The sequence below is a fragment of the Miniopterus schreibersii genome, assembly GCF_964146895.1.
Source record: "Miniopterus schreibersii genome assembly, chromosome: X".
NCBI classification, from domain to species: Eukaryota; Metazoa; Chordata; class Mammalia; order Chiroptera; family Miniopteridae; genus Miniopterus; species Miniopterus schreibersii.
In genome coordinates this window covers 19667362-19785678 of record NC_138104.1, presented here as the reverse complement: position 1 = coordinate 19785678, position 118317 = coordinate 19667362, and the positions used below count along the sequence as shown (strand labels likewise).

Genomic DNA, 118317 nt, shown 5'->3' with positions numbered 1-118317 from the left:
AGCACGCAACAGATGGTCATATTTCAGAGGAAAGAGGAAAGGGCGGTGGAGGGTGGGAAGAGATTAACCAAAGAAGTTATATGCATATATGCATAACCCGTGGACACAGAAAATAACAGGGTGAAGGCCTGGGGAGGAGGTGGGAGCTAGGTGGAAGGGGTCAATTGGGGGGAAAAAATGGGATGCCTGTAATACTTTCAACAATAAAGATAAATTTAAAAAAATACTCAGGTCTAACTGTTTCTTGGGGTCTATATTTCCTTATTAAGGCTCCTGTGTCACATAAGACTTATATTAAATAAATTTGTGCCCAGCCAGGCCTGGCTCAGCAGTTGAGCATCGACCTAGGATCCAGGAGGTTGTGGTTCGACTCCTGGTCAGGGCACATCCCCAGGTTGCGGGCTCGATCCCCAGTCGGGGGCTTGCAGGGGGCAGCCGATCAATGACTCTCATCATTGATGTTTCTCTCTCTCTCGCCCTCTCCCTTCCTCTATCTGATATCAAAAAGATATATTTTTTAAAATAAAAATTTGTATGTTTTTCTCCTGTGACTCTTTGTCAGTTTAATTATCAGACCCAGCTAGGGACCCAAAGAGGGTCAAGAAAATCTTTTTTCCTCCTTCACACTAGCCAACATAGTGACTGTACACAATCCAGCTTTGCAGTGTTGCTAATGTGATAAATTAAAATGTTATCTCATTTTTGTTTTTATTTGAGTTATTCTTAGTTGGAGATGTGCATGTGTTGTGGTTCCTTGAGCTTGGCATTTTTTTTTTTTTGTATTAAGATATAAGTCTATACTTATTTATTAGAGGGTTAACCCATTTTTATTATGTGTGTTCCAGATATTTTTCTCAATTTTACATTTAAATTATAATTTCTTATGGAAATTTTAATCCATAGAATTTTTAAAATTTTCTGATCAAATATATTTCTATTACTTAATAGCTTTTGCTATTTCAGTGCTTCAACAAAAGCCATCTACCTTATAAAGTTACTTGACTATATGTGTTGCCTAGAATTCTTACTCCAATTTTAAGGTTATAGTTTTTAAAACATAAAACTTAGATTTAACTAATATTTCTGGCAAAATGACAAAGTAATATCCTTTTAAAAAACATCGACATGCGACATATAAGCATCTTGAGTTAAAGATAAGTTTAGAAAAGTTTCTTTTCAGTTTCTTTTTTTAAGTGCTTTTATTTTATTTTTTTATTGATTTGAGAGAGAATGAGAGAGAGAGAAACATCGATTTGTTGTTTCACTTATTCATGCATCATTGGTTGATTCTTGTATGTGCCCTGACCAGGGACTGAACCCCCAACCTTGGAGTATCAGGACACTACTCTAACCAACTGCGCTACCCGGCCAGGACTAGATGCTTTTAAAAATAGTTAGATTTCTTCTCTTGCTTTTTGTTCTTCACAAAATTTTAGGTAGCTTTTCACATCACTACATATAAATAAATCCCATTCCTTTTAATGTTCTCATGGTATTCCATATTATATTAAACCATAATTTATTTAAGCATTTCTCAATTAGTAAATATTTAGGCTGGTTCTTATTTCTTATGCTATTCTCCCATGTGCATACGTTCTCATTTATCCTTATAAGTTTTGTGGGTATTTCTGTATTTCTACAACTACTGAGTCAGGGTTTTCATTTTTACTAACAATTATCTTGAGAGAAAGAATGTTTCATTATTTTTCTAACATTATCCAAGAGGCAGGCTATCTGACTATAGCATGTACAGTTTAACTAGGAAAAAGGCATCACTCTAGGTCTGTCTGAGACAACTTAATGCTTGGTATTTGTTAGTTAGAGGGACACACTGAGAAACAAAAAGAGGAGGCCAGGCAACTCAGAGATTAGAAATGACAGGAAGCCATGCATACCCTATAGAGGAGTGACAAACAATGAAGAGCTATTATCAGAGTTCTGAAGCTGTAGGGCCTAGAACCAAGGCTGCAGCTGGAACTATAGAAGACGAAACCATGCAATGGAAGGTGGAGCCAGGCATGAAAAGCAGCCATTGTAAGGGATGCTAAAAGAAACAGGGAAAGGGGGCAAAATATTTTGCCTTCTTGCCTTCTCCTACCTTGCAATAATCTAGTGCCTCACATTGGCCCAACCTGCTCAGAAAGGAAAGGACAACCATACCAAGTAAAGACAGTTTGTTTTGATACAGAATAGAGCAAGAAGATGGGTTCTAGAGCATAGAGGTTACAGACCAAGGCAAATATGCCAATTAATGAATAGTTGTACCCAAATATAGGAAGTGGAGAAGTCATCCAACTTTTCCCATAATGTGATTAGTCCTCAGTTCATGTTTACAAATCAATATTCTACTTATTGATTTGATTTCTGAGATTCTTGATACCAGGATGATAATACCCTAGGGAGCAATCATAGATATTCTAATATTGGCAAGTTCTCCTAACAATTGAGTGTTCATAAATTGCCGTTAGAAAGTTAAGTGAGAAAACAGAAACTGCAAAAAGAATGAGAGAGGAAAAGAAAGAATAGAAGAGAAATGATTTACAGCATAATGTGTCACAGAAGACTTTATTTTCTTGGCTAGACACTTTGGGGAATTACTCTGGTGTTCAAATTACCATATAACCAAATATAGACTTATATCACCTACTAAAAAGGAATGATTGTGACTGACTCAACGATGAAGTTCCCTGAGGCCTTTGGTTTAGCTGGGCTTGTCTTACATGTTTGCACTTGCCAAAGCTGTTTGACACATATTATTTTGTCTGAAGAATAGTTGGAAAGACAGCTCATCAGTTTTTATTCTCTGGCATTAAGTAGTTTAGGAACTTGCCTGAACAGTATTTTATCTTCTTAGCTCTATGCTACAATATCTTGCTCATCACCTAGACAATTTTTATTCCCATGGCCTTATCTACCATTTCATACTACTGTTGAATGGCAGAAAAAGCTTTTCAGTCTGATAACATTGACCACAATTCAGAATTTGAAGTCCAAGTGTCTTTCTGATGTTAGTTGGAAGACTAAGTTATTTCTTTGTTATGTGGACAGATGGAGGTTCATCCATAGGTATTGAATTACATAGTTTCACTGTTTAGCCAACAAGAATCTTATGTCAATATAGGCTAAAGGTCTGCATGCTCCAGCAGACTTCTCTGGCCATTTAGGTATCAACAAGAAAAGAAACAATTGAAATGTTCCAGAACAGTGAATCTCAAATGCTTTTCACAAACCTGTGCTGGATTAGTGGTCTCACAACTACCAGGGAAATTTGTTTTAAACAAACAAGCAAACTTGATTCCTGGGTCTCACCCAGATGACTACCCCAAGAGATATCATTTATTAGGGACATATGGGCCTAGGGATTTGTGTTTCAAAAAACTCTCCTCATGTTTCTGATAAACAGCCAAACAAAAAATAATGTTCCAGAATATCTTATACAATCTATAAAAGTACCCAAAATGTGCTGGTTTAGTTCCAACATATTACCAATGTCAGAAGAAAGGTAAATTTGCACATATGCAGAAAATTATTTACAACCATATCCAAATTGTCCCAAGCAAGAGGAGCTTGAAGAGACATGATGACAAATGTGGTATTCTGGATGGGATCCCGGGACAGAAACAGGATAGTAGGTGAAAGGTAAGAAAATTTTAATAAAGTATGGACTTAATAACATACCAACATTGGTTCATTAATTATAACAAATGTATTATATTAATGTGAGATGTTAATAATAGGGAAAACTGGGTATGAGTATATTGAAACCCTGTACTGTATTTGCAATTTTTCTGTAAATTTAAAACTGTTGTAAAATAAAAACATTATCTTTTAAAAATACATCTATATGTATCATGATGTACAGATTACAAAGTGTCTACGCCTACATTATAAATCTTAAATTCCAAAAATCTTAAAATATGTATGGAACTGTTAGTATTTCCATTTTACAAATGAGAAAAGCAAAGATTAAAGAAATTATAGGACCTCCCCAGCAGGGCGTGGCTCAGCGGTTGAGCGTCGACCTAGGATCCAGGTGATCGGGGTTCGATTCCTGGTCAGGGCACATGCCCGGGGTTGTGGGCTTGATCAATGACTCTCTCATCATTGATGTTTCTCTCTCTCTCTCTCTCTCTCTCTCTTTTCCTCTCTCTGAAATCAATAAAGATATATTTAAAAAAAAAAAAAGAAAAATTATAGGACCTGCCTAATAGCATAGCTAGCAACTGCCAGAGTAGAGACTCATGTCTATCAGAATTTCTCAGACTCCCACACAGTTTCCTTCATTATTAAGTCAGTATGATACATTTGTTACAATTAATGAATCAATACTGACACATCATTATTAGCCAAAGACTGTACTTTATTCAGATTTCCTTAGTTTTTACCTAGTACCCTTTATCTCATTCAGTCTCCCACCAAGAATATCACATTACATTTAATCATTGTGTCTGCTATGGAATGAATTGTTTTCCTCCAAAATTCATATGTGGAAGCCTTACCCCCAGTTCCTCTGGATGTGACTGTATATGGATATAGGGCTTTTAAAAAGCTGATTGAGTTAAAAGGAAGCCATTAGGGTGTGGCTTAATCCAATCTGACTGGTGTCTTTATAGGAAGAGGAAATTTGGACACAGAGATGCCCACACAGAGGAAAGACCATGTGAGGACCCAGCTCAAAGGTGGCCATCTGCAAGCCAAGAAGGGAGGCCTCAGAAGAAACCAAACCAGCCTACATCTTGACCTTGGACTTCTAACCTCCAGAACTGTGAGAAAATTTTCTGTTGTTTAAGCAGAATACCCATTCTGTAGTATTCTGTTATGGCAGCCTTAGGAAACTAATACAATGTCTTACTTTAAAAAAACAAACAGGAGCATGCTCTGGAACATGCCCATGCCTTTCCCTTTCTCTTTTCCTTCCCTTCCCCTTCCCCTCCCCCCCTCCCCCCCAGCAGGGAGAAAAAAAACGACGACAATCACTTGTGGGCACTTTTCAATATTAAGATTTCAGTGTCTCTCCCCATATTTTAGATTCAGTTTGTGTTGTGGTGGTGAATAAGAACCTGCATTTTAAGCACAGCAGTGTTTGCTAATAACTGCACAATTTTGAGAAACACTGTTCTAAGCCAGTATTTTAAAATCTTCAATGCTCCTAAAAATCCTCTGGGCCTATGAATCTAGTTAAAATGAAGATCTTAGGGTATCATCTTTAACGTTTCTGATTAAGTGTGTGAAGGTAACAAAACTATTTTAACAGGTATCTCAGGTGATTCTGATATGAGTGGCCTTTGCATCACAGATGGAGAAACACTTTTCTTTCCTAGTCAATGCACACCAAAGAGGTATATATTCTGCAAGGAAGAACCCAGGATGATCTCTTGAGGTTTGCAAAGATAATTTCGAATGTCTATTTGTATTGTCACCCATCCTTTAAAAACCTCAATGTCTTTATCAATATATTTGATTTATACAGTGATGTATATTGCAGAATTCATGGGATTTTATGATCAAAATTATTTTACTGAAAATGGTGTACCATTGGAATTTTGTAGATTATTCACCAAGAACATATAAATGAAGAGAACAAATTCACTCCTGGGAAACTTTCTGCCTTGGGGAAACAACGTGTATGAGGAAGTTGTTTCTTCACATGAAATAGTAAGACTGACTAATGGAAGTCTTGGCCAGAACAGTTCCAGAGCAAGGTACTAACCACAGCTCTCAGTCAGTATTCACTTATTTTTTTAAAATTTATCTTTGTTGTTGAAAGTATTACAGATGTCCCCCTTTCCCTCCTCATTGATCCCCTCTACCCCACGTCTGCCCCCCCAGACCTTCCCCATGCTATTGTCTGTGTATTCACCTATTTTTAAAGCTAAGTAAGATCAATAATTTGGATTTTGTGACCTCATATATAAGTGATTCTTGTTAAGACACAAACAATAATGCCTTAGGTTTTAATGTGGGGCCTAAGATAGGCAGAGAAAACAAATATCACTGCTCCTGGCTTTTGGGTAGAACCTGGGGATAAACATCACCTGCAGGCACATCAACTAAAGCTTATACATGCATGAAGTTCTGGCTGAGTATAAAATACAACTTAATAAGTGACTAAAATTAATTTCAATAAGTATTCACAGAGCAATTACAATGTACCAGGCACTGTACTAGTAATGCACACAGAAGTTTCTCCAAAAGTTTCAAATTTGGTGACACCAGGTAATTCTGGAAGTAAGGATAAATAGTGAAGGACAAAGTTTAGACACAGTAAGATTCTCCAAATTTCTTCTCATGTTCAATGTAGATGGTCAACAGCTATTCCCACAACATGGGAGAAGGTTAAAAGGGTTTTTGGATTAGGGAAAACGTGGCACAGTTGAAGACAGGAAAGCAATATTGTAGTTGATATCATACTGAAAACAGAATGCTGAGAACCCCAACCCTATTCCTCCAGTGGGCAACCAGAATGCTGGCAATCTTCCTATTAGGAGATGAAAGTCTTCTCTGGGAATCTGACCAGCCCAAGATGACAATTCCAATGGTACTGACATAGTTGGCACCCCAAAGAAATGATTCAGTGTGGTGATCCTACAGTAAGTTCAAAGTCAGCAAACCCAACATCTATGTTCAGAGATTTGAAATTGCTTCTTTCCCAAATTTTTCTTTTGAAAAATTTCAAATGTATGTCAAAGTTGAAAGAAGGTAATAATATTTCATTGTATAGAAATATTACATTTTGCTTATTCATTAATCAGTTGATGGACATTTGATTTGTTTCTACTTCATGGCTCTTACGAAAAATGCTGCCAAAAATATTCATGTACAACTTTTTTTATGGACATAAATTTTTAATTCTCTTGAATACATACCTAAGCATGGGATTGCTAAGTCATATGACAATTCTATGTTTAACTTTTTAAGAATTATCAAACTGTTTTCCAAAGTGGCTACATTTTACAATCCCATCAAGAATGTATGGAGGGTTCCAATTGCTCCACATCCTCTACAACATTTGTTATTATCTATTTTTTTATTCTAGTCATCCTAGTGAGTGTGAAGTTGTATCTCACTGTGATTTTTATTTATATTTCTTTAATATTTAATGGTGTTAAGCACCCCTTCATATGTTTATTGGCCATTTGCATATCTTTGGAGAAATATCTATTCAGGATCTTTGTCCATTTTTAAATTGGGTTGTTTGTCTTTTAAAGATCAGATTGTAAAAGTTCTTGATATATTTTGGATGTTAGATCCCTATCAGATATATAATTTGCAGATATTTTCTCTCATCCTGTGGGTTTTCTCTTTACTTTCTTTTTTTGTGTTTGTTTCTCAGCATACTTTTTATTCATCAAATTGCACCAACATTTGTTATATCCAACTTTAGAGTGGGCTTTCTACACAAATAAAGTGTTCACTGGACAATATGTTTATCTCTTTACTCTCTTAGTAGTGTCATTTGAAACCTAAAAGTTCTTCATTCTGAAACTCAATTTATCTATTTTTTCTTTTTTTGCTTGTGCTTTTGGTGTCATATCTAAGAATCCACTATCAAATTCAAGCTCTCAAAGATTTATTCCTATATTTTCACCTAAGAGTTTTATAGTTTTGACTATTTTATTTAGCTCTTTCATTCATATTTGAGTTAATTTTTGTATATGGTGTGAGGAAAGGATCCAATTTTTTTAAACATGGATATCCAACTGTCCCAGTATTCTTTGTTGAAGAACCTATTTGTTGTCCATTAAATAGCTTTGGCAACCTTAAAGAAAATTAATTGCTCTTAGAAATATGGATTTGTATGGACTCTCAATTCTATTCTATTGTTCTTTGTGTCTATCCTTATGCTAATACCACACAGTTTTGATTACTCTAGCTTGATATTACATTTTGAAATAGGAAAATCTGCCCAGCCGATGAGGTTCAGTGGTTGAGCATTGACCTAGGATCCAGGAGATCGAGGTTCGATTCCTGGTCAGTGCACATGTCTGGGTTGTAGGCTCATTCCCCAGTAGGGGGTGTGCAGGCATCAGCTGATCAATGACCGCTCTCTCATCATTGATGTTTTTATCTCTCTCTCTCTCTTTTTCTCTCTCTCTACTTTCCTCTCTCTGAAATACATATTTAAAAAAGGGGGGAAAAAACAAAAAACCCATGCCTGGGTGAAGAAGAAGGGAGGTGTGCTTCAAAGAGAGAAAGTGCACCCTGGGGAAAGAAGTGGGTAGGGAAAGGTGTTGGCATGCTCAAGAGAGAGAAAGAATACACACTGAGTCCTCCATTCTGAGTGTTTTTATCCCCTCTCTAAAGGCAGGGATCTTAAGCGAGGTCCCAGGGGAGGATCTCAATAGAATATCCATCAGCTTTTCAGGTGTGTCCTTTCAGGATTGTGGTCTCTACTGATTGGTTGGCACTATGGAAGGGAGTCATTAGTCATTGCATCTGGTTCTGATGTCAGCCATGATGCTGCTTCATCTGGTTTTGCTGCTTTTCTGGGCCAGGAGCTGAAACACAACTGATGCCTAGATGTTATATCCAGGGTTTAATTCTTAAGAGAGTGGTTGTGCAAGGGAGTCATACAAGGTTCTTCTCCAGCCCCCGCTGTTCCTCCTCTAGGGGGACCTACCACATGACTAGTGACATGCTAGGTGAGGAAAGATCATGGGAGGGTCCACACCATGTGGCCATTGATATGAAAGGTCAGGGGATCTAAACTGCATGACCAGCGATATGCTAGGGGAGAAAAGGATACCCCGGGGACAAAGTTCTTTTTTTCCTAGTTTTGCCCATTGTTAGGGGTGACCTTCTGTACCTGGCCTATTGTCCTCTTCCTGCTCATGCCTGTCTTAACTGCCTACCACATTTCCCCCTCAAGGGCTCTTGGCTCTGAATTCTTTAAGGATAGGGAATGTAGTGTCTCTTCTGTAACTGCTTCCTGCTGAAGAGGGGCAATGTTTGCTTTCAAAGTCAAGTGATCCTTGCTCTCTGTCAGAGGGATGTTGAAACCCAGGCATGGAGTGATGTTGCAATGTTGTGTAGAGTTGGTAAGGGGCAGTATTCACAGAGTATGAGTAAGGCTTGTAGCCTGGTAGAGACAAATTGTGTTATAAATCTCATTATTGGTGCAAAATCTAGAATGACAAGAACTATGATGAATGGTCCAATGAAAGGGAGTATCCAGGTAAGGATACTGGGGGGCCACCAGGCTCGTTGGCCTAGGTCTGTGATGTTGTTTATCCTGACAAACAAGTAATATCTCTGGTGATGTCATGAGATGCTTAGGTAAATTCTGTATGTTTTACACAGCATCAGTCACTCAGATTGTCTAATTATGCCTTTGGCTATAATTTGCAATTACAAAGCTTGAAAAAATTTCAGTTCTCAATAATTCCATGTCAAAGGATGGGAGAAAAATGAAATATAAGTTTGCAGGGTTGTAGCCAAATATTTCAGAAAACTAGAAAACTAGAAACTAGATTCAGTTTAGTTTATAGGTGAAAAATGAAACTTTGAGGACAATTAATTGAACTAGAGTCTAATATTCACAATTGTGTATTATAGATTCTATTGAAGGACAATTCCTCCCCCTAAAATCACCCTCATTTTTGTCAAAGAGCCAGATTAAGACCAATTTATTTACTACATTAAGTACCAGTTTCAATTTGGCCGTATTATTTGCATAAACACAAGAATAGTACAGTTATTGATCATGTAGGCTCTTTTAAATTTGCTTTGCTGGAATTTCATAAGAAATCTCCAGATTGAGCTTTAATTAGCCCCTCAGGGTGAAGAAGCCAAGCTACATTGTTGCCATAAGGATTTGCCTGCAATATCTATAAGTTTGGGTAAATTCTTCAAGTTCTCAAGGTCCCCAAAACTGCCTTGAGGTTATTTCTTTGTCATCTCTCAGGAAAGCAACCTTCATTCTTTACCTGGAAAGACTGCAATAAACCATGTAAATAAGCAAGGTAACAGGCTGTTTTGCCAAGGGGCTTTTATCAGCTTCCAAAGTCAATCTTAATTCCTTAAAGCTTTCTGATGATGTCCAGAGTCAAGGCATGTCTCTCTCAAACATGATATTCCAGTCAAAGATTTGGTTAATGCAGCCTTAATTGGAAACTGGTTTTATGTGTCTTATTATAAAGAGATTCTTGCCCTGGCTGGTGTGGCTTATTTGGTTGGGGCATCATCCTATACACCAGAAAGCTGTGGGTTCGATTCCTGGTCAGGGCACATAGCTAGGTCGCTGTGGGTTTGATTCCAGTCAGGGTGTGTACAAGAGGCAACCAATTGATGTTTCCCTCTCATATTGATTCTCTCTCTCTCCCTCTCTCCTTTACTATCTCTCTAAAATCAATTTTAAAAAAAGAGAACAGATTCTTATGGGATTCATCCAAACAAGCATATTGCCATGAAAGTAATAATACTCACTCATTAAGTGTTTCTAAATTCTGGAGGGATCAGGTAGGGAGAAAAATATAAATGTTTAATATTGTTCATAAAGGTATAACTTACCAAATTGTTTTAAGAAAAAATAGGTTTCCTTTTATCTGAAAAGCAAAAGGAAAATCCTTGACCTATTAGCAGAGTGAAAAAGAACCAAACTCCAACTCTGTATTAGCTTACTTTTGATATTTAAATTGATTTACTTAGTTAAATTCACTATTCAGCTTATCTATATAATTTCCTCTCAAGATTTCTCTTTACAAATCTTCTATAACTTTTCTAGTCCTTTTTAGTTTTCCTCTTCTTAACTGTTCAGAAATAACCAGCTTTAGATCAACTTTCTTTCTATTACCCTCAAGGTGTAAAGTATATATCTCCATACTTTATACTCCTATTACCAAAACCATACAATTTCTTTCCAACTTAATTAGTATTTGTTAACTTTTAGAAACCTCAATTTTTTGTGACAACTAAAAAATAAGCAATTAGTATTCTTTAGGTTGGCAAAGACATTTCATAACTTCTAAAAACATAGGCTAAACATACAGTTTTAAGAGACATACTTCTAATAAAGTATAAGACATTCATTAACAGCTCCAAATCCATTTTCTGGCTCATTTGTAATAAAAATCCAAAAGTAGGTGAACTTGAGACATGTCTAGCAATCAGTGTTTTAGTATTTCATGTTATGTCAAAATATCTAAATATTTGATAATTTTTATTCTGCTCAAAAAGCTAAGGTTTTTTTCCTTTTGATAAGAATTACTTTCCAGAAACTTGAATTTTAAAAGATGGCTCAGATAGGAGTTCTTGAAGAAGACCAGGGATTCACATTTCAAAGGTACAAGGAAAGAAATGCAAGCTCCTCCTAGAAGGACTTTGATTTCATAAAGTCAATTATTCATAAGCCTTTTGAGATGAATAGTGAAAGTTTAGGGAAGGTAAAAGGATTTGGTAGGTTTTGAATTGTTTTTGGAGCCACACCTCTGGCCTTGTAAAGACTTCATTTGTCCATATTAAAAACAACTGTCCTTGTTTTTAATTGTGTTGCCATTCAAGTGTTGGCAAATCACTGACAAGTCAACTCAGCCATTTTTGGAATTTTTTTTTTCCATCTGGGTACATTTTTTCTTTCAGACTCTAGCAATTACAGAGGGACCTAGTTTACAGGTAGCACATAGCTTAGAGTTGTCTCTGAAGGTCATAAAGTCTTAGAGATATGGAACTTCCATCCCTTATTCCTTGGGAATGGCAGAATAAATCTAGTTGTAAGGTAGTATTAAAATTAATGGTGCTATTAACTGGCCAAACCTCTCCATTGCTCAGTTTATATTGGGGCCAGGTCATGTTGCAAAAAAAGATTAGTCTTTTTCCCTTAAGAAACACAGGGTTAAATTTCTCTCAGTTGGCAAGTATGCACCACAAAAGGAGTCTCTTGAGGTACAGTGGACTGGTTTCCCTTCTACGGAGAGACAGTCATGTAACAAGCTGAAAGGTAGAGGCATCCTTGCAAACCTCTGGGCTCTTTTGGGCCAGCTGAAAGTGGACACCCTGTACCTTGTCATCCTGAAGTATAGTAGGCGGCCACCCTGTACCCAGCTGCCCAGGTTCCACCCTGGTGTGGAATGATTACCGAGTCTTCTGAGGGCAGCCTTACCAATGGCCACAGTGGTGGTTGGGCACTGCTAGTTGGATTTACTCTGCTCAGTCATTGGTCTTGACTCCACATGGACAATAAGTATGGCCCATGCCTCAAGTGAGTCATCCTTTACTTAATGACTCCTGGCTTAGCTGGCCTACAAGAGATCCTCTTGCCTTATCTCTCTGTACAAGGGGTGCCTAGTATCTCCACCTCCTTGGGTGGAAAGCTTGTCCTATAACTCTGGTCTTTAATAATTGAGCTAAAAACCCAGTGCTCTGCCTTTCATGTTCCCAGCAGCCTTGGACCTTTAAGAGGCCTAGTAGAGAGAGAGCAGCCACCCCTAGAAGGGATGGGAAGGTCTCTGATAAGTTGTCCCTGAGGATCTCAGGGAAGTTAATAATGAAGAAAAGATAAATGCTCAATCAGTCTCAAGATTAGTTTTCTCTTGTGGAGGTTCCTTTAAAATCATTATTTTCCCAAATGGTTCAGTATTTGATTTATTTCATTCTAAATACATTTCACCCTTCTGGAGAAAGGCATCATCGATTTCAAGAAAATCTTGCCCTACCAGGTGAATTGAGGCAGATTTGATTAATATATATTGCCGCATAATATTCCCTCGTTGGAAGGGAACAGGTTCTGATCCTGCTCTATCTAGTACCTTAAATAGTTTGAATCTGCAAAGCACACACATACAACTGTAACTTAACAGCTTGGTTATATTTTACCTTCTTGATGTTTTCAACTTCTTAAGTTATCAAATTATAAGGAAGTGTCATTTATTATTTGTTCTATATTATTGTGGTGATTATGAAGCATTTTCAGCCAGGGAATAAAATTATTACTAATATATAGTTAAATATTGGTTTGATAATAAAAATCTCAAATGAAAAAAAATTAAGTAAAATACTAACACAAAATAAATTTTAGATTTATCATACATCTTTATTTATCGTTGGTTTAAACTCATGCATTGCTGACACCCAGTGGTAATCAGATATAAAGCAAGCTTGGTTTATATAATAATTTTCATTTCTGACTACATTGAATGGTTTTATTATCTTTATTTTATATTTATATTTTATTTATCTTTATATACATAATACTTATATTTTTAATATTGGAAATATTATTTATTAGTATATCACAAACAATAACTAATTCTTTTTATGCAATTGTAAACATAACTGAGGCTATAACAGTAGTGTTTCAGAAGGAATATTCAAACACAAAGCCTAGATATTTTCTCTGTCACATGATAAATCACGTCTATGTAATATTAAAACTATAAGGTAGGCAAATAAAAAGGTAGAGGAAGTTATTTTTAAGTATTTTGATATTTTGCAGTTTTCTAGTGCTTTAATCTTTACAAAGCATTTGAAATGCATTATATAATACCTCAGTGCAACATGAGAAGCTATCTCCTTTTTGATAGAATTAATGCAAAGGCATTAAATAATAGAATCAATCAATAGCCCCCTCTAATATTCTCATGTTTTAATTGTTTAACTGATAAGAGCATACTGTCATTTTGGTGATTGTAAAATACATAAACAATCCTAAAATGGCAACTAGAGATCACTGCCACCATTGACATGAATCTTGCCTCTTATCCAAGGTTTGAGCAAAGTCTATTGCTGTGTTTAATGTCAAAATGTCAGCTTCTCTGGGAAATTGTCAGTGAAAACCAAAACCACATTCAAAGACAGCCGGAAGAAATGAGTAATTGCACTAGTAGATAGCCAAAAGAAGTGAGAACTTATGCTTTGATGGCTTAGCTTTCAGTGTATCTCATAGTGATCATAGCACTTAGTATAGTGGTTCTTAAATTGTTGTATCTCACAGATCAGTAAAATTTCAAAAAAGTGTGAAGGTCTGACATAGGTTAGTCATTTAAAAATTTTTTTCAAGTATGGGAATTAAAAATACCACAAGCCCTTATGGCATTCCCTTAAAGAGGGTATTTTAATCCCCAAAATGTAGGAATGAAATAAATTTGTGTATAAAGGAAAATTCTTAAGAAATGACATTTGGGAATTTGACATTTTATTTTTCCACTTTTTACAGATTAGAGAAAACATGATTAATTACCAGTAACTGAAAACCACACCTCTAGAACACATTAAATCTTGCCCTCTGTCACTATTTGGAAAATAAAGCTCCCCTGTGAGCAGTTGTTTAATTAACAAAAGTGTATATTTTAGGAAATGGGGGTAGAATTCTATGGAAATTCTGACATACGAATGTAGAAACTTCAGTAATTATGGGGAAATATACAAATAAATATTTAGCACATTTTATGTGTCAAGAACCGTTTGTGAGTTATATTCATTATCTCATTTAATTCTTACAACAATCATATACAGTAGGTACTAACATTACCCCCATATCATAGTTGAGAAAATCTAGGGACAGAAAGTTTAAGTAACTTTCCTAAGGTTATATAGCTGGCGATGGGTAGAAAAAAAACAAAAAAAGTATTTGAACACAAAGAATATGAATCCAGAGCCTGCAATGTTAACCAAAATGATATCTTTGGATGAACTGTTCACTCGCCTTGCTTTCATAGATAAGAGACAGCAAACAGAAAAAGTTAAACAGATTTGGGTTGGATTCTGCTAGTCCACTGGGTTACATTTGAAATTTTCAGCGAAGAGTATAAATGTCTACATCTCTAGTGACCTTAAAAGTGATTTCAGGGGAGCTAGGGGTAGAATGCTAGGCTGCCTTATCTTTCTTCATTCCAGAGGAGGAGATGTCTGATACAAATTAAGTCCTTTTGGTGGCACAGCAAAAAGTTACCTCCTATTCTCAGAAAACCAGCCCTTCTCCCTTACTTGAATCAATAAGTGAGCACTTACTTAGCGTGAGCATGGGGCTACTGATTTTGGACAATATAAAGAAATCCAAAACATCTGGTCTCTGCTTTCAACAGATATAGACCAAGAAAAGAACATGCTATGGTTTCCAAGCCTGGCCCCTCATTGGGCTCACCTGGAGAGCTTTTCAAAATATTTATATTCCCCAGCTCCATCCCAGATTTGCTCCATGAGAAACTCCAGGAGTATAGTCTAGGTATATACATATTTAACAAGTGCCCCTAAGTGATATGTGTGTGTGTGTGTGTGTGTATCCAGGTTTGAAACCTCTGCTGGACAGTACTGAAAACCTTTGTAGTGACTGAAGGACTTTTGTCTGTCAGTTATAACTCTTCTTTTAGATACCATGTGGGATCCCCAAACTTCTATTTGAAAAGTATCCCCTACTACTACAGCACAAGCTGAGAGTGTAAAAGCAACATAAAGCTAAATCGTGTGAAGCCTTGAATGCTATGCTAGGGAATGTTAATATTATTTTGTAAATTAGTGGTTCCCAAATTTTATTGTAAATGTGTTTTATAAAAAATGAAATTTTATAAAATGTCCAAAATCATTATTTCCAGGAACAGAGCCTGAGCATCTTTAAGAGGTATTTGTAGAGATTCTGAAGTAGCCATCCACAGGGCAGAATTGGGGATCCATTACAAGTAAGAACTGGGCTACATGCTCTACCAGGAGACTGCAGACTTGGCCACAATTCAACCTTACTAGCCTTACCTTAGCTTATAATAATAACGATCATAATTTAATAATTGCAGCTGTCATGTTGAATAAAAATTATAAGGAAGTCATAACACGAAGTGACTTTCATACATTACCTCATAATATTTGCAACAAATCAGTGAAGTAGATAATATATTTAGCTTCATTTTATTGACAAAGAAAAATGAGATGCAGGTAAGTTATTTTACCAAGTTAATACCATTAGTAAGGGGCAGATTCAGGATTTCAATCCAGTATTTTCCAAACTTAGCTTCCCAGAAAAGCCTTTTATTCCATGTAATATCTATTTACTATCACAGCACCGATTAACTAGGTTTCTGTGGGGGAAATTTGGGAAATATTGAGGTTTTGCCAATGTAAGGAGAGGATACATAAGCAAAATGGAAGATTATATATATATATATATATATTGAGCGCAAAGGAAAGTATAAAACTAGAAGTCCAGTCTTCTCAGAAGTTAGTAACAGATGGCCTGTATCTGTAAGATTACAGAGATTAGAGAGATTGGTGAAGATGGATACTAGTCATCAGCTTGGCAGGTGACAGCTGGTTACTGTTAAGAGCTTAAGGAGAGAGAAGGCCTAAAACGACAGCTATAGAAACTGAAGGGCTGCCCGGCGGTGTGGCTCAGAGGTTGAGAGAGGAGCTAGGATCCATGAGATCGAGGTTTGATTCCCGGTCAGGGCACATGCCCGGGTTGCGGCTGGATCCCCAGCAGGGGGCATGCAGGAGGCAGCCGATCAATGACTCTCTCATCATCGATGTTTCTCTCTCTCTCTCTCTCCCTTCCTCTCTCTGAAATCAATAAAGATATATATTTTTTAAAAGAAACTGAAGCGCAAATAGAATAATTCCATAGTAGACAGATTCAGTTGATTTTGAATATCTATTAAATCTTTACAGTAGAATTTACCTTCCCTCCCATAGAATATATCTCTCTCCATAGATTAAATATATTGGGAAAATGAAGTTCACATGGTATGGTAGACAAGAGCATGAATTCTGGAACCAGACTGCTTGGGTTCATATTTACATCATAGCATGTGACTGAGCAAATGAATCTCTGTGTGCCTCAGGTTTCTCATTTGTAAACTGGAAATAATAATTCCCTGTCTCATAGGGTAGTTATGAGGTTTAAATGAGGTAATACAAGTAATGCTCTTAAAATAATCCCTAGCAAGCTGTAAGCACTGTATGTGAAATTTATTATTACCAACTCACTTTATGCTCTTAACGTCCATGCCCTTTTCATTTTGACTTGGGAAGAAAGCCTATGGACTTACAATGAGAGCGAAGAAGTTCGTAACAAGTACCATGAAGTTGCCATATAAAAATGGAGTCCATTAAGTCTGTTAGTGAGAAAAGTCTAACATTTGCTTTAGTGGTGCCTTCATGTAATTTTACACTCTAATATTAGATTAACTTCATGTCTTTTTATTCTACTTCCATCCAGTCCAAATTTGTATGATCCTGAATGTTTGCCTATGTCATTTACAAACTATCACCTAGAAAAGATTTTTTTAATTAAAGAGGATTAAACTATATGACATATTATTTCTACTTATTTTATGACTTCCAGTTTTCAAAATCAAATTGTTCATGATGTGGATAAATATAAACAACATACACAAATATATGGCATATTATCTGCATATTCCAAACTCCATGTAGCTTCCAATATCAAGAAAGAGTGTTGGCATGAGGTAATTATTGCTCAGTAGTGCTGCAGAGTGGGATTTTCAATGTGAGGAGCAGTGAGGAACAACTCTTGCTTACAGGTAGAATATACATTTGAATTCCTTTCTTTAAGGTTTTCTTTCTAAAGAGTTTCTCTTGAAACCCTATGAAACTAATGCAATAAGAGGGGCCTGCTCTTGAGAAATCTAAGAGGATCAGGGAGAGATCCAAGGAAAGGAATTTAGAATGGATAGTTCAAACAAACTCTGTTTTCTACTTAAGGGAAGCTCTGATGTTTAATAGAAACACATTTCCTTTTGATGCCTTTACAGATCAAGACTTCAGAGTCTAAAATGAAACTCTACTACTTATTAAGTCATGTGACTATAGGCAGGTCATTTAAACTATCCAAGATTTAAGCTTCTTATATTTAAAATATTAAAGATAGCCCTAGCTGGTTTGGCTCAGTGATTAGAGCGTTGGTCTGCGGACTGAAGGGCTCCAAGTTCGATTCCAGCCAAGGGCACGTACCTTGGTTGCAGGCTCGATCCATGGTCCCAATTGGGGTGCATGCAGGAGGCAACCAATCGATGTGTCTCTTTCACATCCATGTTTCTCTCCCCCTCCCCCCTTCACTCTCTCTGAAAAGCAATGGAAAAAAATATCCTCGGATGAAGATTAAAAAATAATAATCATGAAATGTTAAAGATAAAAGTACCTATGTCCCAGGGGTGCTGTGAACATGAAATGATAAAATTCAAATGTTTAGTACATGTCAGGCACATATTAAGTGCTCAATATGTGATGGTAATAATCACTCTTATGAGAGTGGTAAGATCCTCAGGGCCAAAATTTGAGTGTGGTACTAGAGTAAAGAGTAATCTGTTTTCAGAAAACGTAGGTGAGAGAGACCAAGTTCAACAAAACCAAGATAGGTTTGGAATGAAAGGAGAGCCATTTTTCAAAGTAGACACCTTAGGGGTATATACCCTAATTTTACACTGACCATTTTGTTGACTAGAATTATTTTTTGAGAATTTTCTTTAGAGCCTGTACTAAAGATACAAAGAAAAGAAACTTTTCCTGGGAACCACAGTTTAGTTTGGCTGTTAACCAGCCTGAGTACTCACTTGCAATTCAGCCTTGGCAACAAGTTATTTTTGGAAGTTTTCCCAGTTCTGAGGACAAAGTTTTCTTACTTCGAGATTATAAAAAATTTGTATGACTCTAAGCATAACTGCCCCTCTTCTTTATTATATTCCTCTGCCAAATTTCAAGTAATTATCAGGTGGTTCCTTTTTCAAAGGAATACCTTTATTTATTTTTACATGATTTTAAAGATAAACAATTCGGTGAAAGTCAGAGTACATGATGTGATCTGCTGTAATGCAAGAATATCTTGCATGTCCCTAAGGACAATTGTTACTTTACAAATGAAGAACAGGGAATTCACCGTCATATGCTTTTGTGACTAAAGGTAAAAAAAAAAAAAAAAAGACATTCAGGACAGAATGTGTGGAACATTTATAGAGAATGACAATTAGTCTAATTAGTTTAATTTGACTGAAGCAAAATGCCTCTGTTGAAGCATGATGGGGTAAATGTGAAGAATGGGTTGGGATATTATTGTGAAGACCTTTAAATACTATGCTGAGAAGTTGTTTTGAATGTTCTGAATAGGCAAATATCATTATGAGTCTTTAGGAAACTTAATCTGGAAACTATCTATTAGGTATAGAGAGTGCAAAGAAACTGAATACAGAGAGATCACCTAAAATAGTCCAGTAGGTGGGAGCTGATATTGGGCCTTGATACTAGGAAGACAGAGAAGGATGGGGGAGTTAATGTGGATAAAAATGCTAGAGATCTTGGAACTTATGGAACGTTGGACTCATGAGAGGAAGGAGTTGAAGGTGAGAGATGCGAGCCTGAGTGGCTGGATGTATAATCAGACCACTAACAGAAACTGGAACGTAAAGGATAGAACTACAGTGTGACAGAAAAGAACTGTTTCTAAAGCCCCTGGCTTGAGGCGTGGGTAGACTTCAAAACAAAGGCCATAACGAGAGACAATGAAGGTCACCACATAATACTAAACGGATCAATCCAACAAGAGGACATATCCCTGGGACAGCATGGAGGGAACTGGAGAGTATTATGCTGAGTGAAATAAGCCAGTCAGAGAAAGACAAGTACCACATGATCTCACTTGTATGTGGAATGTAATAAACAAAATAAACTGATGAACAAAATGGATCCAGAGACACAGAAGCATGGAACAGACTGAGGGATCTCAGAGGGAAGGTGGGGATGGGGGAGTGGGTGGGGAGAGATTAATCGAAGAACTTATATGCTTATATGCATAACCTATGGACAAAGGCATTGGTATGGAGAAGGCTTGGAGGTGGGGTGGATGTGGGGTGGAGGGGATCAATGGGGATAAAAAGGGGACATCTATAATATTTTCAACAATAAAGATAAGGAAACTTAAAAAAAAAACAACAAGAAGATATATCCCTTGTAAACATATATGCACCCAATATAAGAGCACCTAAATATATAAAAAAGTTCTTGGAGATCGACAACAATACAGTCACAGTGGGGGACTTTAACAGCCCTCTAACATCACTGGATAGATCTTCGAGACAGAAAATCAGCAAGGAAAGAGAGACCTTAAACAGCATGCTAGATCAGATGGATTTAATTGACATTTACAGAACATTTTATCTCAAAAATGTAGAATACACATTCTTCTCAAGTGCACGTGGAACACTCAAAGATAGGTTACATGCTGGGACACAAAGTAAGTCCTACCAAATTCAAGAAGACTGAAATCATACCAAGCATCTTCTTGGAGCACCATAGCATGAAATTACAATTCAAAAATAGTCCTAGCCAGTTTGTCTCAGTAGTTAGAGCATCGGCCCGTGGACTGAAGGGTCCCAGGTTCGATTCTGGCCAAGGGCACACGTACCTCGGTCACAGGTTCGATCCCCAGCCCCGTGCAGGAGGCAACCAATTCATGTGTTTCTCTCACATTAATGTTTCTCTCCCCCTTCCACTCTCTCTGAAAAGCAATGGAAAAAATATCCTCCGGTGAGGATTGAAAAAAAATATTCAAAAATATTCAAACACATGGAGGCTAAATAGCATGTTATTAAACAATGAATGGGTTAAAATGAGATCAAGGAAGAAATCAAACACTCTCTGGAAACAAAGGGCCAAGAATAGCTAAGATACTACTAAAGAGGAACAAAGAAGAAGCAATGGAAGAGGGGTGAGGAGGAGAAGGGAAATACGGAGGAGGAGGGTGGGTTATATGGTATGAAAATTTGCCCTACCAGGTCTCGAGACTGATTACAAAGCTAGAGAAGTGCAAACAGTGTGGTTTTCCCACAGAAATAGACAAATGAATCAATGGAGCAGAAAAGGGAGAACAGAAATACTCATTCACTTAGAGAAACAATATATGTGTGTCCGAGCTCATCGTAAATCAGGGGGGAAAGAGATAGTTCAATAAGATGTACGGGATAAATTGGTTACCCGCTTTGAGAAAAGGAAGTTGAAGCCTATACCACATGCAATATTTAATTCAAGATGGATTAAGGACTTAAATGTGAATAAGAAAACTTTAAAACTTCTAGAAGGAAATATTAAAAGAATATGCATGGTGACTGCCCACTCTTGATCATCTACCTCATCTGTAAGTTTTAAGTCCAATATTTTATTTCTTTATGGCCTGAATTTCTGGACTTTCAAAGGGACAAATTAAGTGAAGAATAAAGCTCTAGTAATATACATATTTTTTAAATCCATGGGAGACATTTCCCAGGTATTTGTTTATTTCTAAATTGGATCTCTGGAGGCTAACTTGCAGCAAGGGATTCTAAAGGTACAATTACAATTCAGAAGGAGAGGGTGACATCACTGCAGATCAGTCTTAGATCTGAAAGATCCCTTCCCAAGGTAATCTGGTCTAATTCCCCTTCCAACGTGAGAATTTCTTCTTTCACATTTCTGACATTTCATGAATTTGTGCAGCTGTAATCCATCAAACAGAACACTTCTGGTGACTGTTTCAGAGAAAAGTCTGTTCTATTTCCTTTTGTCCTAGCCAATCATTATAAATGTGAAAAAGGGAACACACAGCTCCCAGGCAATAGGAGCTCAAGTGCATTGTCACAATTTCCATATTTCAATAGGTGGTTTCCCAAGACATTTTCTCCAGAATGTTTTTCAACATGACCCCTTAGATTGCATAACTAATAAAAAGCACAGAATGCCTCAAAGCCTCTTGTATATAGAAAAGCAACTAGTTGCAGCTAGTCACCATCATCTAAATTCTGCATTCCAGAAATGTCAAGTCATTTGAAAAGGCATAAGACTTTGAATTATGAATATCATACACCAGCAGCTCCATAGGGTGTGACAATAATCAGATTATCAATGAATCAGAGATGAATGTTTAAAGCTGTTTTGGAAAAGAGTCTAAACAAAACATAGAGGCCAAGTATCTAACAATTTCATTTTAAAAAATCAAAATACGCCAGGTAGGAAAGGCCCTAAGAGATCATTTAGTCCAGTTGCATTACATAGAATACAAGTTTTACAAGAGATTCTGAATTGGAAGGATTTCATGGTTAACATATGCGGGGGGGGGGGGGGAAGCACTTCATACTAACATTCTAGACTAGCATGTTACAAGATATTGATGATTGAAAGAATCATATTTAACTTTGCTTTACTTAGCATATCTCAAATATACCTAGCTATAACCAATCTTTTTTTTTTTTTTTTACTAACACCTAGCAAAATACTAGTGTACCTCAAATATACTCCAAGCAATGCTAACCAAGTTGAACTCCTTTCATTTGAAAGATGAGGGAAGAATATTGCAGGAAAGCTTTCAAAATGCCTAACTAAATCAAGAAAACTACTCAGTTGCAGAGCCAGGACTGCAACTCAGGTATATGCCAGTTTATAAATCTGGAGCATTCTTCTCTTCTGCCTTTAGTGTTTCAAAATCCCCAGGGAAGGATGACATTCCAAACAGAACCACAAATTGGTTTCTCCTTAATTCCCTTTTTAAGGAAAATTTTACTACCTATAGCAGTGATTTGTAACCAGAAGGATGGAGTACTGGGAGAGATCAGGAAGGAGTGTTGACAGAATCTGTAGAGCAAGGAGAATATTAAATGATAAAGTATAATTTTTAATTGGGAAAAAAATTTTATATTTTAAATTACAAAGAATATGACATTATTGATTACCAAAAGTGATATGGATTTTAAAAGGCTGTGAAACACTGGCAATAAGAACATAAATGAAGAGAGCATAATCTCACCTTACATAAGGCTTTCTAGAGGAAATCATTAATCCTACAAAGAACAAGTAGTCATCAGCCAGCCAAGCCAAAGTGGGAGTGTTTGAATAATGCTCCAGACAGAAGGGTTAGTAAATTTTAAGGACTAGAGGCAAGAGAGGTGATGCCATGACTAAGCAACTGTAAATAGTTCGGTGTGGATGAAGGAGAGAACAGGCATTTGGGGTGGGGGGAACCAAGGGAGAGAGGGTGGTGGGGAAAGGTATGTACTCATATATAAACAACATAAAAGAACTAAAGAGGGACCAGGTCACGAAGGGTCTTGTATCCCATGCAGTGGAATTGATCTTTATCATGTCAGCAACAGCAAAACATTGAATAGCAAAACTTTGAAAGGTTTCAGCAGGGAAGTTATATATATAGGGTACCCCCCCAAAATGTATACACACTTTGAATAATTATAAAGGCAGTTTTTATTAAAATATGTTTCATTTTCAAACTTGAGCTACCAGCTGTTAAAGTGTGTATATATTTTGGGGGCCACTCTGTATTTAATCAGATATGCATTACAAAAATCACTTGGGGAAAAAGTCCACACTTTCTCACAGAGGGAAGTTTTTACTGTGCTCAAATTTTTCTGGAGCTTAATTTCCATTTTTTTAAAACCAGTGTGGCCCTCATTTTGAGTGTTGAGTTATTACTGTACACAGTGTAAGGAGAAATTCTGACAATGCAAGAGATAGCTCACCAAAAGAGCAAAGCTGGCTCATAAGCAGTAACGTAAATTGCCCAAGTCAATAAGTATTGCAGTTGGGTTCACAAGGAAACACATTTGCTGTTTCCCTAAGACAGTAGATTCAATGGGAATGCTTTATTTTTAAGTTGTGTTAAAGTTTATAATATTCTAATTGAAGAAATGAACATTTTAAATGTTTTTTCATAATTTACTATAACTTGTGATTGTCTTGGAATCAATTGTTTCTATCAAGATATTGTCTCCGGTTGTGGTGGGGAGGGGTACAGGGGAGGGGGCTGGGATGGGGTGGACTGGCTCATTGGGGAGATAAAGGGACATTTGTAATATTTAAAATTTTTTTTTAAAAAAGACCAAAAAATATATATATATTTCTAGGCTTTATTTAAAAAAGAAAAAAAAATTGTCTCAACCACCCTCACCCCAGGACTTATATTGAAGATCCTGCAATAGCTGCAATGTAGTGATCCTCATCTCATGACCAGTTTACCTGAACTCTATTCATTTTACAAGGAATTATTTCAATGAAAGTGGCCAATTGCATTAGGGCCCCTATTCCACTTAACCGTCATAGGACCTACATAACTCCAATGCCATATAACCATTCTTTGGTGCCTTAAATTCTTTGTCATCTTCAAAACCCTTTAGAAGCAGAAATAATAATTACACTAGAAGCATAAATAATAATCAAAACAAAAATAATACTAATAATGCAGCACTTTCTGTATCCTAGGCACTGTGCTATACACTACATGTATTATCTCATACATATACAAAATTCTTTACAAAATCCCAGTCAGATGCTGTTAAGATCCCAATTTGACAGATGAGGAAACTAATCCTTAGAGGAATTAAATAAACTGCCCATGGTCTTACAGCTTGTGATCAAAATCAGAATTTAAACTCAGGTCTGTATGACTGCAAAACATAACTTTTAACCCTATACTTTCTTTCTAGTATTTCTAGTTAATTATTATATAGCACTCATTATATGCTTAGAACTCTGCCAGTCAATTTATAATAATTATATCATTTAACCTTCACACTAACCTATCAAAAGGTAACATTACCCATATTTTACAGGTTAAGAAATCAAAGATCAAAAAATTTATTCAAAATGCCACTGTTCACACAGGTAGAAAGAAGCAAAGGTAGGATTTATATCTAGATTTGTCTGATTCTCACCTGGCCGGTGTGGGTCAGTGGTTGAATGTGGACCTATGAACCAGGAGGTCACCGGTTCTATTCCTGGTCAGGGCATATGCCCAGGTTACAGGCTCAATTCCAAGTAGGGGGCATGCAGGAGGCAGCCAATCAATGACTCTCTCATCATTGATGTTTCCCTCTTTCTCTCTCTCTCTCTCCCCCCCCTTCCTCTCTCTGAAACCCATAAAAACATATTTTTTTCAAAAATAGATTTGTCTGATTCTAGATCTGTTTGTTTAACCACAATCTATGCCATTAGAGTATGGTAACATAAACCAGTAGTTTCCAGCTATTCCACATAGAACTCCATGGCTCTGAGTATGTGGATCAAGGGTCACCATGGTAGAGAGCAGAGTCGGCAGGGGGAGTAGGAGGGAGCCTGAGAGGGTATGCCCCTCCTTCCCACTTCTCTTATAATTCAACTGGTACAACTTCACTTTTTATCTGTTTTATATTTTAGATTTCAAGATTCCAAAAGAAGAAAGCTTTTCACTATTTTTAAAAGGTAGAAATCCATTGCTTCAAGTTTTTACCTGCTAACATCTTAACAGAGATTGGTTGACAGTCATCTGAGACCTGAAGGAACAGAACTCAAGAATGACCCTGGGCCTGGCCAGGCATGTCTCAGCGGTTGAGCATCGAGCTAGGATTCAGGAGATAAGGGTTCGATTCCCGGTTAGGGCACATGCCTGGGTTGCGGGCTCCATCCCCAGTGCGGGGAGTGCAAGAGGAAGCCGATCAATGACTCTCTTATCATTGATGTTTCTATTTCTCTCTCTCTCTCCTTTCCTCTGTCTGAAATCAATAAAGATATATTTTAAAAACAATTCTCTAAAAAAAAATGACCCTGAGATGAGCACAGCTGTGAAGACCAGGTATAGAATGCAGCTGGGAAATCTAGAAAATGGGGATTTTGTGTGAAGCACAGGGAATCTCTTCCTCCCCTCACCTCTACTTCTGTGGTGCTTCCCAGTCTCTGATTCCAAGAATATAGAAAGAAGAAAGAGGCACGTGAAAACTAACAACTATAACATCAATTTTCCTGCCTCCTAAAATGTCAGTGGGCTTTAGCCTCAAAACCATGAAAGCCTGCCCCACATCAGTCCTGTGGATTGTAAAGTTATATTTCCTCTGCTTTTCCCAGAAGTGGAGGGATGAGCCTCATGAAACTAAATGCCCTTTATTCTGCTTCCTAGACATCAAATAGAACCAAATATAATGTTTCCTAAATATATTCCCTGGAGCCCGTAAAAGACTCCTTAAAAAAAAAAAGTTCTCATGCACAAATAAGTGTTGGAAATGCTTCGCAAACTCTGTCTCAAAATGGCCTATAATTAGTCATCCAAACTAAATGACTTCTGACTGCCAAAGGGGATGTTATTAATAATTACACTGAGACAATCAGCACATACTGGAAATGTCCTGGGTGAATTGGGACCTATGATTAGTCTGCTGACTGACTCAGAACTTTCCAAATTTATTTAGCCACAGAACAATTTTTTTCCTCCTTGTAATACCTGTTAACCTCATGGAGACCATTATTCCACAGAATATAATTTGCAGAAGACTAAAGGTAGAGGTTTTACAAGCATCTTCATGAGATGCAATAGACCAATGTTTCCCAAACATTTTCTGTCATTGCATACCTCGGAAGAAAATTGTTACAAAACGGTAAAGGCATGAGGCTCCTTGTAGCCAGAAAGGACTGTCCAAGGAAGTGGGATGTTTGCAGGGATTATCATCTCAGCACCCTTGTAACCCTCTGACACATACAGAGACTGGGCATATAGGTCAGGAAGCTGTGAAAAGCCCAAAACACACCCACAGACAATCTCCATGTGGCTCTTCCTTAAAGACCAATTGCAGATGATTAAGTTAAACGAAGGCAATGAAGGACTTACAAAGTTTTTTTAACTGAATTCATAGGGACGACATTAGTTAATAAAATTATATAGATTTCAGGTGCACAATTCTACAATACATCATCTGTATATTGTATTGTGTGCTCACCACCCCAAGCCAAGTCTCCTTCCATCACCATGTATCCTCCTTTTTTGAACTTTTGGCCTTCCCTCAGCCTCTTTTGTTGCCTAGGATTTGGGTCAGTGTCAAAAATCTTGAAAATTATGGGAAATGCAACGAATCTCCTGATTAACTCAATCTAGTCATCAAGACACTGAAAAAAAAAAACTTTCGTAGAAAAACAAAACCTATATGAGGTATTTCAATATAGAGTTTAAAACAAGGAATTGGTTAAACAGGCAGCAGACAACTGAAAAAGCATAAAAGGCAATGCTGAGGCAACATAGAGACCGAGCTCGAGCTTGGGCCTCAGACCTCTGAGGAGGGGGCACTGCGCAGCAATTCTGGCACATCAGAGGGCACAGGGAGGCTGCTTCTGGAGTGCTAAAAGGAGGTGGAGACTTGGCCTATTTACAGCCTCCTGACGAACCAACCAACCAACTGCAGATGATTTCAGTCGCTCAACTGTGGAAGCATTTGGAAAGGAAAAGAGTCTGTATCTTCAGGTACTGAATTTAATACCAGCACCAGCAGATGCTCCCTACCAGAGACTGCCATTGAATTGAGGACAGCTCTCAGGTAGTTCTTGATAAGTCTGGGTTTACTTAGCTCAATAGCCCCACAGAAAACATCTTGGAGAGGAGAGGGGTTTGATTTAAATGGGAATTTGAAGCACCAATGCCTTATAAAGTGCTTTGAAATCTTCAATGAGGAAGTGGGAGGCAAAAGGGACATGGAGGAAAGAGGGACTGGGGCGATGTTCCCACATTTTCTACTCAGGAGGGAAAATAAACCATTTTAAAAAGTGTTTTCACTGCAGGTGGCTCGGCTCAGTGATTAGAGGGCTGGCCTGCAGGCTGAGGGGTCCCGGGTTCGATTCTGGCAAAGGGCACATATTTCGGTTGCAGGCTCGATCCCCAGCCCCGGTTGGGGTGGGTGCGGGAGGCAACCAATCAATGTGTCTCTCTCACATCAATGTTTCTCTCTCTCCCTCTCCCTTCCTCTTTCTGAAATCAATAAAGATATATTTTTTAAAATTAAAAAAAAAAAAGAGCCCAGCCAGGCGTGGCTCAGCGGTTGAGCACCATCCTAGGATCCAGGCAATCGGGGTTTGGTTCCTGGTCAGGGCACATGCCCGGGTTGCAGGCTTGATCCCCAGTCGGGGGCATGCAGGAGGCAGCCGATCAATGACTCTCTCATCATTGATGTTTCTATCTCTCTCTCTCCCTCTCCCTTCCTCTCTCTGAAATCAATAAAGATAAAAACTCTTCAGTTTTTGATAAATGTTAAAAATGTAATAATGTAAAGTAAATGTATGTATGAATAAATTAATATACTTCAAAAATAAAAGATTTCAAAGTCAAGTTGGAGGAGATTTAGAAACAAATTATTTTTCTCCCCAAATCTCTATTTGATATCACTTTCTCAGTCTTACTCCTTGCAGCCAGTAGGTCTCCCTTTCTGCATCCTCTTCTGTTATGCTTAGCCTCCCCAGTTTGGGCCTCTCCCTTTCAGCATCATTATACTCCTCTTAGGCAAAGTGAGTTGTCTCTGTCTAGGGACTTCCAAACTCACACACCCACACTCAGATCTACTGAGCAAACCAAGGCCCCTCCAGTTGTTAGTAGGCCTACCTGTTAAAGGGCAGCAAAAGATTATAAATAACACTCTTCGCTCTCCCATGTGGATAATTACAGTAACTACCAAACAGAGCTATTATGAGATTAAATGAAATAATAGATCTAGAATGATTTGCACACTGGTGCATAGGTGTTAACCAAATGTTAGCTGTTGTTTACTGTTGTTCTTTTGATTGTTATTGTTTAACTTAGGGAATCCTTCGCTGAGCATATTGCGCCAGAGTCACTTAATATGATAAGATGGGTGGAAGGAAAGTACTTACGGTTTTAGTGAAAAAAACATTGTTTTTGAAAAACACAAACTCAAAACTCAGATTCTGTGCCTTTAAGGAAGGTCCACTTTGCCTAGGCATTTGTGTTCTTTACCCCTCCTCCCTGCCTGAGTATTTGCAATACAACAGTCCTCAAGTAGTAAATTGACTTGAGCACCATCTACATCCTGTGTTCTGGGGGAAAGGACATAATTTCACATCTTTTGAGAAAAATAAAGAGAAACAGCAATTATTGGGCTCTTACTATTTGATCAGTGAAATACTACATACTGTGGTTATTTAATCCTCAAGAAAACTCTATGAAGTAAGTGATATTGTTATCCCATTAGGAATCTTGGTCTCAGAGATGTTAATGAATCTTAGTTTTATTCCTTAGTTTGCATACACCACCACCAAACCTATGCCAGCCGCAAACCCCCACCACAACAAAATCTCTTTATCTGGGGGGAAGGGCACTTTTTCCAGGATATGTGCAGTGTTTCAAAATATCTTAAAATCTAAAGACTTTATAAAGTGGTTTTCTCCTTTGCCAATGGCTTTATTATTATTATTATTGTAGACAGTTTGTCACAGCTGTTGAATTGTCAAAAGAAAATAAAAGAATATTCTTGCTATCCTTTTTCCTTCCCCTGATCATCATTTCTTTTTTTTTTTTATCCTCACCCGAGGACATTTTTTCCATTGATTTTGTTTTAGAGAGAGTGGAAGGGAGGGAGGAGAGAGAGAGAGAAACATCAATGTGAGAGAGAGACATAGATTGGTTGCCTCCTGCTGCGGCCCCAGCTAGGGCCAGGGATCGAACCTGCAACCCAGGTACATGCCCTTGACCAGGAATCAAACCAAAAACCTTTCAGTCTGAGGGCCGACACTTTAACCACTGAGCCAAACAGGCCAAGGCTGATCATCATTTCTTTACATCCAAGGAGAAAAAAGAGGCTGAGTGTCTGAGCTCCCTCATGCCAGGCGTGCACATCTATTAACAGAAACTGTATTGTATTCAGCCCTATTTCTCACTCTTCACCCCTTTTCCCTCCCACCACTCAAGACAAGAAGTCATAGGATTTCTGACCCTGGCTGTTCCTGGTCAGGAACTTCTAATTCTCTCTGTTTCTTTTTTAAAGCCAGCATTTAGACAGGGGCCTGGAGATGGTTGCTTTCAACTCCCAGGCAGACCTTGTCCTCTGCACCAACTCATTCTACCTTCTGCCTGGGAGCACCTCTTTCACACAGCTCCAAGCAAGTAAAAGCATCAGATCTGAAGTGGGAAGGGGGGGTTGGGGTTAGATTTTGGATTTGAGGTGACTGTGAAACATCCAAGTAGAGATGCCAATCTGGGGCTCAGGTCTGAGCTTTGGACTAAAGATCCAGAAATGGGAGATAGTACCCAAGGTCAAAAGAATGGGTGAGGTTATGCAAGGACAAAACGAAGGGAAAAGGAAGGGAAGTGAAGGAAAGAGGAGGGTGTTCAGAACAGAAGTCTAGGGCTGGGCTACATGACAATGGCAGGCGCAAGAGAAGGAAGATTTGCTAGGGAAGTGAGCAGAGGGCAGACTGCCCAGGTATATATCTCAGTCTGCCACAGTCCCATCAGCTGTTGGCTGGACAGTACCTGAAACATGTGTATGAACTCCATCATTAGCAGTGTTTTTTTACTGTCTCAGGTATTGGCTGTCATCTAACTTCTAAACATTTTTTGCATCCCTGAGGACTCTGAAGAAAACTGGCTTCTCATACAACATCAAATTGAATTACCGGTTTTGGTTAAGTAGGGAAATGTAAACAGTTGTGGTCTACTTATATGTGGAATCTATAAAAGCAGAACTCATAGAAACAGAGAGTAGAATGTTGGTTACCAGGAGCTACAGGGTGGGAAATATGGAGAGATGTTGGTCAAAGGATACGAACTTTCAGTTATAAGATGAATAGGTTCTGGGGATCTAATGTATAGCATGGTGATTATAGTTAATAATGCTGTATAATATACTTGAAAGATGCCAACAATAGATATCAAATGTTCTCACCACACACAAAAGAGTGACAATTACCTAACATGATAGAGGTGTTAGCTAACACTATGGTGGTAATCATTTTGCAATATAACTGTATCAAATCAACACATACACCTTAAATTTACACAATGTTACATGTCAACTATATTTCAATAAAGCTAGAAAAAAAATAGCTCTAGTCTAAAAAAAAGTGGTTCTCCAATCAAACAAGTTTGGAAAATGCTGAATGCTACAATCTGAGAGTCACAACATATAGTATAATAAAGGCTCTGCTAAGTCCTGCACTTAAAAAAAAAGATTTAACTTTGCATATCCAAGAATTTGCCCAATTATTTGATCTCAGGATTATTTTTTCTAATGGAATACTTACTAACACCCAGTGGACCAAAGTTCTACAGAGCACATATTTTATTAATCCAAAAAATTATTTTTAACACTAACCACAAAATCCATTTTACAACTGAGGAAATTGATCCACGCTTAAGTGTTCTCATTTCAATGGATATTGCTACATATTAATACATCCAGCTGTATATTATGGCCAATGGCTCATACTGGCCAGAGAGCTGAGGAGGGATGAGGGAAAGTTTGTGTTATAGAAGAGAGAATTTACTGGCTGTCTTAGTCAGTTATAGCTGCTGTAACAAATTATCATAAAGTTGGTGGCTTAAACAATAAGCATTTACTTCTCATAGTTCTGGAGGCTGGGAATTCCAAAATTAAGGCAACTTTTTGTTGTATCCTCACATGGTGGAAAAGAAAGAAGGAAGAAGCCAGCTCTCTCATATCTCTTTTTATAAGGGCACTAATCCCATGATGAAGACTCTACCCCAATGACCTAATTACTTCCCAAAGGCCCCACCTTCTAACACTGTCACTTTGGGGATTGGGTTTCAACATACGAATTTGGGGGAAACATAGACGTTCATTTTATAGCACTGGCCCATATTGGAATATGACCTTTGCCTTTAGCCTCATTAACACCACGTTCTCAATAGCTGAATGAACTACCCTCAGACAGGATAATACATACCTCAGCCACATGGATCTTTCAGTGACCTTCTCTGTTCTTTAAACATGGAGTTATTAATTAGTAGAGCAGTTCTTATTCTGGAAAATCACTTTGCAAATTGATGGCGTCTGCTACAGAAAATACCTTGCGGACATCTTTCAATTCAGTACTTGAAAAAAATACAAAATCTGTACTTTAGCTCATTTTTCTTAGCTGGTATCATGTTTTAAGCATTAGTTTGCCTGAAAAGTCTCTTTTACTTAATGAGTTTGGAATTCTAATTGTATACAGTAAACTTAAGCTACAGACCAAGTTCCTTTAAAATTAGTAGCTCAGGCAATTATTCAGCATAAGACATTAAAAAACCAATTTTTTGAATGATGGGAGATAGCATAAGCTAATCTTCTGACTAGTAGAGAGAGTGAATGAAAAAGCAATTTATTCATGCCATTATGCCTTCTTTTACAGACTAAGGGTTTTTTTGTTTCCTTGTTTGTTTTTTAATATGTTTTTTATTGATTTTTTTATAGAGAGAGGAAGGGAGAGGGAAAGAGAGATAGTAACATCAATAAGAGAGAAACATCAATTGGCTGCCTCCAGCATGCCCCCTACTGGAGATCGAGCCCGCAACCAGGGCATGTGCCCTGACTGGGAATTGAATCAGCAACCTCTTGGTTCATGAGTCAACACTCAACCACTAAGCCACACCGGCGAGGCTATAGACCAAGGTTTTTATTCTTTCTGGCAACTATTGAGGCAGGAACCACCGCCATTTTAGGAAGATTCCCCATCTCAGGTATCAGATTCCCTGCCTGAATGTATATGTAACCTTATCTGACCTCTGTAACCCCGCCCACTATTTTTGCGCCACAAGCAGGCCCGACCTCCGACCCTATAAAGCTGACCCAAGCCCTTTGTTCGGGGCCCAGAATTTGGAGATGCCTCCTCTGGGCCCGCATGCGTTAATAAAGGTCTCCTTTCGCCTCCTCCGGTGTACGGCCTGAGTCTTTTCCGCTACACTATGAGAACATTTACTGGAGAGTAATATAGTGGATATGACTGTAAAGTTGTATACTGGCTTCTATTTCTCTCCACAACTGACTTACTAGGTAGTTTTCTCAAGTTATTTAACTTTGCTTTGTCCCAATTTTTTAATCAATTTTTATGCTATCTAGAAGTTTCTAGGAAGAACTTAAATCCCACAGTCTATTCTTCCAACTACCTCACTTGTTTAACTCAGAGAACGAGTGCTGGTAGAGATGACCAAAGCCTAGAATATTTCTTAGCCTATTGCAAAAGATTGGAGCCATCTGTATGAAGAGAAAATACAGTTCAAATTCTTCCCTTCTCAGAGTATAACCTTTTGGATTTGACTGTTGATTGACCCTTTTTGGCATGTTCTCCATATAACCAGTTCCATAAGAAGGTAAAGGGGGACTCATCTGTTTAGAAGGAGATCAATTTTCTTAACCACGCCTTACCCCCCCCCCAAAAAATTAATGAACCTTGAACTAAACAACGTTCAATTATACAAAAGTTAACTCGTCTAGATCATAGATTTAACTGTAAAATTATAAAACTTTTAAAAGTTACAATAAGAGAAAACCTTCAGCACCAAGAGCTTCATGAATTCTTAGACATGACACCACAATCCAAGAAAGGAAAAATTGATAAATTAGAACTCACCGTAATTAAAATAATTTTCTCTATGAAAGACCCTGTGAAGAAGATGAAAAGACAAGCTAAAAACTGTGAGAAAATATTTGCAAATCACATATCTGAAAAAGGCATCATGTCTATGTGAGGGTCAGAAACGAGTCTCCCCAGAATGTGCCACCCTGGCATGCAGATTATTTGGAACTGAAATCAATTAAAGCCCAACAAACTCAGGAAAAGTTTTTTGTTGTTTCTGTTACTTCCCATTTTACTTCTAAAAGAGATTCAGATAGAAAAACCTGCTTCAGAAAGGTAACCTTAGCATAATAGCCTTAGCATATTCACTTCAGCACATATGAATTAAGAATGGTAGACAGGAAGGATCCATGCAAAAATCTGCTCACTAGATTTCCCTTTATCCCCTTGTTTCTGAGTTGGCTAGCAAGAATTTGCCATGTTCTTGGCTATCTGTGAGTTGCCTGTTTCCCCTTTGAAATCCCAGACCCCTCCACTACCTTTCTCCTTCATCCAAACGACATATATACCTCATTTTGACTCAGTGTCTTTGGAATTTTCAGGTTTATGTGAATTCCCTGTGCATACATATTAAAATTTGATCTTCTCCTGTTTATCTGTCTCTGTTTTTGATTATTAGCCCAGATAGAACTTAAAAGGTGGAAGAAAATTACTTTTTTCTACCCCCACATCTAGAATATATTAAGAACTGTCAACTCTCAGCAGTAAAAACAAACAAACAAAAACAATCAAATAAGCAAAGAATGTAAGGAGACATTTCACCAAATAGGATATAAAGATAGCCAATAAGTACATGAAAAGTTATTCAACATTAATTAAATGTAATTTGAAACCACAATGAGCTTTCACTGTTTTGGGATAGGGGACCTGGCCTTGAGCATGTCTGTCTGGGGCCAGCCAGTAGTGTGTGGGTTCTTGAATGAGCTCAGGCTGGGCTGCTTTGACTAAGAAGTAAGAGAAAAGGGGGCCTTGGGGACAGGTTTAGGATTTTTTTTCTGGGACGAACTGCCACTGCCCATTGCTGCCCTGGTTGCAAGCCTCCTGGGGTCCCTTAGAGTTTAGGAGATACGTGCAAGTGGAGGAAAAAGAGAGGGAGGAGGAGGAGGGTAAGGTGCAGGCATCCTCTGGGAAGGAAAAGCACACACTGGGACCTTCATTTTGAGGGGTTTTAAAGGCTGGGAGTTTAGGGGAGGTCTTGGGGGAGGATCTCAATAGAATATTTGTCAGTTTTATGTTGATATACCAAAGGAGATTTATTCCTTTGACTTCATCTGTGGTTGGATGTGGTTGACAAATGAAACTAACTGGATTTCTGTTATCTGTCTCCCCGAGTAGGGTGATCTAAGCTATTTTCCCTCTGGTTGGGGAGGAAAAATGCAAACCATTTACTCTTAAGTGTCCTTGGTTTAGGGAAGAGAGGGTTTACTAGGTGGCTGCAAACTGCTTGGCATCTAAATTTACTAGATGTCTGCATACTGCTTGTTTAACTATCTGTCTCAGTTTTCCTATTCTGTTTGTCCTGGCTTACTAGCCTGTCTCATCACTACTTACCAGAATGGCAAAAATTTAATAAAATAAAAAAAGTGAAAATACCAAATGCTGGAGAGGGTACAGAGAAACTAGATTACTCATACATTGGTGGTGAGAGTGATAAATAGTATAAGAACTTTAGAAAATACTTGGGCAGTTTATTGTGAAACTAAACATGCAATTACTCTATGATCTAGAAATTGAACTCTTGAACATTAATCATAAAGAAATGAAAACTTATGTTCATATAAAAACCTATATATGAATATTCATAGCATCGTTATTCATACTAACCAAAACCTGCAATCATCCCAGATGCTCTTCAATAGGTGAATGGATGCCCTGGTCCATTTGGTTCAGTGGTTGGAGTGTTGGCCGGCGCGCCAAAGGGTTGCAGGTTCGATTCCCAGTCAAGGACACCTACCTTGGTTGCAGGTTCCCAGCCTGGGCATGTGCGGGAGGCAACCAATCGATGTCTCTCTCCCTCTCTCCCTCACTCCCTCTTTCCCTCTCTCCCTCCCTCTCTCTCTCTCTCTCATCAATGTCTCTCTCTCTCTCTCTCTCTCTCTCTCTTCCCCCCCCTTCCCTCCCTTCCAGTCTCTCTAGAAATGGATGGAGAAAAAGTCCATGGGTGAGGGTTAAAAAAAAAATAGGTGAGTGAATAAAATAACTGTGATACATGTGTACTATGGAATTCTACTCAGAATAAAGAAGAACAAACACAACTTGGATGATCTTAAAGAAATTATGCTGAAAAAAATCTCAAAAGGTTTTATTGTATGATTCCTTATATATAACATTCTCAAAATGACAGAATTACGCAGATGGGGAACAGAGAAGTGGTTTACCATAGGAGGACTTGGGGTGTGGGGGTTGAAGAACAGATGTACGTGGTTAAAAATGGGTAGTATAATGAATCTTTTTGGTAATAGGACAATTCTGAATGTTGGTATCTTGACTGTGATCTACACGTGATAAAATTGCATAGAACTACACACACACAGACCACACACAGGCACACATGCGTGCAAAGGCATGTAAAACTGGTGAAATCTAAGTAAACTATGTAGATGGTACAAATGTTAGTTTTCTGGTTTTAATATTGTACTATAGTTATGGGGGATGTTACCATTGGTAGGAAAGATGAAGGGAACATGGAACTTTTGTGCATTATTTAGCAACTTCCTGTGACTCTATCACTTTTTCAAAATAGTTTTTGAAAGAATGTCCAGATAGTCTGTCATGGTCTAAAAAGCCCTGAAATTCCTGGCTCCTACCTCTGATACAATCTCACATCATTATCTACCATGAACGACATACCAACAACATCGATGCTTTTTTGGTTCCAAAATACCAGAATTTTTGCATTCCAAGTACCTTGTATTTGCTGTTTCTTCTGCTTAGTACCTTTTTCCTGCCATTCCTTCCATGGCTCACTCTTTTTCATTGTTCATATTTCATCAGAGAGACCTTTTCTGAGGACTCTATTCAAAATACTACTAAACACAAACAACCACATACACATTGTCATAGCACACTATTGCTTTCTAAATACTGTTCAAAATATATATATATATATTTAATCCTCACCCAAGGATATTTTTCCCATTGCTTTTCAGAGAGAGTAGAAGGGAGAGAGAGAGAGAGAGAGAGAGACAGAAACAGAGACAGAGATATCAATGTGAGAGAGACACATCGATTGGTTGCCTCCCACACTTGCCCCGGCCTGGTCCAGGGGTCGAGACTGCAACCAAGGTATGTGCCCTTTGCCAGAACCAAACTCAGGACCCTTCAATCTGAGGGCTGACGCTCTAACCACTGAGCCAAACCAGCTAGGGCAACAATTTATATTTATCTATTTCTTTAATTATTTAGGTTCCTCTGCTCATTAGAATGCAAACTTCATGGGACAGGTCCTGTTTATTTTTGGTCACACTGGCATTAATTATACGTTGAAAAAGAGAATGAATAAATGATATGGTCCAACTTGATATGGTGGTGGGGAAGCACAAAGCCTAAGTTGGTAATATTCAGCTCACCTTTACACAGAGTATCTTCTCTGCTATCTCAAGAAGTTGCATAGCACTGGGTTAAGGCAAAAATTTGAGATATAGGATCCTGGCCAAGGTTTTAATTTCTGTTGTCTTTTTATCTCATTATGAGTAATCCTAAATACTTTATGGGTTTGTTGTGAAAAACATATCTACAGATAAACCATAAAGTGCATAAAATCCACAACAGTGCCCAGGGGCACCACCATTATTGTCATCTCAGGGTTGTTTTGGCAACACACAGAATAAATAGCCCAATGTAGTCAGGTTACATGGGCTCTAAATCTTTAAGCAGAAATACACAAATTCCAGTCAGCAGTTACATATTACAAGGATCCCTGGCATGTGGGGATAAGCACTTAATGAACAAATAAACCTGGAATTTCTATTATCTGAAGTAGATGGGATTTTGTAATTGAACATTAAAATCATGGATAGAAACCACATTGTTTCAAGGTCACAGCCCAGGAAGAATAATGTGCATTATTTTCTTTTATTAAGCTTTCAAAGTGCCAGCCAAGCATATTCTTATAGCAATTCTATGATAGATATGGTTATTCCAAGGATTAACGTTTGATTTGCAATGTATGTGACATTCCATTTCTCATTTTTAAGTTGCCCCTACCTCCATCTATAACTCTCAGACACTCAATGTCCTCATGCTGCTTCCTGGCTACATAGGCAGTCTTCAATGATGTCTTGGACTTTTTCCATCCTCCAGAAAAAAAATATATTATGAAGAAGTATAAAGAATAATGGAGTAGGAATCCAGAGATTTTGACAATTTTTGTCAATTACAGTTGACATACAATAGTATACATTATTAGTTTCAGGTGTATAGACCAGTGGCTGGACATTATATAACATACTAAGTGATCACCCTGGTAAATCTAGTATCCATCTGGCACCATACATAGTTATTAGTTCCAGTATTTTCACTGTCTAGGTGCACTTGAACTGATTTATTTTCAATTTCAGAATCTCAGTTTTCCCCTCTGTAATGTACAGAAATTGGGCTGGAATAGAATCACTAAAGAGTCTTTGAACTCTTATCTTGGTGCTTTTGTGTAACTCTAGAAAAACATTTGCTGGCCTGTGTTTTATTCCTCCATGACCCTCTGCTATGATACTGGGTTATTTATCAGATAAATCAATATTTATAAACATACTAGCTACTGTGTTGTGTTAATCCTGCAAGAGAACAGAGAACAAAATTCTCTTGAGGAAAAGAACTAAGGGTAAGGATTTGGAAAATTTTGATGTTCTGGTGGAAGACTTCTGATTAGATGGCCTTGCTTCTTATGAAATAAATATACACCAGTGGGTTACAAGGGACAGCAATGGTCTAGGTTTAATCTGAGTGCAGTGTCACCTCAAAGTAACACAAGCATATGAAAACCAATAGTTCCAGGGAATCCAAGATGGCAGTGGAGTAGGTGCAAGTTACACTCACCTCCTTCCCAAACCAAACTGGTTTTAAACTAAAATATAGGACAATTGGTTTGTTAACTGAAGATTAGCGGAACAGATGTCTTATAACCAAGGGTATACAGAAGAGGTCACATCAAGACAGGTAGGAAGGGGGAAGACGCGAAAAGGGCTGGTCCCACAACCATGTGTTGCAGCTGAGAATCCAAAGGGATATCTCAGCTGCAAAAGTACCCCTTGAGGAGTGTTGGTTCTCAACCCACCTTGGCTCCTCAGCCCAGAGCACCAGAGCTGGGAAGAGAGGCCCTTATAACATCTGACTGAAAGTCAGCAAGGGTTCTGTCCATGAGGGAAAGATGGGAGTCTGCTAGAAACACAGGCAAACTCTTAAAGGGCCAACACACAAAGTCTCATTTGTAGACACTAATCCTGGGCTTTGGTGATGAAAGGGGAGGAAGGGAAGCACAAATGAACCAGAGTAGAATGAGGAGAGACTGGGTTGCGTGGCTCCAGGAAGAGAGCTGAAGGGACAGCCGCCAGGATCCCTGTGCTGAGTCCTTCTCCCACACTTCTGAGACACCCTTCTTTCTTGTGTTGCACACTCCCCCCATACTGCATCAGCCTGGGGGAATGCAATAGCTCCACTCTCCCAACTCCCTGTCACCCCACCATGCAGAGCTCATTCTCTGCCAAGGAGTCAGCTGCTTTGGACCATGGTGTAGAGGTCCAGACAGACTCAGGGGGTTTCAGAAACTGAGCGTGTGGCTCTGGGATGGGCGCCATTTGCACCCCTCCTCTTGCAAGCTTGATGGGTGCCATCTGCCCAGGGAGATCCACTAGCCCCATCCTCCTGGCTCCTAATGCCCTACCCTGCGGAGTACAGGCTCTCAAGGATGTCCAGGCACAATTGTGGACATACTGAATGGAGAGAGAGAGAGATACCCAGTAGCCCAGGGTGTCAGACTCAAGCAGGGTAAGGGGGACATTTTTGTGAAATGGTGGCCTTCAGTGGAGTGTCAGTGTCTGAGCATGTTGAGGAAGGTATTCACATGGGTTGGGGGCAGTCCAGCACTTTGTGATATCAGAGCCTGAGCTCTAAAAGGATCTATGCACACACACACATACATACACATGCACACATATACACATCCCAAGCTCTGTACAATGAGAGGAGCTAGAAAACAATGAGTGCCTTCGGCCTCTTATATATTGGCTTCTAAATTTCATTTCCACTAAATGACATTGGGAATTTTTGGAGAAATATTTAATTCCATAGCTAGGACAGGGAAAGTACAATAAGGGCCTGGACTATCTTGCGCCAAAAGCATGGAATTTCTCAAAAAATGATGGGGAAATGTCAAAAAGACAGAAGTCAGCTTAAAGAGATTCCCACTGTCCAACCATGGAACCATGTGAACATCCAAAACAATAATGACAGTGACAGATTAAGCCCTTAGGACATCAGGTCCTGGTCAGTGTCGAAATCTTCTTAAGAATAAAACCTCAGTTCTGTTTCAAAGTACAAAGTTTTCGTCAAACTAAGGGAACATCTTGACCTCAGTTGTGTTTCAGCCCCAGGCCCATCTAAGCAGAAAAACCCTATTAAGCACACCCTAATGAAACCAGAGAGAACAATGCCAGGGCTGACATCATGACCTGATATAATAATAAATTAGTGTCTACCTTGACCCCAACCAATCAATAGAGCCCACAACCCCAACTCCATTAGTCACCATGACTAATGATTTTTCCACTATATAATCTATCCCCGAGAGGCTGTTGGAGAGGCCTTAGAACAAAAATTTACCTGTGTGTCTGGGATTGAAGCCATGTTCCTTAAATAAACCTTTACTTTCTTTGCTACAAACTCCTGTTCGAATTTTATTGGGCTTTGATGTACACAGGCAAATGAACCCCTTCAGTTCAGTAACATAGCTCCTGTGTCTCAAATAAATTTTTTAAATCTTTTGCTACAGTCTAAAATTAATTTTGGTTTATACTATTCTAGTTTACAGCTGAAATGGAACAGAATTTGCCACCCAAAAAATGCGTCTTTGGCATAAGGATTATTTTAGGCTGATTTTATTTAAGAAATAGCAGTCAGAATATTCCAACATGGCAGCAGATTGAGTGGAAGCTACAGTGACACTCTCCCAGGACCAAACTGGAATTACAACTAAAATATAGAAAAACGGTCCTGAATAATCAACTGCAACTGAAGACAAGCTGGAGAGCACCCTCATAACCAAGGACAAGAAGTGGAGACGGCATAGAGACTGGTAGGAAGTGCAGAGGGCTGGCTGGGCTCCCACAGGCAGCAGCTGAAGGTCCAGAGGGATATCTCAGCTGTGGGGGGTTCCCACTGAGGGCTCTGGGGTCTAAACCTCAGGCTGGGCTCCCCAACCCAGAGCACCAGAACTGAGAAAGGTGCCCACATAACATCTGGCTGGGAAAAGCAGCGGGGTTTCTCTCTGCCAGAGAGAGACAGCTGGAAAGGCAGAGACCCCCTTAAAGAACCCATGTACAAAGTTTTGTGTGCAGCCACTCACCTTGGGCTCCAGCGGGGGTTGAACAGAGTGGACTAGAGGAGAAACTAGGGATGCTGGCTTGGAGGATAGAGCTCAGAGGGCACCCCTCTGGATTCCTGTGCTGAGTCATTCCCCCATACTGCAGAGGACATCTTTCTCAGGCAGAATTTCTGGCCCAAGCAGCTTTTGCCTGGAGGGTAAGCAATTGCCCCACCCATTGAAAACCTCTCACCCCATCCTGTGGAGTTTCTACAGCCTGAGGCTCATTAAGAGACTGAACAACAATGAGCTGCCCCACCCTGTGGAGTTTCTACAGCCTGAGGCTCATCAAGAGACTGAATAACAATCAGCTTCTGGGTGCTTTGAGTCTTTGCCTGATTTGCTTCTGGACCCAGGGCTTGGAAAAGCAGACCTTGGTGCACAACTTGATCCTTTCCAAACCCACCCAGCCGCAGCAAGCTATGAAGTGAGAAAAGCTTCAAACAGGGTACTAAAGGCCAGTCACAAACAGTGTCTGACATTGGCCTGCACCAGAGACCATCCAAAAGACTGGGAGTCCTAGCAGATCTACCTAATACACAGAAACAAATCCAAACAGGCAGCCAAAATGGGAAGACAAAAAAACAAGCCCCAAGTGAAAGAACAAAAGAATTCTCCAGAAGAAGAGCTAAATGAAATGGAGATAAGCAATCTATCGACAGAAGAGACCCACCTCAGAACAAAGACTCACACAGGCTGAAAAAACCCCCAAAACTTCTGGAGGACTTTAAGAGAGAGATGGACAGCAATACAGTCATAGTAAGGGACTTTAACACCCCACTGACTTTACTGGATAGATCTTCCAGATAAAAAATCAACAAGGAAATAGTGAGTCTAAATGACACACTAGATCAGATGGATTTAATTGACATTTCCTGAATATTCACCCCAAAGCTGCAGAATATACATTCTCCTCAAGTGCACATGGGACATTCTCAAAGATAGACCACATGTTAAAACACAAAACATGTCTCTACAAGTTCAAGAAGATTGAAATCATATCAAGCACCTTCTCGGACATTTACATCGTGGAATACTATGCAGCTGTAAAAAAGGATATTTTACCCTTTGAGATGGCATAGAAGAACCTGGAAAGTATTATGCTAAGCAAGATAAGCCAGTCAGAGAAAGATAAGTATCACATGATCATACTCATATGTGGAATCTAATGAACAAAATAAACTGATGAACAAAATAGATCCAGAGACATAGAAGCATGGAACAGACTGATGAATCTCAGAGGGAAGGCAGGGGTGGGTGGGTGGGGAGTGATTAGCCTAAGAACTTATATGCGCATATGCGTAACCCATGGACACAGGCAATAGTGTGGGTGAAGGTCTTGTAGGGGAGGGGTGTGCAGGTGTAGCGGAAAAGACTCAGGCCGTACACCGGAGGAGGCAAAAGGATGCCTTTATTTAAGGCATGCGGTCCCAGAGGAGGCAGTCTCCTAATTCTGGGCCCCAAACAAAGGGCTTGGGTCAGCTTTATAGGGTCGTAGGTCGGGCCTGCTTGTGGCGCAAAAATAGTGGGCGGGGTTACAGAGGTTAGATAAGGTTACATATACATTCAGGCAGGTAAGCTGATACCTGAGATGGGGAATCTTCCTAAAATGGCAGCGGTTCCGGCCTCACAGGGTGGAGGGGCCCAATGAGGGGGAAAAGGGGATATTTGTAATACTTTCAGCAATAAAGATAAATTTAAAAAAAAAAATAGCAGACATAGGAAAAGCTCTGAAAACTAAGTAGAACTTACCCTTTAACAAGAGACATTTTTACAAGGGAATCTCCATTTGTCGGGGTGCCCTCTCTATGCCAGGAAAAGGAAGATAACTAAATGTTTAAAGACTTATCAATGGAGAAGGTAACTGACTTAAATCTATATAATAACCTTACCCTTGTTTACTATGCTTTTCCTGGTGACCTCCCTTAACTCGCCTCCCTTCCCCCACACCACTTCTTTTGTCTTTAACTGGAGATGGTATTTAAACTGGTGGCTTGGACATTTTGGAGACTTATTCAGTTTTCCTGAGTCTCTCCCATGTATACAGGAGGTATACATATTATTAAACTTGTTTTTCTCCTGTTAAAATGTCTTTTATTATGGGGTAGGGGGTGGTCTCAGCCAAGAACCTAGAAGGATAGAGGTAAAATTATTTTTCCTCTCCTACACACTAAAGTTTTAGCTATCTTTTCCCTCTTAGAGATATATGATCAGTAACAATGACAAAGCTATATGGACTTGCCAACGGACTTGCTTCTCCATTATATTGTTTTAGTCTTTTCCATTTTAAAATAGTGTTATACAGTAAGTCCTCACTTAATGTCATTGATAATGATGTCATTATAACCTGGTTATTATTTAACAGGAAAGGAGTGAAAGGGGAGACCAGATAATATAGGCATGCCATTTACACAGCTTTGCCAAAAATGTGCATTTAACATTCTCCAAGGCTATTCCCAGCTGACTGATGGGGGAAGGGACTGGACAAAGGCAGTTTAGACCCATGCCCAGTAAGGTCTGAGTGACATGGGTCTCTCAACTGGAAAAAAAAATCACACCATCAAAAAGGAGGAAATGTTGCCTGCCAACTAGTATAGGAAACTCCCAAACTTTTATTGTGCAGTTTGTGACATCTGAAGTTTTCAAATGTGATCTCTAGTCATTTCATTATTTTCAGTCTTTGAGGTGCCCCGAATTCCTCTCACTTCTTTCATTAAATGTGAAGCACACTTTAAACTCTGAATGTATTTTAAACTTTTTATTAATCCTCTCCACAGGTTGTTTTTAAAGCTGACCTACCTTATTTATGGTGAATACTTTCAAGTGCAATTTTTAAAAAAAATTAGACTCTCATCTTTCAAGATTCAACAATATCTCATCCTGGCCAGTGTAGCTCAGTGGTTAGAGCATCAGCCCACACACCAAAGGGTCTCTGGTTCAATTCCCAGTTAAGGGCACGTGCCTGCATTTTGGGTTTCCTCCCCGCCCCCTATCAGGGCTCATATGGGAGACAACCAGTCAATGTGTCTCTCTCACATCAATGTTTCTCTCTCTCTCTCTCCCCCTCCCTCCCTCCCTTCCACTCTCCCTGAAAAGCAATGGAAAAAATTTCCTCAGGTGAGGATTAACAACAACAACAACAAAAAACACACAAAAAAAAGTCGACAATATCTCTATGGCTTAGTGCAAATTGCAAAATCACCTTGTTTTATTAATCTAGTAGGCAGTTAGATAGGCATGAGCAGAGCAGGAAAGATGGGCCAGGTGCAGAGGGTCACCAGGGCCATGAGCCCCAGGTGCCTAGCAACAGACAAAACTGAAGACCTTGCACAACCTCTCCCTTAAAGCATTAACCCCAGGCCATGACATCTAGGCCTCAGCTGTGTTTCAGCTCCAGGCCCAGAAAAGCAGCAAAACCAGGTGAAGACTCCCATCAGTGGAGACAGAGACCTTGAGGAGATGCACCCGGAAAGCTGATGAATATTCTATTGAGATCATCCCCTGAGACCTCAGATAAAAGCCCTCAGGATGGAGGACCCAGCAAGGGGCTCTCTCTATGGAGCATACCCCTGCCATTCCCCAGGGCACAGGCCCTCTCTCTCTTTTCTGGAGCATGCTCAAGCCTCTTCTCCCTTTAGTCCCTCAAAGCGCATCTCTCTCTCCCTTTCTCCTAAGCTCTAAAGGCCTTCGACTACTTCTGTGACTTTCTAAATAAACTTTCTCTTATAATTTGCGTCTTGGCTCTGAATTCTTCTCTTAGCCAGAACTCAAGAACTGAGGTTGCTGAACTGAGGGTAACACCTGGTGCCATTTTTCTGCTGCTAACAATACATCCATGAATAGAATCTGACCCATCCCTTGACTTCTGTAGGTACAGCACCCTCACCATGGATTAATAGGGAAAAACCGTGTGAATATAATCTAGAAAAGGTACTAGTAGTTGAGAGTTTGAGTACTCGAAAGACTACCTAGATACAATGATGCTTTTAAAAGCAGATTTATTCAACATTCGTAGAACAAATTCAGTTCAATAAGACTCGTAGTTAACATTTGGCCATAAGACGAAATGATTGAGTCAACAGAATGTCTCTGGATGAGAAAAGACTTCTTGTTTTGAATGGAAAATCTGAAATTAAAAAAGAGCTTCATTAACAACAAATAATCATTAATAACACAAACTATTTGACTTAATAACTCACAGGAATATGCAAAAAACACTCAGCAGAGAAATAAAGTGAAACATTTCATACACACAGTTCTCTTTATCTTTAAAAGACTTGACATTAAAATATTTCCCTCCAAGTCACAATTCCTCCTGAATGCCCACAGTGATCCCTCCATCTTCTGAAATTCTACTCCATTATCCGTACAACTCGAATGGAAATCATCTAAAATCAGCTCACAATGCAGGTTATATTTTTTGTAGGAATTCCATCTCCCTCAACTAGAGCATGACCTCTTGAAGGGTAGACACCATGGTTTTGAATTTTTGTGACCCTTTGCCTCTGGCACACTAGTAATATATTTCAGAGTATGTCCATTTGAAGTCACTCTTCCTTTCTCCCAATCCTGCTTTTCTCCTTTAACTCTTTCCTTATATTTTTCCCTAATCTAAAGGTAAATAGTGTTTCATGTTCTAAAGCATTATTCTTTTATTTCAGCAAAAGTAAATCCACCCTAAAATGTAGCTTTTTAGGGTTAATTTTTAAATTGCTGTATTTTCTGAAGACATTATCACAATCCATACAACAACATCAATTGTACACCCAGTGTGCAGGCAAAATTATAAAATGTACGTCCTCAGTCCTAAATGTAGGACATTTTTTTTTTTGGTTATCTACTGTCCCAGAATGAGTATTATAATGTTATACAACTTACCATTTTCAGTAAAGCCTTATGCTTAGTCATAAGCAGACAAGTTATTAACAAAATGAAAGATAAGACAAGAGTAAATGGTATCAAGAAAGATAAGACTTCATTCTGTAGGCCATCTATGTGAAAAAATCACAAAAAAAGGGGAGAAAGGTTAGATGTTTACAATTACCTTTGAAACTAAATTATTTTATAAATAATCTAGTAAATGGTGAAGATTTGAGCTTTAACTTGGAAATTGCTGCCGTCTTTGCCAGTGCATAGATGCCATAGTTATGTCTGAGTATAGCATTCCTCTCATTTGTGCATTTTTTATATACAACAACTATCTTACTGAACTGTGACATCTCTTCATTTCGCTTAGAAAGATCACTCCCCAAAGCCCAAATTCTTATTTTCTAATATGATTTTGTTTAGAAATTGATCTTGTGAATTTTCCATAGGAACAAAATGATGAAACATTAGCCAAGCGACAAGATAAATAGATCTTTCGTATCGCTGAACTCTCAGTAAGTAAAATGTTTGTCTCATGTAATGCTGTAGCGAGCAAGAGCTGGTCTTCAGAGTGGGCCCCTGGGTGAATACCGAATAACGGGAGTAGTCTTTACAGGCCATGGCTTTAAGGCAGTCTCACATTTCAGGGACCAAAGATATGAGGTTTCTCTTTTCTTTTAGGGGTGAACTTTTAATGGTTCTTCTACATAGCAAGAAATGAGCAATCACTAGTCAGACTTGAAAAGTAGACAAAGCTTAAACTTGTCCTTCCAAAACTAGTATCTCTTACTTGTTTTGAAGTAGTTCTCCAGAGCATCTTGAATCCTAGGCCCATACCTACACTGAAACCTACCCCCAACCCCACCTTTTTCTTTGTCCTATTCCCTTAGGATCTTATTTTCTACTAAGTTAAATTCATATGGTCAGTTCAGTTAAGATTTGTAAGGATATAATCCAGAGAAATGACTAATAACGTAAGTTTGGGGCATGCAAAAAACAGTGGGAAAATAGGCTTCTTTCCTGAGATTCCAGCTGCTTTTTCTCTATATGGAATCAGTCCTGAAGAAGATATATTTTCATTTCAAAATAATTGTCCTATTTTTTATAACTTCAAACATCCAATAAAAAATAGCCTAAAGAACCAAGACCACATGAATCTCAGGAAATTCTTTGTTCCTAACCCAAAGTTACTAAGAATTTACCAAGAGATGCCCATCAGGGAAAAAGAAATCTCAGTAATCAATATCATGGTTAAGACTATGTAAAATACATAAAAAGATGCATATTTTGAGGATGTGGCTAAAAACTCACCTAAACTATACATTGACAAATGGTAAGATATTCGGGACATGACTTCCTCAAAGTCAGTCCCATAGAGTCTCCAGATTTCTCATAGCAGTGACCAAATGAAAAAAGTAGAACCAGTAAGTGTTCATTCTGATTTCATATTATCTCTTGGTTAACTGAGTTCTCCCTCTCTCTGACTATTTTTTCTCCTTAGTGATTATATATTTGGCTTCTTTGTTTGTTGCTTATCTCTACTCAACTGGGGAATAAATTATAAACTTTGTGAGGATAGGAATTTTTCTTTTTACTGCTGTATCTCTCATGCCTGAAAAGTGTGACACATAGTAGGTGCTTAATAAATATTTGATAAGTGAAAGAGAACAATGGTAGCACTGTATTAAGAGAGATACATAGTCAAACAGCAATTCTAGTATAATGAAAGGACATGAATAATAGAAATGCCAGTATCTGTCTGTATCTATATCTGTATATGTATTTACATACCTATATACCTGAAAGAGTAATGCTAAGTTAATTTACTTTGATTTCAAAAAATTATTACTCATTTCTATTGACAAAGCTAGTATACTGTAAAGCACAATAATAATTTGTCTCATTCTCAAGGCTTTTTGGTTTATATTGCTATTTCAATATCTATTTTATCCTGTCACTTTAAATCAGTGTTGGAAGTGAGTGGAATTTGCATTTTACTAATGATGACATATTAATTAGAAAAATATTCATTAGGCACAGTATTAGACACTCAAAAAACAAGTATATGCTGACGTATCCTTGCTTTAAGACTTCTGTTCTCTTAAAACTTGAAAGCATAGAAACATATTGTTAATATAGGCTCCTCCAAAAAGAACTAGCATGTTCTCTTTACTGACCGTCAGAAAAACGAGAATGTTGGTAATAGAACTATAAGAAGACTCTTAATTAAACTAGTTTACCTATTCCTAGTTAAACCTGAATATGAAATTTTCCATAAATCTATGTTCAATTGAGGTGCTTGCTAATTTATCTTCTCTGATTATAGGCTATATGAAAGAGCCTTTTTATTTCCGCAATTACAAAATACACTGAAAGAAAATTTTACTGGCAAATTGCTCCAGTTATTTAGCTGCTGTTCTTTTATCTCATACCTGTCCAGCATTGTATATCACTCCATTCACTCCAAATTCCATCATCTGAGCAATAAATATTCACTTTGCTTCTCACCAGAAAGCATAATTCCTGGCTTTCATTTGATGTTCTTGTGACATACATTTCATTTTCAAATGTGGTAGTCTGAAAGCCAAGGAAAAAATAAGGTGGCATTATTTGATCTGATTGCAGCTAGACCGATCCCATTTGTTTTGTCACTTACAAAGTGGGTTTTGTTACATAAGATATATGCATCAAATGACTAGGAATGCATATACAAAATCCTAACAGTGATTATCTCTCTGTAAAGTGGGTTACTTTCTTTCATTTTTTCTTCCCTTCCTTATCTATATTTTAAATTTTTCTATAGTAATAATGAATTACATGCAGTAAAGGGCATGTGTAACAGGACAAAATTGCTAGGTAGCTTTGGTGTTTATGACACCCAGTATTTGGATTAGTGTCAAATTTCCCAGATTCCATGAACTGGAAAATGCTACATACACTGAATTAAAAAGACAGCCATCACGTGAATGTTGTTTCTATGGAAACAACAAAATTCATACATGAAACTTTTTTTCCTTTATTCTTATTTTGGTTAAGACCTGTGTAGCAGTGCTCAGGGCTTGGCATGAAGCTACCCTTTCAGATATGAGAATGCACAAAGCTGGATGATCTCAAAGGAAAAAAAATTACTGAAGCGATTACTGTAATTTTACATTTCAAAGAGCTGAAGAGTGTTTCTCACCCAAAATAACAGCTTTTCTGTTGTAACTTTTCTCTGGTTAAAGTGGACTGGGAATAAAATCTGGATTTTAGTTCTAGCTGTTAAATTGACTGTAAATCAATTCACTTCCTTGGGACTTATAAATCAATCCAAGTCTGGATTTTCTCATGATTATGAAATAAACTGATTGAACTAATGCCTCACCTACTTATCTCCACCATTCTCTAAGTTGGAAACCAATGAATAAAATTAACATATAATGATGTGGGGCTAAAGGCATCATCACCACATTGTGGGTGCTGGAGGGCAATCAGTGTACTTCCCCAGTTAGTCTCTCTTCCTTGCTACAAGCAATTCTCAGGAAGCCCAACCAGACCAATTTTGACCTGATAGTAGCTGTTCCTCAAGAAGTGGTTTCTATGTTTGTGATTTTGTTTTTGTTTTTTCTCTGAGATCTCTTCATAATCCATCTTATTCGTGTACTTGGCAACTTTAATTTATTGACACATTATTGAAAATAAGTAACTGGACTATCTCTAAGGTCCTATGTAGCTTTGAAATTGGTCTGATTGATTACACTTTCAGACAGCAAAAGTCTTCCTTTTGTCCACTAGATTATTTGATTTTTTAGAAATTAAAATAAGATAAATGTCATATACTGTTCCTCGTGTGGATATTAATTGATTGGTTCTCAAGTTTGCTATTTTATTTAAAAGGCTATATTTATGATTTTTCCAAATAAATGTAATGTTCATACCACCCAGGTAGTAGTATCATCTTCTGTGAAATTAATTTCATAAATGAAACAATTTGCTGGAATGGGTCCTTTAGGCATGTTCCATTCCAGGTTAACTTCCTCTGAATTCTTCACAATAATACTAAGATAGTCTGGTGGCAAAGGTTTAACTGAAAAGCAAAAAGAAACCATTTCAACATGCAAGGTACTGAAGTTTAGCGGTAGCTCTTATCAAAAGGAAAGGAAACCTGTTATCAGTGGGGAGCTCTCCCTGTCCCCACCTGTTGCCGGGCAGGGTGTGTGGGCTTCTTGCAATGTCACGAGAAAAGGAATTTTCTGAGACTCCGACAGGAGAATGAGTGGCATTTATTTGCATAGAGTTAAACCCCTGAGTTTCCAAGGCCTCATCTCCTTCTGTCCCGCCAAGGAAAAAGTCCAGCTGTGCCTTTAGCAGGGCTAGAATTTAAGTCATAGCCCAGAATTTCCATTCCATATTTGCACAATCTAATCCAGCATCAGGCTGGGTTAATTTGTGTTCCCAGTTGCAGTCTATCAGTCCATTGCATGTGGGGTCTGTAAGGCCACATGTCTATGGAGGGAACATGGGCAGGAGCAAAGCCAGAGAGCAAGAGAGCCAAGGGTTCCAACAGAGCCAAAAACCAAGAGCCAAGAACCAAGAGCCAAGAGCATGAACTCCTTTGTCTTGGGATTATGTATCTCCAAATTTTCATGAACTTGCATTGGCTCCATGAAAATTTGGAGCTACATAATCCCAATCCCTTGCATTGACCCCCTCTAGTCAATGATCTCTGTTCCCAGGTTTGACTGGCAGCAAGCACCTTCCCTATATCACCCTAGCTCACTGAGCATATGCCCATCTCTCCCTTCCCCTCAAGTTCTGCAGGGAATAGACCAGTGGTTCCCTGAGGATTGTGAAGTTATAGCTTCCTGGTGAAGTTGCCCAGATAGCCATGCTTATAACATCTGGCCTCCCTTTTACTTCTTCCTATTATTAATAATAACTAGCTAATAATAATTATTATTAATAACTAGCTAATTACAATGGTATCAGACCTAGTAACCTTCACCTCCAGGATAAATCAGGTGGCTCAAGGCTATTCTCTATAATGTGAATTAAAATCAAAGTTGCTTGCCAACCCAATTTGGGTTATTAATAAACTTGGCTATTTTGGAAACTAATTTTTGGTGAGTCACATATTGACAAATATTAAAGCCCAAGAGAAAAGTTAGAAGATCCAAATCATTATAGTCATTTCTTTCATTTTGTAGTGAAGGGAAATAGATCCCTCCAAAATGTGTCACTTTGGCATATGGATTATTTTGAGCTGAAGACAATCAAGATCCAAAAGACTCAAGAAGAGTTTTCTTTCCTTTTTTTTTTAACCTCCCCTTAACTGACCAAAAGAATTTAAATAGAGGGCTTGGTCTAGGAAGAGAGCTACCACCACAGATAACTACGAAAAGTATGGGCCAGGTGTGGGGAGCTAGGGGCAGCTGGCAGGGACTATTTGTTCAAAGTCCTCTCTGTGTCCCACAGTGTCTGCATGGCATTGCAAACATTTGTTTACCAAGCTTTTACTCTTCCAATCTTCCTGTGAATTGTCTTCCTTCCCTTTGAAGCTCCAGACCCTTATTCCCTTCTCCTTAGCTTAGGACAGCATATAAACTTCAATTGCTTTATTGTCTTTGGGCCTCTCTTATCTATGTGAGGCTCTCATACATATATAATTAAATTTGTTTTCCTCCTGTTAATCTGTCTTATGTCAATTTAATTATTAGACTAGTTAAAGAACCTAGAAAGGTAAAGGAAAAATTTTTATCCCCTACAGTAGCATTAGAAACAACTACTACTACCATAGAAACAACACAACCATAGCTAATTTATTTAGAGTTTATGATGTATCAGGAACTGAGCCAGGGATGTTATATCATAAATTCATTCATATTTCACAATAAATCTATGAGGTGGTCTTTTATTTTATTATTTTTTAATCCTCACCCAAGGATATTTTTCCATTGATTTTTTAGAGAGAGTGGAAGGGAGGGAGGAAGAGGAGGAAGAGAGAGAGAGAGACATCGATGTGAGAGAGAGAGACACATTGATTGCCAAGGCCAGGGATCAAACCTGCAACCCAGGTATGTGCCCTTGACAAGAAATCAAACTTGTTACCCTTTGGTCTGCCAGCCGATACCACTGAGCAACACCAGCCAGGGTGAGGTGGTCCTTTATTATCCTCATTTTACTGATGAGGAAATTAAATACATGTTAAAAGTAACTTGCCCAAAGTCATACAGCTAAAAAGTGGTAAATCCAAGATTCAGAGCCAGGTACGGCTGACTCTAGAACCTGTCATTGTTGTAACTGTTAGAGCTAAAAATCCAGACTCAGAAAATATCCAACCATTTACCTGTTGAGGCCTGGAAGTAAGTGAGTCCATAATTACTCCATCGCTAACACTAGACAATACTGTATAGCAGACCAACCCTTTGAAGCTGGGAAGTAGATTGTGAGTCCTAAATGAAAATGACACTTTACCCTTCATTCAGTTCCTTATCTTCCATACTTTTATATTTAATAAGAGCTTCCTTGTATGCTCTGTTGGCCCTCATTTTTCCAGCTTTCCATTTTAGTAGGTATCTATCTCTATCTCTATCTATATCTCTATCATCTCTATCTCTATATTTATCTCTCTCTATCTCAATCTCTCTCTCTCCATCTCTATCATCTCTATCTCTATCTCTATATCTCTGTCTCTGTCTCTATCTCTGTCTCTACCTATCTCTATCATCTCTATATATCTCTATCTCTCTATCTCTATCTCTATCTTATTTCTATCTCTCTCTATCTCTATCTTATTTATCTCTTTATCTCTATGTCTATCTCTTCTCTTCCACGTGGTTGTAAATGACTTAAACTAGAAACATTTTGAAGTTGTTTGTTTACCTCACCTATATTTTGAAGCTGAAGAATAAAATAGCTCGGTCTGATAAGCTGGGATTCTGATGATCCATTAACACAGATGTAGAAATCTTTATAGTCTGGTTCCTCCAAATAGGGAAAACTACATCCAACATTTTTTCCATTACCCTTGATGTAATCAGCACACTGTAGTGCATGATCCATGCCCTCATACCTGTAAAGGGAAGTTTTATAAGAATTGTTTTACTGATATCTTCTGGGATTGTGGTGCCCAATTTTCAATTATCCTGGGATAATAAGTGAATTAAAAATCATTTAATAACATGCAATATTTATTGTGTACCAACTATGCGCTAGATCCTATGATAAGTGCTAGGGATACCACAGTAAGGAAAGCGGACATAGTCCATGATTTCATGGAGCTTACAATGTGATGGAAACCTTTACAAAATTCCAAAGATAATGCAAGTTTATGTTGACTCACCAACAGGATTTGTGAATCAAAAAATAAGATTCCTATTAAGGCCTGGCTGGTGTGGCTCAGATGTTGAGCATTGACCTATGATCCAGGAGATCAAGGTTCGATTCCCGGTCAGGGCACATGTGTGCAGGAGGCAGCTGATCAATGACTCTCTCTCATCATTGATGCTTCTATCTCTCTCTCCCTCTCCCTGAAATCAATAAAAACGTATTTTTTTAAAAAAAAAAGATTAACCAATAAATGCATAAATAAGTGGAACAACAAATCAATGTTAAAAAAAAAAAGATTCCTTTTAAGAAAATCAGGGATTTACATAATTCTGGATGATACTGCCTTTTTTTTTAAATTATAGTTGGTTTACAATGTTAGTTTTAGGTGTACAACATAGATTCAACATTTGTATACCTTACAAAATGATCATTCTGATAAGTCTAGTAACCATCTGTCACCATGCAAAGTTATTACAATTATTGACTGTATTTTCTGTACTGTATACTACATTTCTGTAGCTTATTTATTTTATAACTGGAAGTTTATACCTCTTCTTCCCTTTCACTTTTTTCACCTATTCCCCCAGCCCCCTCTCCTCTGGCAACCCTCGTGCACTGTTGGTGAGATGATAAATTGGTGCAGCCACTATGGAAAACATTATGGAGGTTCCTCAAAAAAATTAAAACTAGAACTACCATATGATCCAGCAATTTGCACTTCTTGATATTTACACAAAGAAAAAGAAAACACTAATCTGAAAAGATATATGCATCCTATGTTCATTGAAGCATTATTTACAATCGACAAGATATGGAAGCCACCTAGGTGTCTATCGATAGATGAATGGATGAGGATGTGATATACAGAAATATTACTCTACAAGAAAAAAAGAATGAAATTTTGTCATTTGCACCAACACTTATGCTAAGCGATACTTTCTTTTTCATGTTGTACTGGAGAACTTACATTTGAAGAAAGCAGATTTAAAAGCAGATTTACAAAATATTGTTATGTTTAATAAAGTAAAAGAAAATTCTTTGAGGTTATAATACACATCAAGAGATGAGCTTCAGAAGAGCCAGTGGGGGCCAAAAAGGAAAAGAGGAACAATTTGGCAAGTAAATAATTTCTCAATCTCCTAGACAAGAAATTGCCCTATCATTTAAAGTTAACCTCTTCCCAGTAATAAAACTAGTGGGAATTAACAGGGATTTCCCCACTGGTTTCGAAAGCAACAAATGCCTGGTTTATTTTCCCAAAGAAAATCTTGCAATGTAAAATGTGACATTATCTACAAAAGCAACCAAAATCCCTTTTGAAATAAGGCCAGTCTAGCAGCTGGTAAGATGCTGGTTCAAATATCTGGACTGTACAGAATTCATTTTATGCCAAGTATTTACTTTAGACAGAGTTTGTAAAATTGTAGTCGTTTGGTTAGTTCAGACTGAGTAGAGACCTGAGTTCTAGGTGTGACTTTACACAGATTTACTTTGCGCCGGTGGGAAGCCTCATGGTACCCTTATTTCCAGTCTCTATAATGTTACTAGTTATCCCTCACTACTTTATAAGATGATGATAAAATTACGCTAAACATGAAACACAAAGTACAAGAGGGCAGGGATTTTGTCTCATTCACATTCTTGCCTTCTTTAGGTAGAATAGAGCCTTGTATTTAATAATTGCTTAATATTTGTTACTTTGATGAACAAAAAGTTAGACCTTAGAAACTGACACATCCAATTTCAGATGAGGAAACTGAGACTCCAAAAAGGGAAATTGCTTACCCAAGATCCCCAAGTGAAATGATGTCAGAGCAGGGATTAGACCCCTTTTCAGGACTGTTAATAACTTATATTTTATCACTTATTATTATGATTTTCTAAAGAAAAATACCATGGCAATTTGGGCCTTAAACTTACAAAATTTGCCTTCTCTTGCTTTTTCTATTATTTAATAAATGCATCATTTATTTCATTCATTTAATAAATATTTAGCGATGCTCTACTATGGGCATAGCACAGAGATAATCAAGGGAAATATAAGAAACAGTATATGCCCACCAATCTCTTGAAAATGTAAAAGAGGAGACAAAGCATATATACATATATATGACAAAAAGTTAAATGTCATCTGGACAATAAATAATAGTTCAGAGAAAAACTGAACAGAAGTTGATTGATCAATAAAGGGTTAAGGAAATTTAATACCAGATGGGCCTTCAAGGATGGATGAGAGTTGGTAAAAGAAAAAGCCAGAGGTCGTCCCAGATAGCAATGCACACAAAGGTATAAAAGTGCCTAACATGAGTGAGGAAAAAATGTAGAGATGGGTCTAAATGAAGTGGAACATTCACAGTGGTGGCTGTAGAAGGTAACGTTGGAAAGTCTATGATACAATGAGGCAGAGACTTGAATGGCAGTTTGGATTTTATCCTGGAGGCAATGAGTAACCCCTGGAGGTTTTTGAGCAGAAGAATGGCATATGAATATTCCAGTATAGGAAGATAAATCTGCCTACAGTGTGTAGAATGACTAGGAAGGGGAGAGTTTGGAAGCAGAGAGACCATCATTTGGGAAGCTATGGCAATCATGCAGGTGTGGGATGAGGTGAGCCTAAAGCAGTGTTCTAATAGAAGAGACAGGAAGTAAAGGTCAGATATATGGCCTTGCAAAAGAGTATCAGGACACGATCAGTGTTATCATGAAACAATTAAGGAATGAAGGAGATAGAAGATTCAAGATGGCTGTAAGTTTCCAAGCCTCAGTGTTACCAAAGGTAGGAAAGTCAGAAAAAGGATCCAGTTTTAAGTACTTTCTTTTTCAAAAAGCAAGAATATAAAACATGTCGCCCAGTCGGCGTGGCTCAGAGATTGAGCATCGACCTAGGATCCAGGAGATTGTGGTTTGAGTCCCAGTCAGGGCACATGCCCAGGTTTCGGGCTTGATTCCCCAGGGGGTACCTGCAGGAGGCAGCCAATCAATGACTCTCATCATTGATGTTTCTATCTCTCCCTCTCCCTTCCTCTCTCTGAAATCAATAAAGATTTTTTTTTTTAAAAAAAAACACTATAAAACATGTCAATTTGTCTAGGTTATAACTCCATCTATCTAAAGAATACAAAATTTAATCTAGTATAGAAACAGTGGTTGCATTCCTTATATCACCAAAGGAGCGCCTTCCAGAAGCCAGAGCCTAAATCTACTTACTCCCACTTAAAACCTCAAATAACTGTGAACAACTTCATAAATATAACACTGAAAAATATAATGAATTTAAGTGAAAATACAGTTACTCATACTATGGATTAACTTTAATAGATATTTTCCTAATATGGAATTCTTATTATAAAAATATTTACCAGTGTCCAGCCGGAGTGGCTCAGCAGTTGAGCAGCGACCTAGGATCCAGGAGGTCACAGTTCGATTCCCGCTCAGGGCACATGCCCAGGTTGCGGGCTCAATCCCCAGCAGGGGCCGTGCAGGAGGCAGCCGATCAATGACTCTCATCATGGATGTTTTTATCTCTCTCTCTCTCTCTCTCCCTTCCTCCCTCTGAAATCAATAAAGAATTTTTTAAAAAAATACTTACCAGTAAAACAAGTTGTAATCTGTATCAACATCAACAACCATGCCAGGTTCCCAAGAGCAGAGTAAATATTGCCAGTTGTGATATATACAATCCATATGCTGAATTTTCGTTTCCACATTTCCTAAGGAATCAATGAACTGTGAATGCTTGAAAGACATGGTGATGAATCATTTGGGAAATCACTGTACAATTTTTGTTTCATTTCCTTTGACCTCTCCATTTCATTTAGCAATCAGCATAATCAAGAACATTTCAAAAGGAAGTTGTTGGAAATCACTGCACTCTATGTGAGGCACACAATACCCTTTTGAGGTCTCATTTACTAGTGTAAGTACTAGTGGTAGGCAGATAGGCACACATGAGTAAAGAAAGGACAATGGGCCAGGTACAGGAGGTCACCAAGGTGGAAAGCCCTGGGTGTAAGGTGGGGCCTTGCCCCCAGGGTCACCTTTCCTCCCCTAGCATATCACTGTTTGGACCCTCTGACCTTTCCCCTAGAGATAACATCTAGGCCTCAGTTGTATTTCAGCTCCAGGACCAGAAAAGGCACAAAACCAACCACAGCTGATCTCAGGACCAGCTGCATTGAATAATGACACCCCTGCCCCCCCACACACACACCCTGTGGTGCCAACCAATCAATCAGTGGAGACCACAACCCTGAAAGGACACACTTGGAAAGCTGCTGAATATTCTATTGAGATCTTCCTCTGGAACCTCCCCTAAAATCTCCACCCTGAAAACCCTTAGGACGGAGGCCCCAGCAGTTCTCCCTTCTGGGAGCACATCTGTGCCTTTCCCTTCCCCATCCCGCCAGGCACATCACCTTGACCTTCCTCACTTCTAAGCTCCAAGGGCCCTCCCTTTACCTCTATAACTTGTTTCCTAAGCCTATTTCTTCTAGGAATTACTTTTTCTACCTCTGTGATTAACCAAATAAATGTTTTCTTATAGTTTGGGTCTTGGCTCTGAATTCTTTCCTAGCCAGAACCCAAGTACCAAAGTTGCTGAACCCAGGTCCAGTCTGACCTCACCGGTCTAACACCTGGTGCTGTTCCCACCATCTACAACAGTATAGACATATACACAAGAACTAAATTAATGATTCTAGAATGTTCCAAGAAGTTGAACAAATGCTCACATGCATATTTATTAATATAACCCCAAAACTGGGAACTATATTAGCCTGATAAGATGTAGATTTTGCCAAATGTGTTTGCTTAAAGAATTTTAAAAGGCCAGTCACCCACTCCTAAGAAGGATTCTATTTTGTGTCACACTCTCAATTGTACATGCATCTCATGTATAATAGTTAAAGGACTTGTTCCCTATATGGATTGTTCTGACAGTATTAAATATGAAAGGAAAGATTTGTTTTAACCTTGAGGATTTGTCCAATAAGTAGCTTCTGACCATGAACTCTGAACTTCAGATCCATTTGTGCATTGCCCTTGCAGAACTGTATGTATCTTTGCTTCAATGCCTTGGTTAAGATCAAACCCGTCTTTGTAATGCAGATTCTTTGTAATGATGGTCTGTTTGATAAAAAGATGAGACAAAGTCAAGTTTAGAAACAGTGATGGCATCATGAGCTACATTAATAAGGCTAATAAGTCATTAATACCCTGGAGAGTCTCAATGTCTATGAAATTCTTCATGATTATCTCATACAATATCTGTTATATTTCTGACAGAACTCACTTGAATCTTAATAGCTCATTCAAAAAACCCCAAAACATCCTAGAAGAGAAAAAGGCTCTATGGAAGGACTTGAGCTATAATCAACTTGAAATCAAAAGATAATTTTCATATACCATATGCATATTACATGGTAAATGATTCATCACCTTTCAAATGTCATATGAATTTTTCAGAAATAATATAAAGTAAAATCTGGGCAGTAACTGGAGAAAGCCAGACAAATTGTGAGCTCTTAGAGGACTAAAATCCTATATCATTTATCCTTGTATTCCTGATACCTAGCAGAGTGCCTGGCACAAAATAATTGCTCAAAAAATGTTTGATTTGAATTGCCCCTTGAAACTACCTAGCTGAATTTGAAAGATAATAGAATTCCTTGTACAATAGAAATCTTTGAATGAACATGCTTGTTGACTATGTAAATAGTTAATACTTCAGTTTACTACAATATATGCAAAGAACCATGTTATGTTCTGTGGGGTGAGTACAAAAATAAATATGGCTTGATTCCCACAGAGAAAAAAATTCACAGTCCAGTAGCATATATAAGAACCATATATAGGTATATAAGTAACTATAAAATATGGTAAAATGTGTAAGTACTCTTTAAGTTCATATTCCATGGGACCAAGTGTTTTTTTCTATGCTTCCAATCGTAGTCTTAATACTGGATGGGATGAAAATAGATTGTGGCAGGAAGTACAGCAGAAAGCAGTAGCCAGGGCAGTTTGTTATATCCTAATAATAGCTATTGAGATACAGGAATTAGAGTGGACACTGACATTAGGAATCACAAGAAAACTTCTAATAATTCCTCTGATATCACAAATGCATGCTTTACTTACCTTCCAGTTTTCACTATCAATGTTTCGGTATTTTAATTCATATTCTACCGTACATTCTTCACAATTATTCAGAAACAGTGGAGGTTGCCATTGCAAATAGAGGTAACCTAAATATCCAGGATCCACTATCTCAAAATCCTCAGGAGGACTCACTGAAATAAAATCAAAATATTTTTACTTTTTCCTGTATCTAATGGCAAAGATTGCTAAATCTAGATTACTTCCATATGTCCATCAACTGATGAATGAATAAATAAGCTGTGGCACATCTGTACAATGGATACATGCTCAATATGAAGAACCTTGAAAACATAAAGCTAAATGAAATAAGCCAGGACAAAAGACTACATATTGCATGATTCCATTTATGTAAAATATCCAGAATAAGCAAATCCACTGAGAAAGAAAATAGTGGTTGCCAGGAGCTGGAGGAAGGAGAGAATGAAACATGACTGCTGAATAGATGTGGGGTTTCTTTCTGGGCTTATGTAAACATTCTAGAATTTGATACTGGTGGTTGTTACACAACTTTGTGAATATACTAAAAACCACTGAACAATGCACTTTAAAGAGGTGAGTTTTGTGCTATGTAAATTATATCTCAATAGAGCAGTTTAAAAATCTGGATTACTGTTGCACAGTTATCTCCTCTTTAAAAAATCCCATATGCAAAATGTGACTTTGCCTAGCTAGGCACTGAGTTTTCACAGAAACAAAAAATTCAACATGGAGTTGTCTCTGTGGTCATACAGATCATCATTTGGTCTAGGATGGGAATGCTTTATTTCATAAATCTCTCTAATAGCAAGAACCAAACAGTATTAATTCAGTGTTTACCATATCCATATAACATCATGGCACACACAAAAAAGGTATAGAAAATATGAAATATAACTACTTTGACTAAAGGTTTTTTTGTTTTTTTTAATTTTTTTTTTTAAATATATCTTTATTGATTTCAGGGAGAGGAAAGGACAGGGAGAGAGAGAGATAGAAACATCAATGATGAGAGAGTCATTGATCGAGCCCGCAACCTGGGCACGTGCCCTGACCGGGAATCAAACCCCGATCGCCTGGATCCCAGGTCTATGCTCAACCGCTGAGCCACGCCCGGCTGGGCAAAGGTCTAAAGAATTAGGCAGATCTTGTTGCTCTAGTCTGATTAATGAAATCCTCTAGTAAACGAAAGTTCAAAGTGATCCCTAGAGTATGGCAAACCAGGGACACTCTTTGGAAGGATTCAAGAAGTGGCAGGCAGCTGAATAAGGTGACATCAGGAAACAGCCCCTATTATTTTGGAGGAAGAGGCAGTGGGAGGCAATGGCTCCCCCATGTGGTAACTTAAAAAGCAACAAAAACAGCCCAGCTGGTGTGTTTCAGTGGTGGAGCATTGACCTATGAACCAGGAGGTCAAGGTTCAATTCCCATCAGGGCACATGCCCAGGTTTCAGCCTCGATCCCCAATAAAGAGTGTGCAGGAGGCAGTGGATCAATGACTCTCTCTCATCATTGATGTTTCTCTCTCTGTTTCCTTCTCCCTTCCTCTCTCTGAAACCAATAAAAACATTAAAAAACAAATAAACAAACATTCTATAAACTGTCCTACTAGCAAAGCTAGTACTATACTAAGACCATCATATTGCCTTTCTGCTGACAATTTCCTCTCATTCTGCCCTGTTGTTCATTTTAATACTTTATAACACTGAGGTGAGGGGAAATGAATCCACAGAAAGAAATTGTGGCACAAATTATAATTTGCTGTGGGAGCACCCACGTCCAATAAAGAAGGTCTCCATTGTGGAAGAAATGACAATCTTGTTTCAACTTTTATGCTTAGAAATCTTTGTCAAGTGCATTGTTCTAATTACCTTCGGAAATAAGAAGAGTTCATTAAACATAATTTAATAATTCTGTTGTTATTATTATGTTTTAAAATATGTCTTTATTGATTTCAGAGAGAGGAAGGGAGAGGGAGAGAGAGAGATAGAAACATCAATGATGAGTCATTGATCAGCTGCCTCCTGCACGCCCCCTGCTGGGGATCAAGCTCACAACCCGGGCATGTGCCCTGACCAGGAATTGAACCGCGATCTCCTGTATCATAGGTTGATGCTCAACTGCTGGGCCAAACTGGCTGGGCTCTGTTATTATTTTTAAATTTTACTTTAAATCTCCATATATATTTTTTATTTATCTAATTGTCTTAAAAGTCGCCCAGCCAGTGTGGCTCAGTGGTTGAGTGTTGAGCTATGAACCAAGAGGTCATGGTTCCACTCCGAATCAGGGCACATGCCTAGATTTCGAGCTTGATCCCCAGTAGGGGATGTGCAGGAGGCAGCCGGTCAATGACTCTCATCACTGATGTTTCTGTCTCTCTCTCCCTTTCCCTTCCTTTCTCTGAAATCAATAAAAACATATTAAACAAAACAAAACAAAAAAGTTAAGGATAGTAGCCCTGGCAAGGTGGCTCAGTGGGTTGGAGCATCATCCAGGTTTCAGGTTCCATTCCCGTCAGGGTATATAACTAGGCTGCGGGTTGGATTCCTGATCTGAGCATGTAAGGGATGCAACCGGTTGATGTTTCTCTCTCACATAAATGTTTCTCTCTCTCCCTTCCTTTCTCTCTAAAATCAATAAGCACCCTCAGTGAGGATTTTTTTAAAAAGTTAAGGATAGTAAGTAAGGAAAGTTTCAGTTAGTTGGGTACCAGGCAGTGAGGTTTCAGATAATTAACCTATTCATTAGATAGGACTATATGAAACATTTGGAGAGTGTCTTTCAGTTTGGCTTTTATCCCACAAAATGTTTGTTATCATCAGTTACCTTATACATGAAGCTAACTAGTAAGAACATATCTTTTGTGCATGAACTTCCTGAATTAACTACAATAACAATCCATCTATTTATCATGCATTTTCTTAGGGCTGGTTGAAAAGACAGTTAATACCCCTAATTTTAAAACTACTCCATTGTTGGTTTACCTTTTATCTCAGAGTTTGAAGACAAAGTAGAACCAAATGCTGTGCAAATAAGAATGGCATATAGGCATCTGATATCCAAATGAATGAAAGCCATTTCTCTAAAATTTAACACCTTGAAATTACCACTCTAAGGAAAAAAAATACAACATTTTAACTTTATCTTACTTCAAATAACCAAATGACTAAATGTGATTGAAAACACATTTGGAAATTTCCTGTATGCTTTCCACCAAGACGGGAAAATTGTGCCCCTCTGAACCACGAACAAAGAAAAAATCAAGTTTGGAACCAATATATTTGGAAAGGGAGGATTCTAGTCTCATCCTTCTTATAAAAGTAAAAACAAAGCAAAACAAAAGAACCCTGTATCCCTTTACCCACGCCCAACCCCCACCCCCACACTTTTGTATACATTACAGTTGCAGCCAGGATGGGAGGACTTAGCCTTCAGCCTGAAGACTGAGCTAGACCCACCAGCGTGTTCCTACTGGTTCACCTGGTGAGGAGGATTATGACATCATTAGTCTCCATAGCAACCCTCTCCCATAGCAACAACAAAAACACTGATACTCTTTTCTGAAATAAAAAGTATTTGAAAGTTATCTGACTAAGAATGCTCAGAACCTACATCAAAGCCTCAGATAACCCAAAACTTTGTTCTATTTCTTCATAAATATTAAATCATCTTTTACTCTCACATCTGTTTCACTCTTCCTGTGTTTCCTGTACCAGTAAGTGGCATCACCATCTTCCCAGTTGCCCAAACCAGAAACCTGGGTGTTTTCCTCAACTTCTCCCTCTCTCATCTAATTTCTCAATTATTACCACCACTTCCTAAATTGAGGATCTTTTCAAGGATCTCCTTATCTAATCTTTCCTGCCTCCAAACCATTCTCCACACCACATGTAGCAAGAATAACTTTTCTAAAGGGCAAATCCTCCCTAGAGATAACATCTACGCCTCACTTGAACTTCAGCTCCAGGACCAGAAAAGCCACAAAACCAGCCACAGCTGACCTCAGGACCAGCTGCACTGGATAATGGCCCCCACTTCCCCCCACCTCCCAGCTCTCCCCTCACCCCTCCACCCCAGTACCGACCAATCAATCAGTGAAGACCACAACTCTGAAAGGACACCCCTGGAAAACTGCTGAGTATTCTATTGAGATCTTCCCCTGGGACCTCCCCTAAAATCTCCACCCTTAAAACCATTAGGAAGGAGGACCCAGCTGTTCTCCCTCTTGGGAACAGCCCACGCCTTTGCCTACCCCCCACAGGCACATCACCATTAGCTTCCTCATTCCTAAGCTCCAAGGGCCCTTCCTTTGCCTCTATAACTTGTTTCCTAAGCCCATTTCTTCTAGGGATTACTTTTTCTGCCTCTGTGATTTACCAAATAAATGTTCTCTTATAGTTTGGGTCTTGGCTCTGAATTCTTTCCTAGCCAGAACCCAAGTACCAAGGTTGCTGAACCCAGGTCCAGTCTGACCCCACTGGATTAACACCCAGTGTTATTCCCAATGCCTACAACAAAATCTATATAATTTCATTAACCAATGTCATCACAATAAGTTCAATTTTTAAAAAATAACACCCTTTTTTCAAAGAAAAATCACTACTCACTCTAAGTTCTACACTTCTCTTTTGGTCTATATTCCTGGCACCAACAATTTCACAGAAAGTTAAGGATTAAAGGTCACTTACCCCAACACTCAGGGACGTTTCTCTCCTCCTTTGTAAACTGAGATCAACAGACCCTCTCTCCCTGCTCCACCCTCTTTATACTACCCGGTCAATTTGTAATGTTCTAATGTTGCTAGGCTTCAATTATTACATAATAGAATCTTGGGATCAAACTGTTAGAGACAGTTGGTATATTGGAGAAAATGGCCGTCCAATCCCCCTTTATATATTGAAAAAGTAAAACTCAGATTTGCCCAAGATTACACAGCAAGTTAGTAACATAGCTGGAAGTAGGACAGAGATATGGTTCCCAGACCAGTGCATGTCTATCCTAATGTGCTGGATCCCACACGTTTGACTCAGGGTTATGAAAGCTTTTCCTCTGGGGCTCCAGTATTTAAGTCTTCCTTCAATTAGCTAGCCAGTCTGAAACAACACCATGCTATTCTTTTTATGTCTCAGAAAATCATAAAAGGATTCCATTTCTCTTACTGAGGTCCAATAAATCTCTCTCCTTAATTTCCACTGGCCAGCCCATTATTTCCCACTAAGGCATCTGTAAGTAATGGATATATTTGGTCAACAGAAGGCCACAGATCTTCCACAGAGCTGCTCTCACAGATTGAAATAAACACACTGGTTACTTTTGGATCCAAGGCAATACATCTGATAAAGAAATATTTTAATATTACCTATAAAGACTAAGACAATCAGGCTTCCCTTAAAATGTTCTCAAACAGATCTTAAAGTTCTTTTCCCCTATCAATCTGTCCTTAACTCTGTCATAGACCTATGTCATATATAGCATAAATGCTAAGTACAGAGTTGAAAATCACTTGCTTCTATTCTATTTATAGGCTACTGAAATTTGACTCAAGCTATCAAATAGCATTTTTTGGATCAGCCCAATACATTTAAGCAAAGGTAGGAAATGGGATAGCTAGCTTCCTGACTCACTTCTTTATAAATCCATGGAAGGAGTTCCTGAATTAGGCCTAGGGTTCCACCTAAACTTTCTTATCCAAATGAACACAAAGGCAATTCTTTCCTTAACTTCTGGGTTACAGAATTGTCACTAGTGCAATGAGGTGCTTTATATTCTTTATATGGTTACCAAGAAGGAGGAGTTTTCACAAGGGGGGAGTGTAGGGGAGAGAATCTAAAGACAAAGGGAAGATAAGGAATGGAAATGATGATATACAAGATTTAAAACAGTTTCTCATACACTCCCCACCCCCAACCCACAGTGAACAGCCACTTGTCTGATCTTAACTCTTTTATTTTTTTTTTATTTTTCATTTATTTATTTTTTAAATATATCTTTATTGATTTCAGAGAGGGGGAAGGAGAGAGAGAGAGAGAGAGAGAGAGAGAGAGAAACATCAATGATGAGAGAGTCATTGACTGGCTGACTCCTGCATGTCCCCTACTGGGGTTCAAGCCCACAACCTGGGAATGTGCCCTGACTGGAAATTGTACCTCAATCTCCTGGGTCCTAGGTCAATGTTCAAGCACTAAGCCACGCCCAGCCGGGCTTAACTCCTTTATTTATTTATTTATTTATTTATTTATTTATATTTTTATTTTTTAATATATTTTATTGATTTCAGAGAGACGAAGGGAGAGGAAGAGAGAGATTGAAACAGCAATGATGTAGTTGATTGGCTGCCTCCTGCACGCCCCCAACTGGGGATTGAACTTGCAACCCAGGCATGTGCCCCGACCAGAAACCGAACCAGGATCTCCTGGATCCTAGGTCGACACTCAACCGCTGAGCCACGCCCAGCCGGACTTAACTCCTTATTTTTAAAAGTGAGGAAATACCCAGAAAGGAGGGTAAGTTGTCCAAGCTCACACAACTTAATTGGTGGCAGATCTAGAATTGAAAAACACTCTCTTGAGCCCTTTCCACTGACTAGCAAATAATTTTTTTTGTTATACAACGTCTGTCCTGTACCTATCTTACCAGAAGCCTCACCCTGAATCTTTTTCAACCTACAGTCCCCAACCAAACCATCAACCCCACCACACAGTTTCATCATCATAACATTTTTGGCAGAGTAATTATTCAATAAACTTTCACTGAGCACCTATTTTTTTGCCAGATACTATTCCAGTTAAATCTTGTCTAATATATAAGGTGCAAATGACAGCTATCGTAATATCTGTAATAATAATAATACCTCCTACTATTTATTCAGCATTCACAGCATCCTAGGCAGGGCCTTGCACTAAGCACTTTATATACATTATCCCATGAAATACTCACAGTCAGTCTTGGATTTATGTATTGCTTTTATTCCCATTTTAAAGACCAGAAGCTCAGACAAAGAGAAATTAAACAATTTCCCACAAGTCACACAGACCATAAATGGTGAAATTTAGATTTGAATCCAGATAGTCTCATGCCAGAGCCCTTGAAGATAAACACTACACTAGGCATTTTCCATGCCTAAGATCAATATGGAAGGCAACTTCAGGGCTCTACCCACTGTTTCACACAATGCTATTGCTTAGACAGTTTCCCACTGAGGTGCTCCTTTGGGATGGCAAGCCTAAATCTACTTCGTTTTCAGCCTCACTTCCCCACCTCTTCAAAGCCACCTTGTTCTAAGAGTTGGTGAGGATAATTTTTGCATATTGGAGAAACTTCAGGTACTTATCAATAATGTGGTTTCTCAAGAAATAAATCATCATAGGCAATTATCACAGGCCCTCTTTTTTCTCCTGTCCACTTTAGAGACATCAATTAGAATCTCTAATATTTCCCTTCTTGTTTGATAATCAGGCACACTGAAAAAAATTAGGTGATCCAGAAACAGCCAGGATACAGATTCCACAAGTCACAAGATAGGTGAGGTTATGGGTGGGGCTAAAAGCCACCTAAAGTAAATTTAGAATCACAGCAAGTAGTTATAAAAGCTGACAGGACTTCCTTAGCTGGGTAGTTCAGTTGGTTAGAGCATCGTCCTGATACCCCAAGGTTATGGGTTCAATCTCTGGTCGGGGCACATACCAGAAGCAACCAATGGATGAATAAATAAGTGGAACCACAAATCGATGTTTCCCTCTCTCTTTCTCAATCTCTCTCTCTCCTCTCTCTCCAATCAATAAAGCCCTGGCTGGTTTTGCTCAGTGGTTAGAGTGACAGCCTGTAGATTGAAGGGTTCTGGGTTCGATTCCAGCCAAGGGCACATACCTCAGTAGCAGGCTCAATCCCCAGCCCCGGTTGGGGTGCATGTAGGAGGAGGCAGCCAATCCATGTCTCTTTCTCTCTCATTGATGTTTCTCTCTCTCTCTCTCTTCCACTCCCTCTGAAAGAGCAATGGAAAAAATATCCTCAGCTGAGGATTAAAAATAAAATAAAATACTTAAAAATTTAAAAATAAATAAATAAAAATATTTTTTAAAAAAGCTGACAGGACTAATTAAGCTTTGGGTAAACTAACAGATATACAGCCAAAGAGCTTGTTATAATAAAAGGCACAATGGTATAAGTATCAACCTGAATTTCAGCCCTGCTTCAACCACTAACGTGCTAAGAGGCAACTTATAATGTAATTTCCATCTATAAAATGGAGGTAGTGACAGACTGGCAGATTTGTGTTGAAGATTAAATGAGATAATGTACAAGAAAGTGCTATGAGAATAGTAAATTGTTCTATATGCTTGAAAGGGGTTCGCTTCTGAGCACCTTGCCACTAAGCAAAACCTTGAAAATAACTTGCTCCAACGTACACATTTGCCCCTACTAATTCAGCAAAATTGACCTGACAGTTGATAACTAGGCACTTAATATTAAACTCCAACTTCCACCACCCTCATTGAACCATTATCTGCCTTTGGATTTATTGAAATCTTCAGGTGTATAACATCGGTATTGCATATTTACAATCAGTAAAATTGGGGCTTAGAGGAGTGATGTGAGTTGTACAAGATCCCACGGCTGGTATAATCCATACTAAAAGGAAAGTTAAAGGAAAAAAGGGATAGAAAACTGTTGTAAGGCTAATACTCTAGGCACCCACATAATATAGAAAAGTTCCTTCTCTACCTTGGTAAAGAAGAAGATTCCTCCAAAGTATCTGAAATGACCGCAGGTTCTTGCTTTGTTTACAAAAGCAGTGACCAAGTTGCAGAGACAAATACTTATGTGTTAGAAAAGGATGAATGGACTTTTTCAATGTCACCAAAGTGGCTTCTGAAAAAACCACTGAAAAGAAGTATAGGCATGTTATTCATACTGCTTTTAGGTGGCTTTTTTATTTATACTTCTTTTAGGTTAATTTTTTCAGGGGTGTTTAAAAAATCAGTGCTATAAAATTTGACACTTTCCATTCACATTATTTAAAATATCAAAAAATATCCACCAAAACCATTAGAATAGGGCTTAGGGCAAAGGAGAGTGGGGAACTAGAGAAGTACAGCTTGAGAAAAGAAAACAGTGAAGTAGTGTGATTGCAAAGGCTTAAACGTCATCTGTGGGTGAAATGGTAAATTTACATGGCCTTACCTGAGAAGGCATTGACCAAGAGATCTGGGCTCTAGCACTAAACTTGCCAGGGGATTTAGAAATTAATGATAATAGGGGCTATAGTTTATTAAGGTCTTACCAGGTGTCAAGCTCTGTGTCACATGCTTGATATGTATAGTTCATTTAAGTCTCACCAACATTGATAGTTACTATTATTATTACCCCAATATTACAAATGAGTCTTTTGAGGCTCAAAAACAGTAAGTAAATTACTCAAGGCTATACAACTTAAGCAAGAAAAGATATGTATATCTGATTCTAAAAACTGTGCTCATTTTAACATATAATACTGTCTTTCAACTAATTTCACTTTAGTGAAGCTCATTTTCCTCTCATGTAATTATCCCTGGGATATCATTTTGTTTCCTCAGCTAATCTGCTATGTATCTATCCACAGTTTTAGGATGTGACTCAAAAGCACTGGCTTCCTGAATAACTAATCTTATTGTTAAGAGACTGGCCAACATGTACAAATGTCTCTGCAGAGCTTCTAGAGTATGACTATGACTCAGCATCATAATCAGCATCCCTGGAAACTGCCAGAATAAAGGCCTGACAACATGCTGAGATCAATACATTGCTCAATAATAGTACAATCAGCCTATGAACTGGTGGTGAGTCAAATCTAATTTAGATAACGAATAGTAAATATTATATCCTGTAGTAGAGTAGTTTATAAAGAACGAGGAAGATGACTTTGTTTACTTTCAAAAAGACTTTGAATCACACAGATTCATCATGCTCATCACTCACTAGTCAAGAATTATAAGTCATTTCCCACAGAAATACACAAAGAAGTTAAGCACATGTGCAATGATGGAAATCACTGTAGACAAATGAAATACAGGCAGGACCTTTTTTAAAACAAATATCACTTTAACATTGGTTGTGTATAATGTGGTTATATTTGTGTCCCTGTCAACATGACATACTAATATTTTTTATTGGTACTTATAAAATATATCCAATACATCTTGTAAAACATAGGTAGTATTCTCATTCTCTAATTCTTTTTTTAGATGGTTTCCTGTATGACATCCCAAGTTTATCCAGTTAACAAATTTCCTGGAAAAGCTAGAGAATTTAGTTTTGAGCTACGATAGCAACTACCAGGTTAACTGTTAATTCACAAAGCAGTTTACACTTTTCAGAATCTGTTCCCAATCTGAGCCAATCAGAGCTTTATCAGTTTATAATCCCATCCAATATACTACCTTTTTATGACCCTTTTAAAAATCCTCCCATGTCATCAGTTTTTTAACATGGGTCAAATTATTATTAAATATGCCGAACATTCTATTCAAATGTAGTCATGGCTGAATAGCAATGCAGTATCCTGAAAAGTCTCCACTGCTCTGGAACTAGCAAAACAATTTTTATGATCAACACCCTTCTCTCCACTCCCAGATGCTCTCAAATACTTGTTAGCAAGCAAACACAGTGTACCCAAAACATTCACTTTGTGGAATAGAGTTATTTCTAAAGTAAATAAGAGAATGTGCCCCACCCCTGCCATATAAAATCAGACCAGAATACAAAATGTAAAATAGCAGGTTTTATATTACTTCAAGGTTATTCTACCAGTATGCTTTTTCATGTCCATAAGATATAGATGATAAATACATAGAAATATGGTATTATATCATATCTAGTACCATCAGTTATGGAAAAGAATGCTAACGAAACCATGTAAATGTTTCTACTTTGTATTCATTATTTAACAATTATTTTTGGAAGCCTACTACATACCAGGCATTGGGAACACAGCAGTGAACAAGATGAAGAACCTGCCCCCTTGGAATTAACTTTTTGGTATGGGAACCAGACAATAAACATGTCAGATAATTATAAGTTCTATAAAGAAAAATAAAGCAAGATAATATGAAATACAGTAATGGGGGTTTATTTGAGATAGGGTGTTCAGGGAATGCCTGAGAAAATGACACTAAGGACTCAATGAAGTGAGGGAATGAGGACCACAGGTAAAGATACAGGGGAAGAATTTTCCAAATAGAAGGAATAACATCTTCACAAGCCCTGAGGTAGGAAGCAGCTTAGTAGTCCTAGAAATAACAAGACCAGTACAACAGGAAACAGGAAAGTTTAGATGATCTCACAAGATAGGTACAGGGTAGGCTATGTGTCTATTTATTTTACCATTTATTCTTAGTAAAATGAGAAGCAATTGGACAGTTGTGAGTTGTGAGCTGAGTGACATGATGTAACTTATATTTTATTTTATTTTTTTAAAAATTTATTTTTAGAGAGAGAAAGGAGAGGGAGAGGGAGAGAGAGAAACATCGATGATGTGAGAGCGAAACATCAATCGGCTGCCCCCTACTGGGGATTGAGCCCAGAAGCGACAATAGCCAACCAACTGAGCCATACCAGCCAGGGTGTAACATACTTTAAAAGGCTACTCTGCATTGAAGGAAAAAGTAGAAGTAATAATCCAAGCTAGAGTGGATGGTGACTTGGACCAAGATGATAGCAGTGGAGATGTTGATAGGATTTACTGATAGATTGAATGTGGAGAATCGGAGGATGATGCCTCTATTTTTGTCATGGACAACTGGATAATTGTTTATGGGGCCTGGAAATGATGGACAAGAATTCAGTTTGGGTGGCTGAGTTTTATCTGTCTGACTAAACATCCAAGGGGAAAATATAAATAAGCAGGTAGATATTTGACTCTGGAGATTAGGGGAAAGACCAGAGCTATAGATCCATATTTGAGAGTCATCAGTATATAGATAGTATTTAAAGCCACAGGGGATCAATTGAAGTCACTTAAGGTATAGTGGAGATGGGATTTTAAAAAAAGGACCACAGACTGAGATGTGGGGCCCTCCAATATAAATGAGGAGGTACCAACAAAGGAGACTAAGGAGAGGCCAGGGAGGTAAGAGGAAAATTCTGAGTTTGTGGTGTCCCAGAAACCAAGAGTGATAGACAATGTCAAAAACTGTTGACAGGCCCAGTAAGATGAAACCTGAGAATGGCCTAATGGATTTAGCAAACTGGGAATAAATGGTGAAGTTGATAAGGGAATAAGTGAAATACTTGGGGCAAAACTCAGATTAAAGTGGATTGAGGAAAAAAATGGAAGAGTTATAATTGGAGATAATGAGTATAGATAACTCTCTTGAGAAATTTGCTATGAAGGGACATAAGATGCTCTAACTAGGAGTAAATCACTCATTTGCCCCTTGAAAACGTGAATGGAGAATATCTCACATAAAGGCTCGCTCCTGCTCTTCCTTAGACTTTTGACATGCCTGGTTAGTAATGGTGGATATTGAGGGACACAGGTCAGTGGACTTTAGGATTGTACTTACCAAAGGGTGCCATACCAAGGCAGAACATTTTTCTAAGACAATTAAAAACTACCAAAGTTTAGTTTCACCAGTGATAATTTTAACAAATACTTTCTATCTGTTCCGTTATCTCCAACTTCTTGCATTTCTAATGAAATAATATCTTTTAAAAGCCTGCAATTTCTCCAGACTATAGCACATTTTTACTTTCTATGTGAAATCTGAGATTTCATTTTTTTCTTCTGAATTTCTTCTACAGCCAAAGTCTTCAGAAACAACTTTATATTTTTATAAGTAGTCTCAATTTCAAAATGTAGACTAGAAACATATAGCCTTTATTGTATTCTGAAAACTTTGAAACTGAGGGTTCAAACAATACAACTGAAAATACTCCCAAAGGGTTCCTTCCACTAAGTGCATATCTCTAGGCAAGAGGGTTTGTATTCTGATTTACATAAGCAGCCTATTTGAAACTAAGATCATGGAGGGTAGCGATAACTTCAGGCTCTTGCTGTTGGCTTCTCTCTCATACCCCTCTCTCTGGCCCCTTCTTCTTCTTTTCTTCTCTCTACTTTTCTTTTTCCATTTTCTCCCTCTTTTCCTCTCTCTTTCTCTTGTTTTTGTTTTCCATTAAGTGGAAATTAATATATTTTTGGATCACTGGCTATCCTTGTTTTGAAAATGCTAGAACATTCTCTCTTCTCAATACATTTTCATTAGTTCTTTGCCTTCGGAATATTCTCCATACATCATTGAGGATCAAACCAGTTTTGTAACCTCCTAAACTTACTTTTCTTTTTTAATTGATTTTAGAGAGGGAGGAAGGGAAAGAGAGAGAGAAACACTAATGTGGGAGAGAAACATTGATTGGTTGCCTCCTATATGCACCAGACCAAGGATTGAACCCGAAATCTAGGTATGTGCCCTGACTGGGAATCGAACCCATGACCTTCCCGTGCATGGAATGATGCTCCAACTGAGTCACACTTGCCAGGGCTCGTAAGCTTATTTTTAAAAAGTAGTTATGACATACAAAGTTATTTTTTACTTGAATGTGGCCAGAGCTGTATTGTTTTCCAGTGGACTGATTGCCCTTCATAAGAATGAATTTCCTGCTTTATGAGGATTGGTTCTTTATAATCATCTGCTTAAAACCTCTAAATCCACTTCATTATCTTAAGTGGTAGGTCTGCCTACTCAGCTATTTTTTTCAATGTTTTGATAACTGCTTTTGAGCCTGGGTTAGACAATGTTTCCTAAGTGACTTTAGTTTTCTCATCAAAATAGAACCTCAGAGTCTCTATTTTTATAACCTGTGCCTTTGATAGCTGTATTGGTGCTGACATGGTCATAGGCATCCATCCAGATCTTCATTTCACAGACATTTCCTGAGCATCAATTTTGCACTCAGATATGAAAACAGTCAAGAAACATTGTTCCCTGCCCTCAAGTCTATTGAAGGAGCAGACCAAAAAAACAAACAAAAACCAGTCACTACACACCTGTTAAAATGGCCAAAATCCAGAACACTGACAGCAACAAATGATGGCGAGGATGTGTAACAACAGGAACTCTCAGACTTTGCCGGTAGGAATGCAAAACGGTACAAACACTTTGGAAGACAGTTTGGTGGTTCCTTACAAAACTATACTCTTACCATACAATCCAGTAATCATGCTCCTTGATATTTACCCAACGGAGTTGAAGACTGACGTCCACACAAAAACCTGCACATGGATGTTTATAGAAGTTTTATTCATAATTGCCAAAGCTTGGGAGCACCTTCAGTAGGTGAATGGATAAATAAACCGTGATACATCTAGACAATGGAATGTTATTCAGTGCTAAAAAGAAATGAGCTATCAAGTCATGAAAAGACATGGAGAAACTTTAAATGCAAATTACTAAGTGAAAGAAGCTAATCTGAAAAGGTTACATAGTATGTTATTCCAACTATATGATATTCTGGGAAAGGCAAAGCTATGGAGACAGTAAAAACATCAGGGGTTGCCTGGGGTTGGAGTGAGCAGAGACATGAATGAGCAGAGCACAGAGGATTTTGGGGACAATGAAAATACTCTGCATGATCATGAATACGTGTCATTATACATGTGTCTAAACCCATGCAATGTACAACATCAATAGTGAAAGCAAATGTAAATTGGACTTTGGGTGATTATGATGTGTCGATATAGGTTCATTAACTGTAACAAATGCACCACTTGGTAAAGGATGTTGATAATGGGAAGGCTATGCATGTGTGGGTCAGAAGGATATGGAAAATCTCTGTACCTTTTTAAAAACTTTGCTATGAACCTAAAAGTGCTCTAAAAATTAGTTTTTAAGAATTAGGCTATATAAATTTTCAGTTAATTAAATTATAACACAAGCAAAATTAATAAATAAAGGGTGAACCTTTTCTCAGGCTGCTGGTAGAAATGTAAATTGCTGCAATAATTTTTTAAAAATTTATCTTTATTGTTGAAAGTATTACAGACATCCTCTTCCCCCCCCCCCCCCCATTGATTCCTTCTCCCCACTGCTCCTGCTCCTCACGCAGGCCTTCACTGCACTATTGTCTGTCCATGTGTTATGCATATATTCATATAAGTTCTTTGGTTAATCTTTTCCTTATGCCCCCCTTCCCTCTGAGATCCCTCAGTCTGGTCCACACTTCAGTGTTTCTGGATCTATTTTATTCATCAGCTTATTTTGTTCATTAGATTCCATATATAAGTGAGATCATATGATACTTATCTTTCTCTGACTGGCTTATTTTGCTTAGCATAATACTCTCTAGATCCCTCCATTCTGTCTCAAAGGGTACAAGATCCTTCTTTTTTACAGTTGCATAGTATTCCATGGTATAACGGTCCTACAGCTTTTTTATCCACTCATCTACTGATGGGCACTTGGGCTGTTTCCAGATCTTAGCTCTTGTAAATTGTGCTGCTATGAATATAGGGGTGCATAAGTTCTTTCTGGTTGGTGTTTCAGGATTCTTAGGATATATCCCTAGAAGTGGGATAGCTAGGTCAAATGGCAGTTCCATTTTTAATTTTTTTTTAAATATATCTTTATTGATTTCAGAGAGAGGAAAGGAGAGGGAGAGAGAGATAGAAACATCAATGATGAGAGAGTCATTGATCGAGCCCGCAACCGGGCATGTGCCCTGACCGGGAATCGAACCCCGATCGCCTGGATCCTAGGTCGACGCTCAACTGCTGAGCCACGCCCGGCCGGGCCATTTTTAATTTTTTGAGGAACCTCCATACTGTTTTCCATAGTGGCTGCACCAGTCTGCATTCCCACCAGCAGTGTACCAGGGTTTCCTTTTCTCCACACCCTCACCAGCACTTGCAGTTCGTTGATTTGTTGATAGTAGCCATTCTGGCAGGTGTGAGATGATATCTCATTATCATTTTAATTTGTATCTCTCTGATGATTAGTGACTTTGAGCATCTTTGCATGTCTCTTGGCCATCCGTATGTCCTCTTTGGAGAAGTGTCTATTCAGGTCCTTTGCCCATTTTTTAACTGCATTGTTTGTCTTCCTTTTTTTGAGTTGGATGTGGTGCAGCTGAGATTACTAGCTGTCCCCTAATATTCACTCTTTTCTCCTTCAGCAGTATGGGACCCTCAAGTTTTAGCTGGGCATATGGCCACACAAAATGAAGAATTCACTTCTAAACAGCCTTCCAGCTATATGTGACATCCCATCAAGTTCCAGCCTAAGAGATGTAAAGGGAACTGTTATCTTCAATTTCTAGGTCATGACTTTAAAGAGAAGGGATGTTTTTCTCCCCTTCCCTGTTCTTCTTTCTCCATCCTGCTGCTTAGAATGTGGTCTTGATAGTGGGCCACCTTTGATGAAGCAATCAAGCAGATGAGGGAAACACCCCAGGCAGGGCACAACAAGTTCTAAGTAGCCCAGAGCCCTTGGCCTCCTTCAGTAAAATTGCATACACTTCATGCAGCCCTGGATTAGCTACTTCCAGGTATCCAAGAGCAAAATAAAGCACTTTCTTATTTTACCAAAACCTGTAACCTAATTAGAGGAGTATTTAGCATTATGTATCAAAATCCCTTAAAAGTTCATGACCTGCCTTGCCGGTGTTGCTCAGTGGTTGAGTATCAACCTATGACCCAGGAGATCGTGATTCGATTCCTGGTCAGGACACATGCCCAGGTTGTGGGCTCAACATCCAGTGGGGGGTGTGCAGGAGGCAGCTGATCAATGACTCTCTCATCCTTGATGTTTCTACCTTTCTATTCATCTCCCTTCCTCTCTCTGAAATCAATAAAGATATATATTTTTTAAAAAGTTCACAACCTTTTGAGCCCAAATTTCCAAGTAATCAAAGAAATGTACTTATAAGTCCAACCTCTCATTTTCTGCATAGCTTTTAAGTCAGAAGCTCATTCCTGAGAAGGGCAACATTTAAGCTACGTTGTACTTCCCTGGGCTAAAGTCTCTGACCAGATACTTGGTGGGGGAGGGGGGTGGACTTACTAAAGTAATTCTACTTGCAAATATTATAACCGCAAAATGCTGAAGTAGAAACTTTTCATAGTGACAAGATACAATGTGACAATAGTTGAATGTCCCCCTTTGAAGCCTTGGAAGTCCTTACTATTGTAAACGAGGATGTATATGCTGGAGGACCCTCTCTGGCCGTCTGCAGGTTTTGCTCATCTGAGGTGCTCTTGGTACTACAGCATTTCTTCCACCATCATGAGCTGCTGCCAGTTTTCTGAATGATGTCCTGATGTTACACACACACCTTTTTTTTTTTTTTTTTTTTAATAAGTAGAAACAAGGATTGAATCTTTATGGGTGCTTTGCTCAGATGGCTGGTGATTTGAGAAGACAGAGGATTGAGAGTGGAAGGGAGAGAGTGAAAGAGAGAGAAGAGCATCGATGTGAGAGAGACACATCGACTGGTTGCCTCCTGCACACACCCCAACTCTGGCTGGGGATCAAACCTGCAACCTGGATATGTGCCCTGACCAGGAACTGAACCCACCACTTTTTGGTGTATGCTCCAACTAATTGAGCCACACTGGCCAGGGCATATATTTCCTACTTTCTAAGGTAAAACTCATGTGTGTTTTGAATTTCAACCCTACTGACATTATAAGAAATCTTAACATTTAAAATGTTTCTTCTTTCATCTATCTTCAACATACAGAAGACATATGTATGGCTATATATGTCTCAGCTGCACATATCCCATTAGCATTTAAACATGCTCTATTCTCTGCAAACTTAAAAAATATGAACTACCTTGCTCACATATTTGCCTCCAGTTCTACTCCAATACTCTCATCTTCTTCATAGCCAAATTTCTAGAAAGAGTTGTCTATACTTGCTATTTTCTTCACACCTCCCATTCACTCTTCATCACTCCATTTCTTTCTGGCTTTGTCCTTCATCCTACCATTAATTCAAAACTCTCCTGAAACAGGTCTTACTAGAATAACTAATGACCCCCATGTTATGGAATCCTATGGGTATTTTTTATCCTAATATTGTTTATCTCTTAGCAGCATTCACCTGTTTGCCACCATCATTTTTGACATACTGTTCCCTTGACTTTTCTGACATCAGCTTCCCAGTTTTCCTTCTCTGTCTCTGGCAACTCTTTTAATTTCATTTTTAGGTTCCTCTTTTACTTATCTTAATATTAAACATCAGATCTCTTCGAGGCCCTCATCTCTTCTGACTGTATGTTTTCCCTAGGTAATTTTTTCCATTCCCACAGCTTCCATTACTATGGATAAGCCAATGACTTTCAAACATATATTTCTCACCACCATTCTGAGCTCCAGGCTTGCATATTTAATTGCTTTCTCATGATCGTCACTTAGAAGTCTCAAACACACCTCAAATACAAGATGTCAAACCCCAACATCATGATCTTCTTTCTGAAAATGGGCCCTCTTGTCAGAGCTGTATTAGTTTCAAGATGTAGTGGTTCCATCTCACTGGTTGGCAGTGGTGCCTATTCAACAGCACAAGCCAGAAAGCAAAGGGTAACCTTAGACACCTGACATCTACATCTCCCATGTCTAATCCATAATCAGATTTGATACATTTTTCAAACATCACTTGAAAATATTTATTTCTGTCTTCCCTCCCATACTAGTCCAAATTATCATCATACTTTGCCTCAACTATTACAATAGCTTCTTAATACACCTCCCTGAATGTACTCTGGCCCCGTTTTATTTCCATGCTATAGGCAGAGTGACTTTTTTTCGGTTTTCCAAATGCAAACTTGATTATACAACTTCCCCACTACGAATTCTTTTTTCATGGCTTGTTTTTTATCTTGAAATAAAGATAAAAATTATTTTACTTGATCCTCAAGGTCCTAAGTATTGTGGCACCTGACAACTTCTATAGACACTTTGTATGCATTCTCCTATTTTGTGCACTGCACCTCTCACCACAGGACCAGTGCACATGCTGCTCCATCTGCCTGGAATATTCATATTTCTCTCTATCCCCCTTGGACTAGTTAACTTTTACTCATATTATTATCTCCATTTTAGACAAGAAACTGAGACAGAAAGAGGTTAAATAACTGGCCTAAGATGACACAGATAGTAAGCAGGGGGAAGTAGTATTCCAGCCTAATCAGTCTGATTCTAGAACATGTGCTTTAAACTCATAATAATACTACCATTGGAAACTTCCCTTCACAGTAGTTAGAATTTAAAATTACACATTTATCATTGAGGTTATCTGAATAATGTCCATCACTTCTGGTTAGTTGTAAGGTCTATGAGAGCAGGAACTGCTTCTGCTTTTGTGTTAGCATAACACCTATAGCATAGTAGACAATAAATGTTTGGTGAATGAATGAATGAATGAATGAATGAATGAATGAATGAATGAATGAATGAATGAATGAACGAACTGATATGTCTTTAAGGGTATAAGGTAGTTCTTTCCAGAGATCTCCTCATTTTGGAAAACTCACAGGCTCTTAATTCAAAACAAATGTACCGTGCTAGATCATGTTATCTTGATAGTTCCACAATATCATTCACCAAAGAATTCTTCTCAATATTTTTAAGCTATATAAATAACAAACCTGTGCTTATCAAAGAAGTCACGGAAAGAATATCTTTCCTGGAACAGTGATAAAAATTCCACTTATGCAAATTATCTTAAAATATCCAGATAATCCTGCAACACATGATTTCAAAACACTCATAGATGATGTAATTCAGTTTTCTGTTTCAAAGAACATGAATACACATGGAGATTCTTGTCAAAACATTAATGTAACTTATCATCATCTTCCTTTCCTCTGTTTCCAGTATGAAATGATAGTATGACTTCTAAAGAAATGTCCTAAAACATAAACAGAGGAGTTATCCTAGATTCTTTTTTCTCTCACTTATCTTTAATCACTATTTCATTCACACACAACGTCAGAAGGATTACATTCTCTAGATACCTTTGGGATTCATCCATATCACTCCATCTTCACTGCCATGACCCTAATCCTAGCCATCACCATCTCTTGACTGATTGACTGCAATGACTTCCTGATGTATTTCCACCTTGCCATAACTCAGATTAAGGCCTTTTTTTATGCTGTAGTCAGTGTGACCTTCTGCAAGCACAGAGATGTCCTTTAAAACTCCTTTATAGGTGTCCTGCTGCTCTACAGAATAATTTATAACAGCTCACAAATCAATGTGTTCATGGTGTGCCAGTACTTTTATAAGCACTTGGTTGTATTAATTAACTTAATCATTACCACGGCATCCTGAGATAAGATATTTATGTCATCCCATTTTACCAATAAAGAAACTGACACATGGAGAAGCTAAATGATTTGCTAATAAGTGATGGAGTCAGATTCAAAGCCAAGCAAGTGTCATTCCAGAGCCTGTACCCTGACCTCTAGGCTATAATTGCATCTCGTAAAAGATTTAGCATGGTGATCAACAATTTTTATTATCTAGACTTTATGAACACTTTCAGTCTCATCTCCTTCCTCTAGATCTTGAAAAGTAGGGTCTTCTTGTATCTCTAAGCTTTTTCCCAAGCAGGTAACCTAATACTAATCTTGCTTTACCTAGCCTAATCCTTGATGCTCTCAGTCATTGAGATTTAGTTCAGGTAGCATTCCTAAGTGTTCTGTACTACATTTCCCAGATTGGATTTTACAAGTCTCCTCTGTATTCTCTACAGAAATATTAGAGAATAAAATTTTCAGTATATCAAAAGGCACTCACAATTTAGTGAAAGAGACAAGTATGTAGCAACATAATTTGAGATAATTATTTGTGTTTTGCTCTAAGTTTTTTTTTGCTTTTCCTTCCCATTTCAAGAAAATATCCAGGCCTTTTTATTCTTCTTTATCTCACCCAAAGGGATTTCCCACTCCCTCACCCCCACTCCCATTGCCAGGATCAAAAGCAGAAGTTGTCTACAGAGACTTACTTTCCTGGCTTTGCATTCCCAAAATCTAAGGTCATGGGAGAGATTATGCTTGGGAGTGTCAATGAGGATCTCAAGAGGACAGATGAAATTCCTTTTAGGGTGCTGAGAAGGGAAAGGGACATATACTTTAGACAAAAGAAGTCAAGGATCTGGTAGGGGTTAAAGGTGGCAGAGAGAACAGCCCAACATTTGATGGCAGCAGACTACAAAAGGGACAAAAGTCCAGAGGAATTTCACTGAGTGTGCTGGGACCTAGACACAGGGAAGCTGATCTCAGCAGTGATCTGGTCTTCCAACATGGCATAGAAGCAGCAGCAGTAAACCTGAAAGGACCATTTCACTTTGAAACAAAATGGTATTTCAGATACTATATTAGAGAGTTGACAGAAAATTAATGATCAATCCCAAAAAGGCCTCCTTAGTTAGTATTTTGATGTTGCCTAAGGTCTCAGAATATTTGCATAATCCAGTAGAAGGCTCAGGTATTGGCTGAAATTGCATATCTTACTTTCCTGGTAAAATGTTAAATAAAAGATAGAAAAATGGGGGACATTTGTAATACTTTCAACAATAAAATAAAAATTTTTTAAAAGCTTAAAGAATCTTATTTTAAATGTGAAATTTCTTGTATACCCAAGTTTGTGGATTAATTTCATTCTAACTTCAATTACAATAAAATGTGTTAGGCTCCAAGAGAGAGGCAAGCACTTGGAAGTGCAGAGAACAGTGACCTAACCTGATCTTAGGAGGAGTAGTGGACAAGTAAGAATCCTTAGAGGAAGTAGTACCTCAACTATCTCATAAATAAGGACTAGTTGTTTGCCAAGGGGGTGAGGGGAAATTGGGAGGAGAGAGGATTTCTCCTCAGTGGTAATTGATGAAGCAAAAGCAAGCAAGTAAGGATGTTTAATGAATTCAGGAATCTATCAGTGGTCTATTTTGGCTGCAGTGTAAGGTGTACATAGGCATGCTTTTGGAGCCATGTTAAAAGACTTTGGACTTAATCCTGAGGGTAATAAGTGGTACTGACAGTAAGACGTAGTATCATGGAAACTAACAAAGAAGAATTCAAGGAAAAAGTATTTAAAAGCTTCACATGCTCAAGAAAGGACATGGGGGAAAGTAAGACAAGAACTGAAATGTGTCTGTTTTACATGGAAATAAGAAGTGGTGACTTTGGTAAAGACAGTTATATGTGTGGACCACTTTTTATTGAAGCTCGGTTGCATAGGTTGTGCGAGTCTTGGTTGTATGGGAGAAGGTCAAGAAAAGGAGTCTTTTATTTCCTTTGCTGACAAAAGAACTCAGAGAGGGGAAGAGGTTAAAAATATAGGAGAGAACAGGGATAATTATGTACAGAGATCTCTCAAAAAGCAAGAGGACAGCATGGAATTTAAACAAAAGTAAGAAGCACTGGGGAGGCATTTGTCTGAGAATCAGACGAGCAGGTACTGTTGTGTGGCTACAACACAAGGGGCCACTTCTATCTCCTCTGTGAGCTCAGCCTATGTTGTCCCAGGAAGGAGAAGAAGTGCCTGCCCACCTTCCTACAGGCTTGCTGGCACCATCCTCAACAAGAGACTGTTTGGATATTCCCCCCCCCCCCCCAAGACCCGGTAGCCCCACACTACTGAGCTTAGTTCTGCTGGGAGAAGGGAGAGCTGCTCAGAGCTGGGACACTTACACTGTGTCTCCCTTGGGGACTATTGTTTGGGATTGGGATGAAGTGCTTAGCCTCCTCCACAGGCTCCACGGCACTACCCTCAATGGGAGACTCTTTTGAGCTGTCCTCCTGAGCCCCACTGGCTCTACCCTCTTGAGCTTGCTCCTGCAGAAGGGATGGCTGGCTGCACCCAACCCAAACCTGCAGTGAGTTCCTCTTGTGGGAGCCAGAGTTGGAGACTCTGGCAGAGACTGAGTGGTTTGGCTCTGAAGTAGGGGCCACTTTTCTGTCACTGACAGGATGGCCCGCAAGTAAGGGACACATTGGCCCCATTCTCCCAACCCTGGTTGGCCTGCCCTGCCAAGCTCGTGACATGTGGAAAGGTCCGTGGATTGTGGCCAGCCTGGGCCTACTTTACAATCTTTCTTCAGAAGACTCTGTAAGAAGACCAGACAACCTCAGAAGGAGGAGAAGTAGCTGACAGGTGTAAATGGAAATCAGGGAGCCTTAAACCTTTAATAGGTCTGCCCCCAGGTCTAAGCTGGAGGAATTCAACATATTTGCCCCTCCCATGCACATCCAGGCCCAGTAGATGCAGCCACAAATAGTGAATAGCGTGGTAGCTCCAGACAGGTAGCCCAAGGCAGATTACACACAATGTTTGACACTGATCTGTACCTGAACCCCACCCAAGTGAAGTAGTATAACCAGCGGTGGGCTTCAGACCACACCGAAACTCGGCCCAACTAGCCACACAAGTGGCACACCAAAAAGGAGATTCCAGCAGGCACCAGAACCTGCTGGGAACAACTCTACTTCGTGGGGCAGTCCCCGCACAGTGACTCATACATGGTGATAGAGGTTTATCTTTGTAGTGAGTCAGCCTGAAGGGTTAACTCCACCCACAAAAGGACCAACAGCATTCAAGACTCAACTACAACAGGAGGGTGCACATAACCCATAAGAGACATTCCTGGAGCATTGAGCTCAGGTTATCTGGAAGATTGTGCCACTGAGCCTAACAAGACATCTACATCATCAGGCCATCATAACAAATTTGGAAGACATAGTAGGTTTACCTAATACACATAAACAAAATGGGGAGACAATTAAATATTCTCCAAATGAAAGAACAAGAGAAATCCCCAGATAAAGAATTAAATGAAATAGAAGCAACCAAAATACCAGATGCAGCATTTAAAACAACGGTTATAAGGATGCTCAAGAACCTTAGGAAAAGAATGGATGGTCTCAATAAGAACTTAAATGAAAAGATAGTAAGCATTAAAAAGGACATAGAAACTGAAAAAAGAACCAGTCATAAATGAAGAATACAATATCTGAAATGAGGACTACACTAGAAGGAATCAATGACAGGTTAGATGAAGCAGGGGATCTAATCAGCAATATAGATAACAAGATAACAGCAAGTACCCAAGTAGAGCATCAAAAAGAAAAGAATTTTTAAAAATGAGAAAAAGCCCTGGCTGGGTGGCTCAGTTGGTTGGAACATCATCCCATACACTAAAAGTTGTGGGTTCAATTCCTGGTCAGGGTACATATCAGGGCGCACACAGAAGGCAATCTATTGATGTTTCTCTCACACATTGATGTTTCTCTCCCCCCACCCCCTTTCCTCTCTCTAAACATATCCTTGGGTGAGGATTAAAAAAAAACAACACAGGAGGAAAGTCTAAGGGACCTCTGGGACAACATCAAGCGTAACAACATCTGCATCATAGCAGTACCAGAAGAAAAGAGTAAACAGGGATAGAGAACTAGTTTGAAGAAATAATGACAGATAACTTCCCTAACCTGCTGAAGGAAAAAGTCACACAAGTCCACAAAGCACAGAGAGTCCTAATCAAGAAGAACCCAAAGAGACCCACACCAAGACACATCATAAATAAAACAGCAAAGGTTAAAGAAAAAGAGAGAATCTTAATAGCAGCAATGGAGAGGCAGTTAGTTACCTACAAAATAATGCCAATAAGGCTGTCAGCTGATTTCTAAAAAGAAACACTCCAGGCCAGAAAGGATTGGCATGAAATATCTAAAATGATGGAAAGCAAGGACCTACAACCAAGATTATTCTGTCCAGCAAAGCTATCATTTAAAATAGGAGGTGAAATAAAGAGCTTCTCAGACAAAAAGCTAAAGGAATTCATTGCCACCAAACCAGTATTGCAAGAAATAAAGTGACTGCTTTAAGAAGAAGAGAGAGAGAGAGAGAGGAATGTAGGTATAAAGAAAAAAAAAAGAATAAAATGGCAATAAGTAAGTACCTACCAATGAAAACCTTAAATGTAAATGGATTAAATACTCCAATCAAAAGACATAGGGTACCCCGGCCAGGTGTGGCTCAGTGGTTGAGCTTCGACCTAGGATCCAGGCGATCAGGGTTTGATTCCTGGTCAGGGCACATGCCCGGTTGTGGGCTTGATCAATGATTCTCTCATCATTGATGTTTTTATCTCTCTCTCCCTCTCCTTTCCTCTCTCTGAAATCAATAAAGATATATTAAAAAAAAAAAAGACATAGGGTAGCTGAATGGATAAGAAAACATGACCCATATATATGCTGTCTACAAGAGATCCACCTCAGAACAAAAGACTCACACAGGATGAAAGTGAAGGGATGGAAAAAATATTCCATGCAAATGAAAACAAAATGCTGGTGTAGCAATACTTATATCAGATAAAATAGGCTTCAAAATAAAGGCCATATCAAGAGGCAAAGAAGGTCACTACATAATACTAAAGGGATGGATCCAACAAGAGGATATACCCTCATAAATATATATGCACCCAATATAGGAGCACCTAAATATATAAGGAAAATATTGGTGGGCATTAAGGCAGAGATTGACGGTAATACATTCATAGTAGGGGACTCTAATACCCCACTGACATCAATGGATAGATCTTCCAGACAAAATATCAACAAGGCAACAGCGACCTTAGATGACACACTGGGTCAGATGGATTTAATTGACATTTACAGAACATTTCATCCCAAAGCAACAGAATATACATTCTTCTCAGGTGCACATGGAACATTATCAAAGATAAACCATGTTAGGACACAAAATAAGTCTTAATACATTTAAGACATTGAAATTATATCAAGCATCTTGATATGATTTTTAGTATAAAACTAGATATCAATTACAATGAAAAGAACCCTGACAAACATTCAAACACATGGAGGTTACATAGCATGTTGTTAAACAATAAATAAGTTAATGATGAGGTCAAGGAATAAGTCAAAAGTTACTTGGAAGCAAATGAAAATGAACACACAGCAACCCCAAACCTACAGGACACAGTGAAAGCAGTCCTGAGAGGGAACTTCATAGTACTACAGGTCTGCCTCAAGAAACAAGAAAAACCTCAAATAAACAATCTAACCCTACACCTGAAAGAACTAGATAAAGAACAACTAACAAAGCCCAGAGTAAGGAGGAGGAGGAAATAATACAGATCAGAGAGAAAATAAATGACAGAGAGACTAAAATAACAATACAAAAGATCAATGACACCAAGAGCTGGTTGTTTGAAAAGATAAACAAGATTGACAAAGTTTAAACAGGCTCACCAAAAAAAAAAGAAAGGGGACCTAAATATATAAAATCAGACATGAAAGAGAAGTAACTGACACCACAGAAATACAAAGAATTGTAAGAAAATACAATGAACAATTACATGCCAACAAGTTGAACAACCTGTGTGAAATGGATAAATTCCTAGAAATATGCAATCTTCTAAGAATGAATCAGGAAGAATCAGAAAACCTGAACAGACCAATTACGTATTGTACATATAAAATGTCTGCAGCATGGTGGGCATATAACTCAGGTGTTATTAGTTGCCTTCTGCCTCCCCCCTATTCAGAAGCCACCTCCTATCCATTTTTTGAAGACACTTTGAAAAATACATCAAAAGGAGCAAGCAACTCACCCTACCCCCCACTAATCCAAGCTGTAGCAAAACACAAGTGATATTTCTTTCGTTTTCAAAAAATACCTTGAAAGCAGTTTTTCATTTACAGGTAAAATCTCAGCACTAACAAAAACAAAAACAAAAGAACATAATCCAATAGTTGTTCTGCCTCTTTTTGTTTAATCCTGCTGTTTAAATAGTCATATCTAACTTTTCTATTGCCTTTCATGACATTAGGCAGAGTCAGGACATCTGATTTTTTTTTTTTCCACAAATGAATAAATAAGGTGGAGAGGGTATGGGATATCATTCCCAAGGTCACAGGGCTACATGGGGGAGAGTTAGAACTAAAAACCAGAACTCAGTCCTTCAGGTTATTAGTCTGTGATAATAACAATAAGAGGAAGAACAACAGCAACAAATCCATGCACTTTACTTAAGTCTTGAACTCTAAAAATTCTATATTTTAATACGATTTTTAAAATAAAAAACAGCAGTAGCCCGGCCAGGCGTGGCTCAGCGGTTGAGCATCAACCTCGGATCCAGGTGATGGGGGTTTCATTCCTGGTCAGGGCACATGCCCAGGTTGCTGGCTCGATCCCCAGTCGGGGGTGTGCAGGAGGCAGCCGATCAACGATGACTCTCCCATCATTGATGTTTCTATCTCTCTCTCTCCCTCTTTTTTCCTCTCTCTGAAATCAATAAAGATATATTTAAATAAACTAATTAATTAAATAAAAAACAGCTGATAAATCCTTTATATTCATGTCCTTGTTTCATATACTTTTACATATTAAAAATGAAAGCTAATCTGGAAGCATCCAAACTGAGTGCAGAGTGTACAAGTGATGTGTGTTTAAGCATTAACTATATATTCTTTCTGAGGAAAACAAGTATCGAATGTATAAGATGCTGCCTGGCCAGGCGTGGCTCAGTGATTGAGCATCTACCTAGGATCCAGGCGATTGGGGTTCGATTCCTGGTCAGGGTACATGCCTGGGTTGCAGGCTAGATCCCCAGTAGGGGACGTGCAGGAGGCAGCTGATCAATGACTCTCTCATCATTAATGTTTCTATCTCTCTCTCCCTCTCCCTTCCTCTCTCTGAAATCAATAAAGATATATATATTTTTAAATGTATAAGATGCTAGTTCATTTCACAGCAAAAGCAGTGAAAACTAAAATTTTTATTTTAATAACCCTACTATATATGTAACAACAATATACAAATAAGTGAAATTACCACATATAGAAGATATGCATGTCCTATAAATTCAATCAAAACATCATATGGAGATAAATTAAATCATTCATTTTAAAGGAGCTCTATGGTTATTTCTGAGCTTACGAGAGAAAAGTTACTGCAAAGTGGAGCTTCTCATTTGTAGAAAAAAATCACATAGAAAATAATATTAGAAAACCTCTTAACTCTAAAATGCAAATATCCTTACTGTTTCCAAAGGACTGGTTTGTTTATAAGAGGAATGATTTTTATAGAAAATAGAGGTTAGTAAGGAAACAATAAGAATTAAAAGCAATAGTGTTATTTATGCTGATTATCCAGTACCTATGAATTAGCTTCATGCAAAAAAATGCTGTATTTTCCCAAAATGATATTATATCAAGTCAAACAAACTATTTTTGCTGCAACAATATTTATGAGTCTATTTTTAAAAGGTGAAGAAAGTGAAACAAATAATTATTCAAAACAAGTTACCTCTCACTTCCACACTCCCTCTCCGAAATTTAAGTTTCAGACTTACTGTAAGTAAATAATGTGCCCAGTTATAATCAGATCTTCTGTAATACCAATGAAATACTTCTCAATGAACAGCTTCTTAGATTAATGAATTCTAAATGACCTTAGAACTGAAGTCTTTGTGTAGGAGGAGCTCTGCTTTATCCACCAAATTTACCAACAGTCATGAGAAAATTTGCAACCAAAGCAGATCAGCATCTAAGGCTACATTTGTCAAAAGATTCAGAGGAAATCATGAGGTTCATCTGAGTGGTTTTCTTTCCCTTTTAATTAGTTCCTGATTGGCATTTCAGCATGCAAATGTTATTTTAGTACGTGACTCATCAAACTTGGAATTAGAAGATAGTCCAAAGGTAAGTGTGTAATTACCAGATCTATGTTGTTACTTCACTGTTTTGAGTTTCAAATATCTTTAAGTATCAAGAGTCCTAAATGGACAAGTAATCTGAAACCTGGATTCTACTCGAAGCTCTCCCTCCCACAGTCAGCTAGGTGACTTTGGAGAATTTCCTTAACACCTTTGGGCTTCAGTTTGAATAAAAATATTAAATAAAACCTCAGAAGTCATCTAGTCCAACCTTCAATTCCAAACAAAAATTGCCTCTTCATTTGCCTTGAGGTATCTCAGATTTCTAAAATCCTTGGGGTTGTAATTAAAATTCAGTATCTTTTTTCCCATTGAAAGTTTATCAAATATTTCTTTACATAACCAAACTAGATTTTATTTCAGCTCAGATAAAATTAAACTAAGAAATTCAGATCACCACCAAATTGTCCTTATTCCTTTAAGTCCCCACAGAGTTTTTAATCTGACACTGATTTAATCTCCATGCACGGGAACTATGAAGAGCCATAAGAAGCCAGAATACTTTGATGCTTTTCTAAAGTAGATGAAATGATGTCAGTGATTTATTCCAAAATAGGAATGAATTGAGATTGGATCCAGTTTACATGCCTCCTAATATTCCAATGGATAAAAAGTATCTTCACTGTTTTGGAATAAGGGTTCAAACTTAATAACTTCCCTCAGATACCAGAGATATATTTTACACTAAATATGTGAATAAACAAAAAAAAAGGAAAGATGATCAGCCAGTGTGGCTCAGTGGTTGAGCATCAACCTATGAACCTGGAGGTCATGGTTCGATTCCCAGTCAGGGCACATGCCTGGGTTTCAGGTTCGATCCCCAGTAGGGGGTGTGCAGGAGGCAGCCAATCAATGACTCTCATCATTGATGTTTCTACCTCTCTCTCCCTCTCCCTTCTTCTCTCTGAAATCAATTAAAACATATTTTTTAAAAAAGCAAAGAGACTGAATGAAGAGGGGATCATGGACACAGTCTTTCCACCATTACTAACTTATTGTTTTACCTTAAGAGGGATTTGTCTTTTTTATTCATTTGTACAGTTAATGTTTCACCCTAAATTGAAGTTGAATGGGGGAAGAAATTGAGACTTGTTTGGGGAGTTTAGTATCTGCTTTTCATATGTCAGCTAGTTTGGCTCTTTCACAATTATTTTTGTCAGAATTATTTATCGGGCCTACAGGAGGTATTTTATTTAGAATGAGAAGTTGCTCACATGATGGTGAAAAAAAAAGGAGACCTAAATTTAAAATCTTTCCTTTTCCTGTGATTGCAAGTCCAACTCATTTATCTTGTTCTAGTAAAAAAAAAAAAAAAAAATCTCTACGAGTTTTTTTGAGCTTCTGTTTCCACCAAATCTTCTGGTCTTTGCAAATAATTCATTACACTATAGTTTATAATATAATGGAAAAGTATAATTCAAAGAAATAGAACCATAATAATATCTTGGAATGATACAGTACATTTATTTGTAGATATGCAAACCCTAAGTTAAATATAATTAACAAAATGCAGTTGGAAACAATGCACATGCCTCAGATGTTAAAATTGATTAGATATGAACTTCCACCTTGATTTGATAGTTTACCCAGTGGAAGCATAAGGCTATGCTTTGCTTCTTGGTGTGAAGAGCAAGACACTAAAAAGGCCACTCATTGTAATATACTTAAAGTCTTATTTGGTGGCTTTCTGTTGACATCAATAGAAGCCACCAATGATACTTGCGTGCTTGTACCGTAGCACTCTCATTACTCTGCCGCAGATACAAGACATGTGTAACTCTTAAGAATAAGAGAATTTGGGAGTAAACTTGGTTGGTGAAAAGAAAGGAGGCTGGATAAGACTAGTTAAAACAGTCCCTCCCTAGCTGGAAGCAGATCTACAACAAAATTGAGAAAGGGCATACATCCATATATGAAGAAGGCCAGGGTCAGTGTCACCCAAGGAGTGTGGGATGAAAAGGTACATCAAAGCCTCAGGGTGGGAAAGTTCTTCAGGATAGTTGGGATCAAGTCAGTCTCCTGAAAGAATTGAGCAAGATGATACAAGTGATTCTGCAAACAGTCTACAGTTAGTCCCTGGAACAGGGCCATGAGAAACTAGGCAAAAAGATTTAGGCCAGGGCCCCAATTTCAATGAGACACAGAGAAGACTTGAGCTTCCATATCAGAGCCAAAGTCCAATTAAACATCCAAAAGCAGATGGTGGAGTAGGAGATAAAAACTAAAGCTTGATGCTTACAAAGGCTCCCAGGGGCCCAAATCAATTCCAGAGGCAAAGCCGACACTAGGCTATTTCTAGACTTCTTACTTGCTAAAAGACAATGGTTCTCACTGGGCCAGGGCTGTGTCAGAACTGAGACTTTTTAGGCTGGCACCATGCAGTGAAGCTAGGATAGGCCTAGGGTAGACAAATACTATCACTGGCCTCTCTAGCAGGAACATGCACATATTACTTTATTTTATCCATTATCTCCCTCAGATAGCTAAGGAGATACTACTTCAGTTTTACAAAAGGATATGAGTTGTTTTAATAGGTTAAGTCACTTTCCAAAAGTAAAATATTCAGGAGAGCCCAGCTAGCATGGCTCAGTGGTTGAGCATCGACCTATGATCCAGGAGATCTGAATTTGATTCGCAGTCAGGGCACATGCCTGAGTAGTGAGCTCAATCCGCAGTGGCGGGCATGCAGGAGGAAGCAGATCAATGACTGTCTCTCATCATTGATGTTTTTACCTCTATCTCCCTTTCCCTTCCTTTCTCTGTAAAATCAATAAAAACATTTTTTTAAAAATTCAGGAGAAATAAAATCTAGGTGGACCTGACACCTAGTCCAGTGCTTTTCCTGCAGAGTCACGTACCGTTGGGATACTTTCAGATACCTCAGTAGCTAAAATAGTTGACTAGCAGGGATCATATTTCTTTCATTATGTAAAGCTCTGTAACTCCCATTCTGTTGACCATCAAAACAAGAATGGGCATTCCTGAGCCTCTGTTCAAAGGAGGCAATCAGCAAGGGCAGTATTTAATTTCCCATAATGTTATTTCCTTTATAACATTAAAGGACATTAAATAAAGAAAAACAATAAAGAACATATGAAATTTTAAAAAATAACCATTGACTATATAGGTGATATATATACACACATACACACAATTCTTAACAAAGTTCTTTGGATTTAAGAACAGTTTTTAAATATTCAGGCATATGTCAAACTTTTAAGGTTCTGAGGGTTTTTGTTGTTTTTTTTTAAATCATAGCATCCCTAGAAAACTAACTTGAAAAGTTATTTAGTAGAGTTGGCTATTATACAGAAAAGCAGTGTCCTATAAAGAACACACTCTGTGAGACAGAGGACATGTAGACTGCCTGCCTTCCCCGAAATCCACTTTTTTATTATTCTGAAACCAACTAATTTATGAACTCTGAATTCCCCTCCAGACAACCACAGATTCAACAGCAGGACAGCAGAGCTGAGCTTCTCAGGAAACTGGGAAATACATGATCCAGTGCCCAGATTAGCATCAGTCTTAATAAACACAGATCCACAGATGGCAGAGGTCAGCAGTGTCAGACTCTAGTTTTTATTCACTCACATTCATTCAACTGTTTAGAGAGCAACGATGTGCCAAGCACTGTGCTAGATGCTAGGGATGCAAAGGTGAGTTCAATACTATCTCATGTAGCTCACCTTCTAGTTAGAGGGGTAGAAACCAGAAACTATTGAATAATTATACTCCTGCTCCTGAGGATATCAAGTTGTGGTATAATAAAAAATATATATATTTGGGCCCTGGCCTGTATGGCTCAGTTGGTTGGAGCATCATCCTGTACACCGAAAGGTTGCAGGTTCCATTCCCAATCAGGGCACATGCCCAGGTTGGGGGTTCAGTCCCTGGTCAGGGTGGGTGCAGGAGGCAACCAATCAATGTTTCTCTCTCATATCGATGTTTCTCTCATCTCCCTCTCCATTCCACTCTTTCTAAAGTCAATAAAAACATATTTTAAAAAGCCATATCTTCATGTGAAGATTAAATATATATATTTGGTCTTTGTCCCCAGTTCCTGGCACAGAGGTACTAAAAACCTTGGAATTTCCTGAGTGATAGGAGTGCCTTTTGTTACTCTTAAAGAGTCCCCTTCAGCTATACCTGAGTTTATGCTAATGAGGTGACTACTGGTGAGCCCCTAGATAGCTTCAAGAAGAGGGCTGGTTGCCAGAGGAACCAACCAAGTGATTAGAGGGTTGGAACTTCCAGTCCCACCCCCTGACCTCCAGGAGAAGGGCTAGAAGTTCAGTTCAATTACCAATGGCCAGTGATTTAATCAGTCGTGCCTATATAATGAGACTTCCATAAAAACTAAACTTGTGCAGATTGCTTCCACATTGGTGAACACTTCACGGTACTGGGAGGTGACTTACCTGGAGAGAGAATGAAAGTTCTCCAAGGTTCGGTACACCCCTCCCATCCCCAATACCTTGTCCTGTATATATCTTCCATTTGGTTGTTCCTGAGTTTTATCCTTCATAATACACCACTAAATTGTTTATCTGAGTTCTGTGAGTTGTTCCAGCAAATGATCAAATCTGTAAGGGGTCATAGAAACTCCCAAATTTGTAGCTGGTTGGTCAGAAGTACTGAGACTTTCTACTGGCATCTGAAATGGGGACAGTCTTGTGAGACTCAGCCCTTAACCTGTGGGATCTTTGCTAACTACAGATACTAAGTATCAGAACTGAATGACAGGATACCCAGTTGGCATCAGATAATCTGGGACCATATAATTGGTTGATGTCAGAAAACACCTCAGGCAAGTCAAACTTCTTTATAAACATTTCCTTTTTTTTTTTTGTAATCCTCACCAAGGATATTTTTTCCATTGCTTTTGAGAGAGAGAGAAAGAGAGAGAGAGAGAGAGAGAGGGAGAGAGAGAGAGAGAGAGAGGCATCAATGTGAGAGAGACACATAGACCAGTTGTCTCCTGAACAAGCTCCAACCGGGGCTGAGGATCGAGCCTGCAACCGAGGTATGTGCCCTTGGCTGGAATCGAACCTGAGACCCTTCAGTCCGCAGGCTGACTCTCTAACCACTGAGAAAACTGGCTAGGGCTATAACCATTTCTTTATGAGCCCACTACTTTGGAAAGTCCTAGGTCTTTCAGGGAGCTTATTTTTAAAAAAGTCATCCAATAAACTAAGGCAGACACTGCTAATTGTTTCTCAGTATCCATTCTCCTACTCTTCCTTTTAGCCATAGAAATTTATGAGTTTTAGCTGTGTATGTGGCCTCTCAGTCAGACTTTATTTTCCAGACTCCTTTGCAGTTTGGTATGGGGATATGATGAAAATGTAGACAATGATATGCAAGCAGCGGTGATGTGTGCAACCTTTGGATCATGTTTTGACAGGAAAATTTCTTGTCCTCTTCTTTCTCTCCCTTCACCCAACCAGCACAGACATGATAGTGGCAGCCACATTTGACCATAAAAGCAAAGTCAACATACTAGGAGATGACAAAGCAACAAGCTAGAACGATCCTGGGCCTCGGATAACCTTCTGTATCAGTGCTGCCTGCCCACCTTTGGTCTGTTGCTTGAGCCATAATAATCTGAGATCTTTTGATTACAACAACTTACCTTGTACCCTAAATAATATAGGAATAAATCTTCATTAAAGTGCAATTCATATTACTTAATGTTACACTTTCCAAAGGCATTTGCATATGGATTTCAAAACTTAAAGAATGTATAAAGTTCACACAAAAATATGCTAATTGTGTTTCAGACCTAGTGACAGGCCAGAGGTTTTTGTTTTGTTTTTGTTTTTACCTGCTTTAAATTTCAGTATGCCAGCAGTTGGCTACTGTATCACTCCTTTAAGGTCAGCCCTGTCTATAAGCTCTCACATGTCTGTTTCTCCAATTAGTACAGTAGTCCCTCCCTACCCCACTTAGCCACTGGGTATACGTTCCAAGACCTCCAGTGGATGCCTGGAACCTTGAAGGATCACACCCTATATATTATGATTTTCCTATATATACATACCTATGATACAGTTTAATTTATAAATTAGGCACAGTAAGAGATTGACAACAATAACCAATAATAAAATATAACAATTATAACAATATACTGTAATAAAAGTTAGTGAATGTGCTCTCTCTCCACTAACTTTTGGGTTTTGTTTTGTTTTTTTTATATATCTTTTTATTGATTTCAGAGAGAGGAAGGGAGAGGGAGAGAGCAATAGAAACATCAATGATGAGAGAGTCATTGATTGGCTGCCTCCTGCATGCCCCTGACTGGGGATCAAGCCCGCAATCTGGGCATGTGCCCTGATCGAGACTCGAACCCTGATCTCCTGAATCCTAGCTCAATGCTCAACCGCTGAGCCACGCCCGGCCGGGCTCCACTAACTTTTTTATTTTTCAGTCCAAATCTATTCCTGATTCTGTATAACCATCCCTCACTTGTAGTAAATGACTTGGTGTCACTTGTTTCAGGAGATCCCTTGCAGAAGTCTCAATGTTTTCTGGTGCAACATGTTGTTGTCATCAGAAAACATTTTTAGTTCATGTCTTCCATCCACAAATATAATGCCTTTGCCATCTTAACCGAGCACTTAGCACACATTGTGGCCCTAACTTCTGCAGCTCGTGGTGGGACAGCAAAACTAGTAAAATTTCTTTTTCCTTCTTCACAATTTTATGGATAGAAGATTCATTCTTCTCATAGATCTTAGCAACCTCAGCATATGGGTTTTTTTTCTCTTTCCTTATTAAGTCAAGAACTTTCACCTTTTCACTTAAAGGAAATGCTTTATGGCTTCTTTTCAGCATATCAGAATTGCTGCATCACTACTCTTGCACTTTGGGGCCATTTTTAAGTAAAATAAGAGTTACTTGAACACAAACACTGTAATAGCATGATAGTCAATCTGATAACCAAGACGGCTACCAAGAGAGCGGGTAGTGTATACAGCATGGATATGCTGGACAAAGAGATGATTCACTCCCCAGGCAGGACAACACAAATTTTCATAAACTACTCAAAAGGGGATGCAATTAAAAACGTATAAATGGTTTATTTCTGGAATTTTTAATTTAATATTTTGTTACTGTGGTTGACCACGGATAACTGAAACTGCAGAAAGCAAAACCACAGATAAGAGGAAACTGCTGTCTGTCCTTAAGAACAAAAAGTGTACCTTACTTGCCTCTATAAATCTAGTTCCTAGAATATAGCAGATCTTCAATAAATATGTATTGAATGTTTCTAGTGAAGGTAACCAATATAGACACATTTCCTGCCTTGTATTTTTTTAACTCTTTCACACATAAATTTTATTCTAATGCAAATGACTAAACACAAAACTAATGATGACAGAAATAGGCTGATATTTTTGGTTTAAGTTGTTTGTCAGGCAGTATGTTTAATAATTAACCATGTTCTTTAGTCCTCACTATAACCCCATGATCTAGACACTACTATTGACATTCCCATTTTACAAAAAAAGATAACTGAGGCTCAGAAAAATTTAAAAATTTCCAACGGTCTTACATTTAGGGAAAAGGTTGAAATAGGGATTTGAACCCAGTATTGCTTAACATCAAAAGACACTTTCTTAGCTACAATGTAGTCTGCCGCATTATCTTCTAGAAGTGGCCTAGCAATGTGTAGAGTGGCAAGGGGAAAAATCAGCCTGCATTTAAGAATGAGATATTGATAATTAAGCCAATCTAAATTACCTGTTGTGAGTTGCCAAATCAATGTGAATTATATCATGCTTGTGAGAAAATTTTGCTAGTTTCCTGATCAATAAATACCTTCACCTTGAAAATCTGCCCACAGGGAAATTTGTTAATCTGGTGTGAACCCTGGCACAGTTACCTAAAAACTGAAGAAGACTGCTCTGGAATGAACATAAGAGGGACTGCTATTTTGTATAAATGTTTCAGAGGACAATGGAAGAAAACACCATAGACTTGAAATAGATGTCACAAGATCAGTTTGAATGTAGTATATTATCTGTTATCAAGCATTTATTAATCAATAAATTTCTAAATTTGCTATTGTTTAAGAATATTCAGACATACCTAAAAGTCAAAATAGTACAATGAAATTGCATGTTCCCATTATCTAGATTCAACAATCATCAAGATAAACTCTTTCTTAGTCATATCATGAAAACTGATATTCTTACTCTCAAAGATCAGGAAGTATTGCGTTCACAGAATCTTCAACTGGTAATGCTGAAATAAATCTAAACACTCAAACCTAACACTCTCTTTTTACAGCCAAGGAAACCAAGGCCCTGAACTGAGAGATGGTCTAATCAGATCATTTAGTTAGTAATAGCCTATGTAAGAATACATAGGGTACCACTCTACCACACTGTTTTTTAATAGTAATCACTTTAATTTATTTGAATCCTTTAAACATAATTAATGAAATATGGTAAAAGCCCTTTCTCCATAAAATCATTAAAACACACTAGGCTATCCTTCAGATATGAGTCTTTTCTACCTCAATTATTTTCTAAGAATACAAGTTACAAAACAACTCTCTCACTTGTCCTCTTTAGCATCTAATTGTACAATAAAGTAAATAGTTCTTCAATCAAAACAGTTCAGAGAAACAATCACATAGAATTTTACCATAACATGGTGATCTTTCTCAATTTGTCTCTCGATAATGCTGAGACAGGAACAAACACATAATGAACTTGCTAATGAACAAGTCACAGGAAACCAGAGTGTACACATGTGTGTCCTTGGACTGAGCCTTAATTAAATTAGGGAGTTAAGTCTCAGCTGGAGACTGGAAAATCAGCAGAAAATTCCTAAGAGCCAGAGCACACCAGAATTTCAGGAAAAATAAAGATCAGCAATACACATTAATTTTCTCAAGCTGTCATTCTAGCAGTGGCATATAGGTTTTAAAATGCTTAAATGGCTTACTAAATCAGATTTCGAAACCATTTCATCTATTAATCTTTACATTTAATTTAGAAGAAAAACACAGACTTTATGGATCATATTTATTACATATTAATATTTTACTTCAAAGTGGCTGTATCTCCTGAAAAAGAAAACAGCTGGATCTTTTACTCTAATACTGAGGTGATTGTGTGAACTATATTTTATATTGGCAGCATATCCTTGAAGAAATGTTTTATTTCTTTCCTCAGAATATGACCTACTTTCTCCCTAGGTTACTGTCATTGATTCATTCATTCGGTCTTTCATTTATTCAAGAAATAGTTACTGAGTTCTGTGCTAGGGAACTGGGACACAACAATGAAAAAAACAGGCAAATTGTTGCCCTCATTGAACTTACATTCCAGTAATGGAGATAGACCATAAACAAATAAACAAGCAAAAATATGTTAGGTGATGATAAATGCCATTAAAAAAAAAAATAAAGCAGAGTAAGAGGCTAGATGGTGATGCCTGGAGTGAGAGAAAGAGGCTATTTTAGAAAGGATGATCAGGAAGACCTCTCCAAGGAAGGACCTGAATAAAGGAATGGAGAGAGTCATGAAGTTAACTGAGTAGAGAATGTTTCAGGCAGATTGAATAGCAAGTGCAATGGCCATGAAGAGGGACTGTGACCAGTGGGCTGTGGCAGGGAAGCCTGTGTTGCTGGAACGGAGGAAGCAAAGAAGAAAGTAGGAGGAGATCAGAGAGGTAGAGGGGGCAGTGTGTGTGGTGCCTCATATGCCATTTTAGACTTTGGCATTTGTTCTGAGTGAGATGGGGAGCCATTGGAAGGTTTTGATTGGGGGAGGGGTGTATAAAATTAGTGATGTCTTAGAGATAACTCTGGATGCTGAGTAGACAATAAACTAGATGGGTACAAAATAGAAGTAGGGAAATGACTTAGGAAGCTCTTGCAATTGTCTAGCCAAGAGATGATGGTGACTTGCACTATGATAGTGAGAAATAACATATTCTGAATATATTTTTAGGCAGGGCTAGTATGATTTTCTAAAGGATTAGACATGGGGTATGTAAGAGAGGGGGTAATCAAAAACGATGCCAAGACGATGCTCAGTCTAATCAACCAGGTAAATGGTGATGCCATTTATTGAAAGAAGGCATATTGGGGGAGGAACAGGTTTGGTGTGGGAATAAAGAATTGATAAGTTTGAGCTGCTCATTAAACTTTCAAGTAAATATACAGAGTAAACATTTGAATACATGAGTCTGGAGCTTAGAGGAAAATTCAGTACTAAAGATAAAATTTGAGAGTTAACGGTATATGCATGGTACTTAAAGCCCTGAGACTGAATGAGATTTCCTGGTGATCATTTGTTTAGATTGTATAGCAGGTTTGGCATGGGTTTTTCTAAAACCAGAAAACTAAGAACTTTAGAGAATTACCATAACATTAAAGAAAGATGAATATTTCTTGATTGGAACAATAATCAAATATCACTAGATAAATTAAATGATGTTCTTTGGTATTAATTTTTTTGTCTTCTGCTCTCAATTACAAAAGTACATTACCCAACATGGTCACCTGTCAGAGGAATTCAGTCATTTTTCTTTTAAACTTATTCTAAATTGTTTTAAATAGTCAAAGTTTTACATTGTTAATCACTAAGCTTCTAAAAGCCACATAGTCTTTTATTCACTTTATAAAATTCATTATTATAAAAGCTCTTATAATATCTAGAACTTATCCTTGCCTGGCTGGTGGCATTAGCACATTAAAATATAAAACTTTCTTACTTTTAGACCTTTCATTCCCTTCCTTTTCTATTCAGTTTTGAAGATCATTTAAAAAATTTTGTGCCCATGTGACAACTAGGGGGCAGTAATTGAAGATATACATGGAGAGAAAGCTGTTCAAAGACTTGTATTTCAGGACTCAGAAGACACCCTTAAAAAAGTCCTCAAAACTCATCAAATTGTACATATTAAATATGTGCATTTCTTTGTATATCAATGATACCTTGTTAAGTTGTCAAAAATATATATTTTTAAAATCTTCCTTTTCCTTGTGTCACCAAATTGTTGCACTGATTTCCTATTACTACTACTTTTGATGCCATTGTAATAACCTGGCTATTATTTAACAAGAAAAGAGTGAAAGGGGAGACCAGATAATATAGGCATGCCATTTACACAGCTTTGCCAAAAAACTTCATTTAACATTCTCCAAGACTATTCTCAGCTGACTGATGGGGGAAGGGACTATACAAAGGCAGTTTAGATGCATACCCAGTGAGGTCTATGTGACGTGAGAGGGTGCTTGCCTGTCAATCACACCTGAAATCGAGTCAGTGGCCAGAATGGGCATGGTTATTGCAAGTGCAAGAAACCTGAATATATAAACTTCCAAACAAAGGAAATTCCCTCTCTCTCTCTCGGCTCCAGGGTACCTGGCTCCTGTGACTCCTGTTGCATGAGCATGCTCCCCTGAGCCCACATGACTATGTGGGGCTCCACATATAGACTAATGGACTTTAGCTTGGATACTGAACTTCACCCGGCTGTAACATGGAATGGAAACTCTGGACACTGGCCTTGCTTTTGGCTCTGCTGAACTCTCAGCTGTACCTCTTTCAGGACTGGATTGGGGGAACTGGGACATTACAATCTGAGGAATGTAATTCCATACCTATCAAACCTTCTTCCATCCTCCTGTGGGGGCTTCTGAAAATTCTTATTTCAGTGGCACCCCAAGAACCCCACTCTCATGAACAATGGAGGGTTCCCACTTGTGTACCCTTCTGGCAGCACTTTCAGTTGATTTTTTTGGTAGATTTCCCATTAATCCTTGTGTGCTGTGCTTAAGTGTTGAGAACAAAGTTGGGTACCGTTTTCCTTGGTTTTGAGCTGTTTTCTAGCATATATATGTGACACACATTTAGAAGAAGACACAGAATAGCTGAGAGAAATGCAGATATGTATACTAACCTGATCTTACTAGATTCATAGCTTAGTATATTATCTAAGAGCATTATATCTGGAGTCAGATAACCTGGATTTGAATCTCAGCTCCATCATTTATTAGCTGTGTGATGCTGGATAATGTACTTATCATCTCTATGCCTCAGTTTCTTCACCTTGAAAATGGCTATAGTTATAGGGCTTACTTCACAGGATTGTAATGAGAATTAAATGACTTGACATATGTAAAGTATATACTATGTGCCTGGCACACAGTAGCTTAGGTGTGAATCAAGTAATAAAAGGTTTTGATTGGAACGGTGGACAGAGGGGTGAATAAACTAAAGCTTCACCTCTCCATTTACATGCCAAGATTTACCCCTCATCACCTACTGGAGTTACAAGTCCCAATATTGTCATCACTCCTTTGTCAAGAACTCCCAAAGCAGGAATTTTTTTTCTAAAACTCATTGAGGAATTCAGTCAGAGAAATGGCAGTGTGAGAGATCCCCTTGGTCTCTCCCGTTGGTCTTTCACCTCTCACCTTGAAGTTTCAACAATTCAAACAGCCATAACTCAACAAAGGATTCCCTGCTCAAAGTATAGGCACACCTGAGAGATTTGTGCATTGAAGCATCTAAAGATGGGCAACTGGGAACAAATGGGAAAGGCAAGTAAGGAGAAGGGCTGAGCCTAGCCACGGATGCAGCTCTGCAGCCAGGAGCTCACGATGGTGTGGTTCAGCCTTGAGAGACGAGGCAACTAGTTGTAATGGGAGCTCCCTTCAGCTGGGAGGAGCAAAGATATTCAGTGGGCATCCCTGTAAGAGTGAGTCGTTGGCACTGCAGCTGAGCCCAGAGATCTGGGCAAGGACATAGCACTGGGGTGCTGCCCTGGTTGTCAGGGTGATGGGCAATTCAGACAGAGAAACAAAGCCATGGAGCCCTCTTACCCTGTAGACTCCCAGGGCTCACCTCCCTTTACCCTTGGTGTTGAGTTGTGGAGCAAATTATCTGCAGACCCAAGAACTGGTACCAGAAAATCACTACTTTTCCTGAGCAAAGGGTGTACTCTGTGACTGGTCCTGGGTTGAGGTGCAAGGGGAACACCTACAGAGGCCCGAGGTTGCCATTACTGGGATGGCAAAACAAAGAAGGCAACCATGTTTCCCCAGCCAATCCAAACCCCACACATTGTGGCTAAACTGAGGGTAGCCAGAGAAGACAGGGGTCAAGATTGGGATTTCATAGAGCTAAAAAACTTGATTCAATGCCACCTACTGGAAAATAACAGAATGACCTCTTCATATTAATCTTCTAGAGAAGTGCCACTTATATATAGTTGCCTAGAAAGCAAAAAAATTCAACAAATACCATAAATAACCAAGGTAGAAACACAGTTCAGAAAGAAAAATGAAAAATTTCCAGAAAGCAAATTGGAACACATAGAAATATATGATATAAATGACAGAGAATTCAAGATTGCAGTTTTGAGAGTACTCAACGAGATGTGAGAAAATACAGACAAGCAACTTAATGCACTCAGAAACTTAATTAATGAACAAAATGAGTACTTTACCAAAGAGATTGAAACTTTTAAAAAAACAAACAGAAATTCTGGATATAAAGAACTCAATAAAAGAGATAAAGAATGAACTAGTGAGCATAGGAAATACTGCTGACAAGATGGAGGAAAGAATTAGTGATATCAAAGACAGAATCTAGAAATGACACAGAGGGAAGAAGAGAGGGACTTGAGCATAAAAAATGAAAGAACTCTATTAGAACTATCTGACTCCATCAGAAAAAGCAATATTAGAATAATAGGCATACCAGAAGAAGAAGAGAGAAAGAAGGGAACAGAGAGCCTCTTCAAACAAATAGTTGGTGAGAACTTCCCAAATCTATGGAAAGAGCTAGATCCTCGAATCCAAGAAGCAAACGGAATACCTAGTTACCTCAGTCCAAAGAGGCCTTTTCCAAGGCACATTGTTTTAAACTGTCAAAAACTAATAACAAAGAATTCTCAAAGCAGCCAGGAAAAAGAAGAAAGTAACCTATAAAGGAAAGTCCATTAGGTTATCATCAAATTTCTCAGCAGAAATTCTACAAGCTAGAAGAGAGTGGAACCAAATATTCAAACTACTGAAAGAGAGACATTACCAAGAATAATATACCTGGCAGAGTTATCCTTTAAATATGAAGGAGAAATAAAGACTTCTCCAGACATACAGAAGCTGAGGGACTTTATCACCAGAAGAACTTCATTGCAGGAAACACTCAAGGAGGTTATTCTACCTGAAACAAAGAGCAAAAGATCATGAAACAACAAGTAAGATCACTTATAGCAAAAACAGGGATAATTTGTGACAACAAAAACATAAAAGGGGGAAGCATAAGGGTCTGAATTTGCAAAGGAGGATGGAGATCAGATGCATTCAAAAGAACAAGGGCCACTGTATATATGAAACTTTCTTTTTCATAAACCTAATGGTAACCACAAACACACAAAAAAACAGAGACACATAGATTGAAAAAAGAGAAAACAAAGGAAAGAAGTATGGAATACCACCAAACAAAAATAACAGAAACACAAAGGAAAAGAACCAATGGAGGCACAGAGCTATCAGAAAACAAAAGATTAAATGGTTATAAGAAATCCTCATACATCAATAATTACCCTAAATGTAAATGGACTGAATTCACTGATAAAGAGGCACAGAGTAGCAGATTGGATCAAAAAACAAAACCCGAGGAGGGAAGATGGCCGCCCTGTGAAAAGGAGCAGAGCGCCCCTGCTTCCAGCCACGGACTCGGTTTACTCCTAAAATCCTACGGAGCCAGCTTGGAAAAACCAGAGCAACATACCTGAGTGGACAGAGTGCGAGTGGGGAGCACTGAAGAAATATCATGGAGTCCGGTAAGAGAGGGGGCGCATAGGAAGGGGGAGTGCCCCTTGAAGCCTGTGCTGGGCTCCAAACCCAGAGGCTTGGAGGCTGCAAAGCTCCCTCCCCTCAGGAGTGTGGACCAGCCTCCAAAAGCCGGGATCCCACACCCGGAACTACTAGAGGGGAAGGAGCGCCCTGCACACTGGGCAGAGGGACCCAGGGAAGTGGTGAGTCACGGACAGGTCGGCACCTTCCTAGCAAAACAAAGCTTCTAGTGGCAGCTGCGACCGGCGTCTAGTGCTCGGGGTGCTGACCATAGGAAGGAATGTCCCAAGGTCTGTGGCACCCAAGTGGTAAGGGACCAGAGGACTGTTCCAAGCAGCCGCACACGGGGACCATCTGCCTCCCTGTGGGGCATTGTGTTGAGCCCCAGAAAGCACTGAGTCTGCGTGGTGTGGGGGAGGGGAGGAGCCCTCCACGCCCTGAGCTCTTGGTGCCGAGAGGCTGGGATTGGTGACCAGCCCTGAGGGTGTCCTCCTGCCCTGAGCTCCCGGTGCCGAGAGGCTGGGGTCTGTGACCAGCCCTGAGGGGCGCCCTGGTGGCGCATGAAGCCGCCCCAGCTTTGCTGAGACCAGCTGGGTGGGGAGCTGTGTGGAGCTGACTTTGGGTCCCCTCCCGCTGGGGGCCTTGGTGCGAGGGCAGCGGGACCTAGCAGGGCAGACTCTCTGCCTGTGTATTGCTTTGTGCTTTTGTGAGTCTGGTCTCGGAACTGCCTCCCACCTTCCCCGCGTGCACTGGGCAGACAGACCAGCCGAGGCTGGGATTGGGGTCTGCATAGTAAACAGTCTGAGGGGCGGGCCTGGTGCGACCAGACAACCAGAGCTGAGCAGGGAGGGGTGGAGTCCGCTGGTCTCTCCTGTAGCTGGGAGCACCGCCCCCAACAGGAAAGGGGCAGGTCCCGCTCACTGAAGCCCCAGACACACCCGAAGGGCACAGTCCTGAGGGGGAGGGGAGAGCAGCTCACAGGGGGACATTACAAGAATAAGATTCTCAGGGACTGTTGTTTGGGAGCTGGAGGAAAAGCTGAAAACCCCTGCTGGGGGCTGGGCAGGCAAAGGGATCACCAGGATGTGTTTTTAATTGAACCCACTGAGCCCAGGCTGCTCAAAGCCCATACAGAAAAGGCAACAGGCTGAAATCAGTCTGAAACTGCAGCAGGCCAGAGCCTGGAGAAGTAGAATCAGAGGACAGTAGGGACTGACGAGCTGGCGGTAGAGCAGAGACTAACTCCCGCAGAGTGAGCACCTGACAGCAACACCTCTAAGGAGAGTGATACCCTGAGCTACACTAGCCACCCTGCACCCTAAAGACTCTACAGAAAACTCTGGAGCAAGACCAGGCAACACAAGGTTGAAAAATAGTTGACAAGAGGAGGTGGTTCACAAAGAGTCTCAGATCAACCATCTACCTAAGGACGCCAGAGCCAAACCTAGACGGCTCCTCACATTGGCTGATACACAAATACCTCCCAGGAGAACTGAAATCAGCACACAAAACAGTGGCCCTCAGACAACATAAGTTGCCCAGAAGAAACTCACCTGATTGACTACCTTTTTTTCTTCTGTTTTTTTGTTTTGTTTGGTTTTGGTTTTGGTGTTTTTGGGGTTTTTTTTGGTTTGTTTGTTTGTTCTTTGTTTGTGGGTTTGTTTATTTTTTCTCTTTTTTCCTTAGGAAGAAGAAAAAGGGGAGAAAATTTATTTTTTCTTCTTTTTTAAATTTTATAATAATATTTTTAATTTTTAATTTTTTTAAAAACATTTTTAAACTAAATTTTTTTCCTCTTTTTTATAAAAAAATTTTGTCTTGCTTAGCTTGTTTTTAGTTTTGTTTTGGTTATTTGCTTTGTTTTGTTTTATCCTTGCTTCTCATATCAAGACTTTCTTGATATCCCTGCTTAACGACTGGGACTTTATCATTATAACCAAGTTTACTGCTTTCCTCTATAGCTTCCCCCAAATCTCTTACAGGACTCCCTCCCTGCCTGGGCTACATCTCTCTCTCTCTCCCCTCGATCCATTGGCATAACTTTTTTTTCTTTTTTTACTTTTCTTTCATTCTTTTGTTATCCTCCCTTCTGTATTCCTGTCTTTTTGTTTGATTGTTAGTTTCTGTTATTCCCTTTATTGTACTTTTGTTTTCTCATTTTCAACTATTATCCTATTCCTATTCTCTCCCATAATCTTTTGCTGGCCCTTCTTTCAGAACCTTTTCTCTGCTTCTGTTATCTCCCAGTAGCTTCTCTATTTTTTACATTTTAGTTTATTATTATTGTTTTATAAATTTTCACCAGTATTAACAATAAACATCTCTTTCTCCCTCTAAGTGTTACTTTTCTTTCTCTCTCTCTTTTTTAAGCATTTTGTGTGTGTGTGTATGTTCTCCCTTCACTCTCCCCGTTCTATTTTCACGTGGGTTGTTTTCATTCTGACTGTCAAAATATTTTGTAAGATACCTCTTGTTTCCTGGAAGTTTAGTTGTGTATTGTCCTGCCTTGCCAGCACCCATGCAACAGCTTACACAATGAGGTTGGGGCTGAGACACAGTTAGCCAACCTAAGAGGAGGATTGTCCCAAGGACTGATCAACGACAATCTAAACCCAACCACAATAGGAGAACATAAAGAAACCACAAAAGGAACACCCACAAGAGGGACACGCCTAGAGCAAAGAGGTCAGAAGTATAAGGAAAACACACCTCTGGGCTCCACTGGACCCACAAGACAAAATCCCATCCCACAAGACTGGGAGACAGCAACTATATCTAATATATAGATCCTAACACTAAGAGCTACCAAAATGGGGAGACAAAGAAACAACCCCCAAATTAAAGAAAAGGAAAAATCACCAGGAAAAGACTTTGATGAGATGGAGTTAAGCAAGTTATCAGAAACAGAGTTCAGAGTATTGATGATGAAGATGTTCAAGGAATTTAAGAGGACACTAGATGATAAGATCAAGGACCTTAGTGAAAACATGAAAAAAGAGATACATACCATAGACAAAACTCAGAGAAAAAGAATGCTGTATCTGATATCAAGAATGCACTGGAAGGAATTAAAAGCAGGCTCAATGAAGCAGAGGATAGAATAAGTGACTTAGAAGACAAGGTAGAAAAAAATCACACAATCAGAGCAGCAAAAAGAAAAAACTCTTAAAAAGCATGAGGATGGTCTAAGGGAGCTTTGGGACAACATAAAGCAAAACAACATTCACATTATAGGAGTGCAGGGGGGGGGAAGAAAGCAAGGGATAGAGAACTTGGTGGAGGAAATAATTATAGAAAACTTCCCTAGGCTGGCGAAGGAGAAAGCCACATCAGTTCAGGAAGCACAGAGGGTTCCAAACAAGAGGGATCCAAAGACACCCACTCCAAGACACATCATAATTAAAATGGCAAATGTGAAGGACAAAGAGAAAATATTAAGGGCTGCAAGAGAGAGACAAGCAGTGACCTACAAGGGAACCCCCATAAGGCTGACAGCTGATGTCTCAACAGAGACTCTTCAGGTCAGAAGGAAGTGGCATGAAGTTCTCCAAGTAATGAAAAGCAAGAACATGCAACCAAGATTGCTTTATCCAGCAAGGCTATCATTTAAAATTGAAGGTGAAATAAAGAGCTTCCTAAACAAAAAAAGGCTAAAGGAGTTCAGTATCACAAACCAGCACTGCAAGAAATGCTAAAAGGACTGCTTTAAGAAAAAGAAGGAATAGTGAGAGAAAGGTACATCAGCATAAAGGGAGAAAATGGCATTAAATAAGTTGATATCAATAGTAACCTTAAATGTAAATGGAATAAATGGTCCAATCAAAAGACAAAGGGTAGCTGAATGGATAAGAAAACGGGACCCAAATATATGCTGTCTACAAGAGACTCACCTGAGAGCAAAAGACTCACATAGGCTAAAAGCGAAGGGATGAAGTAAAATATTCCATGCAAATGGAAAGGAAAAGAAAGCTGGAGTAGCAATTCTTATTTCTAACAAAACAGACTTCAAAATAAAGACCATAACAAGAGACAAAGATGGTCACTACATATTACTAAAGGGATCAATATAACAGAAGGAAATAACCCTTATAAACACTTATGCACCCAAATATAGAAGCACCTAAATATACAAAAAATTTCTTGGGGGAATTTAAAGGGGAGATTGACGGCAAGACAATCATAGTGGGGGACTTTAACACCCCACTGTCAGCATTGGACAGATCATCAAGACAAAAAATCAACAGGGAAACACATACCTTAAATGACTCACTAGACCTGATGGATTTAATTGACATTTACTGAACATTTCACCCCAAAAGAGCAGAATACACATTCTTCTCAAGGGTACATGGAACATCCTCAAAAACAGACCACATGTAGGGCACAAGGCAAGTCTCTACAAATATAAGAAGACCGAAATCATATCAAGCATCTTCTCGGATCACAATGCCATGAAACTAGAAATCAACCACTATAAAAAAACTCAAAAGTATTCAAACACATGGAGGGTAAATAGCATGTTATTAAACAATGAATGGGTTACCAATGACATCAAGGAAGAAATCAAACACTTCATAGAAAGTAACGAAAATGAACAACCTAAAACCTATAGGACACCTATGGGCGAAAGCAGTCCTGAGAGGAAAATTCATAGCATTACAGGCCTATCTCAAGAAACAAGAAAAAGATCTAATGAACCATCTAACACAACAACTAAAAGAACTAGAAAGAGAACAGCAAGAAAAGCCCCGAGGAAGTAGAAGGAAGGAAATAATAAAGATCAGAGCAGAAATTAATAACATAGAGACTAAAAAAAAAAAAATACAATAAATCAATGAAACCAAGAGCTGGTTCTTTCAAAAGTTAAATAAGATTGATGCACCTTTAGCCAGACTTACTAAGAAACAAAGAAAGAGGACCCAAATAAATAAAATCAGAAATGAAAGAGGTGATATAACAACTGACCCACCAGAAATACAAAGGATTGTAAGAAAATATTATGAGCAACTATATGCCAACAAATTGGACAACATGGGGGAAATGGGCAAATTCCTAGAAGCATACAACCTTCCAAAGCTGAATCAAGAAGAGGCAGAAAACCTGAATAGGCTGATAACAACTAATGAAATTGAAGCAGTAATCAAAAAACTACCCAGCAAATACAAGTCCTGGACCAGATGGATTTACAGGCGAGTTTTGCCAAACATTCAAAGAAGAATTAACACCTAGTCTATTCAAACTATTCCAGAAAATTCAAGAGGAGGGAAAACTCCCAAACTCTTTTTATGAGGCCAGAATCATCCTAATCCCAAAACCAGATAAAGATACTACAAAGAAAGAAAATTATAGGCCAATATCCCTGATCAACATAGATGCTAAAATCCTCAGTAAAATACTAGCAAACCGGAACCAGCAATACATTAAAAAGATCATATATTATGACCAAGTGGGATTTATTCCGGGGTTGCAAGGCTGGTACAACATCCACAAATCAATAAATGTGATACATCACATAAACAAAATGAAGGACAAAAATCATATCAATAGATGCAGAAAAAGCATTTGACAAAATCCAGCACCCATTTCTGATAAAAACTCTCAGCAAAGTCGGAATAGAGGGATCATACTTCAACATGATAAAGGCCATATATGACAGACCTACAGCCAACATCATATTCAATGGGCAAAAACTAAAACCATTTCCATTAAACCAGGAACAAGACAGGGATGTCCACTTTCACCACTCTTATTCAACATAGTACTGGAAGTCCTCCACATAGCCATCAAAGAGGAATAAAACATAAAAGGTATCCAAATTGTAAAGGAGGAAGTAAAACTGTCATTATTTGCAGATGACATGATATTGTACATAGAAAACCCTAAAGACTCCATCAAAGTACTACTAGATTTGATGAACAAATTTGGCAAGGTAGCTGGATACAAAATCAACATCCAGAAATCAATGGCATTCTTATACACCAACAATGAACTTTCAGAGAGAGAAATTAAAAAAGCAATACCATTTACCATTGCAACTAAAAAAATAAGATACCTAGGAATTAACTTAACCAAGGATGTAAAAGACCTGTTCTTGGAAAACTACTGAAAAAAGAAATAGAGGAAGATTTAAACAAGTGGAAGAAAATACCATGCTCATGGGTTAGAAGAATTAATATCATTAAAATGTCCATACTACCCAAAGCAATTTATAAATTCAATGCAATTCCTATTAAAATACCAACAGCATATTTCACAGACCTAGAACAAACATTTTGAAAATTTATATGGAACCAAAAAAGACCCTGAATAGCTGCAGCCATCTTGAGAAAAAAGATCAGAGTCGGAGGGATCACATTACCGGACTTCAAACTTTATTACAAAGCCACTGTAATCAAAATGGCCTGGTATTGGTACAACAACAGGCTTATAGATCAATGGAACAGAACAGAGACCCCAGAAATATACCCACGCCATTATGGTCAGTTAATATTTGACAAAGGAGGCAAGAGTATCCAATGGAGTAAAGACAGTCTCTTCAATAAGTGGTGCTGGGAAAATTGGACAGATACATGCCAAAAAGTGAAACTAGACAAGCAACTTTCACCATACACAAAAATAAACTCAAAATGGATAGAAGACTTAAATGTAAGTCATGAAACCATAAAAATCCTGGAAAAAAACAGGCAGTAAAGTCATAGACATCCCCCGTAGTGGACTTTTCACTGATACATCTCCTAGGGCAAGAGAAACAAAAGAAAAAAATAAACATATGGGACTACATCAAACTAAAAAGCTTCTGCACAGCAAAAGAAAACAGCCTCAAAATACAATGGCTCCCCATGGTCTGGGGAAACATATTTGCCAAGGATATATCTGATAAGGGGCTCATTTCCAAAGTGTACAAAGAACTCATAGTACTCAGCAAGAGGAAGACAAACAACCCAATTAAGAAATGGGCAAAGGACCTGAATAGACACTTCTCCAAAGAGGACATACAGATGGCCAAGAGACGCATGAGAAAATGCTCAACGTTGCTAATCGTCACAGAGATGCAAATTAAAACCACAATGAGGTATCACTCCACACCTGTCAAAATGGCACCATCAACAAATCAACAAATGGCATGTGCTGGCTAGGGTGTGGAGAAAGGGGAACCCTAGTGCACTGCTGATGAGAATGCAGACTGGTGCAACCACTATGGAAAACAGTATGGAGGTTCCTCATGAAATTAGAAATGGAGCTGCCTTTTGACCCAGTGATTCCACTCCTAGGAATGTATCCTAAGAATCCTGAAACACTAATCAGAAAGAATATATGTACCCCGATGTTCATAGCAGCACAGTTTACAATAGCCAAGATCTGGAAACAGCCCAAGTGCCCATCAGTAGATGAGTGGATAAAAAAGCTGTGGGACATTTACACCATGGAATACTATGCAGCTGTAAAGAAGAATCTCGTACCCTTTGGGACAGTATGGATGGACCTAGAGAAAATTTTGCTAAGTGAAATAAGTCAGGCAGAGAAAGACAAACATCACATGATCTCGCTTATATGTAGAATCTAAAGAACTAAAACTGATGAACAGAATAGATTCAATGACATGGAAGCATAGATGAGACTGACGAATGTCAGAGGGATGGAGGAGGGAGGGTGGGTGGAGGAGGAGAGAGTAACTAAAGAATCTATATGCATATATGCACAACCCAAGGACACGGACAATGGTGGGGAGAGGGACTGGAGAGAGGGATGGGATGGGATGGGATGGAACGGGTCATTGGGGAGAAAAAGGGACATCTGTAATATTTTAAACAAAAATAAAATTAAAAAAAGAGAGAGGGGAAAAAAAGACACAAAAAAACCCTCCAACCATTTGCTGTCTTCAGGAGACACATCTAAGCTGCAAAGACAAGGTTAGATGCAAAGTGGAAGAGTAGAAAATGATTCTCCAAGCAAATAACATTCACAGAAAAGTAGGTGTAGCCATACTTACAAGTGACAAAATAGACTTCAAGATAACAAAGGTAACAAAAGACAAAGATGGACATTTTATAATGATAAAGGGGACACTACATCGAGAAAACATAACACTTCTTAATATATATGAAACCAACCAGGGAGCACTGAAATACATAAAGCAACTACTCACAGTACTAAAGGGAGAAACTGAGAAAAACACAGTCATACTTGGGGACCTTAATACACCATTGACAGTTCTAGACAGATCATCCAAACAGAAAATCAATAAAGAAATATTGGCTTTAAATGACACATTAGACCAAATGGACATAATTGACATTGACAGAGCCTTTCATCCCAGAACATCAGATTATACAGTCTTCCTCAGTGGACATGGAACATTCTCAAGGATAGATCATATGTTGGGTCACAAAACTAGACTCAATAAATTCAAGAAAATTGAAATTATACAAAGCATATTCTCTGACCACAATGCCTTGAAATTAGAAATCAACAGCAAAAAGGAAGTAAAGAAACCCATAAACATGCAGAGTTTAAAATCCTTTGATATTCACATAGAGTATTTAAGAGGTCAGTGTGGGGAAATAAGCTGGTATGTGTTAGTCTTTCACATTTGCACAACATGACTAATTCTTATCTTGAGTATTTTGCAAAGTACAGAGACTAGGACTGGTAAGTTTTAGTGATGTGTAAGAAATAAATGTTTGAATACATGGATGCATGCATAAATGAAACTTGAAAATCTCAAAAGAGGGAGGGTAAACATAATGAAAAGGTATCAAAAGGGAAGGAGATGGGAAAGCAAGAATTACTAAACCATCAAAGATCTCATTCCCACACTTGACGAATGTTCCTAAGGCTCCTGAATTTTTTTTTTTTAAGTAAGAGGAACTACTTGCAGTAAATGCTTAACAGAAATCCCACAAGTTCCACTGTTGATATAACAGAGGCCCTTCCTTTGGCAAAAAAATGAAGCAGAGTGTTCTCAGGATAGGATACCACATTCACAGATAATTGTGAGTCCCCAAACATTAAATAACAATGGCCTGGTCCCTTCCCTGGTTTATTAATTTCATATTCCAGACTGGGATGCAGAATCTTAGGGACCCAGAAGATAGAATAAAGGATTGTAAGAAAGTCAGTGTAGAAAAGCAGTTATCATTTCCACTTCTTCCTAAAGGTTGAAAAACCTGAATCAGGGAAAGGGAGTAATGGAAAATATTCTACTAATCTTCCAAGTAAAATTTGTCACACATGCCAACCTGACTTGTGATATTTGTAGCATTTATTAACACTTAAATATCTTTTGCACCTTTTAATAAGTATTAAAGTGTCATTTTTTCCTGAATGACCTAAGTGATGAGGTGGCCAAATGCAAGTCTTCAGAAGCCTTTACAAAGTCCTCACTCATATACCCACAAGTCAGATAAGCATTGCACAAAGTACAGAACGGTGTATAATGTCTACCTTTGGGAAGTAGGAGGAAATAGGGAAAACAAAGGGTGGGTCCTGGGGAGTATGGAATCAAGGGCTAAGCTGTTGTGGGTGGTCCCTAAGAGCATTCAGAAGAGGCAAAGAAGGGAGAGTACACACTACTCTCCTGAACTCCATTATATCAAATTGTTTACTAAAAATTTCACCTGAATGTCTCACAGGCAAACTCTGGACATGTGCAACTCTGAGCTCATCATCTTCTTCTCTCACCTAGAGCTGAGCCTCCTACTATGTTCCAGATTCAAGAGAATGACACTGCTGCCTAGTTGCTCAAGCCAGATAAGATAATCCTTGTTCTCTCCCTGTATTTCATTCACCACAACCAATCCAACATGAAGTCCTGTCAATGCTATGTCCTAATTACCTCTTGAATCTGTCCACCTCTCTCTATTCCCACCACCATGGCCCTAGCCAAGAATGTCATCATCTTCTTCATGATGCCTCTTAACTGGGCTTCCTGCCATCATGTTTAACCTCTTCCAACCCATTCTCCACTTAGCAGCCGCACAATTTAAAAGTAAATTGGACTTGGTTATCCTTCCACTTACAACATATTCTACTGCTCTTCAATTTCCATGCAACAGGGTTCATGGTATACAAGGCACTTTATGATTTAACCTCTGCTTATCTTCTTTACTTGGATCCCTTCACACCTCAATAACATCATACCAAACATCTGGCATTTCCCCAGATATCTCATGAATTTCTTATGCTTGCTTTTGATCTGGAAGCTCCCTCAAAATGTAGTAGGGCAAGCATGCTAGCAAGAACTCCAGTTGGGGAATACTCTCAAAAATCCAAGGAAAAGATAATGAGATCTTCCTATTTATCATTCGAAACTCCACTCAGACATCATCCCCTTGCTGAAACTCATAGCCTGGATTTCCACAAAACCATATGGAAAAAAATGCTTCCTGCTATCATAGTATTTAGTAGACTGCATCATAGTTATCTCTTTAATTCCTTACTCCCTTGGACTGGGTGGAAAGCTTCTTGAGGGAAGGAAATATATTTTTACTCATCTTTGAGCTCTTGGAGTCTGACACACAGTGCATAGCTTGACAATTCTCATTTGCTATGTCACTCAATACTTAGTGACAGAGACGGACTCCAATTCCAAGCTATGTAGATGCTGCTTGCTATGAACACCTTAGAAAAAATTCAATAGCTGTGAAAAATTCAATAGCTGTGAAAAATTCAATTGTTGTGAAATCTTTTTTTATAAGGTTTGGTGGAACACATTTAATTTCTTAACTACCATTTATAATATTTAATATGAATCAAATTCCCATGATATCAACCATTTGTTTATATTTTCATGCATGGTAAATTAGTATGTCTCCCTTGTCTTCCTCATCCCTTATTCTAGAAGAGTACCCCCAAAAAGGTCATCTCTAAAGTCAGGAAATATCTTCTGTATGAGTCTCCCTTTGTCATGTCACCTTTCTTGTGTCCCTCTTCTTTAAAGAACATACTCTTCTGAATCATCTCTCACTTCCATATGGCTATAACACTTCTATGGACCAAAAGATTCTTAGCACTAACAGATATGTACCTACTCATGTCACCTCACCAAATAACCACCCAAACAGAGAAAGATTTAGTGGTGTGTGTTGTAAAGAGCACTAGATTATGAGTTAGGGGACCTGAGCTTTGACCCTAATGCTACCACTGTTACATTGGATACAAACTTCCTTTTCTCAGGACCTCAATTTTCTCAACAGTAAAATAAGCTTGAGGACCTTTAAAGTCATACCCTACTCTAATTATTCTCCAAAAATACTTTAAAATAAATTTTGCTTTAGTACAAATACATTTATTTATTTATTTATTTATTTATTATTAAAAATATTACAAATGTCTCTTTATCTCCCCAATGACCCATTCCACCCAAATACATTTATTTTATGCAATTTTATTATACATTTTAAGAAAATTAAAACTTACCTTTCCAAATGTGTGAGATTCAGCCACTTCTTGTGAATTGTCTGTACAAGTCCTATGTAAGGAGAATTATTTAGGTTAAAAGCAAATAAAGTTATAGGAAAAGAACATTAAATGTCGTAACTTTCTGACAATATCTGTGGACATTATTCAATACTGTTTTCTATCACAAAAAGTTTAAGGTAACAGAACTGTGAACAGGCACCGTTCACATTGTTTTAATCATCACCAATGAAATCATTACTACTGGCACAGTGAAAAAAAACCCATATTGCCTGGTCAGGGTCGCTCAGCGGTTGAGCATCAACCTATGATCCAGGAGATCGCGGTTCGATTCCTCATCAGGGCACATGCCCAGGTTGTGGGTTCAACCTCCAGCAGGGGGCGTGCAGGAGGCAACTGATCAATGACTCTCATCACTGATGTTTCTAACTCTCTCTCTCCCTCTCCCTTCCTCTCTCTGAAATCAATAAAATATATTAAAGAAAAACAAACATACTGAGCTATTACTCAGACTGTCATATGTTTTGAAATGAACTACTAAAGGTTATCATTTGTTTACAGAAGGTATATATATTTTAAATATCACTTAACCAGGAGGTTAAATACAAATCATGCCAGTCTACTCCAACATTATACAAAGACAGCATGATTCCAAAAGAACTGATGTACCAAATGCAGTGCTGCAGAAGAAACCCTAGAGTCAGTAGGTCTTGCTTCTACACTGCCCATCACAGATGAATGTGACTTTCTCCTATTTATAAACCTCTCTAGTAAGAAGAGTCCACAGGACTTTCCTCAGGAACCACTTCCAGTGTTTCACAATCAAGATTCCTACTTAAGTCTAACCAAAATCTCTCATGGCCTTTCTTAAGTCTATTTAATCATCTAAGAAGAAAGAGATTTTGTTGACTATTCACTGCATCTGACATAGATATTTTAAGATAATCATTAAATTATCCCTCAGGCTTCTCCTCTCCTGGGTTAAGGAACACTGTTCCCTCCACATTTCCCTCAGGGTACACCTCATATCCTGTGACTGCCCTTTGTTTCTGTAAGCAGATGACTTGCTTCATTCAGGGTCTGGTCACGTCTTCCTAGATTTGAGTTTCCCTTTCATGCTTTGCCCTCTAAAACTCAGGAGAATGTATTTAGTGTTCCCATGGTGTCTATAGAATCAGTTCCTTCCCTAAAATTTTATCTCCCAGAATAATATTGAGCAATATGGCCCAGATTATCCAAATACAGCTGTATTACTGCAGTGCAAAAAATACAAATTAGAAAAAATTTGAAAGTCCTGACTCCAGCTTACAAAATAAAGGCAATTCAGTTTTTTTGCGGTATTCCTGTCCAGAGGCCAAGAAATTATTCAAGTGGTATTTCTCAGGAAACAAATGTTTAGACTCCTGGGAGGAAGCCAGAAATCTGGAGTAGTGATGTGGTTCTTGGCTACTCTCAATTCTTATGTCACCAGAGAAGTATTTTGGCTGAGCACTACATACTCGTCCTCATTTCCAGACCACATCATTTTATGAAGTTAGATTCTTTGGAGAATTGCATAGTGCATCCCAAGGTGCATTTTTATGGTCTAATCACCATATGTTATATATTTCAAACTTGAACTTCTGGAATGTATGAAGGTTCTGCCAATATATAAAGCTGACTTTATATTATGCAATAGCACAAAGAACTAATGCCTCTCCAAAGTGTTTGACTTATATTGCTGAATCAGGCTCTCAGCAAGAGAAAGGAATGGTTCCCCTCCGAATTTAACCCTGACATGGCTTACAATTGGGACCAACCCTACACATAGGCAGAATACGTATCAGTCTGGTTTAGTACCTGACTTGGTCCTTTGGGTTCCCATATGTCTCCTTCTCAATTAAGACCTACACTATGGCCACATTATTTAGAATTGCAACCTGTACCTTCCCCCAACACACACACACACACACACACACACAGCACACCATCTCTATATTTTTCAAAGCATGTATTTCCTAGTTAATGAGTTGGTTCTTTTGTCATTTATTGCCCGTCTCCCTCCCTTAGACTGTAAGCTCTATGCAGTAGGTATTTTTGTCTATTTTGTTCACTGATAATGTCCAGATACTGAAAACAGTACCTGAGGCACATTAAGTGCTCAAAAAATATGTTCTAAACATGTGAATGAGTTGAACAATCCCTATAAGGGATAGCTAGCATACAGATTAGCACTATGACAAGCTCTATCTTGATATACTAGTGGAGGCATCAATCACTGGTTAAAGAATTAAGTTGAAAACAGAAATAGTAAGTATAATTTATCCAATTGCAATTATTGGATGTTGCTTTTATTTATTTTTAAATATTTATTTAGTGCTTACAAGTTGCATTTCATCATTATTGAATTAGGTATATCTATTCATATCCATAATCACATATGTAGTATTTTTGAACACTTAGACAAGGGCACACATGCAAGAAGTGAAAGGGGTAAAGGAGGAGAGTAGTAGAAGGCAAGTGAAAATAAAATGGAGATAAGCATGGATCCATTTGTGAAGTGGTAGCAGCAATTGGTTTGTGGGGAGCTGAAAAGAGTACAAAAATGTTCAGGGGAAAAATGAGAGGTGATGTCAGAGCATAATCAGAAAATATCTCGCCTGGATCTCTCATGTACCTTAATTTTGATCAGGTGGATAAGTCAACCTCACTCCATATAAACCTCGCTCCTTTTAGTCCTACTTCTGGGGTCCCTACCTATTAAAAACCTGAGATTTTAATACTGAACTCTTTCCTCCCAACGTGACACATTTCCCTTGTTTCATTAAGCTACTATAGCTCATTTCCTCACATGGAAATAGAGGGGGGGAAGGAAGGAAGGAAGGAAGGAGGGAAGGAAGGAAGGAAGGAAGGAAGGAAGGAAGGAAGGAAGGAAGGAAGGAAGGAAGGAAGGAAGGAAGGAAGGAAGGAAACCCAGAGATATTTGGTTACTGTAGTTAACAAAAATAGAAATGAAGTATTAGAATTGCCTTCTCTTGTGACCGAAAGCCTTCACATTCTCAGGATATTAGTTCTCAAACAGAACAGGAAAGCTTCCCCATTGGTTTCCTTTTTGTGCTGTCCATTTTCAGTTCTTACCTCCAAATGAGTTATTTTTTTGTTTTGTTTTTAAATATATCTTTATTGATTTCAGAGAGAGGTAAGGGAGAGTGAGAGAGAGAAACACCAATGATGAGAGAGTCATTGATGGGCTGCCTCCTGCATGCCCCATACTGGGGACGAGCCCGCAACCCGGGCATGTGCCCTGACCAGGAATCAAACCGCGATCTCCTGGATCCTAGATCAATGCTCATCCGCTGAGCCACACCTGCTGGACTCACCCCATTTTCTACATGAGGAAAATAAAAGTGAATTTTCCAAGATCACATGACCAAAAATTATCTGTTTGGTAATAAAACTCAGGCTGTTTTAATCCTTGCTTCATTTTAATGCTGGCTGGGAGCTTCTATTTCCATTTAGCAGAGATTAATTGAGCACTTATTTCTGCAAAACCAAGAGACAAACATAAGACATAATTCCTCTCCCCTCAAGGACATTAGTAGTTAGCATAGAAAACAAACGTGTAAATAAATATTGTTAATATAGTAAGATAAGGAATTGTATTAAGACAGTGGTCTCCAGACTTTGTAGAGAATAAACTCCATTGTGTTTTCTTATTTTGAACACATCCTCTCAGTAGATGTGGTTATATGTTATACACATGCAGTATCATAATTAGCTAATATCTTAAGGTATAAAACTTATTTAGGGTGAAGTTTACTGTTACTATACAGGATATAAATTCATGTATCAGTCTTCTTGTTAATTTTTAACTTCGTAGGCCAACGTTTCTCAGGCTTATTTAGACCACAGTTTTTGTATTTGTTTTTCTATTTAAACTAATAATGTGGTTGACAAAGAATGCTGTCAATTTCTTGTTCACTTGTACTTACATTAGTAATATCATCAATATTCTTTGCGAGAATTATTTGAAGTCATTTATGAGGGTTAGTTTATTTAAAGCTTAATGTGATTAAGATATCCAACTGGAGCCCAGCCGGGTGTGGCTCAGCGGTTGAGCGTCGACCTAGGATCCAGGCGATCGGGGTTCAATTCCTGATCAGGGCACAGGCCTGGGGTGTGGGCTCGATCCCCAGTAGGGGGCT

General features: G+C 38.5%; 1 protein-coding gene across 9 annotated transcripts; it reads right to left on the bottom strand.

The window, feature by feature from the left end:
• Window positions 1-44049: 44049 nt before the first annotated feature.
• On the bottom strand, window positions 44050-114865 carry IL13RA2 (interleukin 13 receptor subunit alpha 2). Of its 9 annotated transcripts, none has more exons than XM_081125261.1 (14): window positions 114803-114865; window positions 114134-114185; window positions 101960-102080; window positions 101064-101128; window positions 62570-62653; window positions 62158-62284; window positions 59177-59328; window positions 58012-58165; window positions 56631-56751; window positions 52600-52784; window positions 49651-49799; window positions 48166-48310; window positions 45746-45858; window positions 44053-44993 (listed from the first exon to the last, which is right to left on the bottom strand). In XM_081125261.1, the coding sequence occupies exons 6-14, from the start codon at window positions 62249-62251 to the stop codon at window positions 44943-44945; spliced, it is 1164 nt and encodes a 387-aa protein (XP_080981387.1). In that variant the 5' UTR covers window positions 62252-62284; window positions 62570-62653; window positions 101064-101128; window positions 101960-102080; window positions 114134-114185; window positions 114803-114865; the 3' UTR covers window positions 44053-44942. The 9 variants fall into 9 exon arrangements, with proteins under 9 accessions (XP_080981386.1, XP_080981387.1, XP_080981384.1 ...); XM_081125258.1 differs by having other exon boundaries at window positions 62575-62653; XM_081125259.1 differs by lacking the exon at window positions 101064-101128 and adding an exon at window positions 104269-104396 and having other exon boundaries at window positions 62575-62653; window positions 114803-114863.
• Window positions 114866-118317: the final 3452 nt, after the last annotated feature.

Coding starts and splice junctions, on each gene's coding strand:
- IL13RA2 (XM_081125261.1), bottom strand. CDS start 62,251: ATGGCTTTCATTCATTTGGATATCAGATGCCTATATGCCATTCTTATT. Junction 58,166..59,176: donor TTGATAGTGAAAACTGGAAG/GTAAGTAAAGCA, acceptor TTTATCAAACAG/ACCATCATTACAAAGAATCT. Junction 52,785..56,630: donor GATTACAACTTGTTTTACTG/GTAAGTATTTTT, acceptor TTCCCTTTACAG/GTATGAGGGCATGGATCATG.